Below are 144,179 nucleotides of genomic sequence, written 5' to 3' on the forward strand. Positions count from 1 at the left end.
GGCAATTTGCACATTTCTTCTCGCGAAGAGGTCCTGGGCGAATCGTGACAATGCTTTATAATCCTCTTCGGTTTCAAGGAGGAGAAATTCTTGTCCTCTTGGAAGATATCTCACGTTTGCAATTAGAATACATCTTAGGTCTTCATATATGGGACAGTCAAACATAAGATGGTTCCAGTCTTCTATTTCTCCACAAGTGCAATTTGGGTTGTCTGTGAGTCTGAAGCCAGCGAGCTTTGCATTGAAGGGGCCATGGCCTGTTATTAAGTACGTTGTATGAAGCCCTGGGAAGAACCATGATGATGATTTCGGGTATACTCTATTTGTGTGTGGAAAAAACTTGCTGGTGATCTCTCCTTTGGTGGTACCAGCCCGTCTGTTTTGCCACTCCTGTAGCAGGTGGTTCTGTAAGGGTACTTTTTCTGCCTTCCTATTATTAGTGGGATCAGTTGTAAAATTCAGGAAAGTAACTGGGACTCCTTTGGAAAGGTAATACAGCATTCCAGTTCTAACGATTTCTAGGTCTAATGGGAGCGTTCCTGCTATTACTTGTAAGGCAGGTGTACTCACTGTACTGCAGGCGCGGGTTATGGCGCGAAGGATGAATCGCTGGGTAGAACCCAGCATTCTTCTATTCACTACTAGCGTGGTCTTATCGTACCATATGGCCGAAGCATATGAGATTTCTGGGATGAAAACTGTCTTATAATAGAGTGCCAGCGTTCTCTTGTTGAGGCCACAGTCTCTACGTGAGACCCTGGCCACCAGGGCTGAGTAGTTCCTGATCTTCGTTCTGATGTATTTAAAATCAGGGATTATAAGGTATGTTCGTGTCAGACGGCGCCTGGGATTTCTCCCATCTCCGCGTATGTTCGCTGTATCGAGGACAGTACACTGTCAAGCCAGAGACTTGAAAGTGTGCGGGTCATGTCTGTGCAGTGTGATCTGTTGTGCCCATTGTTTGTCCGGCTTATTGGCCGCCTGGCCCCTGGTGGAGCCCGACGTTGCCCATACCTTGCCACGTGGAGGCTAGCCGGGTGTCCAGCATCATGACGAGTTGCTCCGGCAGGTCCTGCCACCTAGTTTCCTGGGATTTCAGTGGCTAGGACCTAAAAAATAAATAAATTAATAAAATAAAATAAAAATAATAATAAATAAAAAAAAATTTAAAAAAAATAATAATGATAAAAGTAAAAAAAAATAATAATGATAAAAGTAAAAAAAAATAATAATAATAAAATAAAAATAAAAAATAATAATGATAAAAGTAAAAAAAATAAATAAATAAATAAAATAATAATTAAAAAAATATATATATAGGCGTTTGATGTTAATTCTTAAGGAGATTGCTGTTAGTAAATCGCTGGTTGGGGTTGAACGCTAGAAAGATGTGTTAAAAGGCCTAATAGGTCGGGCAGAATTTTGTTGTTATTAAATTTAGACGTGTGGGCTATACGTTAGATGAAAGATAAAAGTGGGAGGGAGGGGAAGCTGAAGACTGGGGGCTAGAAGTAGAAGTAAGGGGTCGATAGAGGAGATGACCCCTGCTAGACAGTATGGCATGCCCATGCCACACCAGAGGGGAGTTTGGATGGCGGGTGGGGGAGACGAAGAAGAGTTATCTCCCCCTGCCATGGATAAGGTATACAGTTAGAGTGGGGGAAGAGACTGAAGATGGGGGGGAAAGGCAGAAGCATGGGGACGATAGAGAAGGCGACCCCAGGTGGTCAGTGAGGCAGGCCCATGCCTCACCAGGCGAAGAGATGGGTTGGCAGGGGAGGGAGGAAACAGAGCATGTCTCCTCTCCCTCCTGCCAGGGATAGGGAATTTAAGATGAATAGGGTAAGGGTACCCCATTCAGCTCGCCATATAGCATTTGGCAGCGGAGCTGCTAGTGGTTCTAGTCCGTTTCCAAGAGCGATCGGACCGAAGCATGATCGGTCATGGGGTGGTTCCCGTCCGTTCTGCAGTCTTTACCGTCAAAAGGTCCGGGTTTGCTTGTCGGCGTTTGTGGGGTCTTTCTTGTGACATTTCCCATCCATGTGGTGTTTGCGTCAATGTTGTTTATAGAGTCATTTCTCATTTATTCAACTTTAGGTCCACTTCAGGGTTTAGTGCCTTGATTATCGGAGACCATTGGATTCAGGCGTCTTCCACGGGATGATTTCCTTCGAGGTTTGTTCATTTCCTTATTGTGTCAGTTGTTGATTGCGATTTGCTGCGATAAGAGCTCTCCGTCTTGTGAACAGGGCCAGTGCATAGCTGGAGAAAGCCTGATATTCTTCCTTGGTGTCCAAGATGTGGTACTCCTGGCCGTATGGTAGATACTGTATTTTGGTGATGAATACGCTGCGGAGGTCGTCATACAGCTGGCAATCATGCATGAGGTGCTGCCAGCTCTCCAGCCCCCCGCAGGTGCAGTTGGGATCTTCCTGTATTCCGAGTAGGGATAGCTTTGCATTCAGAGCTCCATGTCCTGTCAATAGGTATGTGACTTGTAGGCCCGGGGAAACCAGGGTGGGAAGTTCGGAAAAACCCGGCCAATGTTGGGCAGAAACTTTCTGGTGATTTCGCCTTTTTGCGAGGTGGCCCATCTATCCTGCCACATCTGCAGCAGGTGAGCATGCAGCTTTTTCTTTTCCATAGTCTTGCTATTGATGATGTCGGTGGTGAATCCCAAACATGTCTGTGGGATACCCTTATCCAGGTGGTGCGTGAGGCCCCGTCGAATGATCTCTAAGTCCAGTGGAAGGACACCAGCAAGGACTTGCAGGGCATGCGTGCTCACTGTGCTGCAAGCTCGAGTAATGGTCAGAAGGATTGATCGGTGAATCGAGTCAATGATTCGTTTATTGACAACAGTTGTGGCTTTTTGATACCATGCGCCAGATGCATACGTGACTATTGGGGTGAAGATGGTTTTATAGAAAAGACGTAGCACCCGTCTGTCTAGGCCCCAGTCTCTGCAAGTGACTCTGGCAACCAATGCAGTGTATCGTCTGACTTTTGTACGCAAATATTTCAGGTGGTCCTGAAATGATAGATTTGGATCTAGAATCATGCCTAGGTACTTCAGCTGCTTTGAGAATTTAATTGTTTTCTGGTCAATCTTGATTTGGGGAGGCCGCCTGAGGTTGAGGCACCCCTTGAGCAGAATGGAGTTTGTCTTTGCAGGGGATATTCTAAGTTGATTTTTCTTTGCCCATTCCTGAAGGGTGGACAGAGCCCGGTTTGCCAGTGTCTCCAGTTGTGTCCTTGAGTCCGCTGACACTGTCAGTAAGAGGTCATCAGCAAAGGCCTGCGATTTTACCTCGTCAAGGTCTATAGCTAGGAAGGAGTCCATTACTATGTTCCACAGTAGTGGTCCAAGGACCGAACCCTGTGGACAGCCGCGAAATGTATTCTTGGAGAGGGTCCCATAGGGAGCAACAATCCTGATGGATCTGTTTGTGAGGTAGCTCTTGATGACCCTGTAGAGGTTGCCTGGGATCCCAGCAACCCGAAGCCTTGCCAAGATGCTTGGCCACCAAAGTGCATCGAAGGCCCCAACAAAGTCCACGGCAATCACAAGGAAATACTTCTTGGTGCATCTTGTTACTTGTTCTTGTAGGTGTATTAAGGCATCCACGGCTGAGCGACCCCGCCTGAAGCCAAACTGGTTGGGTGAGGCCAGGCCAGCCCTGTCATAATATTGCTCTATTCGTCTATAGAGAAGGCGTTCAAGTAGTTTACTTGCAACTGTGAGAAGTGCGATCGGTCTGTACGATTCTGGGAGGTGTGGTGGTTTGGTCGGATTTTTCAGGATTAGTTTGACGTTTGCTTTCTTCCACGAAGTCGGGAAGAAAGCAAACGTCACAGTGCCACAGTGAAGACAGAGATTGAAGAGGTTGAGCAACAGGTTCGGGGAAAACTGTACTGTCTTATTGATGATTTCGGGCTCCAAGAGGTCTGGTCCAGGGCATTTATTTCCCCTAATGAGGGTGGCAGCACTCTTGAGCTCCTCCATGGTGAAGTGAGGTTCTGTCGTTGCTGTTTGATAGCTTTCATTTTCTAAGCAGAGTTGGATCTGCTCTGTTGTCTCTGGTTGTATAGCCGGGTGGAAGACTGTGTCCAGAATATTGGAAATAGTCTGCTCCCAGGTTGTCGACATGCCTCCTTGGGTCAATGTGGTGGCGGCAATAACTTCCCCTCGGGGGAGTTTATTCATGATCAGTTTGTAGACGATTCCCCAGGGGTTCTCGTTTCCCATAGTGGAGACCATACGCTACCAAGATTGCTGTTTACAGCTTCTGATTTGGGCTGTGTAAGTGTTCCTTGCTTCTTTGTAGCGTTGTCGGAGTACTTCAACCTCTGCCGTCGGCCAGGAGCGCCTGGCCCGCTGAAAGGCCTTTCTTCTGGTTTGTGTTTCTTTCCGGAGTCGTTGCAGTTCTAGGGTCCACCAGGGCACAGCCCCAGGGGTTGGATTTTTCTTTTTAATAGCGATGTCGCTTGTGTGCGTTATGATCTCTGTTATCTTGCTTTGGAGGTGATCTGGGTCTTCGAAGCACTCAAGTTCACTCTGTCTCTGTTGTATGCTGGTTTTTAAGGTACTTTGGAAGAGTTCCCAGTTTGCTTTGGATATGGAGTATCTGTGAGTGGTTTGTCTAGCTGCCGGTACTTTAGTCAGTGATCTGTTGAGTTGGAATGTAATGGCTCGATGATAAGACGTTGTCCAGGCCTCTGGGACGAACCAGTCGGTAGTATTATTAGCGATGTTCCTGGAAGCCAAGGAGACATCTATGGTGGCTTCCCACAGTGTATTACTAAATGTGGGTAGATTGTTTGGTTGGTTTAACACTGTCAACGTTGAATTTGCAAGGAACTCTTCCAATATAGTTCCGTTTCTGGTGCCATGTCTGTCTGGCGTGTGACTATGCCACATTAGTGACCGGCAGTTCACGTCTGCCCCTACTATAATTTTAGCGTTGGGAAGGGTGTCAGCAGCCAGTTGGAGGTATCTTGTGGCGAAAGTTATGTCTTCGCCCGGTCGACAGTAGAGGGCAATAACATAAAATGCCCCCAGAGCTGTGGTGAGGTGGGCACATGAAGCCCAGGCTGTGCAAAGCTGTGTGATTTTGGTCATCGTAATATCCGGATTTCTGACCGCGACTGCGGCCCAGGGGGTTTCGTCCTCGAATTGTACTATCTTGTAGGTCAAGGGGTATCCCCTGACTATCTTCATGTGTGAGTATGGCTCTTGTATTATCATGACATCTACATTCTCCTCTTCAGCCTTGATACGGATCTGATCCGCTACTGCTCTGGCCCTCTGTGCGTTGTTCTGCAGAAATTTTACCTCTGTAGTATTGTATCCTCTAAGGCGCGTCCCCATAATCCAGCCTGGATTGGAACAAGCTCTTAATTTTCAGGTAGGTGGGGCACTTGTTATCCCTGATTGAGTGGGTGCAGTCCAGCTTCAGACTCTTGCAGTTGGTGCAGATTGGGTCAGTACTCTTGTTTGGGCAATCCTTGTAAGTGTGGCCTTTTGCCGAGCAGTGGCCGCATGTGGGGTCAGTCTGGGTGCAGGTGTGCGTTGTATGCCCATATTTACAGCACTTGAAGCATTTGGGTACAGCCACATGTTCACGGAAGCGGTGGCTGCCCCAATTTACATATACTCTGTTCTGGGTGTTTAATACTTTCCATGCTGCAGGCACATGTTCAATTATCCAGTTTCGTTGAGTGCCATTCTTGGACTTGGTTGAATATTTTGGTGTCAGCAGTTCGTCCCTTCTGTGTTCTGGGAGAGCGGACATCAGGTTTCTTTGATAGATTTCCTCTGTTAGTTGATCCGGGGTCAGGTCTTTACCCAGGTCATAAATAACTATTGAGGGCCCTTTTCTTTTAGGGGTAGTCGCTGTGAGCCCCAGCTCAGTGATTTTGGTATTAGTGATAATTTTTTGTGCTTCCTCCCTTGTTTCTGTCTCTATCAGTACTCCGACATTTCTAGTTTTCCTGACCGACATTATTCTGGTTGTCTTGAAATCTTCTTTTAGGCTGGTCATGATTTGCATCTTTAATTGTTCGCTTGTTTGATTTTCCTCAATGGTTGTTGGTCGGAGCACCACCAGGTGTGGTTGTTTTGGCAAGATCTTTTTTGTTGTAGCAGGTACACTGCTTTTTATTGCTGATTCACCGGCTGACGTCCTCAGCGCTTGTGCATAAGATGGGGCACGCTGTTGCATTTTGTTTGCCCCACCATCTAGGTATGCCTCCAGTTTCACAGAAGTTGTTTCATATTTTAGGTTTGTCTGGTAGAGAATTGTCTCCAACTTTGTCCAGAGGGAAACAATCTGTCCCCTAACACCAGTGGTTATCTGGTTGTTAGAGTCTTTCATCAGATCCTCAAGGGCGGTACGCAGAATTTGAGTTTTTTCCAACAATGTGCCCTCTGGCCAGGAGGGGTCCAAGGGTGCAGAGGCCTCTGGTTGTTTTTTCTCCACAGTCAAATCAATTTGTGGGAGGGAATCCTTCCGGGTGTCCTTTAGCTGAGCAATCAGGGATAGTGACAGTGGCACAAATCATCGCCGACTTCAACGAGGTAGTTGCCAGAAAGGTCTCCACCAAGAGAATCAGGAAATCATTAGCCGCAATGGGTTATGGTAGTCCAGGCCCAACAAAGTCCCATTGCTAACACCACAACACAGGATTCTACGCCTCAACTGGGCGAAAGAACATCAGCAATGGATCTTGAATGATTGGAGACGGGTCTCCTGGTCCGGCGAGTCCCATTTCCAGTTATTTTGACCAGACGGGAGGAGCCAGGTAGGGTAGACTGTCAGTAACGCTATGTGGCGTGTTTAACTGGCACAAGTTGCGACCTCTGGTACGTCTAGACGCATCTCTGAGCGGTTCAGGTTACATGTCCATACTGGCAGATCATCTGCATCCTTTCATGTTCATACTGCATCCACAGGGCAATGGACTATTCCAGCAGGACAATGCGCCCCCTCACAGAGCCGTGGTGACTAGAATATGGTTCGAAGAGCGTTCCGCAGATTTTTCGACCATGAAATGGACACCCCGTTCAAAGACATGAACCCAGTGGAGCACCTTTGGGATGCTGTGGAAAGATCCGTTGAGCTTTAGATTATCCACACAGCAATGCGACGGAATGCCCTTATATATATAATAGACTTTATTTTTTACTGTATACGATAAAATATTCCTATTTTAAATTACTATTCTAATATTTTTGGATTACGATATTTCTATCTGGATTCTTTTATATTTTAGAAAAAACTTGTCTTATTATTTCGAGATCAGAGTTATTATCGTATGGTTAAGGTATTGTTTTCATTCATCATAATTTCTAGGATTGGTCTTTTTTTTTTAATCTCAATATAATCATATAATTTTGTTGGTTATATTGTCCTCTCATTCTCATATAATTTTATTTAATTGATTTCTTGTATATTGAATGATTTCTGCTATATGCTCCACTAAATAATATAACCACACTTCATGGGTCGGGCAGTAACGCTCCTGATATTGCTATCTGCTGTGATCGTCTCTCTCTGCCAGTCATATTTAAATATTTATGAACCAGGAATTCAGTATTTTAATATAATATAATATAATATACTGTAATATAATATAATATAATATAATATACTGTAATATAATATAATATAATAAATAGAATTTTAATATAAACTAACAGAAATTATTCGATTATTCGACTACTATTTCCATCCTATTTCAGATACAAGTATTCACGTACTATTTCCATTCTATTTCTCCCCTCACTTTAGCGTTTTTTAGCTTTAGCTTATTTCTTACCTTCAGTGTTTTTACTATATCTTACTGTTGCTGGCTATTTGGCATATTATTATTTCTTTCTATTACTGGCAGATGAAAACCAGAGACAGATAGCTCTCTTGGTGATCGTCATTTGATTGTATTGAATTGTGGTAGCCTTTAAAATGTACCATTCAATGTATGCTTTTGTGATAATTGGCTATAATAATTTTCAGTAATAATTGATGATAATTTAGGCTTCCCTTTTGTTTATTTCTTATGGCACTCATAACTTTCCTTGTAGTATTAACTAACCCAATTGCTTTTTATAGTTAAAAGTTTTGATATCACGGTATGACTAATCGTTTATTGGATGGTGTTAATCAGTTCTGTTAAGTTTAAATTATTTAATTTTACATAATTATAAATTTTAATTTTTATGCTTTTTCTCCATTTCTCTAAGTGTTTTTTTTTTTTTTTTCAACATTTGTTTCAATTATATTTATACTATTTTGTCTTTTCACATTACAGAGTTTAATTACACAAAAGAAGCATTTTCTCGATCAGAATGAAGACAATCGTTATTGTGTTGATTGTGATGCTGGCGCTGGGCACATTTGGTAAGAGAGTTTACTACTACGTAATTTAACCTGAGAAGAACAGTCATTATGTAGCCAAAATTTACTTAATTTTTCCAAATCTTCTCTTTATTATTATTTTTTTTTTACTTTTTCCAAGTTACATTTGTTTGTGATGCATTGCGAAAATAGCCTACATTTCTGTACCGCTGTAATCGTTTTACTTTGTAAATTTTCAGAAAAACAGGTGTTCTTCTGAGGTCGACGAATGTACAGATGACATTAATCTTCATCATTGTAAGTTGACGTTACATCTTGATGATGTTTATAAAGAATTTAGGATGCATAAACTTACAATTTCAAAAGTAACGCTCATTGAACATCACAATGACCTTGTTCTCTCTGAAATTGTCTCAGGGAGGATTTCTCATGCGTTCTATGCAATTTATAGTTAGGATTATCCTCCGTTTCCATTTGATACACGGAAACTATCACTTGGTGGTACTTTCCATATTACTTGGTGTGGCAAACAACGAGGAGAACTCTTCCACATGGACTGGATCGTCTTAATTTTGAAGTAATGGTTGAAATGTCATAGTGTGGAGTTGCTTTGGATGGTATATTGTTGGAACGTGGATGTTTTTAGAAATACAATGAATTGCTGCTCCCACCAATATTCGAGGCAACCCTGCACTTCCTGCGCTCTTGGAACTTACCTAATGAAAGTCCATATACGCTTTTCAAGAGGAAATCTTTCCGTATATATAAGACACATTCTTTATAACGTGAATTGAAGTAAACAACCTACTACAACGGCAATGGCAAAAGAAAAAAAAAATCATATTGCCCTTTCTGTCCGTGTGTAATATGTTTGCAACTTAGGTGAGTCCGCTGATCGGTTTCTGCTAAATCAGAAACGGACTGAAAAAAAAAAAAAAAAAAAAAAGCGCATTCTAGGGTTAATGACGGAATCCGAACCTGGGTATTTTCCACTCGGTATTAGGAGAACGGTACTTACAACTACTGTGATACCCTTGGAGATACTGCAAAGGCCACCTCAAAGCAACGACAAATGTGGATGTTTCGGAGAACTGTTTCCAGAATTAACCGTGGACAAGCATCAATTGATTTAAAAGATTTTTGTTTATCTATTAATAAAAATATTGCTAATTTTGACTATTGGCCCAAATTTAGTAATTTTTTTACCCGAACTGTTTCAACACAGAAGCATTGTATGTTTCAAGTTGAAATTCGATTATTCTTTGTTACCGTGTGAGCAAAGATGCAGTATGTTTTTAATTACAGATGAAATTGTAGAGAACTTTCTAATTTGGAAATACTTTTAAAAATAATTAAAAGTTTTCAATTATAATAATTTTACCATCAGTTGTAAAAAGTGCAATTATTTTTATTGTTGACTGTTTTCTAGAATTATGAGGCTCATAAACGCCCTGGAAATAATAGATTTCATTGATAATTTTCGAAAATTTAATAAAGCAGTGAGATTGATTTTAAATAGTTTATCGCTCCTTTGTAATATTTAGTTTACATTTAAAGTTCTGAGTTTGGTTTTTAAGGTTTAAATACTTTTACTTTTAAGAGTTAACAGATCTCTTTTTTTCAACATTTTATTTATTTTCTTTTAATTAAAATTAAATTAATTAAACCACATAATAGTGTTGTTGATAAAATTGTTACGCCTAAAATTGAAAATCTACAGGTTGGACGGAAAGTTCACGGTGCAACACTTTGAAGTAGCTATAGTGAATGTACATAGTGCATAATATTTCTTGTCAGGGGTGCTGGGAGTCTCCTCCCCAACTTCGCATATTAATCTCTGTGTCGCATTAAAACTATGTAAAAGCTAGAGATAATGTGAGTTTTGTTGTAGTCTGCGTAGTGTTGTTCTTCGGGCCATTAAACTACAGGGAACTCCTACTGGGCCCCTCTTTTCTCGTTCACCACCACGATGTGATAGAGTGTAGGTAAAAGCTGTGATGGGGCGAATCCTGGACGATGCCTGAGCTTTCCGGCGAGGGCTCTAAGAAAAAAAAAAATATATATATAGTGAATGTATAGCGCATATCTTACAATAAGTGTTCAAAGTGACCCCATCCAAGTCATTTGGACAAACTTCTCTTCGTTTCATATTTATGGCGAAATCGTATACCAGCTCGTTGCAGGAGACACTCCTAATTAAAGTTCGTTAGCTTTATTATAAGTGATTCTTTGCAGAGTTTTTTTTTTTTTTTTTGTTGGATTAGAAGGATTTTTTTGGTAGTCCTCTTCTTACATTGCAGCATACAGACATATTTAATAATAATAATTATCATTTTAATGGTTCGTCCCCGACTGGTACCTATATTCGTCTGTGTGGCATGCAAATTCGGAGTATCCAATTGAAAATTATTCAGGCCAATAAAAATACTGGATGCGATCACATCCCATCATTACCGTTTTTTGCGCTTGCTCACGGGGATAGCCACATAACCAGTAATCAGGATGACAATTCATCGTCGTTTAGATGACTCTTTTTTTTTGATGGGCCCTTGGACGACTTAAAGCCGGCCGTCATAGGCGGAAGTGGCACAAATAACTTAATGAGTCATACAATGTCGTCTCGGAACTATTTAAGCAGTTTCGGGAGATATGAATCATTACATTAAGAGCGACACCGGAGGGCTACATCAACTAAAAATGACCGCTATGTGACTCTAACAGCAACACGGAACCCTACGATATCCTGTCATGAAATGTCTCTTTGGGTTGCTGCGACCACAGGAGAAAAGATTTCCAACCGGACTGTCAAAGGAATGCGCAATGCAAGTGAGATCTATACAAGGAAGCCAGTAGTTTGCAACCCATTAACCACCGCAGAGCTCGTCGGAACTGGTTCCGTGAGCATGAGGCATGGAGCCGTGACAAATGGGCAACAGTTCTGTTCTCTGATTGATCTCGTTTTAGCCTACAGGGATATTCTAGACGTTATTTCATCTACAGACAATTAGGAATGCGGTACAATCCCTCCAATATCAGAGAAAGGAACATTTACCGAGGCGACGGTGTTCTCGTGTGCCACGGAATAGCAATCAACGGCCATACCCTGCTCGTGTTTTTGGTAGGGGTACCATAACTAAGCAAATGCACCGTGAACAGATCCTATAACCCTATGTGCGAAATTTTAATGAAGTGGTTGCCCTAAAGTTACTTTCATGCTCCACAACGCCATTGCACATAGAGCTCAAATGGTGAAGGAATATCTGGAAACTGAAAATAACCAATGACTTCTGTGGCCAGCACGATCACCATACTTAAATCCAATGGAACATGTATGCGACTATCTTGGGCTTCGGATTACAGTCCGATAGCAAACTGCTCAGTCACTTGGTGAACTGAAGACTGCGCCAGCGAAGAGCGGGTTTTGTTGCCCCAGAATCATATATACTCCCTTATATTGAGCATGGTGAACCATAGCCAAACCTGTTTATATGTTGTCAAGTGACCAAGTTTTCGAGAATATAGTTGTATAGGAATTACAAAAATTCCTTTTTGGTAATTCCTATACAACTCCTAAAAATGTCCGAAGTTTCTCGGTGTTTCCTCATTTCATCGTTATTCTATTGTACACCTTTATACCAAATTTTGTCTCGCTTCCCAGAAGTCTGCAAGAGTTACGCCACGTGTTCTGTTATTTTCGTCGGGCACTGTATAGGATCGGAGTATCATGGTAAAAATAGTATCGTTCGATATAAGCCAGACGTAACTTCTTCAAAAGCAGCATGGATATGAGCCTTCGGCATTGTAGCACCACCCAATAAATGTTTTCCGATGTGTGTTTCCATCGGCATATGATAAATTTAGAAACAATTGTCAAGAATTATTAATCAGTCCAATCTCCATTTTCAACAAGCAGAGAATAGGAGACTGGCTTCTTTTGCCAAACCTATTGGCCGCAACTGTTGTACACCCATCCTTCTCCACTGATACATCCCGAAAGTTGTGCTGATCCCCATTAAAAAGAAGTGCAGCTCAATTAACCACACTCTATGTTTTCCTCTTCTTTCAGTGAACATTCTTCTGGTGTTCTCTTACATATATGGATCATTTATTCTATGGATCATTCTAGTTTAGATCCTTTTTTTTACCATTTCTTGTTTATTAAAAAAAACATGATATAGGACCTTTAACAATCACTTTATTTTATCAATATATGTGGAAGCATTTCTCCCCCTGAGAGTTTAGATATTTAGTTCAACAGCAACACAATTATCAGTAATTTTATCAATTTTCATGTTGGCATTAGGGAAAAACACATAATTAATCTGCATTAGAAAAATAAAGTTTCATTTCTATCGGACTCTTTAACTCTTTAATCGCTATTAAACTGAATTGTTGAATGAGTTACAAAAATCAAGGAATACAGAAAAGTGAGGACATATTACACAAAATAAGCAGAATTAATAATTATCACCCAAAATCAATATTATCCCACATACAAAATCTATATCCATTGGGGTCGTACGGCGGATAGGGCTACACAAAAAACGGGCCTATCCCCAAAGCAATAATACACAAATGCATCTACTGACATTCTGGCTTCGGATGATCCTACCTAAACTTCTCTTTAGTAGAACGGCATAATTTAAGTGTTATTTCGCTGATTGATAATTAGAAGTTAGAATTCCATAGTGGGTTCACCCTCATCTACGCCAGTTTCCGAAGAAAATACTATGCAACCCTCACTTGAGATCGACTAACTAAGCAACATTGTAAATGCGGTCAATAAAAATTCCATGAGCGATTGACGTGAGACGAGTCCGCACCTTTTCCAACAGATATTGAGAGGATGGTGTTATATCCACTGTGTTATCCCAGAAGGCATTCCGGTGGAGATGTATATTGCTATTTATTTAAAGTTTTTGCAAATACATTGACCAATAAATAAATAGCAATATACGTCTCCACTGGGACGAGATATTTTATTGAAATTAGCGGAATAGCAAGACAACGCGTGACAAAGTTCCTAAAAAATATGGGATCGAAGCATGGATATATATGCCTTTGGCGTTGTAGCGCTACCAATTAAATGTTTATCGGTGTGTGTCTCCATCTGCACTCCAAAAACTTTGCAACAATTGTCATGAATTATTAATGAGTCCAAAGCGATTTCGAACAGGCAGGCCTGGAATAGGAGATTGGTTGCAACGGTTGTACACCCATCCTTCTCCACATCCCGAAAGTTCTTTTGCATCCCCATTAACAAGCAGTGCGGCTCACTGGACAACACTCTATTTTTCTTCTTCTTCTTTCATTGGAACGATATCTATAATGTACTTTTATTAATGATGATACTGACGTTATATATATATCTCTTACCGTTTTATGATTTGTTACACCTGAAAATCTACAGAAATTATTTTCTTTTAATAATACGTTTGCTACATAAATTTTTTCATAGAAATTACCAGGAGTGCTATTCCTTTATTGAAGAATACTTTATCTAATATAGTTTCTTGCCGATATGATTTTTATTTTCATTTATTTTTGCAGTCTTACAAACTGACGCCGCAAATGGTTGCCCCGACAATGAATATCAATGCAGCGAATATTGCAGGAGTATGGCGAAGAAATTTGGTGTCTGCAAAAATGATATGTGTATATGTACTGATTTGCTAGCGAAGATTCGTGGTTGATGTGGGATCAGCATAATTCTGAATCAAAAGCCCTCATAATATTACATTGCTTGGAAAGGAAGATTCAACATCCTAAAAGTTTATTGAATCTGCTCTTCGAATGAAATATCTTTTATTTTTATAACAAAAATGTTTTTCATCTCCTGAAGATTTAGATGTTTCGTTCAATAGCAACACAGTTAACTGCACTTTTATTAATTTTTATTGTGGCATTACTGCAAAAGACATAATTGATCCATCATCTGTAAAATAAAGTTGCATTTCTATCACATAATTCTTTAACTTCTTTCTCTCTCTCGTTTGTTCTCTTTAAGCACTACCAAACCGAATTTTCGAATGAATATCAATTTTACATAGGTAAAGGGATACACGAAATCAGGCTTATATTACATGAAACAAGCATAATGAGTAATTTTGATCCAAAATGAATGTTCATCCAGAGACAATTATACCCAGTATAATTTTCTCAAAAAAAAAAAAAAAAAAAACGACGGATCTGTACAGCTTCAGGTTTGCTGAGATATATCTTTATCGAGAACTCTCAAATTTCTGAACCATAATCGAAAATGGGGAATATGGTTGCTTTCTGGACTTTTATCTGTGCGCGTATTTGGGGGAGGTATTAACCATCAAAGCAACTAATGCTATTAAAGGTCAGTGTTATGTTTGCAAATTCTGTGCCTTCTGTTGATCAACTCTTCTCTTTGATCGATGGAAAACACCAGTTTTCTGAGAAAAAAATACATGTTATCTCCCCTGAAACCCTGGAACTGATGAACTGAATAATTTAGAAAAAAAAAAAAAAACAATAAAAATTCCTTGTGTCATTCACGGGATTTAAACCAAGTTTTTTTTTTTTTTTTTTTTTTTCAGTTGTCTGTGGAAGAACGGTCACTTTATCCGCGAACATAGCTGCAGAACATGAAGCCAATTTCATTAATTTGATAGTTCTTTGGTAGTGGAAGTGGGTTTTATAGCGATGGTCGGTTTTATGATGAAGTCTGGTGCCTAAAAAGGGATAGATTGGGACCTGAAAGGAGTGATGGATATCCCATTGCTGGTTGCGTACTTTCGAAAATATGTGCTGACAACAGGTAGAAATATTGGGAAGTAGACATAGGGCATGATTTTTTCAAAAATGTATATTTTCTATAACAAAATATTATTTATTTGTTATAAACATTTACAGATTTTTATTATTTACAGATGAACGATAAACAAAAAAAAAACTTCAGATCTTTGAGAAATGTTGGCTGAAGTATTATTACCGTATTTTGTTTTCAGAAAACCGCATTTCTTCACAGAAAGAGGAGAAGATCTAAAGCAAATTCCTAAAGAACTGGGCTCAGCTATTTTATGAACGATTTAGTTTCATATAAAAAATTATGACTCAGTGAACTCGTCGAATGCTTCGGAGACAGTAGCACAATTGCTCTTGTTACATAAAAGTTTAAATTTTGCAGTGAGAAGAAGGTTATGAGGTATTTAATGCAAAGCGCATAAAATGTTTTTGTTCACCATACACATCTGAAAATCATGACAACGGAGTCCTCCTAATAGGAAACCGACAAATACCATTCATCGGGAGGTGGATTTCAAATAAACAGGACCTCGTGGAGAATCATGCATGGTGTTAGGGCGGTTTGAAGTACGCTGGGTGGACAGAAATCATGGAACACCTACCTAGTAACGGATAGGCCCACCTTTCACCCGGGTAAAAAATAAATTATTATTTTAGGGTTGCCCCGTAATTAAATACATTAACCCGTATTTGTGTCTGTAAATTGTTCTATGGTCGATTTGCCTGTTTTGCTGGACGAAATAACCCCAGTTACTGGGAATAAAAACATTTCTATCTACGCGTGAGACCGACTCACTCAGCCACGGAGTGAAAAAACCCCACTAAAGTTCCTCGCTTCATCGACAGGATTTGAACCCAGGCCTTTTCCACCCGGCGTGGGGAGGACGGTGACGATACCACTATGCTACCCGCCAGACTTCACCCGGGTAAGGACAGTCAGACGGGAAGGCATGGAGTCCACTGGGAAGTGGACTCAATCGTTCCACAGGTATTTCCATCCATACTTGCTGCTCCACTGTTCATAATTCCGTTACATTTGTGGGGAGAGAGAATCCAAAGCTCTAACGGACCTTTCGACAGCAACCCAGAGATGCTCCACAGGTTTCGTGTCTGGTGGACGGGGAGGCCCTTCCATGCTGGTAAAATCTGCGGAATGCTCTTCGAACCATGTTCTGCTCACCACGGCTCTTTGTGGAGGCGCATTGTCCTGCTGGAGGAGTCCATTTCCCTGTGGGTGCCCGATGACCGTGAAGGGATGCACGTAGATGTTCTGCAAGGATGGACACGTAGTAACCTGGACCGTTCAGAGATGCGTCTAGACGTACTAGATATCCCAATGTGTGTGTCGATTGAAACGCCCCAAACCATTACCGACCGTCCACCTGCCTGAAGAGTTTCTTGTTGACATGACAGGTGCATAGCTTCGTACGGTTTCCGCGAGATACGCACCCCCCCATCAGCTCGAAATAACTGGAAACGGTACTCATCGACCAGGAGACCCGTCTGCAGTCATCCAAGGTGCCGATGTTCTTTCGTCCAGTTGAGGCGTACAGTCCAGTGTAGTGGCGTTAGCAATGGGACTCTGGTGGGGCCGCGGCTCCCATAACATATTGCGGCTAATGATCGCCTGATGGTTTTGGAGGAGACGTTTCTGGTACTCCCCTTCGTTGAAGTTGGCGGTGATTTGTGCTACTGTCACTCTCAGGTTGGCTGAAACAATGCGAGACAAATGTCGACGTCCACGCTCATTCACCACCTTTCTCAGCCCAGAGCGCTATTCACGATGAGATGTTATTCCGGAAATGGCGTATTCCGATACAATCTTGATACTGTCGAAAAGGGATAGTTCAATTTCTGTACCACCTCAGCGATAGAGTGACCCATGCCTCAGACATCCACTATCATTCCCTCTTTCAAAGTCAATTAGCGCACGACGATTATCCATACTGACATCTAATAGCCGTCTACGTGAATGCAGTGATGCATTTTACTTATATGGGTTCGTCCACTAGCCAGAGAGGTGACAGCGTCGCGTTGCCCAGGAACCAGGTATCAAAAGAATTCTGTCCTTTCAGTGTAGTTTGTCAATTACAAGGCGAAGGTTTGAGATCACAAACCATCACACCATATTTCAAGCCATCACAAGGTGATGGCTTGAAATATGGTGTCGAAGAGCACTCATTGTTCATGAACTTTCTCTCGTGAACAGCACAGTACAAAAGGGCGCCGTCTACCCCACTCTGGGAAAAAAGACTTGAGTTCGAGTCCCCTCGTTGAGAGAAAATTTAAATGCTTTTTTTTTTTTTTTTTTTTTAAAAATTGGTAGAGTTAGTCGGTCTCATGAGAATGTATCATGGATTTTTTCCCGGTTTCTCGAGTTTTTCGTCCAGTAAAAAAGAAATTTTCCCCCTATTTCCAGAAATACTATCTAAACAGGAGTAAAAAAACTTTATATAAAAATATTGGCAAGTGCTTCTAACAGCACAGCTCTCCCAGAAATTTACACCACCCTTATGGTAGCAGCGGTGTTCTAGCGAGTGGTGGATGAATGATCAACGGCACACCTCTCTTCGTGTTTTTGATAAGGACACCGTAATTGCGCAGAGATATCGAACTCTATATGCGACTTTTTAGTGGTGAAGTTGGACCAGATCTTTTTTTAATGCACGACAAGGCCACTGCACAGAGCTCAAATGGTGGAGGAATCTTGAAACTGAAGATATCCCACGACTGCTGTGACCAGCAGGATCACCAGACTTCAATCTGGTCAAACATGTGTGGGATACCCTTCGGTGTCGGTTTGCCCGCCGACAGCCAACTCCTCTTTCACTTGTTCAGCCAAGGTCTGCGCTGGTTGAAGAACAGGAATTGTTGCCACAGAATCTTATAGAAATACTTATATCGCGCATGGATCACCGCTGTCAAGCCTATTTAGGCTTTAGATCATATGCCATACGGATGTTATGTGACCATTTTTTTGGGCATCTTGTATCGACTTCTGCAATGTGACCTTTTTGGTAATTCTTATACAACCGTTATAAACGTCTCTTATATCTGACCGAAGTTGCTCTCTCTCTCATTTCATCGTTATTCTATATTACCCCACCATACAAATTTTGTCCCGTTTCACCGTCAGCTACATGAGTGACATCAAGTTTTCCACCGTTCTGTTAATTTTCTCGAGCATTTACGCGATTTAATGTACTAATAAATAAATCGTTTTAAAGAAACAATAAATTAACCTGTCAATTTATAAGACGTTGTGCTAAAAATAATTTGGAGCGCCATTCATCTGAATTATTCCTTGACACCAGACGATGCGTATTCAAAAAAAAAAAAGATGAAAAATGACAAGAAAAATATTTTACATCTGATGTTTAAATAATAATAAAAAAAATAAACTTTTTTTTCAATTTCTGGAGTCTCTGTTTGGTTAGCACCATGGTTGTAATCACCATCATCATCACCCTACCAGATGGAAAAGGAACGGGTTTCAGATAAGCCATTGATGCCAGCAATGTTTTCTTTTCTTTTTCTTTTTTTTTTTTTAAATATCCGTGGCTCATTTAGGTGCTATTAAGAATGCACAGATCGGTTTTTGGTTTTGGTCCTGAAAACATTCGATTTTCTTCCATCAAGACGGACAAATACCTCAGGGAACACTCGGAATTTATGGACATATCATGGACAGATGATTTATTTCTCGGATGTCCCTAACGTGACACATTTATTTTAATTCGTGAAGCAGAAGAGCTGCACTTGTTTTGGGTTTTATGAGCATCAACGAAGTACACCATGTTTTGCCATTGGGGGTTCGTGTCAGAATTATTAGGAAGGCCAAAAGGTGCGAAGAAGCGAGTTTCTTCTGCATCAACCATAAAATAAATAACTAAATAAATAAAATAATAATTATTATGATAAAAAAAAGTTGAACAGAAATCTAGAAATCTTTATTGCAATAATAATATAAATCGATACATTGCAATATTTCCAGTGTTTAAGAGTGACAATACAATATATAAAAGAAATGGACAAGTAATAATAATAAACAGAGAAAATTGAAAATTAAACATAAGGCTATACCGCATATGTGGTAGCATAAAAGGCAATATAGCTAAAAACTCAAAGAGTAATACAGTAATATACACCACAATGTACAAAGAAGATATAGGTGGAAAACTGAAAACTTAGTAAGCTATACTAAGTTAGTAAGGGGCAGCAGATGTCCATACTTCTGCAGCATATATAAAAGCGGAGAGTATATCGTGGTTTTATATATTTTATGGTAGCTGTGACTTCATTAATATAATGCAAATGCTGTTTAATAATATATCGGAGTCGAGATTCCTCGGTGAGCAGCTTGTTCATGGGGTTACTGAAGGATCAAAAATAACACTGAGATCAGTGTGCTTATTGACCATGGGGACTGGAGAATTACACAGGGTTATCTCAATATAAGAAGGGGTTTATTTAAGGTGAATATAATAAATTCAAACTTTTCTGGGTTTATTTTTTTATTAAGAATCGGTTGAGGTAGTTTGCAGATTCCAAGAGATTATTATTAATTGATGCTGCTGTCATCGTAAGAAATCAAAAAATTTCATGCTCGGACTCAACAAGTGGGGAGATAAATGCTGTAAACAAGAGTCCAGATAAGACACCACCCTATGTCACGCCTGGAGAGATACATCGCACGTTTGTTTACCCATGGACAGTAAGCCCGATTATTCCATTTTCAAGGAATGACATGAGGAACTGTAGATTGTTTCCCTTGATCTGATAATAGTCGAAGTAGATTCAGCATTTCGGGAACGATTATTGACTCGAAAGCTGAAGTTTATATGGGTGACTGTCAACGCTGCTTGAGCGTCAAATGCAGAGAGGATAGAGGTGGTGGTGCTAAGAGGTTAGGCATAGTTGATCTATTAGGAAGGGAGTAATGGATTTGAGGATGCTGAAGGAGTTTTAGAAAACTTGAGGGGTTGGATATTAGAAAATTGGCCGGCAATGCTTAAGAAAAGCAAGAGATTGAATGTTATAGGTTTCCCAAAAGAAATGTTCAACTTCTGGACAAAGAAATCGCTTGACAACATAACATTAATGACGTTTAGAAGGGGACACAAAGTTTATGTCCTAAAACATTTAACAATGAATTGTAGGATTCCATCTGCACCTGCGGTAGAAGACCGTGGTGCAGAATATTAATGGCTGCAGTAAACGTCCCTGGAGATTGTTACTGTAGGCAGTGTGTCAGGCAGGATTCTAGTCGTTGATGCATTTCTCCCAATCGTAGTATACGATTGGGAAAAATACCGCCTTATACACTGAACGTGCACAAAATTTACAGACCAGTCAGATTTTTACCTGTAGCTTTTCATAAGAGTGGCCTGGATATGGGAAAAGAATACCAAAGGAATCTCGTGAGGTACAGAAATGATGAAGAAACAACACCGACACAACAACGACACAATAACTGATACAGATGCATCACTGCCAAAGATGGAACAAAGGGAACAGGTGGTCCTGAGTAGAAGATATAGCCACTCCTAATATCGATGCAGGCTTGCACCGCCTGTCCATACTTAGAACACTGTTGTTGAGAAGTTCTTGCGGTAACATCGTCCATTCCTCTGTCAGCGCCATCTTCATATGGTGAACATTTTCTGGTGGGTGTGACCGTGCCTAGTGGCACATCCACACTCACCAGGAAATGTTCAAAGATAACGCCTACCCAGACGAGAACACCTCGACCGCCATAGCAATCGCTTTCAGTGATGTTTGCGGGATGATACCGTGTGCCAACCACTCGCCAGATAAGCTGACCCCCAGAATCGCTGCTGAGACTGAATCTACTCTCATCAGTAAAGAGTACATTAAGTAAAGATTTTGTGGTTGTAATCTTTAGAAATAGCGTTGGTCCTTAAGTTTTGCACACCAGTGTATTATAAGGGGACATTTCTCCCAATCGTGGTGTACGCTGTCTCTGTATGGTTTAAGCATGTAAATATTGTTAAGTTTAGACAAAAGTTATTATCCATACAGAGAGTAATAATGTTAGCTTCTATAAGAGCATGCAAAACCGTTTCAACAAATGCTTTACAGGTAATTGGAGGGGTATTGCCTATATATTTATATGCTATTTATAGAGCATTTTGTGATTTCTTGAGAAAAAGGGTAAGAACAAGCTTTTAGGGGATAAATGTTGCTTGTATGGATGATGTTAAAAAAGAAAAGGAAGTGATTAGAAGTAGATTAGTAAAGATGTGGCAATATCGTTGGGAGCCGGGTTTAATGGGAGAAGTTACCAGATTATTCCCAATGTGAGGAAATTCCCACTTAATCACAATGTCAAAAATAAGAAATGGTTTTATCCAAAAATAGAAACATTATATTTAATTACGGAGCATGGATCTTTGAACCAAAGGTTGTTTTGTTTTGGGTTAGAAACTCATCCGAATTGTACATGCACACTGCCGGCGGAATCGTGGGATTATATTTTATTTAATTGCCCCATATATGAGGACTACAGGAGGGATTTAATGCTTGTTGTGCCACACCTTGTCAGAGGACAAGAGTACGTATGTTTAGATAATAAAGAAGTCTTTCAGGCCTTACAAAATTATGCAAGATTAGTTTTTAAGAAGAGGAGAACTCTCTTTGCTGTTGCTTACAGTTTATAAATGCTGTACACTTTTTTTCTCCCTAGCTTATTTTTGCCTTGTGGAGGCGGAGGATTTTTATTTTATTTTATTTTTATTTTATTTATTTTATTTTTATTATTATTATTATTTCTTTAATTTTTTATTGTTATTTACTTATTTTTATTATATATATTTCTTTTTGTTTTGTTTTTTGCTGGCAATCTAGTGAGTTACTAGAACGCGGAATGGGATGCTGGCACCATGATAATTAGTATTGACTACTTTTTGCGGGATTGCAATTTGTTTTTCCATAAATGGAATTGCAGGTTGTTTGTGCATTTTTTTTTTTTTTTTATTTTCCCTGGCTTACTTTGGCTATGTGGGGAGAAATTTAATCGAATTTTTTGTTTGGTTGTTTAATTATTATTTTAATTTGTTATTTTTATTTCTTATTTTATTTTTATTTATAATTTTTATTTATATTTTTTATTATTTTTTTATTAATTTATTTTATTTTATTATAATGAATGTACTCTATGAATAGTACAGGTGGCCTGAATATAATGTTCACGCCACCTATAGTATTCATAGAGTATACGTTTGACTATAATACCAGGTGAATTTGGACGAGAGTCTTGGAAGATGATGATGATGATGATGATGATGATGATGAAGTCGTTGGTGCATGAAGATCAACACATTGTTCAAGGTTCGAGGGAAATCTAGATATAAAGTCCGGCCACTGGACAGGTTCCGGCCACTGGACACATTTAGAGGCAAATCATTAGGCCGCTCAGAGCAGGGACATTTTACTCTGCGAAGGGTTATATCAATATAATGCTTAATTACTTGACATTTTGGTTCAAACCAATCATCCAATACCAGAGCATACTATCACTAGAATAGGTTCAGAACCGGACAATCTAGCACTGCACTCACTTTTACATGCCCACTCCAACAATCATACTCCCTTAGTTGATTCAGCTATTACTATATTAAAATTAAAAAACAGTTACAAAACTTTACAATTCGAAGCTCTCATTATAGAATGGTTTCGTCACCACTCCGATCTAAATATTATAAATGCGAAATTTCCCTTCAACCTTTCTCCGGTTTGGAATCCCTCCAATCTGAGGTTCCCCCAAGTAACAAAGTGCATCACGGGATTACAAAATTCTTCTTAAATACAGTACGCGCGTTCCCTTTTCATTTAACTTGCCAACTGAAGACGTTTTTTAACGAAAGTCCTTTGTTACGACTGTTGGTTTATTCACTATTTAGAATCCCAATTTAATGACAACCAAGGACGGAGTTAGGGTACTTCTACTTCCTTGCGCATATTTTAATTCCGAGTCCATCATAATTACTATTTTACCCACCCTTTAATTTAAGAACCAATCACCTTAAAGCTAGTCACCTCTTGCCATTCAAACTATAACAATTGCAGATCGATCAAGGTGAGTACTGAAAAATTAAGCCCTTGCTATTTTTTTATATATATACATATATTATTATTATTTTTCACCACGTAGCTAAGTTAGATGGATTCCTACAACTGCTGTATGTATTTTTTTTTTTTTTTGCCTCTCTCGGAAACTACCAAACAATCGAAGAATATTTTCAATTTCCGATACACTGATGTTTCGTAGGCTTGGTTGCTTTAGAGCTTCTATTTCTTTTTACTTCTACCCGTTCACAGATTTCTGTTTAATGCTTGGTTTCGTGGTATATTTAACTGGAAACATTAACTTTTTTTTCTGATTATGTCATATTATCTGTAAAAGTTTGCTAATTTTAATGCTAAATTACCAAACATAAATGATATTTAAGGTTTGACCATCAACCTCCCTTGAACTGTACCAACAGTTAACATGAATCGTTGAGGAGGCTTCCATCCTGCAGTGGATTGTTAATGGCTGAAGTTTACCAGTTTAACTACCTTTAATTTTAACAACAATAAATTTACTTTTAATTTTATCAAACATGAACTTTTTTTTGAGAATGTTAACTTAACTTTTAAGTTTAATTAAAACTTAACTTTTAAGTGTAATGTTAACTTACATTGTATTGGAATTAGTAGAGGCATACGATGCAAGAAAGCAAGCTTATGCAGCATCAGCATTAGCTGATGCAAGAAAGCAAGCTTATGCAGCATCAGCATTAGCTGATGCAAGAAAGCAAGCATAGGAAGGGAGCCCGATGCAAGAAAGCAAGCATAAGCTTGCTTTCTTGCATCGGGCTCCCTTCCTATGGATCTATTTGTCATCTACCATGGCCTCTGCTTTCGACACAAAAAACAAATACCTTCAGAATTACTTTGTATCCAGCTAATAACTAGGGAACCAGGGAAAGTACTAGAGAAAAGAATATCCTAGACCTCATGATCACACATGAATCAGATGACATAACAGGGCTGACAGTAGAGGAACCAGTAGCAAGAAGTAATCACGGAGTTATACGGTGGATGAAGAAGAGAGAGGTAGCAGCAGTAAAAGGCAAAGGAATGGGTTTTAATTTCAGAAAACGAAATTACGATGTCTGAAGGTACTACATGGCCTCTACTGGGTAGATATCGCGCAGAGAATGAATACATTTGAAGTGTGGTATGCTTTTAAAACAATAATCACAGATGCCTTGAATGCGTATATACCATTAAAAAATACTTCACGAGGAGGGTTCCAAGGTGGATGAATAGTGAAGTTGTAGCCACATTACTTGAGCAGAAAAAGGTGGCATGGAAAGGTTACAGAGCAATAAAAAGTACTGAAGTCTATAACAGCTACAAAGTGATCTGTAATGGAGCCACAGAAAAGGTTCGACAGGCAAAGGCAGTTTATGAAAAATCGCTAACAAACAGAGCAAAGAGGGGGCGATAGGGAATTCTTCATATATATGAATGCCAGGAAGAGCAGGACAAACCAGATCGGACCTTTACGTAAGGGAAAGGGGATAGTATTAAATACACCAGCTGCCATTGCAGATGAACTCAACAGTAAAATTGCATCGATATTTTCAATTGAAAAACCTTTTGTGGCAATGGGAAATTGTGGGAGCGAAGTTGAAAAATATGTAATTAATGATATTGAAATTTCTCAAGATTATTTAATGAAAACCCTTTCGAGCCTACAGGCCAGTAAGGCTCCTGGAATTGATGGAATATACCCTATAATCTTAAGGGAGGCGGCAAGCGAGTGCATTGAACCATTGAGACTAATTATGCGAGCATCACTAAACTCTGGGGAGATTCCCTTGGATTGGAAAAGTGCCAATTTATCTCCGAAACATAAGGATGGCTCTAAAAGTGAAGTGGGAAATTATCGACCTGTCAGTCTGACTTCAGTGGTAGGGAAAATCATGGATGCAATGATCAAGGGTGGAATTCAGGATCATTTGGATCGAATTGAAATTCTCAAGGATACTTAGCATGGTTTTGTAAAGGGAAAATCATGTTTAACAAATCTGGTTCGGTATTTCAAAAAGGTCACTCACGAGCTGGATTTAGGGAATAATTTCGACATTCTTTATTTAGATTTCTGCAAAGCTTTTGACTCAGTCCCACACGAGCGGTTGCTTTATAAGCTGGAACAGGTTGGAATCACTGGAAAAATCATTAGATGGATAGCAGGATGGCTTCAGGGCAGGAGGCAGAGGGTTGTGATAAATGGCTATTCCTCAGATTGGGTTGATTTAAGAAGTGGGGTTCCTCAAGGATCAGTATTAGGACCACTGTTGTTTCTAATTTTCATAAACGACATTCATGAAGGGATAGAAGACGTGATGTCTAATTTTGCAGGTTATGTTAAAATTGGTAGAGTGGTTAATGATCACTGAAAAGCTGAGTTTCTTCAGAGAGACTTCAGGAATGGTCAGAAAAATAACAGCTATGCTTTAATCCAACAAAGTGTAAGGTATTACACCTGGGAATCAGTAATCCCAAAATAACTTATTCACTTGGTGGAGTTCAACTAAATCTAGTACTGGAGGAAAGTGACTTGGTTGTTACGATACGGTCAGACATGAAATTCTCTAAGCATTGTAAACAGGTTGAAAGGAAGGCCCATGGTGTCCTATCGATGATCTATCGAACTTTTGCAAGTAGAGATAGGGACGTGATAATCCCATTATATAAGGCTTTTGTTAGACAACACTTGGAATACTGTGTTCAAGTATGGGACCGCACCTAAAGAAAGACATCGAGCTTCTTGAAAGGGTGCAAAGACGGGTAACTCTCTATTGCCTGGTGAGATCGGCAAAAGGGCGTACTTATGAAGAAAGACTTCGAATATGTGGGTTGTAGAGTTCGGAAACTAGACACCTTAGAGGAGATTTGATTGAAGTGTTTATGGCTCTGAGAGGAATCAGTAAAATGAATGAGGACGACATTTTCAAGATTATAAATGCTGCTAGAACTAGGGGACATAAATTCAAGTTATGGGGGGAAATGTTTAGATTGGACTGCAGGACGTTTTATTTTAACCAGCGAGTTCTAAATTACTGGAATAAGTTGCCTACATGGGTGGTAGAGACTGACAGTTTGCGAAAATTCAAAAGTCACCTGCCCTTTCATTGTGCAATCTTCGACGATCTTAGGATGAAGCTCCGAACTGACGTTCCAGATCTCTCTCCAGGGCCAAAGAAATTGCTTCTGCAGAATAAGAACCATCTCTCAGCTCTTCAGAACTTTGCTTCCGAGGTGTTTGCTCATAGAAATCAACGCCGGAATAGCGAACCAAATCAATCCACCAAATACAACTGTGTAAAGCAGGACAATAGTTTGCTTCTCTGCTGTCCTGGATGATAAAACATGTAATTTAGGAAACACTCAGAAATTTCTGTGCAGTGCTGGGCTGCTCATTAATTAAGCACAATTGCATCAAAATTCGATATATTTTCTTCTATGGTTCATGTACGCAAGAATTGTCATTGCACTGATCCTAAAGGCCACCAGTTTCACATCTGAATTATCCTGGATACAAGAGTACTTATTGAAGACTACTTTGCCTTTCCTTTCTGTGCTTTTTTTTTGTTTTTCTCAACCAGCACCGTTTTTTTTTACAAGTACCAGTCTATATTATTATTATTTTGTTTTTTTTATCAGCACCACCCTCTTTTCTTTCTTTTTTTATATTATTTGTTTATTATTATTATTTTTTACCCCAACTATCACCAATGTGTCTTTTTTTATTATTATTATATTTTATTTTATTTTCTTTCAACCAGCACCACGGTTGTTTATTTCCCCCCTCTCTCTCTTTCTCCTTTCTTTTCCTCCGGAATGCGCCCCACAAGATCCTGGCTCACCTTTTGGCATCACTAGGTGGGTTAGAGTCTCTTTTGAGACATTACGTGGACTACTGGAACTTGCTCACCTTCCCGTGGTGTGACGAGTACCCAGAATCATCTGCCCTGGTGACTGATGCTTCTGGGTATCCAAGTGGCCAGAATATAACATCAGAACACACACAGAATACACACAAACCAACACATTTCTGGCCATCTACCGTTGATTCTGCCCTTCACAGAGACACGAGGCGGAGTTGAACAAACGTTCTAGGTGTCACCCTATACATATACACATATCCATTTCCCGCACAATGTCTACAAGATGGCGGGCATCCCCATAACAACAGAGGGTTTCTAAGTTTAAGGCCTAGCGGTATCACCTTTTCATTGTGACCCCCTTTAATTGTTTGGGCAGAAATTCTAAGGCCCATGTCTTTTAATCCCGTATAACGCCGGAAAAATGTAAACAAACAACATGGCGGCCCACGGTTTTAATCCTGCACAATCTCAGGGGCCGCGTGGGGGCTCTCCCCTTTAACCATCAACATAACCACGATCTTCCCAGAATGCAATGCTCCCGTTCCAAAAATAAGTTTACCTGAATACATCTTCCTAATTAAGCCCCAGAATGCACTGTAACATAATTAACTTTGGCAACAAACCAAAGCCTTCTCTTGTAATTTCTTGTTTACCAAGCACTCCAACATTACAATCCTTTCATGTACGCTGTACTTCAAAAAGTAACTATTTCTGTGCTTACAATCTCTTGCTACAATGTCGCCTCTTACCTAATATCGCCACATCTAGCACGGTTTTTGTTGCTAACGTCAGACTCTCCCATCTTAAATTGTTTTTCATCCAGGTGTGCAGCTTACTTCAACCGCCCTTCATAACTTCAAACGCCCAACATAACAGAACGATACAGAAAAGGGCAACAAGACTGGTGAAGGAAACAAAGGGGTGCTCTTATGAAGAAATGCTTAAGTTCTGTAAACTGCAGCTTCTGGAGACTAGGCACATGAGAGGAGATCTGATTGAGGTGTATAAGTCTTTGAATGGATTGAGCAGACTTAATGCTGAGGGGATTCTTACTCTTGCTCAAATTACAAACCTGACGAGGCATAGATTCAAACTGAAGAAAGACAATTGTGGAATAGATGAGCAGAAGTCTGCGCTTAGCCAGCGGGTACTTGATTGGTGGAATAAACTTCCATCTGTTGTTGTGGAAGTTGATAGCTTAAATAAACTCAAGGTATAACTAGACAAACATTTAAAACCAATGAATCAGTGAAAAGGGAAGTTTTTTTTGTTTGTTTTGGCTCATGCAGTATATGCTTGCTTTCTTGCATCATGTGCCTCGACTAATGCTAATGCTAACTCTATCTCATGGTTCTATTTTCTCCCACTCTTAGGAACTCTATCTCGCTTGTACGGGAATTTCCACCCTTCCCCAGTATGAGCCACTGTTTGTGCCATACCTATCTTTGACTCTTTTTTTTTTTTTTTCATTTAACTGCTATTTTATTAACGCATTTATAACCTCCTTATTTTAATCCAGTATTTTCAAACCATAAAAATAATTTCCAATTTTCTCTGCCCTTCATTAATTTCTTTCAGATCAATAAATATGTTCATATCATTTGTAAGAGTGCTCTTACAGTTTAAATATCTGAAAATTTAATTTAATTATTTTTGTGAATTATTTTATTCAATATTTGCAAATTAAGTTATTCTCTTTTCTAACACATTTTTTTTCCAATTTATATTATTTTGTGGCATCTTTTGAGCTAAAATTCTTTAGTTTTTGTAACTGTTTACATACCATAATACATTTAAATTTAATTCTTTAATATTTTTCAGTTAAATTCTGTAAGGTTTTATCAGTTAAATTCATGTTAATAATAGTTGGTTGCTACCAAATTCACTTCGAATGCTTCTTCTGAAGATATCATTACTCAGACGGAAATAACGGTAAGATGTTATGCCCTGTTTTGAATGATATGGTTCCTCTGCTCATTGATTGGCAAGTAACTAAGCCTGTTCTTGGGCCAGTCTCATCCAACTCAGTCGTATACAGACTTGTCGAACGCTAACTTTAATACCATATTCTAATTCACTTAAACTTTCTTTTTGCTCATTATAACACAGGATTCAACAACAGGTACACTTGATTGTGTAGTGACAACTCAGTGTATGCATTACTGAATAATATAAAGAACGTGTAATTTACTTCTCTTGTATTTCAATAGCAACTGTTCTCAGCTCTTTCTTCTCAAATCTGCTTTGTTGCACGTACTGATACTCGAGGTGCAGGGCTTGCTATTGCTCTGACCTATAGAATGCGTGGTGAACGTGCCAATATCAGATGAACAACTATAGCCAGCTATGAAAGTCATAAATTTGGTGCAGAACGAAACAGTTTGATTCTTCTGTTATCTGCAATTCTACATGTAAGTAATATTTTTCACTTTTCTCCTTTCTGCAAATTTAAAAATAATTAAACAGGACTATTGCTTCTAAACAAAACTGAACTGGTGTTCAAAAGATAAGCTACAATCATAAAATAGCAGATATCAACAAAATGCTTATGCTGTTTTTTGATATTTGAGGAAATATTTTGTGTCAGATTATTATTATAAGACTCTCAACTAAACTGGGCTTGAAACTAAATATTCATCTTTTTATTTTAATGAATACCATGAAAGAAATTTCAGGCGCTTCTAAAGGCTAATTCAGAATTCAATGCTGAATAAAAGATATAATCAAGAACAACCAATTACTCGCAGTGCGATCCATTGTGATTGGAAGCAATGGCAGACTGCATGTGAAAGGAATAGCCTCAAAAGAGCTGCAGCTAAGAAGTAAATATTATATGGAATCCTAGCAATGACGTGATGAATTTTTATACGTATTTTTCTTTCACAAAATGGCTAAGTGTGATAGACTCATTCAAGTATTGTACGCTTTTTTTTTCGCTCTCCCACAAACAAGGATTTCTTGAGTATCCAAACAACAAAGCGATCGAAGAATTTTTCTAATTTCAGACACAGAATACTGACGCTTCGTTGGCTTAGTTGCCTTACAGCTTCTACTTCTTACTACTATTACTTCTACCCATTTAAGCTTCATGATTTCTCTATGTTTGATTTAGTGGAATCTTGAATTTGAAACATTATCTGTTGTATTCTGATTATGCCATAGTATCATTAAAATTTTTAAAATTTTACCGCTAAATTACCAAATATCAATTTATTTTTAAGGTTTGACCATTAAACTACCTTTCCTTTAGAAACAATTAACTTACTTTTAATTTTACAAAACATGAACTTACCTTTTATTCGAAATATTAACTTAACTTTAAGTTTAGTATTTATTAACTTAAATTTGCATTAAGTCCATTAAATTAATTGAGTCCATTTATTTGAGAACAATAAGTTACCTGTTATTTTAGCAAAGATTAATCCCCCTTTAATTCTATCAAATATTAACTTATTTTTGCATTGTGGTATTTTCTCATTTACTAATTATTGAATTTGTCTCTATCTCCGTAGAAAATACGGATTGGATTAATTTCAGTAACATTGTACATTCTTGAATTCAGTGGGAAATCAAAGGAATTCGTGTATTATAAGAATTTTCGTCTACATTTCCATTTTAAAATATGATTATGATTCTTCTTCACAGTGCAAGCTCATTTACAGTTTTATGAATTTATTTTTCTATTATTTTTCAACATCACGCTTTACACATGGCAAAAAAAAATGTTACATGCGACTCTCTACAAAGATTCAGATGAAAGAAACACTTTTTTTTTTATTTTCGTATATTGAAGTTTGCACTAAAAGGGTCACATATTCTGTTACTTATATGAAAAGCATATTTGTATATAATTAATTTTAAATTATTAAAATTAATGTATTTATTTGTTTTGGCTCTCATTCGAATAAAAACTGAGCGGATGAGCTTGTCAGCAAATTATGGTATTGCCTTTTTAAAGATGAGGTCTCTCTTTTAGGAAATCTGGTATAGTGATGTAAGATTTTTAGAGGAGTAATAGCATTCAAATCTAAAGACCAAGAGTTTTTCCACTAATTTTCCAAGAAAAGGAAGAAGACAAATGGGGCTATAAGAAGGGGAATCAACAGGTTTATGAGGATTTTTGAGGAGAATCTTCAAATTTGCAGTTTTGAAAAGGTCAGGAAAAATGCCATGTTTAAGACAAGAGTTCATCAAAATAGTGAAAAAGGCAGGTTTAATCTGCCAAATCCTTTTAATGATAGAGACTTCTATAAGGTCAAGTCCTGGAGCCTTACCATCTGAAAAAGATTTAATGGCAAGGTCCAATTCATCAGAAGTAAAAGGGTCCTCAACAGGGGAGCCTTTATATACCAAGTGCTGTAACCTGAGGAGTGTTTGTTCATTGAATTTACTTCTCTGGTAGAAGTAATCCCAGAGAAACGTACCAACTGTGTGGTACTACACTTAAGGTGGTAGAAAATGAAAAAGACCTGGGAGTAATTGTGCAGGAAGATATGAAGTTTTCTGAGCAATGCAGACAGGCTGCCAGGGTAGGTCATGGGGTTTTGTCAATGATATATAGGAATTTTGCTAGCAGGGAAAAGGAGGTGATTATCCCTCTGTATAAGGCAATGGTCAGGCCACGCCTTGAGTACTGCGTACAGGTCTGAAGGCCTCATTTTAGGAAGGATGTAGATTTACTTGAGCGTGTACAGAGAAGGGCAACAAGATTGGTGAGGGGAATGAAGGGATCCTTTTATCAAGAGAGACTTAAGTTCTGCAAATTGCAGTGCCTGGAGACTAGGCACCTGCGCGGTGATCTGATTGAGGTGTATAAGGCCTTGAATGGGTTCAGCACGCTGAATTCTGATGGGATCCTTCCACTTGTTCAGATTACGAACCTAAGGGGGCATAAATTCAAATTAAGAAAAGACAGATGTAGATTAGATGTGCGGAAATTTGTCTTTAGCCAGCGGGTGGTTAATTGCTGGAACAAACTTCCATCTGTCGTTGTGGAAGTTGATAGGGTGAATACATTTAAGGAGGAACTGTACAGGCATTTGGAGGGAATGGTGTGATTTTTTTTTTTTTTTTTTGGCTGATGCTGCATAAGCTCATACATTTGCTTTCTTGCATCACATGCCACTACTACTACTACTACTATTGCCTTCAGGGATATCAGTATCCTCAAGAATAAGTTCGTCCAGAATAGAATTGATGATAGAAGACCAAGAGAGAGTTTCTGAAGGATTTGGAAGGGAAATGGAGGAATTAGGGCATGAAGGATGAAGCTTCCCAGAGATAATTCCGTAGGGAAGACCCCAAGGGTCATCTTTCAAAGTATAATCCACCAGACGTTCCCACGCAAGCCTTTTTTCCTTTTCAGTACCACTTATATATCTATTTCGAACTGGTTTATAGATATCGAACAGTCTGGAAACCACACGATGATCACGGTTATTTCTCTTTGCTCGTTGAAAATCTTTTCTAGAAGACCTAACCTCCCTTCTAAGAATTGAAAGAGAGTTAGACCACCAGGGCACAGCATACAATTTACGTCGTTTTTTTCTGAAAGCTGGAATCAGAGGCATCAGTAATAAGTTGAGTTATCTTTTCAACCAGGAGATTAGGATCATCAATATACAAATCCGAAATAAAGTCTTCATTATCCAGATTAAGAAAATTTTCATCAAACACGCGGCAATCAACATTTTTAGTTTTCTATCTAGGAAAGACAGAATTAAAACGTCGAGACTGAGAAATTTGTGTGGAAGATATGTCAAAAGAGATGGGGTTATGGTCGGTACAAGACCAAGAGGTAAGAAACGACCAGTTGGAAATGCCCAGATTAAACGCACGATTTGAAAAAGTTAAATCAATAAAGAGGAACCTTGAGAGGAAACAAAAGTAGGCGGATCACCCCGAGTATTATGAATGATTAAATTTTTGAAACAATGAATCTTCCAAAAGCTCCCTTTACGATTAAGAATTTGACTATTCCAACTAGGGGAAGAGGCGTTGGCATCAGCCATCACAATAACTGGCAGAGCAGAAAGCTGGAAAAAGAGGTGATCTAAGTAATTTAGATATGGCTCGATTGGTTGAGCGTCCTGGGAACAACGCATGTAAATTGAGACTGCGTAGAAGAGACCTAAATTACTTTCAAGACAAGCACAAACAGCGAGTCTGAAAATGACTATGAAACGTAGTAACTGTAATAGAGGGATCGACGATGGCCAGAGCAGCCCAAACCCTGGCCATCGCATTACCATCCTCCAGTAAAATCAGGAGAGGACTGTACCACCTTAACCTGGAAAGGAAGCCCTTTGACACCACCTTTATATGAATAAGGCTCTTGTAGAGCCAAAACAGAGATGTTATGATCTTTAATTATTCTATTTACATCACGTATGACTGTGAGATCCCGTTGGCAATTTAATTGTAAAAATTTATATATATTATTTACAACACTTAAATCATTAGTACCATTGGGTGTACTAAGCATAATCGTTCTAAGTTTAACTTGTTCAGAGCCCACAGGTATCCGGGACAAGCATGGTCTTTGAAAGAGTGATCAGAAGCTTTTTTTCTCAATTTACAGTTGGGACAAATCAAGGGGAATTTTTTATTGGGCATTCAGAGACCTGGTGTTCGAACACCCACAATGCCCACAGGTATTATCAGTATTACGACAATTTTTTGAGGTTTGGCGGTAGCCGAGGCACCTGAAACATCTCGATGCTATTACCAAGATGCACCGACCATCCTATGTAGAATTTACTGTTATTACTAAGACAACTACATCTTAAAGACCCAGCGAGCTCACTAACCCAATGTGAGTATTTTTCAACTGAGATTTCATTCTAAATCTAAACCTAATAAGGTCCTTTAATTCAGCAAGGGGGTAATTAGAATCACTAAGGTTTTTATCCAACAAATCATCCTCAGACGTTTCCTTACTCATGTCATATATTACAATTGTTGGTTTCAACTTCTTAGGGAATCTATCGTGAAATTCAAGTCTAAATTTTTGACATGATTTAAGTGAGATAAGGTCAGCATTATTGGCTGTTTCAATAACAATGCCTCTGTCGCGAACCTTGCGAACAGATTTGATTTTCAGTTGACGAAATTCGACTTTAAAGTGACCAGTGACTTACCGTTTGACTTTCTCGCTAGTTTTCAAATCTGAACCTTCAGAGGTATGGACGATAAGTACATGCTGAGGAGTAATCTGAGACGGAGCTGGACGAGCTGGAGTCGAAGAGACAATATTTGCATTAGTAACTGCAGGGGCAGCACTAGTAGAAGGTAAAGAAGCAGGAGGTGGCTGCTTAGCAAGTTGTAAGCTTAATTTTATACACTTATCAATAAATGGTTTTGCAAATTTCAACAACCTCAACTACATTAGAGACTGAACACCAGGCCCTGATTTCAAAATATCCAATAATCTCCTCCGTAGTTGAGAAACTACGACAGATGAAGACACAGCATCAGAAGTAGGAGAAGAAACAACAGAGAAACTAGGAGGCGAAACCAAGTTAGGATGAGATTCTCTTACATCCTTGAGTTTTACGATGGGTTGGGCACCTCCCATGTTCATCCTCTAATCATTCACTAAGGATAAATTGGGTATTCAACTGGAAGATGAATTTAGATCTGAATCCTTCATATTAGCCATATTAGGCACAATTAATTAGTAAAGTACTCAATATTCTGAAAACACAGTATATATTTCAAGTTCTGCACAGCCTACAGACCAAGTTTGGTCCAATTTCAATTTTTGAAACAATATTCCAGAAATTGACAAAATAAGGCCAGAACTCGCTGCAAAATTCCTTTAATCGAGTAATTTGTAGATGAACTCAGGTACCATATTTGAGCACAATCCGCCTACTGGGGGCCAAGTTACAAGCAAAATAAAGTTACAAAAAACTTAGCCCAAAGAAGCCCAAATAGGAAATTGAAGGGACGTTTCAGTTCAGAAGACACAAATCGCTATAACTTCGTCCCTAACCGGCCGAATACCGCTACACTACACTTCCTGGAGAGGGGCAGTAGGGCAGCAGTAGTCCACTACAATAGTTTCCGGAAGAAAAGACGCACTTTCAAGGAAGTAATTCAACTTTGAAGAAGTCCCTTAACTTGTGGCACATAGTATACTGTATATACAAAACATAATGGCATCCATGGCAGCAATAAATATATGCTCACCTATAATAATATCTGAAATAAAAGGACAATAACCCTTCTAATACAGTATATATGACCATTTACTTCCAAAAGAATAACTCTTTGGGCCCAAAAACCAAGTTGAGATACCAAGATGTCAGCACCCCTAGAACATCAGCCATAATATAATATTCATATAGACAGTACTATATATATAAAGTATGTTACCGATAATTTGTACCAAATATACACTAACACACTGTGAACTTAATATCAACAGAAAATGGCAGCATGGATTATTCTATGTAAAAGCAGTATTCAAACAAAATGGCAGCCATCATTGGGAGCAACCAGGTTAAACAAGATGTCAGCCTCCAAAATTACACTTCCCTCCAAATTTTTCCCGCCTAGAAATATCATTGGCTGCTCAATCGGAGAAGACAGTATGGCAGCTATTCAATAACTAAGTTAATTATTGAGGACAAAAGTTAAAATTCAACATTTCTTTTTTCTGGCTGGGTATTGGCACAAATCACAAATAATCACTGAAATCCCTGTGCCACGAACAGCCATCCTAATATGCCCAAATAGTGTCAAGATCGTTGTCACCTCTGCAACAGAGGGACAAAAACCAAAAGCAGAAAACGTCAACTGACAGTGACAGAAGTAATGGTAAATGGCATCCATTTTGTAACGTTAAAGAAGCTGAAATATCGCTGAAATTTCCGAAAAGAAAAACACTAAACAGGGTGCCATTCCCTCACTGTCAGTGGCAAAAAAGATGTCATTACACTCACCAAGTTTAGTTCTTTAAGGGACACACATTTTGGACTTACGGGGACGGCTTAAAACACAATAAAAATATCGATATCCAGGAGATAACTTTTATACGACTAACACAGTCACACAGCAATTGTGAGCGGAGAAAGGTGGTGAATGAATGTCGCCGTCGACGTCTGTCTCACATTGTTTCAGCCAACCGGAGAGAGATAAAGTGCAAAGTGTAAAGTGTGTTTAGGGTCAAACGGCACCAGGGGTTTCCCCCATCTCTGCGTAGTTTACATTTTGTGTGATACAGTTCACTGTAAAGGCCAGGATTTAAAAGTATATGAATCTTGAGGTGTGTGATGTCGTGTACCGTTGTTCTTCTGGCCATTTAGCCGCCAGACCCCTGCTGAGACCCGACGTTGCCCACACTTCGCCCCGTGGAGGCAGACCAAGTACTCAGTAGTTGTAGTTTACTCTGGCAGGTCCTGCCACCTAGTTTCCTTAGATTTCAGTGGCTAGGACCTAAAAAAAAAAAAAAAACGTTTGCTTCGGTTGACCGCAAGATTGAAAGACCGAAATGTGAGCGAACTTAATTTGGAACTATTAAATTTTGACCTGTGGGGTATACGCTGACGAGCAGATAAAGAGGGAGAGGAGACTGAAGATTGGGGGGAGAAAGACAGAAGAAATGGGGTCAATAGAGAAGACGACCCCATTAAAAGTCAGTGGGGCATGCCCATACCTACCAGGAGAAAATCAAGGATAGTGATAGTGGCACAAATCACCGCCGACTTCAATGAGGTAGGTGCCAGAAAGGTCTCCACCAAGACAATCAGGAGATCATTAGCCGCAATGGGTTATGGTAGTCCCGGCCCAACAAAGTCCCATTGCTAACACCACGACACAGGATTCTATGCCTCAACTGGGCGAAAGAACATCAGCAATGGATCTTGAATGATTGGAGACGGGTCTCTTGGTCCGGCGAGTCCCATTTCCAGTTATTTTGAGCGCAAGGGAGGAGCCAGGTGGTCTGTCGGTAACGATATGTGGCGTGTTTAACTGGCACATGTTGGGACCTCTGGTACGTCTAGACGCATCTCTGAGCGGTCCAGGTTACACGTCCATTCTGGCAGACCATCTGCATCCTTTCATGTTCATACTGCATCCACAGGGCAATGGACTATTTCAGCAGTACAATGGGCCCCCTCAGAGAGCCGTGGTGACTAGAATATGGTTCGAAGAGCGTTCCGCAGATTTTTCGACCATGAAATGGACTCCCCGTTCAAAGACATGAACCCAGTGGAGCACCTTTGGGATGCTGTGGAAAGATCCGTTGAGCTTTAGATTATCCACACAGCAATGCGACGGAATGCCCTTATATATATAATAGACTTTATTTTTTACTGTATATGATAAAATATTGCTATTTTAAATTAGTATTCTAATATTTTTGGATTACGATATTTCTATCTGGATTCCTTTTTATTTTAGACAAAACTTATCTTATTATTTCGAGATCAGAGGTATTATCGTATGGTTAAGGTATTGTTTTCATTCATCATAATTTCTAGGATTGGTCTTTTTTTTTAATCTCGATATAATCATATAATTTTATTGGTTATATTGTCCTCTCATTCTCATATAATTTTATTTAATCGATTTCTTGTATATTGAATGATTTCTGCTATATGCTCCACTGAAATAATAGAACCACACTTCATGGGTCGGGTAGTAACGCTCCTGATATTGCTATCTGCTGTGATCGTCTCTCTTTCTCTCTCTCTCTCTCTCTCTCTCTCTCTCTCGCTCTCTGCCAGTTATATTTAAATTTTTATGAACCAGGAATTAAGTATTTTAATATAATATAATATAATATACTGTAATATAATATAATATAATAAATACAATTTTAATATAAACTAACAGAAATTATTTGACTACTATTTCCATCCTATTTCAGATACAAGTATTCACGTACTATTTCCATTCTATTTCTCCCCTCACTTTAGCGTTTTTTAGCTTCAGCTTATTTCTTACCTTCTGTGTTTTTACTATATCTTACTATTGCTGGCCATTGGGCATATTATTATTTCTTTCTGTTACTGGCAGATGAAAACCAGAGACAGATAGCTCTCTTGATGATCGTCATTTGATTGTATTGAATTGTGGTAGCCTTTAAAATGTACCATTCAATGTATGCTTTTGTGATAATTGGCTATAATAATTTTCAATAATAATTGATGATAATTTAGGCTTCCCTTTTGTTTATTTCTTATGGCACTCATAACTTTCCTTGTAGTATTAACTAACCCAATTGCTTTTTATAGTTAAAAGTTTTGATATCACGGTATGACTAATCGTTTATTCGATGGTGTTAATCAGTTCTGTTAAGTTTAAATTTACTGAATTTTACTGAATCATAAATTTTAATTTTTATGTTTTTACTCCATTTCTCTAAGTGGTTTTTTTTTTTTTTCAACGTTTGTTTCAATTATATTTATACTATTTTGTCTTTTCACATTGCAGAGTTTAATTATACAAAAGAAGCATTTTCTCAATCAGAATGAAGACAATCGTTATTGTGTTGATTGTGATGCTGGCGCTGGGCACATTTGGTAAGAGAGTTTTCTACTACGTATTTTAACCTGAGAAGAACAGTCATTATGTAGCCAAAATTTACTTAATTTTTCCAAATCTTCTCTTTATTATTATTTTTTTTTTACTTTTTCCAAGTTACATTTGTTTGTGATGCATTGCGAAAATAGCCTACATTTCTGTACCGCTGTAATCGTTTTACTTTGTAAATTTTCAGAAAAACAGGTGTTCTTCTGAGGTCGACGAATGTACAGATGACATTAATCTTCATCATTGTAAGTTGACGTTACATCTTGATGATGTTTATAAAGAATTTAGGATGCATAAACTTACAATTTCAAAAGTAACGCTCATTGAACATCACAATGACCTTGTTCTCGCTGAAATTGTCTCAGGGAGGATTTCTCATGCGTTCTATGCAATTTATAGTTAGGATTATCCTCCGTTTCCATTTGATACACGGAAACTATCACTTGGTGGTACTTTCCATATTACTTGGTGTGGCAAACAACGAGGAGAACTCTTCCACATGGACTGGATCGTCTTAATTTTGAAGTAATGGTGGAAATGTCACAGTTTGGAGTTGCTTTGGATGGCATATTGTTGGAACGTGGATGTTTTTAGATATACAATGAATGGCTGCTCCCGCCAATATTCGAGGCAACCCTGCACTTCCTGCGCTCTTGGAACTTACCTAATGAAAGTCCATATACGCTTTTCAAGAGGAAATCTTTCAGTACATAAGACGCATTCTTTATAACCTGATTTGAAGAAAACAACCTACTACAATGGCAATGGCAAAAGAAAAAAAAATCATATTGCCCTTTCTGTCCGTGTGTAATATGTTTGCAATTTAGGTGAGTCCGCTGATCGGTTTTTGCTAAATCAGATACGGACTCAAAAAAAAAAGCGCATTCTACGGTTAATGACGGAATCCGAACCCGGGTCTTTTCCATTCGGTATTAGGAGGACGGTAATTACCACTACTGTGATACCCTTGGAGATACTGCAATTGCCACCTCAAAGCACCGAGAAATGTGGATGTTTCGGAGAACTGTTTCCAAAATTAACCGTGGACAAGCATCAATTGATTTAAAAGAGTTTTGTTTATCTATTAATAAAAATATTGCTAATTTTGACTATTGGCCCAAATTTAGTAATTATTTTACTCGAACTGTTTCAACACAGAAGCATTGTATGTTTCAAGTTGAAATTCGATTATTCTTTGTTACCGTGTGAGCAAAGATGCAGTATGTTTTTAATTGCAGATGAAATTGTAGAGAAATTTCTAATTTGAAAATACATTTAAAATAATTAAAAGTTTTCAATTATAATAATTTTACCATCAGTAGTAAAAAGAGCAATTATTTTTATTATTGACTGTTTTCTAGAATTATGAGGCTCATAAACGCCTTGGAAATAGATTTCATTGATAATTTTCGAAAATTTAATAAAGCAATGAGATTGATTTTAAATAGTTTATCACTCCTTTGTAATATTTAGTTTACATTTAAAATTTTGAGTTTGGTTTTTAAGGTTTAAATACTTTTACTTTTAAGAGTTAACAGATCTCTTTTTTTTAAACATTTATTATTTATTTTCTTTTAATTAAAATTAAATTAACTAAACCACATAATAGTGTTGATGATAAAATTGTTACACCTAAAATTGAAAATCTACAGGTTGGTGCAGCACTTTGAAGTAGATATAGTGAATGTACATATTGCGTAATAATTCTTGTCAGGGGTGCTGGGAGTCTCCTCCCCAACTTCGCATATTAATCTCTGTGTCGCCTTAAAACTTTGTAAAGGCTCCAGATAATGTGAGTTTTTTGGTAGTCTGCGTATTGTTGTTCTTCGGGCCATTAAGCTGCAGGGAACTCCTACTGGGCCTCTCTTTTCCCGTTCAACACCACGAGGTGATAGAGTGTAGGTAAAAGCTGTGGTGGGGCGAATCCTGGACGATGCCAGAGCTTTCCGGCGAGGGCTCTAAGAAAAAAAAAAAAAATATATAGTGAATGTATAGCGCATATCTTACAATAAGTGTTCAAAGTGACCCCCATCCAAGTCATTTGGACAAACTTCTCTTCGTTTCATATTTATGGCGAAATCGTATACCAGCTCGTTGCAGGAGACACTCCTAATTAAAGTTCGTTAGCTTTATTATAAGTGATTCTTTGCAGAGTTTTTTTTTTTTTTTTTTGTTGGATTAGAAGGATTTTTTTGGTAGTCCTCTTCTTACATTGCACCACACAGACATATTTTATAATAATAATTATCATTTTAATGGTTCGTCCCCGAGTGGTACCTATATTCGTCTGTGTGTGTACGCATCTTGGCATGCAAATTCGGAGTATCCAATTGAAAATTATTCAGGCCAATAAAAACACTGGATGCGATCACATCCCATCATTTTCGTTTTTTGGCTTGCTCCCGGGGATAGCCACATAACCAGTAATCAGGATGCCAATTCATCGTCGTTTAGATGACTCTATTCTTTTTTTTTTTTTTTTTTTTGTTGGGCCCTTGGACGTCTTAAAGCCGGGCCGTCATAGGCGAAAGTGGCACAAATAACTTAATGAGTAATGCAGTGTCGTCTCGGGACTATTTAAGCAGTTTCGGGAGACAGGAATCAATACATTAAAAGCGACATCGGAGGGCTACATCAACTAAAAATGACCGCTATGTGACTCTAACAGCAACACGGAACCCTAAGATATCCTGTCATGAAATGTCTCTTGGCTTGCTGCGACCACTGGAGAAAAGATTTCCAACCGGACTGTCAAAGGAATGCGCAATGCAAGTGGGATCTACACAAGGAAGCCAGTAGTTTGCAACCCATTAACCACCGCAGAGCTCGTCGGAACTGATTCCATGAGTATGAGGCATGGAGCGCTGACAAATGGGCAACAGTTCTGTTCTCTGATTAATCTCGTTTTAGTGTACAGAGATATTCTAGACGTTATATCATCTACAGACAATTAGGAATGCAGTACACTCCCTCCAATATCAGAGAAAGGAACATTTACGGAGTCGACGGTTTTCTCCTGTGGCATGGAATAGCAATCAACGGCCATACCCTGCTCGTGTTTTTGGTAGGGGTACTATAACTACGCAAATGCACCGTGAACAGATCCTATAACCCTATGTGCGAAATTTTAGGGAAGCGGTTGCCCCAAAGTTACTTTCATGCTGCACAACGCCATTGCACATAGAGCTCAAATGGTGGAGGAATATCTGGAAACTGAAAATAACCAATGACTTCTGTGGCCAGCACGATCACCATACTTAAATCCAATGGAACATGTATGCGACAATCTTGGGCTTCGGATTGCAGTCCGATAGCAAACTGCTCAGTCACTTGGTGAACTGAAGAGTGCGCCAGCGAAGAGCGGGTTTTGTTGCCCCAGAATCATATATACTCCCTTATATTGAGCATGGTGAACCATAGCCAAACCTGTTTATATGTTGTCAAGTGACCAAGTTTTCGAGAATATAGTTGTATAGGAATTACAAAAATTCCTTTTTGGTAATTCCTATACAACTCCTAAAAATGTCCGAAGTTTCTCGGTGTTTCCTCATTTCATCGTTATTCTATTGTACACCTTTATACCAAATTTTGTCTCGCTTCCCAGAAGTCTGCAAGAGTTACGCCACGTGTTCTGTTATTTTCGTCGGGCACTGTATAGGATCGGAGTATCATGGTAAAAATAGTATCGTTCGATATAAGCCAGACGTAACTTCTTCAGAAGCAGCATGGATATGAGTCTTCGGCATTGTAGCACCACCCAATAAATGTTTTCCGATGTGTGTTTCCATCGGCATATGATAAATTTAGAAACAATTGTCAAGAATTAATAATCAGTCCAATCTCCGTTTTCAACAAGCAGAGAATAGGAGATTGGCTTCTTTTGCCAAACCTATTGGCCGCAACTGTTGTACACCCATCCTTCTCCACTGATACATCCCGAAAGTTGTGCTGATCCCCATTAAAAAGAAGTGCAGCTCAATTAACCACACTCTATGTTTTCCTCTTCTTTCAGTGAGCATGTTCTGGTGTTCTCTTACATATATGGATCATTCATTCTATGGATAATTCTAGTTTAGATCCTTTTTTTTATCATTTCTTGTTTATTAAAAAAAACATGATATAGGACCTTTAAGAATCGCTTTATTTTATCAATATATGTGGAAGCATTTCTCCCTCTGAGGGTTTAGATGTTTAGTTCAATAGCAACACAATTATCAGTAATTTTATTAATTTTCATGTTGGCATTAGTGAAAAACACATAATTGATCTGTTAGAAAAATAAAGTTGCATTTCTATCAGACTCTTTAACTCTTTAAGGGTTAATTCTTTAACTCTTTAAGCACTATTAAACTGAATTGTCGAATGAGTTACATAGATAAAGGGATACAGAAAAGTGAGGATATATTACACAAAATAAGCAGAATGAATAATTATCACCCAAAATCAATATTATCCCACATACAAAATCTACCCACTTGGGGTCGTACGGCGGATAGGGCTACACAAAAAACGGGCCTGCCCCAAAAGCAATAATACACAAAAGCATCTACTGACATTCTGGCTTCGGACGATCCTACCTAAACTTAAAAAACTTCTCTTTAGTAGAACGGTATCATTTAAGTGTTATTTCGCTGATTGATAATTAAAAGTTAGAATTCCATAGTGGGTTCACCCTCATCTACGCCAGTTTTTGAAGAAAATACTATGTAACCCTCACTTGAGATCAACTAACTAAGCAACATTGTAAATGCGGTCAATAAAAATTCCATGAGCGATTGACGTGAGACGAGTCCACACCTTTTCCAACAGATATTGAGAGAATGGTGTTATCCCCGAAGGCATTCCGGTGGAGATGTATATTGCTATTTATTTAAAGTGTTTGCAAATACACTGACCAGTAAATAAATAGCAATATACTTCTCCACTGGAACGAGATATTTTATTGAAATTAGCGGAATAGCAAGACAACGCGTGGCAAAGTTCCTTAAAAATATGGGATCGAAGCATGGATATATATGCCTTTGGCGTTGTAGCGCTACCAATTAAATGTTTATCGGTGTGTGTCTCCATCTGCATTCGAGAAACGTCGCAACAATTGTCAAGAATTATTGATGAGTCCAAAGCGATTTCGAACAGGCAGGCCTAGAATAGGAGATTGGCTTTTTGCCATTCCTATTAGCTGCAACCGTTGTACACCCATCCTTCTCCACATCCTGAAAGTTCTTTTGCATCCCCATTAACAAGAAGTGCGGCTCACTTAACAACACCCTATTTTTCTTCTTCTTCTTTCATTTGATCGATATCTATAATGTACTTTTATTAATGATGATACTGACGTTATATATATATATCTTACCGTTTTATGATTTGTTACACCTGAAAATCTACAGAAATTATTTTCTTTTAATAATACGTTTGCAACATAAATTTTTTCATAGAAATTACCAGGAGTGCTATTCATTTATTGAAGAATACTTTATCTAATATAGTTTCTCGCCGATATGATTTTTATTTTCATTTATTTTTGCAGTCTTACAAACTGACGCCGCAAATGGTTGCCCCGACAATGATGCTCAATGCAGCGAATATTGCAGGAGTATGGGGAAGAAATTTGGTTTATGTAAAAAGGATATGTGTGTGTGTACTAATTTGCTAGGGAAGATTCGTCTTTGATGTGGCATCAGCATAATTCTGAATAAAAAGCCCTCATAATATTACATGCTTGGAAAGGAAGATTCAACGTCCTAAAAGTTTATTGAATCTGCTCATCGAATGAAATATCTTTTATTTTTATAACAAAAATGTTTTTCATCTTCTGAAGATTTAGACGTTTCGTTCAATAGCAACACAGTTATCTGTACTTTTATTAATTTTTATTGTGGCATTACTGCAAAACACATAATCGATCCATCATTTGAAAAATAAAGTTGCATTTATATCAGATAATTCTTTAACTTCTCTCTCTCTCTCTCTCTCTCTCTCTCTCTCTCTCTCGTTTGTTCTCTTTAAGCACTACCAAACCGAATTTTCGAATGAATATCAATTTTACATAGGTAAAGAAAGGGATACACAAAATCAGGCTTATATTACATGAAACAAGCATAATGAGTAATTTTGATCCAAAATGAATGTTAACCCAGAGACAATTATACCCAGTATAATTTTCTCAAAAAAAAAACAAAAAAACGACAGATCTGTACAGCTTCAGTTTTGCTGAGATATATCTTTATCGAGAAGTCTCAAATTTCAGAGCCATTATCGAAAATGGGGAATATGGTTGCTTTCTGGACTTTTATCTGTGCGCGTAATTGGGGGGGCGGTATTAACCATCACAGCAACTAATGCTATTAAAGGTCAGTGTTATGTTTGTAAATTCTGTGCCTTCTGTTGATCAACTCTTCTCTTTAATCGATGGAACACACCAGTTTTCTGAGAAAAAAATACATGTTATCTCCCCTGAAACCCTGGAACTGATGAACTGAATAATTTGTAAAAAAAAAAAAAAAAAAAAAACAATAAAAATTCCTTGTGTCATTCACGGGATTTAAACCAAGTTTTTGTTTTTTTTTTTCAGTTGTCTGTGGAAGAACGGTCACTTTATCCGCGAACATAGCTGCAGAACATGAAGCCAATTTCATTAATTTGATAGTTCTTTGGTAGTGGAAGTGGGTTTTATAGCGATGGTCGGTTTTATGATGAAGTCTGGTGCCTAAAAAGGGATAGATTGGGAACTGGAAGGAGTGATGGATATCCCATTGCTCGTTGTGTACTAGTTTACTTTCAAAAATAGGTGCTGAAGCAGGTAGAAATATTGGGAAATAGACATAGGGCATGATATTGTAAAAAATATATATTTTTTATAACAAAATATTATTTATTTTGTTATAAACATTTACAGATTTTTATTATTTACAGATGAACGGTAAATAAAAAAAAAAACTTCAGATCTTTGAGAAATGTCTGAAGTATTATTACTGTATTTTATTTTCAGAAAACCGCATTTCTTCACAGAAAGAGGAGAAGATCTAAAGCAAATTCCTAAAGAACTGTGCTCAGTTATTTTATGAACGATTTAGTTTCATATAAAAAATTATGACTCAGTGAACTCGTCGAATGCTTCGAAGACAGTAGCAGAATTGCTCTTGTTACATAAAAGTTTAAATTTTGCAGTGAGAAGAAGGTTATGAGGTATTTATTGCAAAGCGCATAAAATGTCTTTGTACAACATACACATCTGAAAATCATGACAACGTAGTCCTCCTAATAGGAGACTAACAAATACCATTCATCGTGAGGTGGATTTCAAATAAACAGAACCTCGTGGAGAATCATGCATGGCGTTAGGGCGGTTTGAAGTACACTGAATGGACAGAAATCAGGGAATACCTACCTAGTAACGGATAGGCCCACCTTTCACCCGGTTAAGGGCAGTCCGACGGCAAGGCATTGAGTCCACCGGTTCACGAAATCGTTCCACAGGTATTTCCATCCATGCTTGCTGCACCACTGTTCATAATTCAGTCACATATCTGGGAGGAGAATCCAAAGCTCTAACGGACCCCTTTTCACAGCAAACCAAAGCTGCTCCACAGGGTTTGTGTTCAGTGGACGGGGAGGCCCTTCCATGCTGGTAAAATATGCGGAATGCTCTTCGATCCATGTTCTACTCACCAGGGCTCTGTGTGGAGGCGCATTTTCTGCTGGAGGATCCATTTCCCTTTGGGTGACCGATGACCATGAGGAGATGCAGGCAGATGATCTGCAAGGATGGACACGTAACCCAGACCGTTCAGAGATGCGTCTAGACGTACCACATTTCCCAATGTCGGTTGAAACGCCCCAGACCATTATCGACCGTCCACCTGCCTTAACAGTTTCTCGTTGACATGAGAGGTGCATAGCTTCGTACGATTTCCGCCAGATACGTACCCTCCCATCCGCTCGAAATAACTGGAAACGGGACTCATCGATCAGGAAACCCGTCTCCAATCATCCAAGGTCCAGTGCCGATGTTCTTTCGTCCAGTTGAGGGGTACAGTCCTGTGTCGTGGCGTTAGCAATAGGACTCTGGTGGGCCGGCGGCTCCAATAACCTATTGTGGCTAATGATCGCCTGATGTTCTTGGTGGAGACGTTTCTGGTACTCCCCTTCGTTGAAGTTGGCGGTGATTTGTGCTACTGTCGCTCTCAGGTTGGCTGAAACAATGCGAGACAAATGTCGACGTCCACGCTCATTCACCACCTTTCTCAGCCCAGAGCGCTATTCACGATGAGATGTTATTCCGGAAATGGCGTATTCCGATACAATCCTGATACTGTCGAAAGGGGATAGTGCAATTTCTGTACCACCTCCGCGATAGAGTGACCCATGCGTCAGGCCTCCACTATCATTCTCTCTTTGAAAGTCAATTAGCTCACAACATTTACCCATACTGACATCGAATTACCATCTAAACGTGAATGCAGTGATGCATTTTAACTTATATGGGTTCGTCCACTAGCCAGAGGGGTGACAAAAGAATTCTGTCCTTTCAGTGTAGTGTGTCAATTAGAAAGCGACGGTTTGAGATAGATTGTCGATTACAAGGTGATGGCTTGAATATGGTGTCGAAGAGCAGTCATTGCTCATGAACTTTCTCTCGTTAGTAGGACAGTCCGAAAGGACGCTGTCTTCCCCACAATGGGAGAAAAGGCTTGAGTTCGAGTCCCCTCGATGAGAAGAATTTTTAATGCCTTTTTTTTTTTTTTTTATTCAAAAATTGGTAGAGTTAGTCGGTCTCATGAGAGTGTACCATGGGTTTTTTTTCTCCCGGTTTCTTGCGTTTTTCGTCCATTAAAAAATAAATTCGCCCTCAGAACATCCGCAATTTACAAACAATATACACGGAGAAATATGACCTTAGTCTCTACTGCTCCTAAAACCGTACAACAACAACAACAACAACAACAACAACACCAGCTGATGAACCTGAGAGCTCTGTAATGGCTGATTAGATGCCATTCCTATTTCCAGAAATTATATCTAAACAGGAGGGAAAAAACTTTAAATAAAAAGATTGGCAAGTGCTTCTAACAGCTTTCCTAGAAATTGACTTTCGCTCATTAATACCCCAAGCATTGAATTAATTTCGTTGTTTTCCTTGCATTCATCACATAAATGCGCTACCATCGTTTACAGCCGAAGATCTAAAACAAGAACTGCATTAGCGACAAGCTACCAGTTGCCCCTTAATGATTAAGTGGCCAAAATATGAACATTTCTAATTAAAATGGACGTTTTATTTAGAACATCTACCTTTTGAATACGAGGAAGTGCTTCATTAGTTATATCATCACGTGTTTTTTGTACCATGCCATGTAAAGTAAGTGTTGGGGATTTAAGAAAGATTTAAGTGACATTTACCTCGGGCATGGTAGCCTGGGATAGATGACCGGTATGTACGACAGTGTCTCAGATGCATCGAGATTGCTCCTCTAACCAAATAACATGCAGCGACCAGATCTCCCGTTGTCGGAAACTCATTGATGTAAGAGAACAAAGGAGGCGAACAAGGGTCATGGTCAATAACAGAATGAATACAGTCAGTCAAATAGCAACTCAATATAACAACGGCAACCAAAAGGTCCTTTCGTAATGCACAATGCATATTGAAGCCTGTCACAGCTGCGATACTCCATTCATGAAAACTTACGCATAATTCGCTCTTTAGTTGTTTACGATTGACAATTCAAGTCAGCGACCGAACCACGTTCCACCTCTGTGAAAAAGAGGTTTCAGTGGAGACGTCAGACGAAACCCGTTTCAAAAGGTCCACACACGACCTTTTCAACTAAATTGTGATCCAAGAAAGCAACGGGAAACTACTTGGATTATCCTTCCCTTGAAAACTTCAATGATAGCAAGCAAAATAAACCACGGCCCCGAGTCTCGGCGTCCCGTGAATGGGACAGGGGATGCTGCTAGAGAGGCATAGGTTGAGGATGTGTACAATTACCTCAACCTATGCCTCTGTAGCAGCATCTTCACCTTTGAAGACTCACTCTACAAACAAGTACATGGCACTGCTATGGGTGCCCCTGTCAGTTCCGTAGTAGCTAACATCGCCATGGAAGATCTAGAGGAGCAGACACACCAGAACCCACCTACACCTATTACAACGTGGTGTAGATACGTCGACGATATTTTTACCATAATACCACGTGGTTCTGAAACGGTACTACTAGAACACCTCAACTCCCTATCCAATTTCATCAAGTTTACCGTAGAATCAGAGGTGAACGGTTCGCTCCCGTTTCTGGACGTACTAGTGCATCGCGTAGGCCCACGTCTAGAGACCTCAGTATACCGCAAACCCATGTGGTGCGGTCAATTCACCAACTACGGGTCCGGCCACGCTCCAAGCCATCTCAATAGCACTGCCCGCACCCTGTTCTCCAGGGCCTGGAGCCATTCCAGCACCGACACAATTAGACGTAACGAGATCTCCCGTGTGAAGGCGGACCTAACCAGATGCGGTTATCCATCCCATGTACTAAACAGATGCTTGTTACAGGCACAAGAACTTACTTCCAACCCAAGACCTCCGAAGCAAGTCGGCATATCGTCCGCCTACATTCCGTACTATCCAGGAGTGTCAGGACGTATCTCGAAGATCCTTAGAAGTTACAAAATCAAATGTGAAGACCCTTGTCACACCTGTCTTACGCAGCAATGTAGTGTACCGTATCACCTGTAAGGCCTGTAACAGTTGCTACGTAGGTGAGACATCGAGACGTCTCCAGGATCGCCTCACGGAACACGACAGAGCAATCCGGCTTGCCGAAACTGACCAGTCCGTGCTCGCAGAACATTTTTGGGCTACCAACCACGATCTTGACCCCAAGCGCGACTTTGAGATAGTGGACCACGCGCGACACTTTCGCCACCGCCTATGGCTAGAGTCACTAAACATAATAAACAACCCTAAGGCATTAAATCGCCAGAAAGGCATGCGTCTGCATCCCATCCTAGAGACAACCGTTTTATTGATGGATGATCACTGGCGTGAGGCAGCACACGTCCGTGCTACAACAATGACGCATGATTAACGTGCCACACTTTGCTTGTAGTGTATTCAAATTTTATATTAACTTATCAGTTGATAAAGGGACACGTGTTCCGAAAGCTACTGGTCTTTTGTACTTATATTTTATTTTATTTGTACTTTATTTGTTAATACTTGGGCTAAGTGAAACCAAATGGCCTGGAACAAAGAAGTTTATATCAAACGACCACCACGTCTTCTGTTCCGGAGGAGAAGAGAACACCAAGCAGACGTACGGCGTCGCTTTCGTTGTCCACAAACAACTGGCCAACAAAGTCACCAGTTTTACCCCAATATCGGAACGAATCGCACTACTACAGCTAGCAGGCAACAAGATCCACCTGAATGTGCTCCAGGTCTACGCACCAACAGCCGACAAAGACGATCAAGAAATTGAATTGTTCTACGACAAGCTAAGCAACACTTTAAAGTCGCTGAAGAAGCACGACATGACGGTCATCCTCGGTGACTTTAATGCCAAAATCGGTCAAGGAAAGCTACAAAACATAGTCGGAGAACATGGCTTGGGGACACGGAATGAACGAGGCGACAGACTCGTCCAGTTCTGCCAAGAAGAAAAATTTAGCATTACCAACATTTGGTTCAAACTACCACCTCGACGACTATACACCTGGACCTCACCACAAGACTCTGACAACAATATCGTCAGGAACCAAATTGACTACATCTTAATCAACATCAGATATAAGTCAAGTGTCCTCAAGGCAAAAACTTACCCCGGAGCTGACATATCATCAGACCATAACCCAGTAATAGCAACACTACGTCTCAAATTACGAGCAGTCAAACGCACAAGCACAACAAAAAGAATCGACCTGGAGAAACTGAAGAACACCGCCAACAGACGACAAGTACAGCTTCATCTCAACACTACAATCCAATCGATCGAAGCAGTAACAACAGACGTGCAAGCATTCGGGCGTTCACTCAAACAGTGCATCAATGAAACAGCAGAAACCCTGCTAGGACATCAGGCGTCGAAAAAGAAACAACGGTGGATGACCCAGCACATACTAGACCTAATGGATGAACGGAGAATATTCAAAAGCAACAACAACCGGGAAAAATACAAAGAAATACAACAAAAGATCAAACAGGAAATCCGGAAGGCGAAGGAAAAATGGATGGAAGATCAGTGTGCAGAAATCGAAGACCTAATCAAGAAAAATGACAACTATAACCTGCACAAGAAGCTTAAAGAAGCTGGAAACATCTACAAACCGGCTCCTATCCCAAGTTTATATACGGACAACAATCAACTCTATACTAAGCAAACAAGCCGAACTCGACACCTGGAAGAGCTATATATACAATCTGTTCGGCACCAACAGAAAACCGGCAGAAACGCAACAACAAACACAGGAAGACAATCTCCACATATTAACATCTGAAGTGGAACATGCCATCCGAATAACAAAGCCAGGCAAGGCCTGTGGACCTGATCAGATTCATGTGGAACTGCTGAAACAACTAGACTACAGCAACATCCAACAACTAACGAAATGGTTCAATCAAATCTACAACAACAACGACATTCCATCCGAATGGCTCCAATCCATCTTTGTGGCCCTACCAAAAAAGGCTACCAGCCGGAAATGCGAAGACTTCAGGCTGATCAGTCTAATGAGCCAGGTGCTAAAAGTCTTCCTCAAGGTGATTCAGCAAAGGATAAGATGTAAGTGCGAAAGTGCACTAGGAAACACACAGTTTGGATTTTGCAGGGGACTAGGCACCAGAGAAGCAATTTTCTGTTTACAAATATTGCTACAAAGGTGCTATGAACGTCAAAAAGACGTGTATATATGTTTTATTGACTACGAGAAAGCCTTCGATTCAGTAGACCACGACCGCCTAATTGACCGACTGAGAAAACTTGGGCTTGAAAACAATGATATCAACTTTATTACAACTCTCTACTGGAATCAAACAGCCCGGCTTCACTATGACAACGATCTGACAGACCCAATTCCAATAAAAAAAGGCGTCCGGCAAGGCTGTCCATTATCTCCCATTCTTTTTAACATCTATTCGGAAATGATCTTTGACCAAACACTGGCTGACAAGAACATCGGCATAAAAGTTAACGGACACTACATCAATAACTTAAGATATGCCGATGACACAACACTAATAGCGGATTCAGAACAAGATTTACAGACCATCTTGAACGAAGTGGACATAGAAAGCCAAGCATCGGGGGCTACGAATCAACAAAAAGAAAACAAAGGTGATGAAGGTCAGCAGGACTGCAAGCAAAATCACGATCAAACTAAATAACGAAAAATTAGAGCAAATACACCGCTTCAAGTATCTCGGAGTACTCATTGATGACCAGCTGAACCATGAGGCCGAAATCAAAAGCAGAATTGAACAAGCCAGGCAGGCATTCACCAAATGGAGAACCCTCCTCACCGACAGAAGCTTGAACATCATGCTCAAATTACGCACATTGAAATGTTACATCTGGCCAATACTGCTCTACGGTGTAGAAACCTGGACTCTAACATCAGCCACTACAAAAAAGCTCCAGGCCTTCGAAATGTGGCTCTACCGAAGAATGCTGAAAATTCCGTGGACAGCCAAGATAACCAACGCACAGGTCCTGCAGGACATGCACACGGAACGGGACCTGCTCAAAACCATCATCAGCAGGAAATGCAAATACATCGCTAGGAACCAACAAAAATATCACCTACTACCACTCATCCTGGAGGGAAAGATCGAAGGCAAGAAACGCCCAGGCAGACCGAAAATGGCATGGCTAGATAACATCAACACCTGGCTTCACATGACAACAGCACAAATTCTACACGCAGCGCTAGACAGAGAACAATATCAAAACGAAGTCGCAAACGCCATTCGGCAGCATTAAAGAAGAAGAAGAAGAAAAAGAAATAATAATGGCTGCCGTAGCGAGTGGTCAGGGGTGCGAGGTGCACAAATACATAATTTGAGTGACCGAGATTCCAGCTCGTGATTGCCAAATACGGTGCTGTTTTTTGTGTTCTTGTGAACTCGTGTGACTATGTGGTCGTCCCGGAGTATGACAAAACATTTATTTATTTATTAGTAATAAATATCACACAAGGTCACCGGAATATCAATTTTTCGGTTCAAGTGTGTTATGTTCGTGAATTGCATGTGTTCTCTGGTCGATTTGTCACTTTTTCTGGATGAAAAACTCGAGTTTCCTGAGTAAAAACCTTTCTCTCTTTGCCTGAGACAGAATAACTCAGCCATAGATTTTAAAAAAAAGCCCATAATATTTTCTTGCGTCATTGACCGGATTCAAACTCAGGTCTTTGCCACTCGGTGTGGAAACGACGGTGACGATGCCACTTGCTACCCTTGCAGAAGTGAAGAAGAAACAAGAAGATACGATTACCGAGGGTAGAATAAAACCAGCTCTAACCAGACACTGCCTGGTCTGACGAATTCCGGTTCATGATGTTTCACGTTAATTTAGATGACCACAATACGGCGAAACGAGAGTGTGTCCATAGCCCGATCTTGCCAAATATCAACATGAACTGATCGAGCTCCTGGATGTAGAGATACTCAACTGTGTAGCTTGCCGCAACTGTGGTAAGCATTTAATTCAAAAATGAACAGAATCTTCTCTCTCTCTCTCTCTCTCTCTCTCTCTCTCTCTCTCTCTCTCTCTCTCTCTCTCTCTCTCTCTCTCTTCCTTGAAGCGTCTTCAAAACAGATCGGCATTTTCCAATGAGTTAAGAAGGGTATCTCCGTTGAATCCATACCATGAATAATTGAAGCTGGTCTTATGGCTAAAATGCCGTCTACTTGCGATTAACTCCGTTTACCTCATGAAGTGGCCGCTTGCGGTATATATCTATAATATACTTAAGAATCGACAAAATTAACAGAACACATAGAAAACGTAGTGTAACTCGAAGTGTAGTTCTCTTCTCTGATGAGTCCTTTTTTAGGGCACAAAGAGATTCTGGAGTTTATTTCTTCTGGAGACAATGAATGCGGTACCATCCCTCTAACATCAGAATTAGGGACCCTTATGGTGGCAGTGGTGTTCTCGCGAGTGGTGAAAGAATGATCAACGGCAGCACCCCTCTTCATGCTTTTGATAGGGATACCGTAATTGCGCAGAGGTATCGAACTCTATATGCGACTTTTTCGTGGTGAGGTTGGCCCAGAACTTTTTTTAATACCCGACAATACCGCTGCACAGAGCTCAAATGGTGGAGGAATCTTTAAACTGAAGATATCCCACTACTGCTGTGACCAGCAGCATCACCAGACTTCAATCTGGTCGAACATGTGTGGGATACCCTGGAGTGTCGCTTTGCCCGAAGACAACCTACTCCTCATTCACTTGTTGAACCAAGTTCTGCGTTGATTGAAGAACGGGAATTGTTGCCACAGAATCTTATAGAAATACTTATATCGAGCATGGGTCACCGCTGTCAAGCCTATTTAGGCTTTGGAGGGGATCATATGCCGTACGGATGTTATGTGACCATTTTTTTTGGGCATATTGTATCGACTTCTGCAATATGACCTTTTTGGTAATTCTTATACAACCGCTATAAACGTCTCTTATACCTGACCGAAGTTGCTCTCTCTCTCTCTCTCTCTCTCTCTCTCTCTCTCTCTCTCTCTCATTTCATCGTTATTCTATATTACCCCACCATACAAATTTTGTCCCGTTTCACCATCAGCTACATGAGTGACATCAAGTTTTCCAACATTCTGTTAATTTTGTCGAGCATTTACATGATTTAGTGTACTAATAAATAAATCGTTTTAAAGAAACAATAAATTAACTTGTCAATTTATAAGACGTTGTGCTAAAAACGATTTGGAGCGCCATTCATCTGAATTATTTCTTGACACCAGACGATGCGTATCCAAAAAAAGATGAAAAATGACAAGAAAAACATTTTATATCTGATGTTGAAATAATAATAAAAAAAAACAAAACTTTTTTCTCAATTTCTGGAGTACCTGTTTGGTTAGCACCATGGTTGTAATCACCATCATCATCACCCTACCAAATAGAAAAGGAATGGGTTGCAGATAAGCCATTGATGCCAGCAATGTTTTATTTCTTCTTCTTCTTTTTTTTTTAAATATCCGTGGCTCATTTAAGTGCTGTTAAATGCACAGATATCACTTGTTGAGTGGACAAATGATTTATTTCTCGGAAGTCCCTAACGTGATAAATTTATTTTAATTCGTGAAGTAGAAGAGCTGACTTGTTGTTGGGTTTTATGAACATCGGTGAAGTACACCATGTTTTGCCATTGTGGGTTCGTGTCAGAAGTATTAGGAAGGCCAAAAGGTGCAAAGAAGCGAGTTTCTTCTGCATCATGCAAAAAAAAAAAAAATAAATAAATAAATAAATAAAATAATAATTATTATGATAAAAAAAAGTTGAATAGAAATCTAGAAATCTTTATTGCAATAATAATATAAATCGATACGTTCCAATATTTCCCACCAGGCCAGTGTTTAACAGTGACAATACAATATGTAAGAGAAATGGACGAGTAATAATAATAAACAGAGAACATTGATAAATTAAACATAAGGCTATACCGCATATGTGGTAGCATAAAAGGCAATATAGCTAAAAACTCAAAGAGTAATACAGTAATATACACCACAATGTACAAAGAAGATATAGGTGGAAAACTGAAAACTTAGTAAGCCATACTAAGTTAGTAAGGGGCAGCAGATGTCCACACTTCTGTAGTATATATAAAAGCGGAGAGTATATCGTGGTTTTATTTATTTTATGGTAGTTGTGACTTCATTAATATAATGCAAATGCTGTTTAACAATCTATCGGAGTCTAGATGCCTCGTTGACTAGCTTGTTCATGTGGTTACTGAAGGATCAAAAACAACACCGAGATCAGTGTGCTTATTGACCTTGGGGACTGAAGAACTACACAGGGTTATCTGAATATAAGAAGGGGTTTCTTTAAGGTGAATATAATAAATTCAAACTTTTCTGGGTTTATTTTTTATTAAGAATCGGTTGAGGTAGTTTGCAGATTCCAAGAGATTATTATTAATTGATGCTGCTGTCATCGTAAGAAATCAAAAAGTATCATGCTCGGACTCAACAAGTGGAGAGATAAATGCTGTAAACAAGAGCCCAGATAAGACACTACCCCGTGGCACGCCTGGAGAGATACATCGCTCGTATGGTTACCCGTGGACAGTAAGCACGATAATTCTATTTTCAAGGAATGACATGAGAAATTGTAGATTGTTTCCCTTGATCTGATAATAGTTTGAAGCAGATTCAGCATTTCGGGAACGATTATTGACTCGAAAGCTGAAGTCTATATGGGTGACTGTCAACGCTGCTTGAGCTTCAAATGCAGAGAGGATAGAGCTGGTGGTGCTAAGAGGTTAGGCATAGTTGATCTATTAGGAAGGGAGTAATGGATTTGAGGATGCTGATGTGAAAGGAGTTGTTTAGTTAGAATGGGAAAGAGTACCTTCTGAAGCAGTTTTAGAAAACTTGAGGTGTTGGATATTGGCGTATTGGCTGGTAAGGCTTAAGAAAAGCAGGAGATTCAATGTTATAGGCTTCCCAAGATAAATGTTCCACTTCTGGAGAAAGAAATCGCTTGACAACGTAGCATTTAAAACGTTTAGAAGGAGACACAAAGTATGTGTGCTAAGACATTTAATAATGAATTGTAGGATTCCATCTGCACCTGCGGTAGGCCCCGGGGGTGACGCTGGGGTGACTAGGATACTTATTCTTGCTGTTTGTAAGAGTGTTTAATATTTTCTGTGCGAAGACATAGGAGTTGTTATCCTAGTTGCTGGCCGACGGCCATAGTTTCACTGCTCATACCTCCGCGAGGTCCGGGGTGGGCAGGCAGGGGGTGTATCCCCTTGCCTGGCGAAATTGAGCTGAACATAGATAGGACAAGGTGCTCGTTAATTGAGTTAATTCCAAGAGAGAGTGAATATTATCTCTCGGGAGTTTATTGGAGCATTTCTGTGCCCTTGTGAATTGGCTTAGGCCTACGTGAGTTATCTCCGGGACCACCACCCGTTTTAACTTGGGTGGAGGAGATTTTAGATTACATTTGAGAACAGTTTTCTCGTGTATTTTAGAAATCCATTTTGAACTGAGTTGGGATCTGGCTCCTTACTCGCTTACAATTATTGTAAATAGTTGTAAATAGTTGGTTTTTATTGACTAATTTTAAATTGTATTTAAAGTTTATAAACTAATGTCTTCCTCTGATGATTTAAGTGAGGAGGAGCTGCTGGCGGCGTCGAGTGAAGTGACTGATGAAGAACGAGATGATATAGCACGTGGTGTCTTAGTACAGGCTGCAGAGTTGACTGAGATAAAAGTATCTAGTGGACGAGCATCGCAAAGAACCTCAAGTAAAATTCGATCTAAAGTAGTTCAGAAAGATAAAGATTCAAAAAAGAAAAAGAGGAAGCAGGGTGATGATTTTTCTGATGGTGGACAAAGCAGTAAAGAAAAAAAGAGAAGGAAAAAGAAGAATGATGAGAAGAAAATTAAAGAGAATAAGGATTTTGAATATGTATTTCAGATAAGAAGGAGATTGAATGAGTTCTTATTTGATGCTAGTAGTAAGGTGCCGCATAATTCTATTCCAGTAATAATGAATTTGTGGGAAGTTGTTGAGAAAAAAGCGTTAGAAACTTATACAGAGAATGTGTTATTGAAAGAAAGACTCGAAAAGAAGGATGATAAAGTTAGAGAGATAAATTATGCTACAGTAGTTAAAAGTTCTGAGAGTGTAGTTAATGTACCTAAAGTGATGATAATTAAGGCATCAACAACAAGACATAAAACGAGTGATGAAGTTAAGATAGATGTTATGAAGGAAGTTAGACCCTTGCTGTCCTCAGTGAAAGTTAGAAATGTTAGATCAATTAGAGATCGAGCGGTGTTGATTGAGGCAGAAAGAGAAGAAGATATAGTGAAATTAAAAGCATGTAAAAGAATCCAGGAATTGGGTTTAAGTTATTCTATCCCTAAGCCAATTCTGCCACGTATTGTGATATTTGATGTAGAAAAGGACATTGAGCGTGAAGAACTATTGGAACAATTGTGGTTAAGAAATTTTAAGGACAATAAGATAAGTGAAAAAAAGTTTAAGGAGAAGGTGGAGATATTAACTGTGAATAATAATAAGGTAACTCATTTAAATAATTGGGTGATTCAATTGGACTCAGAAATATGGAAGATGATTAAAATAAAAAGTAGATTGTTTTTAAGGTGGACGGCTTGTAAATTCAAGGAGGTTTATTCTGTTACGCAGTGTTTCAAATGCATGACTTATGGTCACATAGCGAAGTATTGTAAAAGGGAGGCGCTGTGTGGTCACTGTGGAGAATTAGATCATTCTTATAGGGATTGTAAGAACAAGGATAAGAGGGTACATTGTTATGTATGTGGGAAGAAAGGTATGCCGGCAGATCACTCGGCAGTAGACAAGAAATGCCCCGAATATGCAAGGGCTCTAGAAATTTACAAGCGGAAAGTAGATTATAGTTGAAGTTGTTATTGTCTTGGGTATAATCACAAGTCCTATTGAGAATATTAGAATTAGGATGGATTGACCATGGTGACCATTACAGCATTTCCCTTGGAATGAATTTTCCTTGAAATAAATTTTCCTTGAAATAAATTAGATTAAATTAGTTATGTTGTGACTATGTGAAGTGGTTATGGGGTAAGTCGTCCTTTAGATGAAAAACAGTTGAATATCTCAGAAATGAATATTTTTGATACTACAAGTTGTAGTTCGTAAGAGTAGTATTGTGAAATAAGAACTCGAGCTGTTAGTGGCATTAAGGTTGCCTTAAGATTGTTTATTTTATAGATTTTGTGAGTGAGTAAGGATCCAGAAATCCCTGGAATTCTAGTTTTAATATGAACTGGTAGCTGATAAAGAAACCCTGTCGCGCGGAGGGGAGTGAGTCTTAAAAGAAGTATTAGTTGGATAGTAGTAGCCTACCTCCACGCGGTAGGGATGACAACTCTCCCCATTAACATCTAAGAACTTAAAAATAAGGTGGATTTTTCTTGGGAGAGGCTAAGTGGCTCAGTTGTGTTATAGTTTGTTACTGTTACAAAATTTTCTTTTATAATTGAATTCTAAAATACTCAGATACAAGTTCCTTTTAAGAATTAGCCATGGATGGGCTACGGCCCAGGGAATGGCCTTTCTTGAAAGAGGTTTAAAATGGAAAATGCACCTGCGGTAGCAAGCCATGGTGCAGAATTAATGGCTGCAGTAAACTTGCCTGGAGATTGATACTGCAGGTAATGTGTCAGACAGGATTCTAGTCGCTGGTGCATTTCTTCCAATCGTATACTGCGATTGGGAAAAATACTGCCTTATTCCCTGAACGTGCGCAAAATTTAAGGACCAGTTAGGTTTTATCTGTAGCTTTTCATAGGGGTGGCCTGGATATGGGATAAGCATACTAAAGGAATCTCGTGAGGTACAGAAATGGCGAAGGAAACAACACCGACAGAACAAAATGGTACAGAGGGACTTTATTCAAAAATGGCAACATAGCACTGGCAGCCATGATACAGATGCATCACTGCCAAAGATGGAACAGAGGGAACAGGTGGTCCTGAGTAGAAGATTTAACACCCCTAATGTCGAAGCAGGCTTGCACCGCCTGTCCATACTTAGAACACTGTTGTTGAGAAGTTCTTGCAGTAACATCGTCCATTTCTCTGTCAGCGCCATCTTCAGCTGGTGAACATTTTCTGATAGGTGTGCATGTGCCGCTAAGCACGTCCACACCCACCAGAATGTGTTCCAAGATAACGCCTACCCAGACGAGAACACCACGACCGCCATATCAATCGTTTTCAGTGATGTTTGCGGGGTGATACCGTGTGCCAACCTCTCGCCAGATTAGCTGACCTCCAGAATCGCTGCTGAGACCGAATCTACTCTCATCAGTAAAGAGTACTATCGTTGTAATATCGTTGTAACATCAGTAATATCGTTGGTCCTTTTGCCCACCAGTGTATTATAAGACGGTATTTCTCCCAATCGTAGTATACGCTATCTCTGTATGGTTTAAGTTTGTAAATATTGTTAAGTTTAGATAAAAGTTATTATCCATACAGAGAGTAATAATGTTGGCTTTTATAAGAGCATGCAAGACCGTTTCAACAAATGCTTTACAGGTAATTGGAGGGGTATTGCCTTTATATTTATATGCTATTTATAGAGCATTTTGTTATTTCTTGAGAAAAAGGGTAAGAATAAACTTTTGGGGGATAAATGTTACGTGTATGGATGATGTTAAAAAAGAAAAGGAAGTGATTAGAAGTAGATTAGTAAAGATGTGGCAGTATCGTTGGGAGCAGAGTTTAATGGGAGAAGTTACCAGATTACATGTATTTATTCGCAATGTGAGGAAATTCCCACTTAATCACAATGTCAAAAATAAGAAATGGTTTTATCCAAAAATAGAAACATCATATTTAATTACGGAGCATGGGTCTTTGAACCAAAGGTTGTTTTGTTTTGGGTTAGAAACTCATCCTAATTGTACATGCACACTGCCGGAATCGTGGGATTATATTTTATTTAATTGTCCCATATATGAGGACTACCAGAGGGAGTTAATGCTTGTTGTGCCACACCTTGTCAGAGGACAAGAGTACGTATGTTTAGATAATAAAGAAGTCTTTGAGGCCTTACAAAATTATACAAGATTAGTTTTTAAGAAGAGGAGAACTCCATTGTCTGTTGCTTACAGTTCATAAATTCCGTACACTTTTTTTTTTCTCCCTAGCTTGTTTTTGCCTTGTGGAGGCGCAGGATTTTTATTTTTATTTTATTATTATTTTTATTGTTATTGACTTATTTTTATTTTACTTATTTTTATTTAAAATATATATATATATATATATATATATATATTTTTTTTTTTTTTTTTTTTTGCTGACAATCTAGTGAGTTACTAGAACGTGGGATGCTGGCACCAGGATAATTAGTATTGACTACTTGGTGCGGGATTGGAATGTGTTTTTCCATAAATGGAATTGCAGGTTGTTTGTGCATTTTCCCCCCCCGGCTTACTTTGTCTATTTGGGGAGAAATTTAATTGATTTTTTGTTTACTTACTATTTTAATTTGTTATTTTTATTTCTTATTTTATTTTTATTTATATTTTTTATTATTTTTTTTATTTTTTTTTTATTTATTTATTTTATTTTATTTTTTTATAATAAATGTACTCTATGAATAGTACAGGCCTGAACGTATAATGTTCAGGCCACCTGTACTATTCATACAGTACACATTTGACTAATACTAGATGAATTTGGACGAGAGTCTTGGACGATGAAGAAGATGATGATGAAGTCGTTGATGCATGAAGATCAAGACATTGTTCAAGGTTCGAGGCAAATCTAGATATAAAGTCCGGCCACTGGACAGGTTCAAGATTTAGGGGAAAATCATTAGGCCGCTCAGAGTACAGGCATTTTACTCTACGAAGGGTTATATCAATATAATACTTAATTACTTGAGATTTCAGCTTGTTAAATGTTGCGCGGGCTCTAGAGTAAGCTATCCTGTCTTGAACACTTTGCAACTGCTTCCACAATTTGTGCAGATGCTGTTTTAACTTGAGGCTCATATTAAGATGGGGAGTCCACCAGGCTCTGGACCTGGGAATGGTGGAAATTCTCTATTATGCTTCACAGACCGCAATCGTCTTAAGCCAACTAGTAAGCAACTTCACTTCAATTTCAAGGTCACAATTTTCTGATACTGGCCCCGGGTTGGCAGAGGTAGCCTCAATACATTTGGTAATACTAAAATATCTGGAACTAATTATTTCTCTGGTATTAATTATTAGTTAGGATCTGGTTTCAGTCAGAATGTCCTCCCGGAAATTCTTGTTTTGTTTCCAGAAAAAAACATTCAAACAGACAAGACAACATACGCAATTTATGGACATAATACACAAGGGTAGATAAGGTTGTTTTCCATAATACCATAATATGACAGTTTGTTTTTTTTTTAACTTTTTTTTCGTCTTTGTTACCGATGTAAGGAGTGAACCAACTTCAAATTGAATGTTGCTGTATTAGGAGGCGAATTTGTGCCACTGAATAAACGAGTAAATGCAATTGGAAAACTGTCAGGGACTCAAGCTTCTACTTATCTGCCAAGCGATTCACTTGCGATTCTACCCCAAGGGCCGAGATTATACTGCTCTGGTTCAAGAGGAGTTAGTTTTATTGGGAGATTCCATTTTCAGCCAAACATATTATCTGTAGTAAGGATTGGTGGGCCAGGGAGTAACTGCAGGGAACGCATATGTGTGAGGGGGCTATTAAATCCCAAAGCAACGAAGGTTGCGAGGCAATTGTATATTCTCTATAAGTTGCTTGTATTCTTTAGTCAATTTGTCTGTTTCCTGGACGAAAAATTCAAGTTTATTGGAGAGAAAAACAGCGCAACCCACGCTTGAGACTGACTAACTCAGGTAAATGGTGAAATAACTTACAGAAGTGCCTCGTGCCATTGAGATAATTCGAGCCCTGTCCTTTTCCATAACAACCGAGTTACTCTTAGTAGGATCGATTACGCTTCCAAGCAATGACAAACGGCAGATGAAAAGCAATAACCTCCCAAGAGCTGCAACTAAGAAGAATATGTTATAAGGAAACCTGTTACTGACGCGGTTAAGTTTTTTTTTTTTCCCACAACGTAGCTATTGAGATAGACATATACAAGTACTGTATGTTTTATTTGTATCTCCCAGAAACTTTGATATTTTTTAAAAAACCAAACAGCAAACCGACGAAGAATACACGCAATTTCAGACACAGAATATTAAAGCTTCGTAGCTTTTACTTCTTGCTACTATTATTCTACCAATTCAATGCTTCATGGTTTCTGTATAACTTTTCATTTAGTGGAATATTTAATTGGAAACATTAACGCTTGAATTCTGATTATGCCATATTATCATTAAAATTTTGCGGATTTTAATATTAAGTTACCAAACATCAACTTGTCTTTAAGGTTTGACCATTAACCTACCTTGAATTGTATCAAAAATTAAGCTACTTTTAATTTTATCAAACATGAACTTATCTTTTATTTCTTATTTGAGAATATTAATTTAAGTTTAGTATCTATTAACTTGTCTTATTTGTGAAAAACATTAACTTATCTTTTATTTATTAAATTATTTTTTTTAGTAAACGTTAACTTACCTTTTATTTTAGCAAAGATTAATTCCCCTATAATTTTACAAACTTTGAAATGTATCTGTGCATTGTGAAATTTTCTCATTTGCTAATTATTGGCTTTGAGTTTATCTCTGTCTTATTATTACAGTTACATTGAAAACCGCCGCCAAAATAGTTCCAGAACTTCCACTATCTTTGATTGCGTTCCACTGATCTACTTTAGGACATAATCTTGGTACAATTCCTTTCAATATAAGGTTCGAAAAATTTAATTAAACAAGGCAGAAATTACTTCAGTTTGTTTATTTAAATTGGTTGGTTTGTCTGTTTGTTGTTGTTGTTGGTTTTGTCTGTTTGTTGTTGTTGTTTTTGTCTGTTTGTGTTGTTTTCTCTCTCTCTGATGAGGTTGTTTATTGTTATTTTCTCTTTAATGTTGTTGCTTGTTGTTTTTTTTCTCTCTTGTTGACTTGTTGCAAATTGAACAACTTGTTATTCCCTCAATTGCTTTTCTATTTATATGTTGTTTTTCAATGTATATCCCTTGCGTTGTTATTGAAGTTTCACTGCACCATTTTATAGAAAATATGGATTGGGTTGATTTCAGCAACATTCTGTATTATTGAATTCAGTGGGAAATTATTGGAATTCATGTATCATTGGAATTTGCATCTACATTTCCATTTCAAAGTATGATTCTACTTTACAGTACAAGCAAGCGCATTTACATTTTTATGTTTTCTTTTTTTTCTTATTTGTAAATATCAAACTTTACAGATAATAGAAGAAGGGTTATGTGCGGCTATCTACAAATATTCAGATGAAGGAAAAATGTGTTTTTATTTTCGTTTTTGGAGTTTGCAAAATAAGGTCACATATTCGGCTACTTATATGAAAACTACCTATATATAACAGTGTTGGAAGTGCCCCACACGAGTAATGTGGATAAACGTCTCTTTGTTTTATTTTTATGGCGAAATCACTTACCAGTTCGTTGACTTCATTAAAAGTGATTTTTTGCAGATTTTTTGGTATTCCGCGCCCTTCATTGCACCCCACAGACATATTTAATTATAATAATTATCATTTTAACGGTCCCCTACCGTTACCTATATTCGTCTGTGTGTATTGTGTCTATAGAATGGTGTGTTCACGGAGAAATTTCAATATGGTGCTGGATGAACATCCGGCAATAACTCACATGGAAAAACACTATTCTCTCTGCCTGAGATCGGTTAACTACTGCCTCGATTGAGGAGGAGTGCAAGGAGTTCTCTACTGGTCAACAGGATTCAAACAAGGAACCTCTTCAAAAGAGTCACAAATGTGCGATTCAGAACATTATCACAGAGGAAACCCCCATATACACTGCTCGACAAAATTAAATGAATAAAAGTTTTTCAAGAATATCTATTATGAACAGTGCTGCTGAAGGCGAATATTTGATGTGATAGGCGTCCTGGCATGCAAATTCCGAGCATCCAATAGAAATTAATCTACCACCTTACAAAACGCACATTATGCTAATTGTTCATGCCTATAAAAACACGGGTTGTGACCACATGACTTCATTCCCATTTTTAGCTTTTTCAGTGGGATAGCCACATCTCCAGTATCAGGATGACAAGTCATAGTTTTTTAGATGGTTCTTTAAGATGACGGGCCATTGGACAACTTGAAGCCGGGCAGTCGGAGGCGGAATGGCACGTTGGCTTAATGTGTTACACGGTGTCGTTTCGGCTCTATGTAAGTAGTTTCAGGAGACAGGAACCATTACAAGAAAAGGTGGACAGAGTCGCACGAGGCATAAGTCAACCAAAAAAGATTTCTATGATGCTTTAACAATAAGAGGGAGCCCTACGATATCCTGTCAATAACTGTCTTTTGAGGTTGCTGTGGCCACAGGGGAAAACATTTTCAACCAGACTGTGTAAGAAGGGTTAATTCAAGTTTACTCTACGCAGGGAAGCTAGTAGTTTGTAGCCCATTAACTCCAAACCACCGCAGAGTTCGGCGAAACTGGTGACATGAACCTGTGACTTGGAGCCCTGACAAATGGGGTACGGGGGTACAGTTCTGTTCTCTGATGAATCTCGTTGTAGTCTACAAACAAAATCTAGACTTTATGAGACCGTATTTTATCTGGAGCGAATCAGAAACCGCGGTACTATCCCTCCAACATCAGAGAAAGGGACACTTACGATGGGAGGCTGTGTTCTCATGTAGGACGGAATAATGATCAATGGTCGCACCCCTCTTCATGTTTTTGATATGGCTACCGTAACTGGGCAGAGGCACCGAGAACAGATCCTCGAACCCTATGTGCGAAATTTTAGGCCTGCGGTTAGCCCAGATTTTCTTTTCATGTACGACAACGCCATTGCACATAGAGCTGAAGTGGTCGTGGTATATCTTGAAACTGAAAACATCCAACGACTTCCGTGGTAAGCACGATCACCAGATTTAAATCCGATCGATTATGTGTAGGACGTCCTTGGGCATCGCATTACACGCCGACAGCAAACTCCTCAGTTACTTGGTGAGTTAAGGTCTGCGCTAGTGGAAGAGAGACCCTTATATTCAGAATGGTTCACCATTGTCAGGCCTGTTTATCCAATGGAAGAGATCATACGCCTAACATATATTATGTGACCATATTGTCGAGCATCTTGTATGATAATTTTAAAGTACCCTTTTTTGGTAATTCTAAATGTCCCTTATACTTGTACGAAGTTTCTCGCTGTCTCCTCATTTCATCGTTATTCTATGGTACACCACAACACCAAATTTTGTTCCAATTCACTGCATGCTGCACGAGTTACATCACGTTTTCTCTTAATTTTGTCAAGCAATGTATAAAAAGCAATAGGATTAAGATCGGGATTTCATGATGGAAAAGCATCATTGGATTAATGCGATCATAACATCATGCAGAAGTGGCATGAATATATGAGCCTTACGCGTTGTAGAACTGCCCGTTAAATATTTTCCGATGTGTTCTATGTGTGTCACCATCTGCATACGATAAATTTCGCAACAGTTGTCACCGACTACACTAGCCAACACGATTTTGATCTCCAAGAACCTAAATGCTGTTTTTAGCCAATTTTTTGCGTAGATTTCGAAAATAGTCATGATAGTTTTACATCACATCACAGTTATTAAATATAGATGGAGTTACGTTTTACCAAATATGCCAATCTCGCATAATCTAGCCAGTAATATACGACATATTCTCTTAATTTTAGCAATCGATTCTAGCCTCAGTTTACTTGTGATGAACATAATTAGACTTCTCCTTATGGTTCTTAGGTTCATATTCCGATTCATCAATTTGCAATTTGAAGAGAGCTCACTTAAAGGTTTTTGGTGAGGATTTTTGTACGCTGTGCCAAGGTTGTCCAATTATTAACAGATCATGACATGTTCTCAGGGTTGTACATCTATCCTTCAAAAATAAAGAGCCCCTCGAGAGTAGGAGGGTTCTATCGTATATATTCCTTTATTTTAACATTAAACTTGGTACATCTTTTGATGTAGACATGATAGAGACTTTTTATGGTAATTTTCGGAATCAGCGCCCTTATTTCCTCTAGAATTACATATTTTCATTGCGGAGGTATAATTTTTGTTGGCTAGCGCTATTAATGAGTCCAATTTCGATTTTAAACAATCTTAGAATAGGAGATTGGCTTCTTGCCAAACTGTTGCAACTGTTGTAACAAACTTATTGTACAACCATTCTTCTTCCACTGATACATTCCGAAAGTTCTATTGCTTTCCCATTAAAACGAAGCTCAGCTTATTTTATAACACTCTTATCTTTCCTCTTCATCTTTCAGTGAGGGTGTTCTGGTGTTCTCTTAGATATGGATCATTATAGTTTAGATCTTTTATTATAATTTATTGTTTATTTAAATAATAAGAAACATATTTTTATAAATATGATTCAGGTCCTTTAAAAATTACTTTATTTTATCAATATACGCTCAAGCATTAGAGCAATATCTGTAATGTACTTTTTATTAATGATTATACTGACGCCATATATAGCTCCTACCCTCTATCATTTGTTATACCTGAAAAGTGACAGAAATTATTGTTTCTTGTATTTTTATAACATAAAATGTTTCATAGAACTTACCAGAAATGGTATTCATTTATTGAAGAATACTTTATCTAATATAGCTTCCCACAGGTATTATTTTTATTTATATTTATTTTTACAGACGCCCAACCGGATTGTCCAAATTATGAATATAACTGTAAGAAATATTGCATGTATGTGGAGAACAAACTTGGGTACTGCAAAGGTTACGTATGTGTATGTTCGGAGATTATGTGGGAGAAGCGTAGTTGATGTGAGTTCAGCACAAAGCCAATTCAAGAGCGCTCAATATATTACGTTGCTTGGAAAGGAAGATTCAAAGTATCAAAAGTTTATTAAATCTGCTCATCGAACGAAATATATTTTATATTTGTAACAAAAATGTTTTTCTTCCTCTGATGATTTAGATGTTTTGTACTTTTATTTGTGCGTTATTAATTTTTATGCTGGAATTACTGAAAAACACATAATTGATCTGTCATCAGAAAAATAAAGTTGCATTTCTATCAGATAATTCTATAACTTATCTTTAGACCTTTTCTCTTTAAGCATTATTAAACCGATAAGCAAGATTGAATAATTATCATCCAAAACTAATATTATTCCAGATACAACATCCACTGAGTGGTGGGTCACACGGCGGAAAAGGTGAACTGAAAAAACGGTCCTCTCCCATAGCAAAATAAATCACAAAAACACCTACTGACATTCATGCTTGGTCCTTGAAGTTTAGGTAGAATCTTACCTAAACTTCAAACTCTCTTTTGTAGTACAGCTTAATTTCAAGCGTGATTTTTCTGCTTGATAGTTATAATTCGATAGAAACGATGTTGATCCGTTTTCTGAGCCAGTTTTCGAAGAAAACAATGTGTTATCCTCACCTGAGATCGACTAACTTAGCAGCATTGTAAAGTAGGCCAATAAAATTTCCTTGGATGATGGATTTGAGACGATTCCATGCCTTTTCCTATAAATATGGCGAGAATGGTGTTATATCCACTGTGCTATCCGCGAAGGCATTACAGTAGAGAAGTATATTGCTATTTAAATAATAAATAAATTTTCTGTTTATACTCCGGGACGACCAAACGGTCAGAGGAGTTCACAAGATAGACAGAATACAAGAAACAGCACCGTATTCAGTAGTCACGGGCTTGAACCCCGGTCACTCAAGGCACGTGTACTTATCCACTGGAATGAAATATTTTATTTAAAGTTGTGCAATAGCCAGGAAATGTGGCAAAGTTTCTTCAAAATGTGAGATCGCTGTATGGACTCCCACAATTTCATATATTAGGATGAAGGATATTTTGAGTCCATGTAGGGCACAGCCTCCCTTCCGGTGGATGCCCACACAAAGAGGAAATTCCCTAGTTGTAAAATAATGTTTCCTGATCCAGTAGAAATAAGGTATGCTCTGAATTTATTTGAGTCGCTTAAAGTTAATTGAATGGATTAATATAGAGCATTTCGGCGACAGACAAAAGTCTGTTCAACGGAATCTGTTTTAGAAGGATGTACCAGAAAGTGGCTCTTTTGTGAAAATTGAAAATGGGCAACTTCCTCCAATGTTGGAGAGCGCTTAAGAACGGAAGAAGATTTTCAATAGGAAAGTAGTATCCTCCTCAGTTGTTTATTTGGTAAGCTGTTTAAGGAAGAAATACTGGAAGAGAGTTATAGAAGCATATACAACAAAACTTTGAACTTTTATATTGTTTCTTTGACCGATGAAAAACACGAGGTTCCTGAAGAAAAAAAAAACAACATCTTATCTTCCTTGAAACCAACTAATTGAACAACTTTGTAAATAAAAAAAAACAAAAAAAAAAAAAAAAACAGCTAATAAGAATTCTGTTTCATTCACGGGATTTGAAAGAAGATTTTTTATTTTTTTCGTTGGTTGGGGAAGGACGATCATTTCGTGTGTTTGTGAACTTTCGAAACTGGAAATGATCACACAGCAAAAATAGCTGGAGAATATGAAGGCAAGGTCATTAAGTTGATTTTTCTTAGTAAAAGTATGTTTTAGAGTGATGGTCTCTTTGGGGATGAAGTCTTGTGCCTCAGAAAGAGATTGATGGGAACTACAAGGAATGATAGATATCCCATTGCTCGTTGTACATTATTTTACTTTCCTGAGTATGTTCTGAAGAAGGTGCAGATATAGAGAAGTAGAGATAGGGCATCACATCATCAAAAATATATTTAGAGCAAAAGCTCTAAAGCTAATTCCTGAGGAACTGAGCTGAGTAATTTTATGAACGATTTATTGTGCATCTTACAAGTGTTGACTGAGTGAACACGTAGAATTCTTCGAAGATAGTACCGAAATTGCGCTGAATAGATAAAACTTTAATTTCTGCAATTTTTTTTTTTGTGGTAGTTGTTGGCACATCAGCTTCTGTGGCCATAATGCACTTCCCAAGGTTTTTGCAGTACTTTGATCCAAGCCCGAGGCGGGATTCGAACCCGCAACCTTTGGGTTGCTAGGCAGGCACTTTACCCACCCGGCTACTGCGGTCGGCAATTTTTGCAATGAGAAGGAGGTTATGAGTTATTTATTGCAAAGCGCTTGAAATGTCTATCTACAACATGCTCATCTGAAGATCATGATCATCGTAGTCCTTGTAGTAGGAGACGGGCAGATACCGATCTATGAGAGGCCGACTCAAATAAACAGAACCTCGAGGAGAATCGTGGATGACGCGAATGAAATAGGGTATGGATAAATTACAAGGCGATGGTTTCAGTTGTCGTTTACATGGTAATGGTCGAAGAGTAGTCATTTCTCATTAACCTGACACCTCAGGAATGACTGAGTAGAGGCCATTCCTATTTCCAGAAATTATATCTGAAAAGGGTACTAAAACTTTTTGGTAAAAAGATTAGCAAACGCTTCTACAAGTTTCCCTAGAAATTCTGTATCTCATTAATACCGCAAGCAGTAAGTCAAATTCGCTGCATTCATTGAATTCTTCGACTGTAAATGCGACATCATTTACAGTCGAAGATCTGCACCAAAAGTGCTAACAGACAACATTAGCAACACGCCGCCTGTTGCCACTTAATGAAGTGGCCACAATATGAGATTTTCTAATTAAAATATCCATTTTATTCAGAAAGTCTACATTTTTAATGAAATGAAGAGCTCCTTCAATTATATTATCGGGTGTTTTTTGTAGGATGCCATGGAAAGCAAGTGGGCAGATAAAAGGTTTGCAATAGGTACATAATTCAGTGCAGCAAGAGGAACGTAGCTCAGTGGTCAGGAGCGAGAGTGTATAGCACACGTTCCTTGAATGGACCGGGGTTCAAGCCCGTGACTACTAAATACGGTAAATATTTGTATTGGCGATTTATTGTAAACTCTACTGACTTGGTTGTCGTGCTATTCTCACTTTCTGTGCTCTCTTTTTGCAGATTAAAAGCGGTGCGCGAGTTGTGGCATATCGTATTCGTTTACGCTCCTCATATTAATTCAGTGTTAGATTAGTTGTACTTTACGTTATGAAATGATTCGCCTACCAATGAATTCCTCTTCCTCTACTCAAGCTTGATGTGGTATCATCTTCGTGATATGATAAACAGGTATTTCTGATTTTTTTATTATTCTGCTCACGTTTGAAGTTCTTCATTACGATGTATGCACAGCGTTTTAGCCCTCAAGAATTTATCAAAAGCCCCACTACCCTAAAGGATTAAGTGGACAATGAGTCAACCTTGACCAAGTTAGAAAGCATCGCCACTACTGAGTTCCCTAGGGAAATCCTCCCTCTCCTCTGTCTTTTTTTATTATTATTATTATTATCTGTTTATTTCCATAAGGAAACCACCCCGGGACGGCAAAGTGCCAGGAGGGTGCTAAGTACATATCAGGGTACGAGATACTACGTGCAGTGGGTTACATATACTGAACACGTAGTCTCGTCCCGAAATATTATATACACATTTTATGTTTAATACATACAGTATTTACACATTTATGATTGTGTACAAACATTATACAGCTCATATATTTACAATTCATTAATAATTCCATCTATAACTTACATATTAACATAACTGTTACAGAAGGTATATTTTTACAGTCAACAGATTATTATTGTTCTTAAAGCAGAAAGCTTCACTTTTATTCACAATTCTTTAGTACTTTGCGGCCGATTCATATTTCGGTAAGTCTGTACGAATCCTGGAAGATCTCTTTCCGGTATGTTGCATCCTCACACAGTTTTTCGGCATCTATCTGTAGTGAGTTAAATATTCTCGCTGCATTTGATGGGAAGAATCTTTGCAGGCTACTAAGATTGTTCAGGACTGAACGCAGTGGATTATTTAGTTCTCCGCAACGTCTAGCAGTGGCACGCGGTTTAACTAGAATATTATCCAGGACTGGAGCATCCACTCTGCCTGTGAGCATTTGTGCGAGAGTGTGTATGTTCCTGTTAATTGTCCGCTGCATCCAGGGTGTGATGTTAAGGTTTGAGTAGAGAATGGCCCTTGAGATAGTAAAAGGGTGGCCAGCAACTCTGTTAAGCCATCGCAAGAACCAGTACTCGATCCCAAGGACGGACTTATAATGTGAATCTGGAGCTGAAGACCAGATTTGCGAGGCATACATTGCAATTGGCAGGACACACATTAAAATGTACTTGGTCGCTAGCTGAGGATCCCTAATTCCTACCAGTTCCTGCCTAGTAGCCCATAAAGCGGCGAATATTTTTGTCTTCATATGGGCGAAGTGTTGAGCAAAGGTGAGTCTGTCATCCCACTTAAGACCCAGGTCCAGGTGAGAGTGCACTTTTTCCACACTAGACCCGTTCACAGAGATTGAGATGTCATTTTTATTCTGCTTGTAACTTATGGTCATTTGGGCAGACTTCTGTGCATTAATACGGAGCCCGATGCAATCCAGGTAGCTCTCAAATTCTCGGATTGTGCTATTTGCCATCTGGCAAATACTTTCTGCTGATTCATGGTCTTTGGAAGTGATGAAGAATTTTACATCGTCAGCATATGTTATAAAATTGTAGTACCGTGCAAGAAACGGCTCCAGGACGGCCGCGAAGAGAGTAGCCGAAAGAACTCCCCCTTGAGGCACTCCTTGCGAGATGGTAAAGCAAGATTGTAGCTTTTGGTGCTTAACAATAAGTTTCCTATGTTCTAGCAGGCTGGTTATTATAGTTAACAGATTTCCTCTTACATTAAAATAATTCTTCAAAATCGCAATGAGCGCTGGAATTGAGACGTTGTCGTAGGCTGCGGAGATATCCAAAAAAATAATATCAATTTGCTTTTTCTCATTTAGTGCTTTCTGCACGCGAAAAAGGGTTTCCAGTAAGTTTGTTATTGTTGATCTACCCGAAATAACTGAGTGCAAATGTGGTGGTCTATGGCTGAAGCAGTGTTGATTGATGGTGGGAAGAAGCGCTTTTTCGAATACCTTCTGTAGGGTGCAACTAACAGAAATTGGTCTGTAATCCTTAGCCAATTTGGGGTGTTTAATCTTTGGTATTGGGGTTACAATGTAATTTTTCCAAGCTTGCGGGAAAGCTCCTGACCTGATGATTTTCTGATAGATGTGCAGTAATAGATCTATTATAAATGGGCTACTTATTTTAAGGATGAACATTGGAAATTTGTCTGGTCCAACAGTGGCCTTATTGGGCAGATCGTTGATTGCTTTCATTACGCTCTCTTTGGTGATTTGTATTTCACTCAATGGAGGTCTTGTTGGTTCCTCTCTTGCCGAATAGTTTCGCTTGTTTAAATCTTTCAGGAATTCCAAAATTTTGTTACCATTATCAGTGTTCTCAATTTGATTCAGTCCATGCAGGTTACTAAAAGTGTTATTAGCCCATTCCTTGAAAATGCATTCTGTCATATTCTCTGTGCTATTTCTATTGCTAGTAATTCTTTTTGCTCGTTTTAGTTTGTTATGAATAACACTGCAGTGTGCCTGTCGTTTTGCTTTGATGAAATGTGCTCTTTCTTTCTTATAACGAATGTGATCGGCAGGATGACCCGTTCTTTGCCATTTTCTATACAGTTTTTGCTTCCTGAGGAAACTTTCTTTCAGTTGTGGGTTAAACCATTCTTTTGTTCTCTCAGATATTTTGATTTCTTTTGCTGCTCCTTCCAATGCTGTTTGGTATAGCTTTTTAGTGATCATTTCTAAAGCTTCGTCTACTGGCTTTTCTTGCAGGTCATTCCAGTTGTAACTAGTCAGGTGACTGAGAATGACCTCTGCATTAATATACTTCACGGAGAAAAGATACTTACTTTGCTTTTCCCAGTTCGTGTGGTTACCCTGCATGTATTTGTGTATCTTCAGTGCTGCTTCTATTTCAATGGGATTGTGGTCCGACTTAAATTTTATGCAGTTTTGCGTTAGCCTTATGTCTAAGGAACTATGGTACAACAGGTCAAGTTGCTGCATTCCCCTTGTTACTGGTGTCGGAAGCTGCGTCAAGTGCAATGCACCCAATGTAGCATCCAGCTCTTTCTTGGCCTCCCTGTGTTTCGGAAGAGGCAAATTAAAATCTCCCGCTATTATTGTGTCGACTGATGGCTTTAGATTTGCAGCAAGCCAAGCATAGAGTTCGTTTCTTGTCTCCTTTGTGTGCTCAGGTGGGAGGTATATGATGCATATCTGTATTTTCACGTGCTCTTTTGAAAAGGTAACGCAAATCCCTTCAAAATTATTTGAATTGGTTTTTCGTTCTCTTATAGACTGGTATTTATTTTGATAGCAAATTATAACTCCCCCTCCTCGCCTATCTGTTCTTCCGGTTCCCACACATTTGCAGTTTGCTGCCGCAGTTAGCCGATCTAACTGTTTTCCATTTCCCAACCAGGTTTCGATTAGGCAAATGAAATCCAGGTCCCCGTACATCATCATCGTTTGTAGGGTGTGGAGCTTATTTGAGATGCTCCTCACGTTTTGTGCAAACAGGTGGATGTGATGTTCTGCATCCCCAGCTGGGGGTAGTTTTCTTGATTGCTATTGAGCCCGATTCCTTGCATCATTTTTAACCAGTGGTCTGGCCCATCTGTCTCTGTAGGGCTTGACTAAGGTACCTACTGGCCAGGCGCTTACGTCTTGTAGGCGAGTTGCCTTATCTGGTGGACAAGAGATTATAAAGGAGGAGTAAGCTGGGTGTCGTGTTTTCACTTGCTTTACTTCCACAGTTATCCCATGTTCGCCCTCACACATGGCTTTAATATTTTTGGGCTGTGTTGTGGGTCCCAGCCTTGATACAAAAATTTGCTCTCTGGTTGCAACGGAAGTAATGTTGTACATTTCAGAAAACCGTTTGTTTGTTTCTGGTGTGTTACAGGAAGACACATTAATACTTTCTCTGTGAACTGGATTATGTCGTCGGCTATCCTCGGCAAGACTAGGCATGAAATTTTGGGATGGGCGGGTTTTTCTACCCTCAAACGTGTTATGCTTTTTAGGTAGCATAGTGATGTGCGCATAAGTGATTGGGTTTGCAGGAACATGATTTGAGGGGGAAGATGTAACTCTCGCGATCGTACTCTTGGAATACATGGATGCCCCAATCATTTCAGTTGATTCCTGTTGTCCTAATATTTCTGAGACTTCTTTATTTTGGTTTCGACTTTTCCTAGTGGAATGTGTGGAGCCATTTCCTTGTAATGCCCCTAAAGTTTCACTGGATTTGGTGCTATTGCTTGCGAGGTCCTGCTGCAAACAGACAGTTCCCGGCTGGGCTTGAAATTCACATATTATTTGGCTGTCTTGTAGTTTTGCAATTCGTTCTGATATGTTTTCCCCCGAATTCAATTCTTTTCTTGTCTTCTGTTTCTGATTTTGAATGCTTTCTGTCATCCTGTACAATCCATGCATACCACTTCTACTTTTCTTTGGGTAGCTCTGCCTCGCATAGCAAGTTTCGTCGGTTACGGGGGCCGCTGAGCCACCTTGTGCAACGAGGACTGATTCAAAGCATCCTAGCTTTTCCTCCAGTCGTTTAAGGGTGTGCAATATTTTACTGTTTTGTTCTTTGAGAAGAAAATTCTCTTCCTGCAGTTCCTGTAGCATTTTATGTACAGGGATGAAATTGCTCGCGAGGTTTTCAGCGTATTCCACAGCCTGCATCGAAAAGGGGCTGATGCAGTCTGCAAGGATATCCTTTAATTCCGTACGCGAGACATATTCTTTACGGTTCTCCTCCTGCCTTTCATCCGGGCTATGATTGCTCCTCTGTCTAGCGAAAGCCCCTTCAGAGTGCTCGCAGTCTTCCGGGCAAATATCACATCCCAAAGTTTCAAAAATTGATCCTTCAGGATGGCCCAAGATGCCATTTCCAAGGTCAGTCTGAGAGAGGATTTCTCTTGTTGTTTGTTCAAGGTCATTAATCTGTTCTGTGCATGAATCTTCACAAATGACTTCATTAGGTAATTCTTCATTATTTTTCCCTGTTTGTTGCCTACAAGCGTCACATTCAAACTTGCGTTTTCTAGTTTTGTTTAATCTCTTAATATCTACAGAAGTACAATCAGGCTTATTGCAATAGTTTTTGTGACAAGTAACGCATTTAATTATGAAGTCATCATTGGTCAGACATATGCAGCAAGTAAGCGGCACGGCTGATGCGCTGAAATCTGTCATTCTGAAATGCAAATGGGGGCTGGAATTTCAGTAATTTCGAGGAAGGTAGTCTTTAGTACAACAAGATAGGGCACTTCTATCGTTCGATGACTAGCCTATGAAATATGCAGGTGGAAATGGGGGAGGTTTTAATCCCTAACTTTGTCACCGTTTGACCTTGTCCAGAGCTTAAGTGCCGTATTGCCTTAAGCAGAATATTGCTATGTTCCGCTGCACTGAATCGCTATAAACCAACCGTTCCTTTCAACTATTACACGAAGTATGAATGCTTAAAATCAAGATTAGACATATTACCTGTTCAGGATTCCATTAGTAGACACTATATCCAGATTCCACTTCTCATAAGCTCTCTGTCAATATGCAGTTCATTTATGATTCTTTCAGTTTAACTTAGGTATTTGAGTATTTTTAGGAGCACATAATTCAGTAACTCACTGACCTTCGCCTCCTAGCGGCTATCTCTTAGCACACCTGTCACAACCATTTATGTTTTCTTGTGTTTTCTCAGTGGAAACGCGAATATAAAAGCTGCAAGCTTAATAGTGCCAGAGCAAACAAACTACTCGGAATTAAAAACTAACTAATAAAACTGAACATTGTTCACTACTTCCAAGCAATTTAAAGACCCGAAATCAGGCATGTCACAGAAGCAGAATAACTTGCAACAATTCGTCTGCCTAGCCTGCCGCGACGGGAAGGAACCAACCATTCGATGTCATGTATGCAAATTAAACTTTTGTGCCCACTCAGTTAAAACAGACATCGCACATCTTTCTAAACTACGTCGGAGAAGGTTCGCATGTGATAAATGCCTTAGAGAAGACGCTGAAGTATCTGAACTTCCTCTATCCCAGACTGAAACTAGCCCTATCGACCAGATGTTAACTGATCTCATTCAACATTCAAATACTGGTTTGCCTGAACTTATGACCATCGCATGCGACGAAACAGTGGTCAACGGAACACTACCTGACGGGACTGCCAACCACGATGTATGCAGCGCAAATCAGTCCAAGTCTCCACCGGAAACTAATGATCAAAATTGTGCCTCGGTCGTTAATGTGTCCTCCACCTCAAACCAGACGCTAGTCACAACAGGTACTTTTCAACGTGAAGATGAATCTCCAAGAATTAACGCCGAAGCTACAGTGTCAACCCCTCCTCTACAGTCAGACAGCGTAGACTTCTTGGTGCTCCTAATTCACCAGTTGAGATCCCAAATTGAGGATCTGAAGGATGAAGTTTACTCGCTGAGGAACCAAAATAAACATATCACACATATGCTCTCAGACCTCTGCTTTTGGTGAGCGAAAATGGAAAGCTGACATCTCAGCCACCAATAATAAAGAAACGGACAAAATCTACACAAACTGTCAAACCTCCTAGCCTTATAAAGCCTGGCTCCCATGCTCAAATTCACTCGAGACGATCAATAGATAGATCTCCAGACACTCCGACTGAGCACATTAGCAGGGCACATTAGCATTAGAATGTTAGAAGCCTCCGCATCATAAACAGTAATTCAATAAACGCCCATCAAGCTCTGCCCACGTCATATGCTGGTATGCTTACCAACAGCCCTTCTAGCGATACTTACGTCCCATCTGGAGATAAACAAAGTTCCCTCATTACCACAGGCAACCCTGCCTCAAATTCCTCTGGATGCCTTTCTGATATCAATATTGATTGCCTTTCCCATCACGCTAATATTCATAACCAGATCTCCCTGCCCCGCCTAGTAACAGCTTCTAAATCTCGTCTGACACTGGCCGAGAAATATAACATCTCGGTAGTTTCCACCAAAGCCAAGATTTTTGTATCCAGATTTGGACCTAGAACATCTCCTGAATCTATAATGAGAATGTTTAACGAGGAACATAACCTCTCAGTTCAGGTTAAACGGCTTCAAAGCCGGCAAACACGCTATGCCACTTTCCTTATAATGTGTTCTCCTACTGTCTATAAAAAAGATATAGATCCAGCCTCCTGGCCCCAAGGTATATATATCAGACCATTTTCTGAGAAAAAGAACCCCATCAACAACCTCAACTAATTCACCCTCCTCGATAGCAATCAACGCTGCAAGGGAACAAGCATGAATGCCCGACATTCCGGGCAATTTCTCAAAATGTGCGCAGCATAATTCAAAATTATACAAGTGGTGACAAACAGCGGCATCATCAAATTGGCACCATCAGCCTTCAACCACCAATAAATTACAGTTCGGGAATGCTCATCCCAACGTGGGTCACGAATCGACAAACTAGAAAGAATGCCTTGAATAAAAATACTAGAGACACATGACTTAAAAAGATACATAAAACTTGCATAATCAGAGTTATGTACCAGAACGTTAGAAGCCTCCGCAACAAACTGGATATCATTGATCAAATCCTGCTCGCTAGTGATATCGATATTCTCTGTGTTAGAGAAACCTGACTTGAATAAAGACCAAGAATTTTTCACATCTTGTACTCCAGCTGGGTATAAATCAGCGTTTACTTCCAGAGTTGACCAAAGAGGAGGCGGCGTTACCATTTTCTTTAAGAGCTCACAGGCCTCACTTGTTCACCAAGTTTCAAGCAAAACAACAGCATAAACAACAGCATATGAAGCTCTCGCTGTTACTTTCAGCTACAATAGCGTTCTTATAGATGTAATTGCAATATATATACCCCCAGCACCTTCATATGATGCCATCCATGAAATATCAAACTGGATCATTAACCAGCTTCATCCTTCAGCTTTGCACTTTGTCTGTGGAGACTTTAATCTTCCTCCCCAACTAGCTAACCTTCAGCAAATGCTCCTGTCAAACCTATCTTGTACTGGGTTACAAATGATTAATGACCTCCCGACCAGAGGTAACAATCAACTAGATCTCACCCTTGCCTCTTTTCCTTGCACACCTGATTACATGCCAGAGACTTATTTTAATTCGGGCCACAAGCCAATTATTGTTCTTTTACAGATACCTGCTCCAAACTTCAATGTTGTGAATTCAATTAACACCAGAGTAATAGTTAGTCCCAGATTTTTGAGCATTGCTAAATGTGTTGATGCTGCCTCTGCCATCCCGTGGTCAGTCCTAGAAAACTGTGATCCTGAAATTGCAGTAAATCTGCTTACTAATTGGCTTAAGACGATTGCGACATTTGCAGCATCAAAGATAATTTCTATTATGCCTCGGTCCAGAGCATGGTGGATTCCCCATATTAATATGAGCTTCAAATTAAAACAGCAACTCCACAAAATGTGGAAGAAGTCGCAAAGTGTTCAAGACAGGATAGCCTACTCTAGATCCCGTGCAACATTCAACAGGCTGAAATCTCAAGCAATTAAGAATTATATGGACACCACCCTTCGTAGAGGAAAAACCCCCTACTTTGAACGGGCTTCTGATTTCCCACAAAAACTTGAACCTAACCAGTGGCTAGACTTTATATCTAGATTTGCCTCGAACTCGGAACAATGTGCTCATCTTGAGACACCAACAACTGAAATCCCGCCTGACACGCTTTCTGCAGTATCAATTTCCAGGGAACAGCTTATTGCTGCCATAAATTCTACACCGGCTTCTGCTAAGACAGGTGCAGATGAAATACCCCAATTCATTATTAAATGTCTTAGCCCATACATTTTGGGTCCCCTTCTAACTATTTTTAATGCTATTTTGTCAAGTAATTTCTTTCTCCAGCAATGGAACATCTACCTTGTGAAGCCTATACCAAAAATTCAATCACCTACTCTTCTTAAGCACTACCGGCCAATCTCCAATGCCTCAAGTCTTCTAAAACTCCTAGAGAAGATACTTCTCCAAATTTTAACTAAACAACTTCTTCCACATCAGCCTCGTCAAATCCGCTACTCTCTTCCTCATAGATCCACTGTGACTAATCTCTTAGCCACCACCAGCTCTATCCTCTCTGCCTTTGAATCTCATGCAGAGCTTGCAGTCACTTATGTAGACCTCGAAGCAGCATTTGACTCAATAAATGTTCCTGCAATGCTGAAGCTACTTTCAGACCATTATCAAATCAAGGGAGACACTCTACTTCCTCACTTCACTCCTTCAAAATAGAATAATCCGGCTTACTGTCCACGGCCAAACATACGAGCGATGCGTCTCTTCAGGAGTGCCACAGGGTGGTGTCTTATCCGGCCTCTTATTTACAGCGCTCATCTCGCCGCTTGTTGAGTCCAGGCATGATACTCTATGCCATGCTGATGATATGAAACTCCTCACACTGATTTCTCCGCATGATGATCTTATCGTGATAACAGCATCAATTAGTAATATACTCCTGGAATTTGCAAACTACCTCAACCAGTTTGGACTAAAAATAAATCCAGAAAAGTCTGAATTTATGATATTCTCGTTAAAGAAAACGCCTTCCTATATTCAGCCAACACTATGCAATTCCCCTATTCCCATCGTCAAGAAACATACTGATTTGGGGTTGTTTTTGATCCTAAGCTCTGCTTTGGTAACCACATGGAAAAGCTCCTCACCCAGGCAGCTCGACTCCGATGGATGGCCAAACAGCATTTGCATTATATTAATGAAGTAACGACCACCAGAAGATATATAAAAAGCACGGTATACTCTCTGCTTCTATATGCTGCAGAAGTATGGGCATCTGCCGCCCCTAGCACAATTCGACCACTCTTTTCTACTGAGTTTTGGCTCTTAAAATGGGTCATAAACAAACATAAACTTCCTCCACAGTTAAGGACAACTGAAATGGCCAGTTTGATAAAAATTCACAGGCTTCCCACGCTGATTAGGGTGAAATGCCTGACCACAACTGTAAAAATGATCACTGGAAAGATCTTGGCACCATCATTCTGGGATCTGTTCTCTTGGAGAGTCCCTCAGTCTTCCCTCAGAGCGACTCCAACTCTATGCCCACATCTCAGCCGTCTCCACCTATCCGATAGGTTTCTACCATATCAGCAACTTTCATGTGCCCAGTCTTTGGATGCTGACCTTAATAAGTTTTCTAGTGATAAGGAGTATAGACGCCGAATCCTTAAATTGTACTTCCCCGTCCCTGATTCTGCTCCTTGAAGCTCGCCTTAACGCCGCAATCCAGCAATGCGACATGAAGATGGCTTACCAACCAACCTTGTAGTTTTCCACCTGTATATTCTTTGTACATTGTGATGTTTATAATTGTGTTATACTTTGAGTGTTGAGCTCTATTTACTTTTGATTCGTTCATATATGTATTTTATATTTAATTTATTAATTTCCTTTCTTGCATATTGTTATATCACTGTTAATCCCTGGCCTTGTGGCCGTGAAGGGCTTATTGCAACGTATCCATTGTATTACTATTATTATTGCAATAAAGATTTCTAATAAAGAAGAATTAATTAATTAATTAATTTCAGTGACTTTAACCTCGGGCATGGTAGCCTGCGATAGGTGACCGGTATGATTTTTCAGAAACGGTAACTCTACTTAAGATTTTCATGTCTCAGGTGCAACAATATTGCTCAAATAACCAAATACCATCCAGTCACAGGTTCTCCTGTGGTCGGAAACTCCTTGATGCAAGAAGACATCGGAGGCAAACAAGCCTTTTGCAGAGTAACAGAAAGAATACCGTCAATCATATAACAACTCATATTTCACAAATAACAATAATAATAACAACAAATAATTACAAAATAATAATAACAACAAACAATAACAAATAACAATAATAATAACAACAAATAATAATAATAATGATAATAATAACAAATAATAATAACAGCAAACAATAATAGTAACTACAAATAATAATAACAACAAACAATAATAATAACAAATTACAAATAATAATAATAATAATAATAATAATAATAATGTTTAACAAATTAAAAATAACAACTTTCATGTTTTTATGTTAATAAATAACAATAATAATAATAATAACAAATAACACTTTTCATTTTTATGTTGTTTTATATTGTATCACTGTGAAACCCCAAGTTTCTTTGGTGTATGTTACATGTTGTACACTGTTTTGCTGTAAATATTTATGCTTTTGCAAATAAGGTGAATTTTACACTATTCTGGGATGACTTAAATGTAGCAGTACTCAGTTGCTACCCATGGGCATAAGAAGTCCATCCTCGTTGAATCCATGCTATGAATAATCCAAGCTGATCTTTTGGCAAAAATATAATATACCCGCGATGAACTACATTTTCCTAATGAAGTGGCCACTCGCGTTATATATGTGCACTGGGTGATCACTGAATTATGACCACCCCTATGAAAACTGAATGCGACCCGTTGACCACGTGAGGTACGATAGTGCGCAGTTAATCGACCTACGTAGCATAGATAAGGTGTCAATGGTTCCGTATTTAGTAAAATTCCGAGCGTTATGGGCAAAAGGAAGGATTTATCGGACTTTGATAAAGGACAGATTGTGGGAGCTCGACGAGCAGGTGCCTCGATTTCACAATGGCTGAACTGGCGGGGTGTTCGAGAGCCGCTGTTGTTAAAGTGTACCAGGACTGGTGTCAAAATGGTGAAACAACGATCAGACGGCAAAACTGCAAAGATCAGCGATAGGTTGACGTTACAGGTGAGCGCAGGGTCAGACGACTCGTACAGGCGAACAGGCGCAGCACTGTTGAAGAGTTGACTACCCAATACAACATGGCCAACCTGGAACAATATATGGCATGACCATGCGTCGCACGTTCGCACGTATGGGCTATACCAGCAGACTACCCCTACGGCATCCCCTCCTAACCAAGGTTCATCGGCATGAAAGACTCGCCTGGTGCAAAGAGCATGCAAGTTGGACATTAGAAGAAGGTGTGCTGTTCGGATGAGTCACGTTATTTACTCCACACCGTGGATGATTGTGTGCCGATTTGGCGTCAAAAACATGAGGCTCTTCGTCCATCATGCATGGTATCAAAGGTGCATGCCGCTGGACGCGGTTGTATGGTGTGGGAAATGTTTCACTGCCAGGAACTTGGACCCCTGGTGCAGGTGGAACAAAGTATCAGTGGTCTCCGCCGCTATCGTCAACTGCTTGCTGACTGTGTACAACCCGCTATGTTACAATTTTTTCCCGAATGGCAATGGTGTCTTCCAAGAGTCTTCAGGACTCAAAACAGAAAAACCAAGTGCAAACTACACTGGTTCAAGAGGGCTTTGTTTTATTAGGAGACACTCTATTGTCAGGGAAACGGGGAATATTTTTTTGTAATAAAGATAGGTGGAGTAGAACCAGGGTATGTCTGCCGGGAGCAACTATTAATGATGTCACCAACAGATTGTCAGTTTTAAGGGGGGGGGGGTAAAGAGAATATTATTATTCATGTGTGGCCAAATGACATTAAACGTACACGATCTGACGATTTGTTGGAAAAATACAGGACCATGCTGAGGAAATGCCGCGAGCTAGGCCACAATGTCTATGTGTCTGCAATTCTGTCCAGACACGAGAGGAGGGATTATATGTTAAGAGCGTTGTGGATTAACTCAAGACTTGAAGGACTCTGCAAGGCTTTTGGGCGGGGGGAATTTCTATCAGCTTGGCCAACACTTGTAGGTAGAAGGAATTTGTTTTGTAGAGACAGGATACACTTAAACAAAGGTGGTGCAAAAGTTTTTGCCAGTATTATTGAGGATACCTTAAAGGCTCAGGGAAACTGCTAGTTAGGGGGGGGGGGGATGTGGGTAATACTGACACGCGTTTATCTGATAATATTGATCAAAGTAACTCTTGCACATGCCTCATGAGTTCTTATCTGTTTCCCCAACCGGACATATTATCTACGTGTTCTGGGGGCAGAAACGTTTCAAGTGAGCGGGTAGCTAATGCCAAGGAAGAGACCCTAAAAAACTTCAAGGGTTGTGTTTGGGTTGTTAAATATACAAGAACAGTAAGTCTTAATTGTTTTTATAGTAATGTTAGAAGTGTCGTCGATAAAATGAGCGAATTCGAACTGCTGGTTAAAACAAGTAACGCGGACATAATAGGGCTTATGGAAACGTGGTGCCACCCGGAAATTGGGGATGATGACTTTCAGTACGGCTTGTATAATGTATTTAGGAAGGATAGGGTAGATAGAAGGGGTGGTGGGGTAATGCTTCTTATCAGAAGCAGCTTGAGTGCGACGATAGCTTTCCCGGATTCAGACGTTTCACGTGCTAGTATAGAATCTGTTTGGTGTGAGATATTTGAAATAAAAGGTATAATGCGAGTAGGAGTAATATACAGACCAGGTGATTGTGAAGATTATGAGATTACGACGAAAGTCTCTACATGCAAATGGAATGGACAAATAAGCATCAATGTCTTATTATGGGTGATTTCAATTTGCCTCTAATTGATTGGAGAAAATGGGAAGGAAACTCGACTTGTGGAATAAAATTTTTAAATCAACTAGATGACTGTTATTTGTATCAACATGTCAGGGAAAGTACTAGAGAAAAGAATATCCTAGACCTCATCATCACATATGAATCAGATGACATAACAGGGCTGACAGTAGAGGAACCAGCAGCAAGAAGTGATCACGGAGTTCTGCTGTGGATGATGACGAGAGAGGTAGCAGAAGTAAAAGGCAAAGGAATGGGTTATAATTTCAGAAAAGGAAATTACGACGCCTTAAGGTGCTACATTGCCTCTATTAACTGGGTATATATCGCACAGAGAACCAATACAATTGAACTGTGGTATGCTTTTAAAACATTAACCACAGACGCCTTGAATGCATATATATACCATTAAAAAATACTCCACGAGAAGGGTTCCAAGTTGGATGAATAGTGAAGTTGCCACATTACTTGAGCAGAAAAAGGTGGCATGGAAAGGTTATAGAACAATTAAAGGTACTGAAGCCTATAATAGCTATAAGATGATCTGTAATAGAGCCATAGAAAGGTTCGACAAGCAAAGGCAGTTTATGAGAAATCGCTAGCAAACAGAGCAAAGAGGGGGATAAAGAATTCTTCACATATATAAATGCTAAGAAGAGCGGGACAAACCAGATCGGACCTTTACGTAAGGGAAAGGGGGGTAGTATTAAATAAACCAGCTGCCGTTGCAGATAAACTCAACAGTTATTTTGCATCGATATTTACAGAAGAAAAACCTTTTGTGGCAATGGGAAATGTGGGAGCGAAGTTGAAAAATATGTAATTAATGATATTGAAATTTCGCAAGATTATTTAATAAAACACTTTCGAGCCTACAAGCCAGTAAAGCTCATGGAGTTGATGGAATATACCCCATAATCTTAAGGGAGACGGCAGGTGAGTGCTTTGAACCATTGTGACTAATTATGCGAGCATCACTAGACTCTGGGGAGATTCCCTTGGATTGGAAAAGTGCAAATGTATTTCCCATACATAGGAGTGGTTCTAAGTGCGAAGTAGGAAATTATCAACCTCTGTTAGTCTAACTTCAGTGGTAGGGAAAATCATTGAAGCAATGATCAAGGGAGGAATTCAGGATCATTTGGATAGAATTTAAATTCTCAAGGATACTCAGCATGGTTTTGTAAAGGGAAAATCATGTTTAACAAATCTAGTTCGCTATTTCGACAGGGTCACTCATGAGCTGGATTTAGGGAATAATTTCGACATTGTTTATTTAGATTTCAGCAAAGCTTTTGACTCAGTCCCACATGAGCGGTTGCTTTATAAGCTGGAACAGGCTGGAATCACTGTAAAAATCCTTAGATGGATAGCAGGATGGCTTCAGGGCAGGAGGCAGAGGGTTGTGATAAATGGCTATTCCTCAGATTGGGTTGATGTAAGAAGTGGGGTTCCCCAAGGATCAGTATTAGGACCACTGTTGTTTTTAATTTTCATAAACGACATCGATGAAGGGATAGAGGGCGTGATGTCTAAATTTGCAGATGATGTTAAAATTGGTAGAGTAGATAATGATCACAGTCAAGCTGAGCTTCTTTAGAGACACCTAGATGGACTTCAAGAATGGTCAGAAAAATGGCTGCTATGCTTTAATCCAACAAAGTGTAAGGTATTACACCTGGGAAAGAGTAATCCCAAAATAATTTATTCACTTGGTGGAGTTCAACGAAACCCAGTACTGGAGGAAAGGGACTTGGGTGTTACGATACAGTCAAACATGAAATTCTCTGAGCATCGTAAACAGGTTGCATGGAAGGCCCATGGTGTCCTATCGATGATCTCTCGAACTTTTGCAAGTACAGATAGGGACGAGATAATCCCATTATATAAGGCTTTTGTTAGACCACACTGTGAATATTGTATTCAAGTACGGAGATCGCACCTAAAGAAAGACATCGAGTTTTTGAATGGGTGCAAAGACGGTAACTCGCCTGGTGAGATCGGCAAAAGGGCGTCCTTATGAAGAAAGACTTCGAATATGTGGGTTGCAGAGTTTGGAAAATAAAATCTCCTCTAATCTCCTCAATCAAATCTCCTCTAAGATACCTTAGAGGAGATTTGATTGAGGTGTTTAAGGCTCTGAGAGGCATCAGTAAAATGAATGAGGACGTAATTTTCAAGATTGTACATGATGCTAGAACTAGGGCACATAAATTCAAGTTACGGGGAGAGATGTTTAGATTAGACTGTAGGAAGTTTTATTTTAACCAGCGAGTTATAAATTACTGGAATAAGTTGCTTACATGGGTGGTAGAGGCTGACAGTTTGTGAAAATTCAAAGGTCACCTGTATAGTTACTTCGGGCGAGGGAAACGCATAGGATGATAGATTTAATTTCATTTTCTTTTATGAATTATTAATTAGTTTTTTTATCATTGTTTTATTCGGTTTTTCTTTTTCTTTTTTTTTTTTTTTTTTTTTGGCTGGTGCAGCATATGCCATAGGCTTTCTTGCACCATGCGGTCATTACTAATACTAATACAAAGATGACATGCGCCGAGCCATCGGCCACTTGATGCAAGACTTGGTAGTTTTATCTCCAAGAAATATAGGTTTTCTGCGGCAAACAGACTGAATAAACACACTCGATTGAGGGGAGAATATAAAATAGATGATGTTCGTTCACAGTCCATGGCGCATAACGCATGTAAATGCCACGAATTGTCAGCACCACAACAAATAAAGAGCTGCAGCCCTTGAATTTTCATTCCTTAGTTCCTACATCAATATAAAACGATCCTCTTGGATATCACCTTCATAAATCTCTCTGCTGTTTGTTAAGAATTTGTTTGAAAAGTGAAATATTACAAAATTGTAGTATAATCTGTGGTGAATCCACTTAATGTGCTCCTCTTCTAATCATGGTCGCCCGAATCAAGAATCTGCTACAGAATGCTTGAAGCACATTCTTGTATAATAGCTTCAACATAAAGGTGTACAATTCACAAATTTCTCATGATTTTAATACTTAGTGTTGGTTGAATCAATTGTATCATAGTCAGGTTGTAATCTAGTTGAACGAAATCCCGCGTACTTTCCACAATCTTCGAACAATCTGATGAGAAATTTTCACCTCATGGATTCTCTCTCTCTCTCTCTCTCTCTCTCTCTCTCTCTCTCTCTCTCTCTCTCTCTCGTGGATCGTCGGTTCATCATCGTCCAAACAAGTGAATGGATAAATTCAACTAATACGTTGCTCAAGCGTCGGACGTAAGGTATACAAGATATAGGTCAGAAAAGTGGAGGTGATTTATAACTCAATCCGACATTTCAATTGTCATTGTTTTGGAGCCGGATGCCATGTAATCCAAGTGGCCATTTCATTAGGTAGGATTAACCTGTTCTTGAAACAGAGTGCTGTTCAGCAACATCATCTGTTGTGTTTACAGTTCTTGTGCACTAAACACTTCATTTAAAAGGGTTAAAGTTCAGTACACAGTTCATTTATTGAATTAAATTAACCCGTTCTAAAATTAATATTCTAATAGAGCTTCCGTATGGCTGAGTCGAAAAATTACTCTTCAGTTAGCTCCGTAATCAGATGAATAACACTAAAGTAAACAGAACTTATTCCCTCGCGCTGAGTGGACCAATTTCCACTTCCCCTTAGAAAATTTTTAACAAGTAGCACTTTTTTCTTGTTCTTATTTTAGTCATGAGAATACCCCTTAACCAATGCAATGCGCACAGAAAATTTGTTAAAACTTGGCACATTGCAGAATTATTATTATTAAAAAACCTTTTTCTCCACTTTATAGTTTTTCCGCCCTGTAAACGAGCATTGGTACCAAGTGAATGACGTGGTTGCCTCAGTCCTGTACTGTTATTATTGTTATTACTATTGGTTGAGGAACTCTATTACTGTCTCTTACTCAACACTATAGATGTTCATGATCACAACTTTCTTGTGTTCTCTGGGAGCCCTGTTGCTGCTAGGTTCTCCTGGAGGCTCTGTGGCACTATTCCGGTGGTTAACACGAGGATCGGGATGGTCATTACTTGTACCGTATGCCACATTTTTTGACTTCCTGTCTTAGGTCTGAGTACCTCCTTGCCTTTTTTTCAAATAGATTTTCTGGCAGTTGGTATAAACACCACTTTACTGATAAGTTAGGTAGTTATCTTGTCGATGAGGGCTATGTCTGTTCTGCTATGCGGGATCGTCTTGTCCGTTATTATGGCACGGTCTCAATATGGCTTGATAGTGGGGATCTTTAAGGCAGTCTGATATTCATACTTTTTAATATGGTACTGTTTCTTTGATCACCTTGTATTTTTGCGCTAGCTTCTGATGTACTACCCTGACCGCCTTGTCGTGTTTGCCAGGTTCTTACTGTGGATGATCAACCTGCATCCTGTGGTGATGTGCTGGACTGCTTATAGGATCAGGCGATGTGCTGGATTGTTTATAGGATCAGGTGACGTCTTCGAAATGTATCATCTATCACACCAAGACCCTTGGCCATGTATTTCCTGTAGTTGCTGATTTTGATTAATGGTATTGGATGATGAGCATGAATCCTTTGGTATCAGCGAAGAGCTTCTCTTTGAAGCCAACTGTATAGTCTGGATTGAGGTCGTTGTCGTCGCTGCCATGAATTGCCTTCTTCGCCCACCTTTCTGTTTTTTCTTCTGACTGTGTGAGTGAGGTCTTCTTGTTGGTTGAGTGCTGTGTACCTTTTGTCTATATTTTTATCACACAGTAGACTGTTTTTTTTTTTTTTTTTTTTTCCTTGAAGTAATCACGCAGGTTCTTAATCACCTTCTTCTCTTGTTCAATGAGGTCAGTCAGTCAGTCCCCTCCCTCGTTCTTCCCAGGCAATGTTCTGTTATTCCATAGCCGATTTCTATGGTGCTGGGGGCTTTTCGTCATCATTGTTCCGGTCGATCTCATAAACTCCTCCAGCCAATCTGTGATCCCGTAGGAGTACTTTAGTACTGTTAGTCGGTCTCTGGCGTATTCAGCAAGGTTTTTCCCCCAAAAAACTGGGTTTTTTTTCGTTCCGCAACGCAGGCAAATCGATACGAGAACACACGAAATTTACTGACATAATACATATACGTGTATATGTAAGAAATTACGGGTGGCCTTAATAGAATAATTTCAATTTGAGCACATTACTACTGGGATTGCCTAAGTTTATATGGCTGTAACCATGTTCCCATACTTTAGTTTTGATTTTACCAGGCTTCTCAGTCTTTGATGATATTTTCCAGTTAGGCGAGCCTTGACCACCTTGTGTTCGAACTGTGAAGCCTGTATCATCACCAGATATTTTCAGGGAATGTAAGAAGTTATTAAATTAAAACAGGGTGCTAAATGATTTTATAAATACTGAATGGAAAGTGGAGGAGAAATTGCTGAACTTAAATGTAAGAAAGGCAGTTGTATGGATGAATTCTACGGACACCGTTGTTGAGAAAGCAGTTCTCAGGCGACGAGATATAAGGAGTGTACCAAACTCATATTAAATTTTGCTTCATTACTAGATAAAATTCAGCAAAGAGTGAAGAAACGAGTGAATGCTACTGGAAACTTGTCAGGAAGTCAAGCATTTAGTGACCTGGCGAGTGAGTCCCGAGCGATTCTACTCTAAGAGCCAAAGATGATACTGCTCTCATAAAATAGTATTTAGTTTTATTTGGAGATTCTATTGCCAGCGAAACTTATTATCTGTAGTAAGAATAGGTGGACCAGTGCGTGACTGCAGGGAATGCATATATGTGAGGGAAGGGGCTATTAAATCCCAAATTAATGAAGATTGCGAAGCAACAGTATATTGTAAATAAATGACATGTATTCTGCAGTCGATTTTACTGTTTCCTAATGAAAAATTCGAGTTTCTTTTGGAGGGAAAAACTTTTCAAACCACATTTCAGACTGACAAACAATTATTATATTTAGCCACCCGAATAATTAAATTCATCTGCCGTACTGTGTTTTATGTCTGTTATTTGCGTGAGTTCTATAGTCGATTTGTCTGTTTGCTGGACGAAAAACCCCAGTTTCTGGGGGAAAAAACCTTGCTATCTACTCATCAGACCGACAAACTGAGCCACGGAGTGAATAAAGCCCATTCAAGTTCCTCGCCTCATCGACGGGATTCGAACCTAGGCCTTTTCACCCAGTGTTGGGAGGATGATGACAATACCACTGTGCTACCGCGCAGACAGACTGACAAACTGAGCTAACCCGTGAATTAGCTTATAGAAGTGGCCCGTGTCACTGAGAGACCGGTACAGTACATAAAATCATTGTGCTACCATCGAACACCGCTGGGCTTTGAAAAATAAATTCAGAACTAGTTTATGAATTTCCATAAATGTATGATAAGAGGAATTAATGGAATTTTTGGCTGAAAATGACTTGGCAATTGCGATACAGAAAGACATGAATTTCAATATTCAAGCTTAGAACAAGAAGGAGGTCGGAAGAAGTTAGATTGATGATTTATCGGAAGAATAAAATAAAGAAAGAAGGTCATATTTATCCCTTTTTACTACGCGATGGTCACCATTTAATATTCTATTCAGGTCAGGAGCTGCATCTGAAGATAGATATGGAACTTCTGAAGAAGGCTTAAAGAAGGCGACTAACCTTAAAATTAATCAATCTGAAGAATGCCTTAAATGTGGTGTGTACACTGCTTGGAAATTAAAAAAAATATATCATTTGCCATTGATGTGTAAAAGGCTCTGGATGAGGATTAGTAATATAAATGTATGAGGAACATTCTCCCGATTGAGTGAATCATGAGCCAAAGTGTACACCAATAAAATCTTGGAGTGTAACTGTACATTATAATTTATGAACTTAATATTCTGGGGGAATTTTGTGGACCATTGGTATAAATTGCTTACAAATCTTACCACTTTCTCCGCATTCTGAACGCAAATATGCAGCTCAGCCAGAGGCTGATCAGTTCACTCATATTAAAACCAAAGCTCAACACTATCCTACCCTGTCCAATCCACTTTTATTCAGTAACATGTTTTTTCAATCCAGGGTCAAAAACTTCGAAGGAAAAAGCCGGCAGTGAAATCACTACGATTATTTCTGTAATCACGGAGTATCTGCATTTCAGGGAGGAGACAGAGATGATGTTTAAAAACAATGATATGGTTCCTCTGTTCATTGATGGGCAATGACTCAGCTCCTTCTTTTAAAAAATTCTTGGATAAATCTCAGGAGACTGAGTTGTTCATCGGCTTCTTTTCTGCCGCCGCTAATTTTAATATCATATTCTAATTTACCTAAGGCTTTCGTTTTGCCCCTTACAACATTGGATTGCACAGAAATATTATCCCTATGTAGGAATTCACCTGATATTATCGCATTGAACAAGCACGTAACGTTATGATTGCAGGAACTCTCTACTTCATGGAGGACACAAGTACACGCGATTCTATAATGACAACTCAGTGTAAGCTTACATAATAATATACAGAACGTGTACTTTACTTATGTTATATTACAGTAGAAATTATACTCGCCTTTCTTCTACAATCCGCTTTGCTCCACGTACTGTCATTCCAGGTGGAAGGCTTACATTTGGTCTTACCTATAGAACGAGTGCTGTACGCACCAATATCAGAATAAGCAACTTTAGCCAGGGGAGAAATCCATAAATATCGCGCAGAAAGATACAATTTGATCAAGCTGTTATCTGCCATTCTACAGGTAAGTAACTGTTTTCACTTTTCTGCTTTCCGCAAATTAAAATAATTAACAGGACTATTGTGTTCTAAACTGGATTGAACTGGTTTTCAAAAGATAAGCTGCAATTATAAAATAGAAGATATCAGCAAAATGTCTGTACAGTTTGTTATATGTTATGATATTATAAGAAATATTTTGAGTCAGATTATTATTATAAGACTCAACTAAACGGCTTGAAACGAAATATCCACATTTTTATTTTAATGCTTAACATGAAATAAAATTTAGGTGCTTCTCTAGAATAATTTCGAATTCATTGCTGAATAAGAGATTATAATTTATAACAACTGAATTACTCTCAATGCGATCCACTGTGCTTTCAAGAAATGGCAGACTGCAGGTGAAAGCATCAGTCTATCAAGAGCTGCAGATATACACAATCCTGCCAATGAAGCGATAAATTTAGATGAACACGTACAGGCGCTGTATTTTTTTTTTCGCTCTCCAGAAACTCGGATTTTTTCGATTAACCAAAAAGCAAAACGATCGAATAATATTGGCAATTTCAGACACAGAATGTTGAAGCTTCGTAGCCTTAATTGCTTTACAGCTGCTATTTTTTACTACTATAATTTTTATCCATTCAGAGCTTCATCATTTCTGCACAATATTTCGTTTTAAGTTGAATATTTAGCATTGAAATATTTCACTAAATATTATTAGTCATATTATCATTAACATTTTGTTAATTTTAATGCTAAATTACCAAATATCAATTTATCTTTAAGGTTTGATCTTAATTAAAATTCAACCTACATTGAATTTTAGCAACAATTAAACTACCTTTAATTTTAACTTATCTTTGCATTGTGAAATTTTCTAATTTACAAATTATTGGCTTTGGCATTATTTCTGTGTTACTTTACAGTTATCTTTAAAACTACCCGAATGTGGTTTCGAAATTTGTGCTATTTTTATTTTACGTTCCACTGATCTATATATGGCCTTATCTTGGTACAATTCTCTTTCACAATAAGCTTCTAAAATTTTAATTAAAAAGGCAAAAATTACTTCAATTTGGTTGTTAATTACTTCAAATCGGTTGTTTTTGTCTGTTTGTTGTTGTTTATTCTTTGATTTGTATTTGTTTGTTGTTTTTTTTCCTCTTTGATTGTTATTATTTTTTTTTGTTGACTTGCTGCAACTTCAACAACTTTTATGTTGTTTTTATTGAAGTTTCACTCCGCATTTTTATAGAAAATATGAATTGGGTTGATTTCAACAACACTGTATATTGTGAACTTGTGGGAAATCAATGGGATTCATAATATTCTATATGCACTCCCGATTCGGGCCATAAAACAGAATAACCAAATGCAAACTGCTCTGGGTAAAACGAACTTAGTTCTATTAGGAGATTCCATTGTCAGGGAAACGGGAAATATTTTTTTTTTGGGATAGGTGGACAAAAACCAGAGGATGTCTGTCGGGAGCAACAATTAATGATGTCACCAAAAGATAGTCACATTGTAAGGGGAGTAAATTATTATTCATGTGGGAACTAATGATATTAAGCACACAATCTGATGATTTGTTACACAAATATAAGACCATGCCGAAGAAATGCCCGAAGTTAGCTCAGAATGTGTATGTGTTTCAAATTCTGACCAGGCGCGACAGAAGGGATTCTATGCTGAAATCCTTGTGGATTTGCTAAAGACTTGAAGAACTTTACAAAGCTTTTGGGGGGAAACTTTATCAGACGTGGCCAGCTCTTGTAGGTGGAAGGAATCTGTCTTGTAGAGACGGGATACGTGTAAACAAAGGTGGTGCAAAGGATTTTGCCAATATAATTTAGGATACGTGAAAAGTTCAGGGAAACTGCTAGTTTCAGGGGATTATTGTAATATTGATGCGATACGAATTTCTCTAATGAAACTGGTCAAAGAAACTCTTACATTTGCCTTAAGCGTTCTTCTTACCTTGCTAATACGATCTGTTTGTTACCGCAGCAGACCATAATAGCAAGATATTCTGAGGGTAGTAATGTTTCAAATGAGTGGGTAGCTAATGCCAGGGAAAGGAGCTTAAATAACTTCAAGGGGTAGCTAACTATACAAGAACACTAAATCTTAATTTTGTTTATACAGTAATGGCAAAAGTGTCGTCAATAAAATGAGCGAATTCGAACTGCTGGTTAGGACAAGTAACACTGACATAATAGGGCTAATGGAAATGTGGTACCACCCGGAAATAGGAGATGATGAGTTTCATTACGGTATGTGTAATGTATTTAGGAAGGATAGGGAAGATAGAAGGGGTGGTAGGGTCAGGCTTCTTATCAAAAGCAGCGTGAGCGCGAGGAACTGTGGGGGTTTGTTTTTCTATATTTATTATATATTCTTTATTACTATACGTATTCTATTTGACTTGACAATATTTCAATTATAATTTTATCTATCCTTTTTGGTTAGTTCCCCTTTAAAGTAAACTCCCCACTGACTAGTATCTACTCAGAAAATTTCAAGTTCGGGGAACTACTCTTTATATGTATTTAATTCCCTTCGGTGTTCAGAACGACAAAATAACACAAAAATAAGCTGGTGTTCAGAACGACAAAAATACACAAAAGTTGTATATAAAAATTAGTTTATTGTACATATTTACATAAATACATCAAAACCAAAATGATTAAACTCAAACACATGACAAGATAATCTAATCTCATCTACTTATATATATATATATATATATATATCATAATCAAAATTCCCCTTTCAAGAACTGATAATGTTTCTTCCTCCTTACACCTGAGCTCAAATAACTTTCAAAAATTTGTTAACATTCTCTTTCCATTACAAAATCAATTTCTTACCCCAAAATTAGATTAAAATTCTATACTCTTAATTTCTGGATAAATTGTTACCCCCTTTTCTAACAGATTATAATTTACAACCTTCTTCAATACATGTAATCATGCCACTGCCAATTTCTCCAAATAACTACTTGAACATTTGATGGCTACCGTCGTTTTTCTTATTCCCTCTAATTCCTTTCCAAAATTTATTACTTATTCATTTACTTATTAAATTGATTATTAACAGGTATCGATCATTTCTAATTCCCATCCAAAATATAATTAATCCTTGCCTATCAAACAATTATAAACAAGGCATCAGTTACTTCGAATAAACAAAAGACTTCTATATACTTATTAACATGCTGTGGGTTATTGTCCTTCAGCACATATCCCTATCCTTACAACTGAGTAATTCTTATACATCTCACAGTGTTCTGTTAAAAGTTCTACCGATTCAGCTATTTGGGGAACTACAGTCTTTTGTGTGATGGTGAGAGTACTTAATTAAATTAATCACTTACTTAGATTACTTGGCAGACTTCACGATACATCCTTCATCTTTCTCAAGCAAGTAGTGGATCTTTTCCATCTGGATCGCATCTCACAATCACTGGGGGAGTTCGACATAAGTTACTGGATTCCTCCTAGGGCCTCGGGTACCTTTATTTCTTAAGAATGAATTGTTTTCATTAGGTCAGAGTAGCTGCTTCTTTCGGGCTCACCAAGGCTCCTTATTTCTCCCACGCTATCTTACTTTACTTCCTTCCTCTAGCTTCTCCATTTCGGCTCCCTTACTTTCTGCTAACTCCTAACAATAACTCATTTTAACTAACTCCTACCAAAACTCAACTCTGTCTGTACTAACTCATTCTAACTAACTCCGACAAAAATCTCAACTTTGTCTTTACTAACTCATTTTCACAAACACTGACATAAATCTCAACTATGTCTCTGACTAATTCATTCTTACTAGCACCGACAAAAATCTCAACTTTTTCTCCACTAACTCATTTTCACTAACACCAACAAAAAAACTCAACTCTGTGTTCCTGACTAACTCATAATTACTAACACCGACAAATATCTCAACTTTGTCTCTGACTAACTCATTTTCACTAACACCAACAAAAAACTCAACTCCGTGTGTCTCTCCAACCCTTTCACTCTCTTTTTGTTCCTACTCCTCCAGCATCTACTCCCAAGTTTGCCACGCCTGTTACCAGTGACTGCCTCCAAACGTATACTCATTTTCGGATTTCTTCTCCTTTCATTCGTTAGAAGACCCTTACTCAGCCTGCCCAGTAGCACGTGTTGCGATACTGCCCCTTTTTACTATTCTACCAGATTTGCTCCCTTATGGCGTGCCCTTTGATGTTTGTCGATTATCCCAAATAAAAACGCTCCCCTCTCATCTAATGTCTTGACCCTATAACGTTTTAAAAACAGGAGTCCCACTAGTGACCACAGCATCTATTTAAAAGAAACTTAAATGCTGGTCAAGAAACCACTTCCTGTTTGCGCCTGAGGTTATCCTGTATGAAATAAACTATCCCTACTCAAATTCGACCCCAAATAAACCTTAATTCGTCTGTTTGTGCTTGGACCCATGCTGCTTTAGAGTAGTTTTCTTCGTTTATTCCCCGCTTATAACGGAAGTTGATGGCTCATGGCTCTTGCCTTTATTTCTTACCACCCATTAAATTTATATTTCATACTGAATAATTCTTATTATTGAAATTAGACGATATTACTACCTTATTCAACTAGCAACAAGAATTCCTATTCCTTAATTAATAAAACCAACTTCTTATTCCTTTTATTCTGTAAGATTTTGTATTTTACAGAACGCTTTCCCGGATTCAGAAGTTTTGCATGCTAGTATAGAATCTGTATGGTGTGAGATTGTTGGAAGAAAAGGTATACTGAGATTGGGGTAATCTACAGGCCAGGTGAGTGTGAAGATTGTGATGAGAGCCTCTACATATAAATGGATGGAAAAGTCAACGTGAATGTATTATTAGGGTTGATTGGAGCAAATGGGTATGAAACTCGACATGGGGAAAAATATTTAAATCAAAAAGCTGATTGTTATTTCTATCAACATTGTGGGAGGTGGAATACAAAGATTGATATTTTATATTTTATATATTTATTTTTTTTATTTAGTTCCCTATATTAGTTGTTGTCCACCTTTGTTTAATTTCCCCACTTACACATCTGACTTTACTTTACAGGAGAATTCCAGATTTAAGGGAACTTCTCAATTATTTATAATTCCCATCGGACAGGCTGAGTGTTCAAGAATGACAAATAACACACACATTAATATATAACATACCATTTTATTTACACTTATATACACAATATAAAAATTATCAACTCTCAAGCACATATTATTATTTCTCAAATTTGTCTATGTATTATCAGTTATATATGACAATTAAATACAGTGGTTTTACTCTAAACAAGGTTATCCACTTCAATACAACTCAATCAATATCATTACATAAACTTATTTTAGTTTCTTCTTTCTCCACACATGAACAATAATTACTTAAAAGGTTTCTTCTTTCTCCACACATGAACAATAATTACTTAAGAGGTTTAGTTCACACTCTTTCTCTTATGTAAATCTTATTCTTACCTTATAAATTGATTTAGGAATTTCACTCTTAATTTTTAATTTAATTAGTGCCCCTTTTGTCTTGGGGAATATAACTTCACAACTTTCTTTAATCAAGACAGATAGTACATTAGACATAAATTTCGGGACTAATGCTGGTCCCAAGGGTTAGCTACATTCATAAGGCTATTTCTTTCTCTGTATTTCTCTACCCTTCCCTTCCAAAATATATCATACCTATATGTTAGACAATAACTAATAACAAATATCAAATTTCTCTCCTTTGCCTTTCTACATATGTCTAATTATACATTAATCAAAACTCAAAACTATCATCTGACTTATCTCTATATTTATGTATATATTTATATCTTTGTATATCCTTCCCTTAACATCTTTCTAAACATCATACTAATCTGATATTAGAGTTCCAACAGTCCTTTATTTGTGTCAATATCATTACATAAACTTATTTTAGTTTCTTCTTTCTCCACACATGAACAATAATTACTTAAAAATTACAACTTTGCCACTAGTCGCTTACTTAATTTTACGAATCGGATTTCTCAGTTTTGGGGCCTTCAGCTCCTTGTCTGGGAATGGCATCATCGTTTGCTAACTGCATTCATCTCAGAACTTCTAGTTTCTCTATGGGCTGTAGTCTACGTCTGGATAGGGCATCATTGTGTCTTTTAGGAAATTTATGTGCTCGTCTTCGATACTGCTACTTAACCTTCGGTTCAGCTATTCTGGCGGACTAGGAATTACAACTTTATCTTCTCAGCTCACTTATCTGCGCCTTGCCTTTATCACTGCCTTCAGATGGTCGACTAGGGTTATTTCTCGCCATACACAACACTTATTTGCATGCTGGCCACTTTCACTACCTTCCGATTACGGACTAGGCTTATTTTCTCCTTACCAAGGCTCCTACTTTCAGCTTCACAAGGCTGCTTCTTTCGGTTTACCAAGGTTCCTCCTTTCACTTATTTTCACTCTGGCCACTTTCACTTGCTTCCGATGACGGACTAGGCTATTTCTCTCTACTATATTTCTTCCATGACCAACTACTCGACTGTTCTCTTTTATCATTAAACTCATCTAACCCTTCTTAACCCACTGACTGTACTTAAACTTATCTTACTACTCCATCTTAACTTTGTCAGAACATTCTCAACTGGCTGGCAGGACAGGACAGGATAGGATAGGATTTATCTAACCCTACACAACTTATTACTCATTTTCCCACTAACATTGTCAAAACTCAACTCTGTCTTTCCTAACTCATTTCCACACACCCCCACATACTCAACCCGGGGTTCTCACTGTTCCTAACTCATCTTCATAACCACCCACATAAAGCTCAACTGCTGGATCTGACCTTACTAACCCATTTCTATAACCATCCACATAAAGCTCAACTGAGGGAACTGTGTTTTTTTCCCCCTGCCTCACTCACTTTTGTCATCTCAATCACGTACCGCCTCCTTATGTCGGGCCTGCCTATTTTCTCAGATTTTACCCAATCTTCTCATTTTGTCAAGTTTCGTCATTTCCTATTCGTCCTTTAAAATTTCTCAAGCTGTATCTTCAGAGCTCATTTTAATAAATTTCCAAATTTTTCCCAGGCAATCCGCTGCTTTGAAGTTCGCCGTCACCTTCGCCACCCCTCGTTAAACTTAGCAGATTTATTTTACATTGCTCTAACAACCTTGCCATCACCGACAGTCAGACGCAAATAGATTGCTATCCGGAGCAATTTGACCCGTATTTACTACCTGGCCGACAAAGGGATGTCCCACAATGTTCAGACTACAGCCCTTTCCATAGTTATACGCACCTGCTCGCCAATTGTCGCTGTCACCATTCCCGTTGTTATTGTTTGTTCTTTGCCACGGTGGGAACTGAAATGTATCCTTAATTGCTAATAGCTTACCGCTCCCTTCTCTAATTCAACCTTGTCTAATTTTTAATTCCTTGTGAGTGACCTAGAATAATATTAGTGAGTAGTAATGTTTACTGTCCTATTTTGCTATTTCCTAGGCTTTATTTTAAATAAATCTCACTCTTTTTTCTAAAATATTAACATGTAAGATTTTACATCTTATAACATATCAGGGGAAAAGAATGTTCTAGACCTTATCATCACCCAGGAGCCAGATGACTTAATAGGGCTAAGAGTAGAGGCTCCTTGGGTTGATGGCATATACCCTATAATTTTAAGGGAGGTGGCAAGTGAATGAGCATCACTGGACTCAGGAGAGATTCTGTTGGATTGAAAATTTGCCAATGTATAGCCAATACATAAAGGGGTTCTAACAATGTATTGGGAAATTACTGACCAGTCAGTGTAATTTCAGTAGTAAGGAAACTCATGGAGGGAATGATCAAGGGTGGGATTCAGGATTATTTAGATAAAAATGGAATTCTGAAAAATACACAGCATGGTTTTGTAAAGAGAAAATCATGTTTAATAAATCTCGTTAGTTATTTTGACAAGGTCACTCACCTGCTGGATTTAGGGAATAATTTCGTAATTGCTTATTTAGATTTCAGCAAAGAATTTGACTCAGTCCCACATGAGTGGTTACTTTATAAGCTGAATCAGGTTAGAATCACAGTGAAAATCCTTAGATGAATAGCAGGAAGGATTCACAGAAGGAGACAGAGGGTTGTCATAATTGTGATAAATGGTTATTGTTCAGTTTAATGTGAAAAGTGTGGTTCCTTAAGAATCAGTATTGGGACCGCTTTGTTTTTGATCTTCTTGATGTCAACAATGAAGGATAGATGGTGTGATGTCTAAATTTGCAGATGATGTAAAGATCAGTAGAGTAGTTAATGATCACTGCCAACAGAGCTTCTTCAGAGTGACCTAGATAAACTTTAGGAATGGTTAGAAAAGTGGCATATATACTATTATTTAGCAAAATGTAAGGTCTTACACCTGAGGAACAGTAACTCCAAAATAATTTATAAACTTGGCGGAGTCGAACTAAATTCAGTAATAGAAGAAAGAGGCTTGGGAGTTACAATACGGTCAGCGATGAAGTTCTCCGAGCATTGTAGACAGGTTGCAAGTAAGGACCATGGTGTCCTATTGATGATTTATCGAACATTTGCTAGTAGAGTTAAGGTATAAGGACGTCATAATCCCATTATAAAAGGTTATCGTTAGACCACTCTTGGAATACTGTTTTCAAGTATGGAGACCACACTTAAAAAAAGACATTGTGCTTCTTGAAAGGGTGAAAAGACAGGTAACTTGCATGGTGAGATCGGCAAAAGGGCGTCCACATGAGGAAAGATTTCGATTAAGTGGGTTGTACAGATTGGAAACTAGACACCTTAGAGGAGACTTGATTGAGATTTTTAGGCCTCAGAGCGGCAAAAATAAAATGAATGGGGACGAAATTTTCGCGGTTATAAATTATTCTAGAACTAGATGACATAAATTCAAGTTACGGGGAGAGTAGTTTAGATTGGATTGTAGGAAATTTTATTTTAGCCATCAAGTTATAAATTACTCGAATATGTTACCTACATGGGTGGTTGAGGTCGACAGTTTGGGAAATTAAAAGGTCAATTGGAAAAGGCCACCTACGGGAGGACAGAAATACATCGGTTGTCTATTTCCTTTTCTTGTATTATTTATTAATTATTTATCTTATTAAATTTTGTTATTATTATTATTTTACACCCCCCCCCCCCCTTTTTGGAGTATGCAGCATAAGCCTTTTGATTCCTTTAACCATATGGCTAATACTACATGTTTGATGCCACCGACCTTGTTTTAAGCAAAATGTCACCTCGTAAAAAGGAAAAATATCTCTTCCAAGTTACATTCCGATTGGTTTTAATTGACTTAAACACTTCTCGATTACTTTCTAAATCTAAATAAGCCTTTATTCGTTGGTTGTATCCAGCTACCCTTATTATTGTAATTATTGCTATTGGTCGAGGAACTCTCCGACTATCCAACTGGTGGTCAGGATCACAGCTTTCTGAAGTTCCATGGAAGTGTTCACTGGGAGGAATATTGGTGCTTGAAGGTTCTTCTGGATGTTTTTGGCACCATGCTGATGGTTGACATAGGTAATAGGAATGGTCATTCCTATTACCTATATAGAGTTTGTCATATAGCCGCATAGAGTTTGTCATCCAAGAACATCAGGTGTGAGAAGGTATACAGGTTCTTCCTCCCTTCTTTTAGTGTATATTAGTACTTGCTGTTGTTGAACATGGTGAACAGTAGTTTGAGTATTGCACTAGTATTTTGTAGACCTTTTATAATAATTATTTTACAGCGAGACACTTTAGTATTTTCTGTAATTTTGAATCATGGATAGTTTTTGTAGAGGGGGATATTTATTTTAATATGTTCTTCCCTTTGTTATAATAGGTTTTTCTTATCGTTTCTGCAAGGTATTTGTAATGAAGTTTTTCTCTAGGTGAATATTAATACGTTAGATATATATTTTTAATTCCAAATTGGTTTTTATTTTCTTACTTTTCAATAGTTAGCAATTTTTTCTTTAATTAATATAAATATAAAGTGCATAAATTGAAATTCTTTTGCTTATTTTGGGATTTCCTCTGGTTTTCTACTAGACACTTTATTGCTTAAGCTGGGTTTATACAGATAATGTAAAACTTTTATATATATATATATATATATATATATATATATATATATATATATATATGTGCTGTTAATTGGTTCCATTTATTTTTATTCCCTCTTCTTTCCTGATCAGCATAGTTTACTTTGTTTGTACTTTTCTTGACTTTATTTTTTGCTGTGTATTATAAAAAATATGGCTATTTTAACTTATTATTATTATTATATTTTGGAATTACCTCATTTATATGTATTATTTTATATTTTAGGCAAAGTTTATCTTATTATTTTCATATGAGAATTATTATTGTATTCCACTTGTCTTTTTTCCTTTCTAAATTTTTAAATATTCTGAATTTTTATCTTCGATGAATTAAATATTTTTAAATTATATAATGTAATTTTTATAATATTTTTATTTAATATAATAAATATAATTTTAATATGAATTAAAAAAAAATATGAGCGTTTTCGGGTACAATTTCTATCCTATTTCTTTTCTCACTTCGCCTTTTGTTAACTTTAGCTTATTTTTTACCTTGTGTCCTTTTATCTTACTATCGCTGGCCTTTCGCATATTATTATTTCTTTCTATTACTGACAGATGAACATCAGAAACCGACAGCTATTGCTGATTATAATTTGATTGTGTTAATCCATAAAACGGGTCATTGAATGCATGCTTTCAAAATATTTAGCTATAATAATTTTAGTAATAATTGATGATTTTTTAAACTTCCCTTTTGTTGATTCCATATGGCACATAAACCTTTCCCTGCAGTTTTAATTGATTGACCCAATTACTTTTTATAGTTGAATTTTTCGTATTCTATTTTATGTAATATCCCATTATGATGTAATTTTTCATTGTTTATTCGATGACATTTAGTCAGTCGTATTAAGTTTAAATTTACTGAATTTTACCTAATATAATTTTTGTTTTTTCTCCATTTCCCTAACTTTTATTTCAAAATTTATTTCAATTGTATAAAATATTTCGACTTTTAACATTTCAGAAATTCATTATAAAAAGAAGAATTTTCTCAGTCAGAATGAAGACAATCGTTATTGTGTTGCTTGTGTTGCTGGCAATGTGCAATTATGGTAAGACAGTTCACCACTATGTGTTTTAACCCGAGAAGAAAAGTCATCATCTAACCAAAATTTACTTAATTTTTTCCCAAATCTTCTCTTTATTTTTTTACTTTTCCCAAGTTACATCTGTTCGTAGTGCAATGCGAAAATAGTTTGCATTCCTGTGCCGCTGTAATAGTTTTATTTTGTGTGTTATATTACGTAATTCAGTTTTTGGTAACTGGTTGCGCCAAGTAGCCTTGTGTGCTGCTTAATGACTGATTTTCTAACTGGGCAGAATAATGTATTCAGTAACTTAAAAACCCTTAGCGTATAGTTCGAGCTCACTTAAACAGCAACCGTGATGGATGTCAGCCTGCATACCTCAGCCTTTAACTTTTGCTGTAATATGTAGAATTGTGAGCACCTAATCGCAATGTCGGGTTTCATAATGGCCTGGGCATAAGTGGCTATCAACTGAAAACTTAGGAAATTTGACATTTGCAGACTTCAGAAACTAAACTAAACCTCCTTTATCATCAATCAAATTAACTTTAAACTGAATCGTTCTTTCAAAATTACTGTCAAACACGCTTTTCAATTTATACACTACAACTACTTTCACAATTTCCAAATTTTTCGCTAGAATAGTGCTTTTTTTTACGCAAACAAAGAACGAAAATTTTGGTTACATAAATATTGTCTCTTAATTTAATCTGCCCTATTATCTTAAACTAATTTATTATAAATAGGATCAATATATGTCGTTAGCTTTAGGGTATGGAAGATCAGTATGGCTAGAATATCAAGGAAAGTGTTATAATTAATTTTTAATTGGATTTATTGATTACTTCCTTTTTTTTAAAATGCAGACTTCACTTAAGCAACTCTGCTTGAGTTCATTCTGCCAACCGGGCTAGCTAGGAGGGTAAAGTGCTTGCCTGACAACCCAAAGTCCGCGGGTTCGAATCCCGCTTCGGGGTTGAATATTACGATTGGGTCTTACTGTCCGGTTGGACCTTACGGTCAGGATACACGAATGAAGCAGGAAAAAACTGGTTTCTTCGTGTATTGCTCACATCATACGATAAATAAATGAGTTCATTTTCTCCAATGTAACGTAAACCGCTGGATTTATCTCCAAATTGGAAAAATATCAATTTTAATGAAATTTTGTTACACTGAAATAGAAAGAAGTCAAATTTTGCCAAATCTTGGAGTAAAAGGAATATATTTCATTTGAGGCAGGTTTTCCGTCAAAAATTGACTGGCCGGCAACGCCGTGTGAGTTCTTTTCGACATTGATGGTTACTATTTAACAGTCACTCATTTCCCATCAACTGCTTTTCTGCTGTCGCTCTTATAATGATTCTTTTATCACTTCTATAAAGTTCCTGAACTACATCATATTTTCATCAGTTTTTCGGTGCTATCGGCCGGGCGCAGTCATTTTGTTAAAAACAAAATCGAATTTTCACTGAAAATCGATTTTCTGGAAACGGTTTTCATAAAATCAGGTGCGCAATACGTTCTTCTGAATTCACATCATTTTGTGCAACTCGAAAGTGACGTCTTCAACAAAATCTCCATAAAATTTGTGCATAATTCACGATTTCATTCGAAGGATCTTTTAATTTATTCGTCAGTTTCAGGTTTATGTGCTCTTCCATAATTTCAGATATTTTTAGTATTTTGAAACTTCCAATATAATTTAATTTAATAGTGTCAGTCACATTTTTCTGCACTTTGTTGTTGTTGTTGGGTTTTATGAGCATCGGTGACTAAGGTCATGTTGCTGGACAAGAAACCCGCGTTTACTGGAGAATAAACCATGCTACCCTTGCCCTAGACAGACTATCTCAGGTACGTTGTGAAAAAGACTCATAAAAATTCCTGCCATCATCGAATCCGTTCGATGATGGGAGGAATTTTTATGTCTTTTCCACCCGTTGTGGGAAGGAAGGCGATCCTACCAACTGTGTTACCCACGAGGGCTTTGTGATTTGTCGAGGATATAACTATATATACTATAAAATAAAAAGTAACTGGACACTATATGATAATTGCGTGTAAAATGTCAATCATGTTAAAGATACCTTATATGTGGACATGTGTTCTGTCTCATGTAAGTCAGTCCATAAACATTAGTTCATCTCTGCCATGGTTCTCTGTGATGATATGCAGAATTCTGTACAATAGACAAAAATGGTGTAGTGCTATGTTTGCGTAGTGTGTGGGCGAGTGTGTTGTTTAGTTGTTTCTGGCTGCTTAGCTACCAGGAAGGCTGCTTCCCATTACCCGTCCACGCCACGAGGAGGCGGCCCAAACAATACACGTACTAAACAAAATGTAATATTACCAGCATCCATAGAAAGAAGTACAAATCGTATGAGTTCAGCAGTCTCCTATAATTACATCCAGGGTTGAAGACCACAAAGAATCTCACATCGTTTTTTTCTATTGGCTGTGTGTAGAGCCTGCAAAACGGTTTCAACAGTGGCAATGCAGCAGGTTCTCTGTTGTAGGATTCCAGTACAATATGAGTTATCTACGCCGGTAACACAGTTGTATCGTCACCATCCTCTCCGCACCGGGTGAAAAAGGCCCGGTTTAGAATCCTGTCATTAACGCGAGAAATTTTAGTGAACTTTTTTTCACTATGTCGCTGAGTTAGTTCGTCTCAGGCGTAGATAGCAAGGTTTTTTTTTTTTTTTTTCGTCCAGCTAAACAGACAGATCGACCAGAAAACACATGAAATTTTCAGATAGGAATACGGGTTTTTGTAATCAATTACAGGTAACCCTAATATAACAACGATAATAATAATAGATATAATATATGGAAATATTTCAATACCCGCAGCATCATCTTAGGAAAAAAGTCTACGACTTTGGTTTGGGGATTACTTTCTCAATCTCGAATTCCCGGAAAAAGATGATATCGCTAGGCTTCGCAGTGAATTTGTAAGGATTTGGCAACAATACTTGAGTGAATCCGAGTTAAGTAGAATTACAAATAAATTCATTCCTCATGTCTCGGAATATAAGAAACAGATGAAATGGTTTAATCCTGGTGTTAATGTTATGGTTCTGTTAACAGGACATGGGAAAATTAACAACAAGTTATTCTCTTTTGGTTTGTTTAACTCATTTTTTATTTGATTCTATTCTAACCTATAATTGGATATCAGACGTGGGCTACAAATCCTAACTGGAATATTTGATTCGATCAGTTTGACTCAGTTCTTAGAGGTAAGGATAATTTTACGGCTTTATCTGAATATGCAAATAAGCTGTTTAACAGAAGAAAATCTAAAATAAATAGAGATATACCTTGAAGTGACTAACGCAATTGTGGTTCATTACTTAATTTGTATTAAGGTTCTAAATTGAGGGTTCCTGTACCTGTCCTGATTAGTGGTTCTGGAATGAAACTTGGAAAGAATATTGACGATGTATTGAATGTATCGATTCTTTAAAGACGGTCAAATTCCTTTGGTGCAAATTCGAATTCCGGAGCTCTTGTTTTTAATTTCTGTGATTTTATATTTAAACCGAACTGGTGGTGATGTAACTATACAATGCTGAAAAGGCTGTGCTTGTTTTGATGTTTTTGCTTTATTGCAAAACTTTAAGCTGTAGATATGGCAATTGTGGATAAGACAAGATCTTTAGGTGTCTAGTTCTAGCTTTATGTGAGTAATAATTGCTTTTTCTCATTTGGTCTTGAGTTGATTGCAAGGACGAAACTTAGGATAACGTTTGATTTGTTTGTGTTAATTGCTGATTTGTTGGCCAGTGTGGTGAAACATGACATTTTAAGCATCGAAAGGATACGAGCTGTACATTTGTTACCTTTTAGGTGTATATACATTGATGAACGTAATTGATAGTGTTAATTGAAGTGTATCCTCTAAAATGTATGGAGTTTACATGCTTGTGCAGATTTCATCAGTGTTGTTTCCTTGTAGAATGTTAGTGTTTTCTTTACTGTCTTTTTAAGAGTGTTCTAACTGATGGCTTGTGTCATGTGATTATTCGACGCATAAGTGCATGAGTGAAACCACCTTTCCTGCAAGAGTTAAATTAAATTAATCTCCAAAAATTATTGTAGTTTTGATAAAGAAATTTGGCAGTTACTTATTTGTTGTAAATGTTGATTTGTCTATTCTTCTCTATTTGAGAGAAATGTTAAATTGTTGGCTTTGTAAATAATGTGTATATTAGTTTTAATTTTGATTTGTTTGAGAGACTTTACTGATACCTTTTGTCCACTAGTGTCTTTTATTCTTTATCTTTAAACTATTGCCTTCTTCCCCTTCTGGGGATGCCTATTTCTTTCGCCCCCTTGCCTTTCTTCCATATCATATCCACTCCCTTACCCCTATTTCTTACGCTATGTTCCTTAATTCTAATTTTTCCTTATTTATCGGAATAACAAGTTTTCGTGTCATCCCACTAAGAGTCTTAAGAGTCTTTGTTTGTTGTTGGTTCCTGGCACGCGTACAGGGAACACCAACAAGCATGGGATGGGAGTCAAGAGGCAGCGGACAAGATGTTCGCTGCTCCGTGGCTGCGAAGTTGCCAGTCCACAAAACTCAACATAACATGCACCTTAACTTTACACACGAACGCTTATTCACACTTTCCGGTGGCATATTTGCTTTTCAGATGCTTCTGCAGCGCATAGGGAAAACCCTGGAGACCCCGTTAAAAACAAGAATACCTTAAATCCAATTAACCCCAAACCACCGTAGAACCCTTCGAAACTGGTGCCATAAACATATGACTTAGAGCCCTGACAAATTGGGTTCAGTGCTGTTCTCTGATGAATCTCGTTTAAGCCTTCAAACTGATTATAGACTTTATTTCATCTTCAAACAATCAGAAATGCGGTATCATCCCTCCAACATCAGAGAAAGAGACACTTACGATGGAGGCGGTGCCCTTGTGTAGCGCGGAATAATGAACAACAACAACAACAACACCCCTCCTCATGTTTTCGATAGGGGTACCGTAACTGCGCAGAGACAACCAGAACAGATTCTCGAACCCAAAGAGCGTAATTTTAGGGGTGTAGTTGGCCCAGATTTTCTTTTCATGCTCGACAACGCCACTGAGTTCAAACAGTGGAGAAATATCTTGAAACTGAAAACATCCAACGACTGCCATGACCAGCTCGATCACAGACTTAACGGAACAAGTGTGGGACGTTCTTGAGCATAGCACTGAACGCTGACAGCCAATTTCTCAGTCACTTGGCGAGCTAAGGTGTGCATCAGCGGAAGAATGGGTTTTATTGCCCCAGATTCTCATAGACACTCTTATGATTCGTTTCTTATTGTGCAGCCACGCATTTGTTTGCTCCGCGTTTAGTGCTAAAAACAGTGTTCAAAACATTGTACCATGATGAATCCAATACCAGAAGATTCCTTGTTGTGTCAGCGACTCATTAATTGAGCTATCGTCTATCTATCTCTGACAGGTAAATCTTTATTGTCATTTTTCTGTCGTTTATAATACATATCTATAGTGAAACATATTCCGAGTACGGCTTACCGGTTAATGTAGAAACCGCCTGAGGTCAAAGTCGCCACACAATTTATTTGATTAAATCCCTTAATCAGTCAGTGCGGTCAATTCTCAAGTGGTCTCTACCCCAGCGCCTAAAGACCTGCAATCTGCAAAGAAATCTGCTAATTGTTACTGTGGCGAGTTGTATTGAAAACATGCATTCTGAGCTTAAGTTCTAAAATCACGGAAAGAAAGATATTCTAATACCACTACAATATAACTTGGCGGAGTTTAAATATGCCTAGTCCTACTCAGAAGAAAGACATGTTCCCTGGTATATGTCCTTGCAGCAAATGTCAATAGCTTGTGTTGCTTATTATGCAATGTGTCAGCTGCTCAATTAGCTTCGGGGCGTGCTGTGTCAATAATCTTTCGAAATTGAAAATTGCGAAGCGAAAATCCTACCTATGCTAAGAATGCAGAACACCTGTAAATCAGAAAGTACCACTAAATAAAAGGTTGAAATTGAAGAAAAAGGTAACTGAACCTAATAATTCCACGAAAACAGACACATCGAAGTCCCTGTCAAGAGCCAACGAAGAAAACAGTAGTCTCAGGCCTGCTACCCTATGCAACACAGAGTACCCCGTAGCTGTCAATTAGAATGAAATTCCGTGTGAGGTACTAACCAGCAACAATGAGGCTATGTATTGCACGGCACCTCACGATCTGGTCAGAAAACACTCGGAGAGCTTGAGATTCCGTAAAGAGCCTGCCAACGCAGTTCACCTGTCACTAAACGGTCTAAGAGTGGTAAGCACTCTGTGAAGTCTGAGAAGAAGAACAGCCCTACACAATTTCATAATAATGAAGCATCAGAAAGAAACCCTCCACCGATCCGGGCATTCCCAGTGAACAAGCTCTCGCGCAGGTTGACATCGATTCCGATAAAGAGTCATGAGAAAGAATGACTATGAGCGAGCCACAGCTTCTCTCTACAGAACAAGGAACGGGAATGAAGCCAGCTAGTCAGATATGCTATCTCGAAACACCTTTTTTTAGGTAAGAGCTGCAACCGGTACAAACCACCCTCCCTCTCGCATCAACCAAATCAACCATTCATCTCACACAGGAAATTACCCACCAGGATCCGCCTCCTCACAACTTTAGTAGGTCTCCTTAAGGGCACAATCTTAAAGATATGGCGAAACCGATAAAAAAAGAATCTGGCAAAACTTCTGAGCGATAATTATCGAGTCAAAATTCAGAAGGCAGAAATTAGAGATGAGCTACTTCTGTTCAGAAAACAAATTAAGGTTCTGACATTTCTGGTCCCGATATCCAAACAACCATTTTAGGAGATTTTATCCTAACTCTGCCTAGGGACAAGGATGCAATTCAAGGCATGGAAGAAACCATACGGACCTGGGGGCTCATCCCACTAAATACACCACCGACCAGAGGAAATCAAGTCCTGGGCAGGGTTTACCACAATTTTCAACAAATACAAAATCATTCCCTATAACTCCAAATTCGTGTCGGACCTCCTACCGATAGTGTTTAAAATTTCACAGGCACCTGCAACCTCAGCCGCTCGAACCAAATCCAGGGAACTTGGTACATAGAATAACTATATTTTCAACCAACTTGGTCAGGCCAAATGTTATCCTTACTAACTTAAAGCATTTAATTGGAATTATCTCTGCTTCAAACCAGTAGAAGAGGTAAATAATTCCATTTATAACGAAGTGAGACACATTTCTCTCATTGCTGCGTCGAAGACAATTAAAATCTCCTCAAACACTAAGTGGTGGTTCAACTCCGAAACGAAAGAAGCTTTTAATCTAAAGCAAAAAGCCTACAGAACCTGGAAAAAGTCTGGTTCCAAACTAGATCACATCGCTTACAACAAACAAAGAGCGAACTTCCTGCGTGTACCGAAAAAGGGACATCGTATGTATATCCAGAGAAGACTGAGGCTTACCAAGCGTATCGTTTCCACATGTGATCGTGAAGTGGAAATGGATAAAGAAAAGAAAACACAGTGGACACATTCAACCTTCCACACTGACCAGAAAAAAAAAAAAAACATCCACCCCTTCCTGTTGCAGCCGTCACAGATAAGGCCAGGACCGAACTTGTGCATGTTAAGGTATCAAGGGAAATGATTATGAAAGCCTTTTCAATAAATCTATAGTTGGCCCCGACGGATTTCTCCTCTTTATTCTCAAAATATGCACTTTCTATGTGAGTGACCTGTTATATGACCTCTTGAACCACATCGTCGACACTGGAATCACACCGAGAATATGGAATGTCTACCATGCTTTCCCATTTCCAAAAACTAATAAAGGAAAAGATCCCAGAGACTACAGAGCAATCTCTAATTCCTGTGGACTACTAAAAGTTGATTACTTCTTCAATGGACGTCCACATCATCTACATTAGCATTAGTAGAGGCATACGATGCAAGGAACCAAGCTTATGCAGTATCAGCCGAAAAAAAAAAAAAAAAACGCTGCCATTTCACCCCTCCGTTCGTTCGAAATACCTGTCCAGCTGAGCCTTAAATTTATTTAGGCTATCAACTTCCACAACAAAGGATGGAAGTCTGTTCCATTAACCAACTACTCGCTGGCTAAAGGCAAATTTCCGCACATCTATCCTACAACTGTCTTTCCTCAATTTGAATTTAAGCTCTCTCAGGAGCACGACGAAGAATCCCATCAGTATTGAAAATGCTCAAACCATTCAAGGCGTTATACACCTCAATCAGATCACCTCGCAGGGGTCTAGTCCCCAAACACTGCAATCTACAAAACTTAAGCCTTTCTTCGTAAGAGCAACCCTTTGCTCCATTCACTAGTCTTGTTGCGCTTCCCTGTACTCGTTCCATCAGCTCTAGATCCTTCTTTAAATGAGGCTTCCTGACCTATAGACAGTACTCAAGGTGTGGCCTGACCATTGCCTTATTCAAGGGGGTAATCACTTCCTTATCCCAGCTAGATAAATCCCTGTATATAATTGACAAGACTCCATGAGTTATTCTTGCAGACCGTCTGCACTGCTCAGAAAATTTCATATCTGCCTACACAATTACCACCATATCCTTTTCATTCTCTACCACAGTCAGTGTAGTACCACACAGTTGATACGTTGCTCTGGGGTTACTGCTTCTCATATGTAGTGCTTTACATTTGTCAATGTTAAACTTCATTTGCCAACTCTCAGCCCATCTGCTCAACTTTTCTACATCCATCCTGTTGCAGCACCGTGCTGTCATTAGTGTCCTTAACAACCCTGCCAACCTTCGTCTCGTCTGCAAACTTGGATATTAAGCCTGATATACCTTAATCAATATCACTTATAAATACAGAAAACAACAATGGACCTAACTTTAGACCCTGAGGGACTCTGCTAATAACATTACTTCGCCAAGAGTAGTAATATACATTGATTACAAATCAATGTCTTCTCTTATTCAACCATCCCTTATCCATAGCAGCAATTTGCCTCCAATGTCACACTGCTCCAATTTGTGTAGCAGTCTTCCGTGTGCAACAATATTAAAAACCTTTCTAAGATCCAAATATATGATATCAAAGTTATTCCCAGTTCCTTTGTGACCACATCCTAATATCCAATCAAATTGGTCACACAAGACTTCCCCGTAGCAAAACCATGTTGTGTCCGAGCTATAACTGAAGTCTTGTTAGATGATGCTGCAGCGCTTCTTTAACCAGTGCCTCCATTAATTTACGTGGAACAGAATTTAAACTACCAAGTATATAATTACTTGTGTCGCGCTTTCACCCTCCTTTGTGAATTGGGATCACATTTGAACATCTCCAGTCCATGGGTACCTCCCCTGAATCCAAGGAAGCTCTCATAATTATGGCTAAGGGTTTGCTTACCTCCTTTGCTGCCTCCTTTAATATAACTGGATAGATCCCTTCCACCTCGAGTGCCTTTCTTATGTTTATCTTCAACAATTTCTCCTCCACTTTTCTCTCAGTTATTACAAAATCATCTAGCTCACAGCCAGAGTTTAATTTACCTTTGGCATTCCCCTTCCTGAATAATCCCTCGTGTGAATTTATATGCAAAATTTTCATCTAGTCTGTTAGCCGCATGAGCAGGATCATCAACAGTTCAACCATCGATATCCAGTGGACCAATCGGATTCATCCCTTTCCTTCTAGCGTTTACATAGGTAAAGAACTCTTTGATGTTTTTCTTTGCATCCTTTGCCAAAGACTTCATATAATTTGCATTTGCCTGCCTAAACCTCCTTTGTGACTTGGTTACAGAGAGCTTATATCTATCATAGGTCTCCATGTCACCTATTAATTTATATTGTATCCCTTGCATTTTTCTTCTCTGCCACATGTCTCATTAGTTCATCTGGTAACCATTTAGGGCTAAACCTTGAAATATATTTCTTTGTTGGTAAGAAAAGCCTAGTAGCTTCCAAGATTAATTCTTTGAATGCTTGCCATTTTGAATTTGCTGTTTGTAACATCATCAGTTGGTCTCACAGTATAGAATTTAAATATTGTCTCAGACCATCATAGTCGCCTTTACGAAAGCAAAACCATTCCCTTTACCCCTGATGGTAGTTACCTCTTTGAGTAAATCCCACTTCAGCACACTGTGATCACTGCCATCTAGTGGTTCCTTTATTTGCAGATTCTTGATGCATGAAGAATCACTACTGATAATCAAATCAAGTGTATTGCTCCCTCTAGTTGCCTGCTGAACATGCTGATGTAGAAAACAATCATCCAATAAATCCACAAAAGCCTAGCTAGTGTGTGAGTAACCAATCCACAAATTCTAGTCAATATCTGGGAAATTAAAATCCCCGATTATAAGAATCTCTGATTTACTGGCCCACTCTATTTCCCTGTACAGTTGTTTATTATACTCATCAAAGTCATTAGGCCTATAACACAATTCTATTCTCAATTTTGATCTTTCAGTGCTTATGTTACACCAAACTGACTCGACACTGAACTGCGCTGTCCACCGATGTCGACTGGCTGCACTTCCTTGGATTTTATGTGTTTCTTAACTAATAGCCTAACATCTCCTCCCTTTCTATCCTGACTATCCTTCCTGTACACATTTTACTTCCCAAATTCTTGTTCTGCATTCCTTATATCTGTGTGACACCACATCTCTGATATCCCAACAATATCTGCCCTTGATGTTTTGACCAACACCTCTTACATACTGTTACTTCTACTACTGTTATTCATAGTAATACATATAGCAGTTATACATAATATTACATAATCAACAGTAATACATACTCTTATTCCTAAAAGGTCGATGCTTTCAAATCTATTAATGACCAGCTGGGCAATCCAAAAAGCCCTTAACTCTAAGAAACAACTTGAAATCTCATTCTTAGACAGCTTTTAGCACACTCAGCACAACAGATCTATTTAAATTCTGAAGAATTATTTCAGAATCGAAGGTAATCTTCTTGCTATCAACTCCTCATCAACAGGCAAATATTTATTAAATATGATCATAGATTCGAGATGACCACAACGACCACCTCTGTTGGCATCCCACAAGGGGGAGTTCTTTCATCATGGTTTTGCCGCAGCACTAGAGCCCTTCCTTGCGAAGCGCCCAAACTTCATTTCTTACGCTGATGATCTTAAGATGCTGATCACCTTCCATGATTCAGCAAAAGCTGAGGCAGTCGCCGATGAAAATCAGATAGTACTGTTCGAGTTCCAGGATTATCTAGGACCTCTGTAACTGAATCCTCAAAAAGCAGCGCAGATGACTTTCACAGAAGGAAGACTATTAATGAAATTATGCTCACAATAAATGGGACCACCATTAAAAAGGTTCACTCTCACTCGGATTTTGGAATGAAGTGGGATGATGCGCTTACTACCAAAGACCACGTCAAAATGCCAAGGCTAAAAACGCTTGCGACGTATCTGGCAGGAGTTGGTCGGTCTTAGGCCTCGTGTTTTCCTTTTGGAATACCTCCGAAGAAATTTAACACCTGTAACGCTCTACGCTTCGGTACTGTGGTCAGGAGCTTCCTCTACTCAACTGAAGAGATTTCTGGGGGTTGAATATTGGCTCCTAAGATGGCTAACCAAGGAGATGGGCTACCCTTTCACCATCTCTAGGAGCGTGGTCTATGCAAACCTGGACATGAGACCATGGGAAACCATAGTAAAAGAGAGGAATCTACACCACTTGGCACAACGTCTATATGCGGCCAAATGGATTCCCCTGACATCTGGGGTTTTTCTGCAAACCCTCGGACCTCACAGAGAATCCAGTTCAGTTCAACACTTTGTCTACAATCTTGTCTGCAAAATATGCAATACTTTACGTCAGTAGTCCCGGCAAATACGTTAGGAATGTATAAATCCATGGGAATTGATGCCTCATCTTTCTGCAGCTCGAAGTGCTATAGACAAGACATAGCGAAAGAACTCTATAAACACGAACAATAAACATTATGTGAAAAGAATTCCCTGCAAAGGCTTTCCTGGATTCTCCACTGTGTTTTTTATTGCTTGTTATTTATGTATTTTATATATTGATTTTTACCTTGTTATTATATTTTCAAACTGTTTTGATCTCGTGCAATTCCAATGAATGTGATCAACTGGAATTTGCATAATGTACACCCTTCTAGCCGAACCAGGCTGTTCCAGGTTTGGACACTGAAGTACAAATAAAATGATATTAATAATACTAAAAGATTCAGCATGGTTCAGCCTTGTCAAGCCTGTTTATCCGTTGGAGGGGATCATACGCGTAACTGACGATATGTGAGCATATTTTTGAGCATCTTGTTCGATATTTCAATGTGACTCTTTTGGTAATTCTTATACAACCCCTACAAATGGCCTTATACCTATTCGAAGTTCCTCGCTGTCTGTTCATTTCATCGTTATTCTATGGTACACGACCATGCCATGTTTTGTCAGGCTTCATCGCAAGCTGCACGAGTTGCATCATGTATTCTCTTATTTTTGTCGAGCTTTGTACAGATACAATAGGAGTAAGATCGGATTTTCACGATAAAAAAAAGAAGCCGCATGGACATGAGAGTTCGGCATTGTAGCACCACCCATTAAATGTTTTCCAATGTGAGTCTCCATCGGCATACCATAAATTTCACAATTGTCAAGACCTATTAATGAGCCCTATCCGGATTTTGAACAAGGTAAGAATTTGAAATGTGGAATAAGAATAAGAACTGTTGCAGTCAGTAGGTTTGGCAAGATACCAAACCTACTGGCTGCAACAGTTGTACACACAACCTTCTCCACTGATACATCCCCAAAGTTCTATTCCATCCTGGTTAAAAAGAAGTGCAGCTCACTTAACGCTCTTTCTCACTTACTTAACACTGCCTTTCCACTTCTTTCAGTGAAGGTTTTCTGGTGTTCTCATAGATAAGGATCATTTTAGTTTAGATTATTTTGTATTATTTCTTGGTTATTTAAATAATAAAGAAAAACATGTTTTTAAAAAAATATATGATTTAAGTCCTTTAAAAATTACTTTATTTTATCAATATATTTACAAGCATTAGAGAAATATCTATAATGTACTTTTATTACGATGATACTGACATTATGTATACAGCTCCTATCCATTTTATATACGTTTATAGGAGCTATATACATTATGCATATAACTCCTTCCCTTTTATGATTTATTACACCTGAAATGCGACTGAAATTATTGTTTCTTAAAATATTTGTTCCACATAATTTTAATAGAAATTACCAACAGTGCTATTTATTTATTTATTGAATAATTTATCTAATTTAGTTTCCCACCGATATTATTTTTATTTTAATTTATTTTTACAGTCGAACCTGTTCGTAAATTATATGCTTGCCCAGACTATGAATATAAATGCGAGGAATATTGCAGCAATAGGGGCAAAACTGGGTTCTGCAGGGGTGATGCGTGTGTATGTCGGGAGATTCTGGGGTAGCAGCGCGACGATTGGGGTTCATCATAATGGTGAATCAAGATCTCTCAATGTATTACATCGCTTGGAAAGGAAGATTCAAAGTATCGAAAGTTTGTTAAATCTGCCTATCGAAAAAAATGTTTTTTATTATTTTTACAAGAATAATGTTTTTTTTTTTTATCCCTCTGATGATTTGTCGTTTCAGTCAATAGCAACACAGTTATGTGTGCTTCTGTTAATTTTTATGCTGGTATTAGTGAAAAACATATAATTGATCTGTCATCAGAAAAATAAAGTTGCATTTCTATCAGATAATTCTTTAACTTCTCTTTCGATTACACCAAACAAGTATCAAATAATTATCACCCAATACCAATGTAATCCCATATACAACATCCACCCAATGGCAGGTCTCACGGCAGACAGGTCCACACAAAAACGGGCCTCTCCCAAAGAAATAAAATTACAAAAGCAGCTACTGACATTTGGGCTTCTGAGAATCCTATCTAAACTTCAACTTCACTTTAATAGTATGGTATCAAAACTCCAATAAAAATTCATTGAGTGATTGACGTGAAACGCATCCATGCCTTTTCCAACAGATGTGGAGAGGATGGTGGTATATGCACTGTACTATCTGATAAGTCATTCCGATAGAGAAGTGTATTGCTATTTATTTAAAGTGTATGCCAATACACTGACCAATAAATAAATACCAATTTTATTAAAAGTAGCGTAATAGGAAGGCAACCCGTGGCAAAGTTCCTTCAATATAAGGGATCAATGAATGGACTCCCACAATTCCATATATTAGGATGAAGAATATTTTGAGTCCATGTAGGGTATAGCCTCCATTCTGGAGCTATCCATACAACGATGCAATTCCCGACTTGTAAAATACTGTGTCCTAATCTCGCAGAAGCAAGTTTAGGACACAACGTTTGCCTAGAATTTATTCGATTCCTTTAAAGTTAATGGAAGAGATTAATATTTAGCATTTCGGTGACAGGGAAAGGTTTGTTCAGCGGACTCTGCTTCTTGAAGTTCCTGTTAGAGGGCTGTACAAAGAATGTGGCTGTTTTGTGTAAATTGAAAATGGGCAGCTTGTTCCTTTGTTGTTCTTAAGCCATTAAGAATTGGAGAAGATTTTCAAAAAGAATGAAATATCCTCCTAAGTTGTTTATGTGTTAAGCTGTTTAATTTGTAAACAATGGAAACGATTTATAAGGGACATATATGGTAAAAAGCATAAGACATAGGCTTCCCTGCACCATATGGCCATTGCTAATACTAAAAATTCAAATCTGCACAGCTTCAGGTTTGCAGAGATGTATCTTTTTTGAGAAGTCCCAAATTTCAGAATCATATTCGAGAATGGGGAGTAAGGTTTCACTGTGCAATTTTGTTTGTGTACGTATTAACCACAAAAGCAACTAATGATCTTCTGTTGACCACTTGTCTCTTTGATCGATGAAATGCACAAGTTTCTAAGGGGAACAAAATATATGTTATCTCTCCTGAAAATGACGAATTCAATAATATTGTAAAAAAAAACCAGGCCAATAAATTATTTTTTTCTTTCATGGTATATGAATCCAAGTTTTTATTTTATTTTTTTATTTATTTCATATTATTTAATTTTTTTCAGTCGGTTTTTGAAGGACGGTCATATTTTCCACGGGAGTTTGAGGATCACTACGGCATATTCACGATAGACTATATATTCCTGTGTTCATGAACCTTCGAAACTGTACATCATCATTACAGCGAATATAGCTAGAAAACACGAGGCCTGAATTATTCATTTGATTGTTCTTTGGTAGTGCAAATGGGTTTGACAGTGATGTTCCCTTTGAGGTTGAAATCTGGTGGTAAGAAAAGGATAGATTGGGAACTGGAAGGAGTGATGAATTACTCATTGCTTGTTTTGCACTATTTTACTTTCCTTAATGTGTGCTAAATCAGATGCAGATATTGGGAAGAAGAGATAGGGTATCACATCATCAAAAAATTATTTAACTGAACAGGAAGCAATTAAACTTCAGATACTTGAGAAGTACTGTCTCAGACATTACTATTGTGTTTTGTTTGTAGAAAAGAATATTACTTCAGAGAAAGAGCAAAAGCTCTGAAGCTCATTCATGAGGAACTGGGATGAGATATTTTATGAACAATTTTGTGTGCGTCTAACAAGTGATGAATGAGTGAATACAACGAACGCTTCAAAGACAGTAGCGAAATTGCTCTGGATACATGAAACTTTAATAATTTTTGCATTGAGAAGGAGGTTATGAGGATTTAATGCACGCGCTTGAAACACACTCTTCTGAAGTTTATAATCAGCGGGGACCTTTTAAGAGGAGACCAGCAGATACTGATATGCGGGAGGCGGACAGAAAATAAACAGAATCTCGAGGAGAGTCATGGGTGATGCAAAGGTCGATTTGAAATAGGGTGTCAATTAGAAGACGATGAATTGATATACGTTGTTGAATAAAGAGTGATGGTTTGAAAAAGCGTTTCGCAGAGCAGTCATTTCTGATAAACCACAGAACCCAGAAATGGCTGATTAGAAGCGATTCATATTTCCAGAAATTATATCTGAAAAGGGTACGAAAAATATTCATGAAAAAAAAAGCGAGCTCTGCTACAAGTTCCCCAAAAAATTTAGTCTCGTCGTGAATACAGCAATATGTAAGTTAATTTCGCTGCTTTAGTCGAAAATCTGCGAAAAAAGTACTAAAAACAACATTATAAACATGACATCATAAACATTCCTCTTAATAAAGTTGCCAATATGAGATCTCCTAACTAAAATGACCATTGCATTTAGAATGTCTACCTTTGGAAGGAAATGGAGTGCTCCTTCAATTATATCATCAGGTGTTTTTTTTTTTTTATGTAAACAAGTGGATAGATACGTAAGGGTGGAGCATGTATGGCCTCTTTGGTGTTAAAATCTAGTGATTTCAACTTCAAAGAGACGTAATTCAATGCGACAAGAGGAACGAAGAAAGATTTAAATGATTTGACCTTGTAAAAAGAATATTACTTCAGAGAAAGAGCAAAAGCTCTGAAGCTCATTCATGAGGAACTGGGATGAGTTCCTCATGATAGAGTGAGATACCTCAGGGTAGAGTGCCATAGTTGACCGGCATGAATATTTCAGAATCGGCAACAACTCTCCATGGAATTGTCATGTGCGGCCGTGTCTCGGGTGCATCGAGATTGCTCCCTTATTAAATAGCCAGCGACCATTTCTCCTGTGGTCGGAAACTCGTTAATTCAATATCACAACGGAAGCTAAAGACTCGTGCACAGTAACGAAAAGGATTCGTCCAGTCAAGTAACAATTCAGTGCAACAGAAGCAACCAAAAGATCATTTGGTTGCTTCTGTTGCACTAGAAGCAACCAAAAGATCATTTCATAATGCACATTTTTGAAACCTGTCACAACTGCCATACTCCATTCATGATAAGTTATTCATAAATCGGTCCTTGGTTGTTTCTGATTCAGAATTGTAGCCGGAGACCGAACTGCGTTCCACATCTGTGAACAAATAATAATAATGGCCACAGTAGCCGAGTGGTCAAACGCCGGGATGCATTAGTACATGCCTAGAATGACCGGGGTTCAAGCCCTTGATTGCTAAATACGGCGTTCTTCTTGTATTTTTGCGAACTTCTTTGACCTTTATTTAGTAAAAATAAATGTCACACTAGGGCAAGCAGAATATCAATTTGTCCCTCGAAATGTATTATGTTCATGAATTTGCGTGTGTTCTCTGGTCGATTTTGTTGGACGAAAAACCAGAGTTTCCCGTGTAAAAAAAAACCTTGCTATCTACGCTTGAGACAGGCTAAATCACTCAGAGAATGAAACAAAAACCCATAAATATTCCTCACATCATTGACGGGATTAAAACATGGGTCTTTTCCACCCTGTGTGGAAAGATGGTGATGATTCCACTTTGTTAACCACTCAGACGTGAACAAAATACACGAAGATGCTGTTACAGTGGATACAAGAACACCAATGGTGGCCAAATATTGGTAGGTCTGACAAATTCCAGTTCATGCTGTTTCATGCTAATGAGTGGACCAGAATAGGGCGAAACCAGAATACGACCATAGCCTGATCTTCCCAAGTATCAACCTTTTGGCTGAGGTAAGGTACAAAGATATAAGACATAATTAGCATTATCATTAGTTAAGGCATAAGAAAGCAAGCTTCTAAAGCGTCAGCAAAAAATTGAAAAAAAAAATAATAATTAAATTTAAAAAAAAACTTAACCCATCCATTCGCTCCAAAGGTTTGCTCAGTTCTTCTTTAAATTTATTTAAGCTATCAACTCTCAGAAAGGCAGATGGATCTTTGTTCCAACAATCAACCATCCACCGCATATAGCTAAAAGAAAATTTTCGGCACATATATTCTAAAGCTATTTTTCTTCAGCTTGAAATAATGACCCCGCTGGTGCGTAATTTGAGCAATCATATAATGAGTGGACATGAATAGGTCGAAACGAGAAGGAGTTCATAGATCGATCTTCCCAAGTATCAACATTTTGGCTGAGGTAAACTGTAAATATATAAGATATAATTAGCATTAGCATTAGTTAAGGCATAAGAAAGCAGGCTTCTAAAGCGTCAGTAAATGACGTCGCGAATGGTTTCCAGATTTTTTATATCAATGCAACGGATATTGCAGGAATACGGCAGCGAAATTTTGCAAGGACGTATGGGTATATTATCTGAGCAAGAAGCGTGGTTGATATGGGTTCAGCATAAATCTGAATCAAGTGCCCTCATTATTCCTGATATTGATGAAGATATATCAAGTTTAATGTCGAAGTTTGCAGATGATACAAAGGTTGGCAGGGTTGTTAATGCCAGTGTGCTACTGCAACAGGATCTAGAAAATTTGGGCAGATGGGCTGAGAAGTGGCAACTGAAGTTTAACATTGACAAATGCAAAGTACTGCCTATGGGTAGACGTAGCTCCAGAGTATCTTACCAGCTCTGTGGTACTACACTTAGGGTGGTAGAAAATGAAAAAGACCTAGGCGTAATTGTGTAGTCAGATATGAAGTTTTCTGATCAGTGCAGATAGGCTGTCAGAGAATTCATGTGATATAATCAATGATATACAGGAACTTTGCTAGCAGGGAAAAGGTGATTATCCCTTTGTAAAAGGAAATGGTCTGGCCACAACTTGGGTACTTCGTAAAGGTCTGGAAGCCTCATTTTAGGTGAGTAGGTGAGAGGAACAAAGGGGTGACCTTACCAAGAATAGCGTAAGTTCTGCAAATTGCAGCGCCTTGAGGCTAGGCACATGCGAGATGATCTGATTGAGATGTACACGAACCCGAGGGGGACCGGTTCAAACTGAGAAAAGGTAGTTGTAGATTAGACGTGCGGAAATTTGCCTTTAGACAGTGGGTAGTTGGTTGCAGGAACAGATTTCCAACTGTTCTTCTTGTGGTTGTTGATAGTTTAAATAAATTTAAGGCTGAGTTGGACATGCATTTGGAGTGAATAGATGAATGAAATAGGAGGGTATTTTTTTTTTTTTTTTTTTTTGTTTAGGTGATGCTGCATAAGCTTGCTTTCTTGCATCGTATGCCTCTACTAATTCTAATGCTAATTATGTCAGATAATCTTGATTTTAAATCGTTGCAGGTTGCCTTGGAAGGCCGCAATTGCAGGGGTTCACAGTCTCCAGATATTTCCGGAATTCTAAAAGAAGTATTTACAAAATGAAAACAAAAAGGTCGCTATACTAGGGTAACGATAAAATTATTTACAAATGAAAACAGAAAGGTGACTATAAAAGGAAAGAACTCTTAATACCCACAAGTGGATAAGGTAATTTTCGAGTGACCGTTTAAATAGCTTTTTAAGCCAATGTTTTTACACAAAGCTTCCAAATTAGCCTCTAGCAAGAGAGGTTTGTTTTATCTCCATGGAATAGAGGTTTCCTTTCAGCAAACAGCCTGAAGTTTGCTGAAAGCACACACTCAATTGAGGAGAATATAAAACAGGTAATGCTCGTTCCCTGTCTATGGCGCTTAACTCATCGAACTGGTACGAGGGGACCACAACAACAAATAAAGAGCTGCATGCCTTGAATTTTCATCCTATAGCTCCTTAACACTTACAACGATCCTATGTGATATTGCCTTCATAAATTTTCACTATTTATTCAGGATCTGATTGAAAGTGAAATATTTCGAAAGTTGCAGAATAATCTGTGGTGAATCCACTAGATGTGCTCCCCTTTCTAGGTCAAGACCACACAAATCGAGTTCAGCTACAGCATGCCTGTAGTAGCTCCAATATTACTGGGTACAATTCACAAATTTCCCATGATGTTACTACTGAGTGTTGGTCAAGTGTATTAAAGTCAGTTTGTAATCTGCACGTATTTCTACAATCTGGTAACAATCTGATGAGAAGGGTACACCTCATAGATTCTCTAACTCTGGTGGATCGTTGGTTAAGCATCGTCCTATGCAGTGAACGGATAAATGTGGTAAGTATATTTCTACCTTGTTCTCGAAAGGCAGTGCTGTTTAGCAACAGCACCCTTGTGGATACAGTTCTTAAACAATACACACTTAAATGAAGAAAGTTCAAATTCAATACACAGTTCATTTATTGATATCAATTAACCCGTTCTAAAAATAAAGTTGTAATAGAGCTTCCATATTGCAGTGTAGAACAATTACTCTTCGTACCGTTCCCTAACCTGTTGAATAGCTCATACATAAACAGAGCTTATTCTCTTACTCTGGGTGGATCTATTTACACTCCCCCTCCTAAAACTTATTATTATTATTATTAAAATCAGTTTATTTCCCAAAAAACCTTGGGCCACCCCAGGACTGCTCTGTGCCAGAAGGATGAGAATATTTACAGACTAAGGTGCGAGGAACACAATGTACAATAAACAAGAGTATATGCATGCTCGACCCGAGACTTTTAATCCTGTAAAAGTCTCGGGTCGAGTATATGCATGCTCGACCCGAGACTTTTACAGGATTAAATATACAAAATATACAATAATATACAAAATATATAAAATATATGATTGCATGAAGACAAAAATTCTTTGTCATATACAAACAGGCAAGACTAAGGCGCATTTAGGGCTAGAGCCTCAAGCTGCGAACAAATTTAGACTATGTATATAAAGTGCTTAGCATCATAATACACAGCCATTTCTGTATAAACAGAAAATTTTTAAGGTGGCATCGTTTTAGGTTACCTTAAGGTTACCTTTAGGTTACCTTAGGTTTAAGCCACCTTAAAAATTTTCTGTTTATACAGAAATGGCTGTGTATTATGATGCTAAGCACTTTATATACATAGTCTAAATTTGTTCGCAGCTTGAGGCTCTAGCCCTAAATGCGCCTTAGTCTAAATACATCATACACCATCAGGCATCTCTCATATTGTGGAGTTATACTTCATAACTGTTTTGCCATCATTGCATCACTTGGGTACCTACCCACTCACTGACGAAGGGCCAAATAGCCCTGAAACAGTGCTGTCTGGGTGGTGGTACCTATCTGAGAATAAGTAACACTAGTCTTCTCCTTAGGTGAAGCGTTACTTATTCGAAGTAGTGCAATATCATGGCAACTCGTTGTGAAGGTATTCACAATACGAGATATAACCTAAAACGATGCCACCTTAAAAATTTTCTGTTTATACAGAAATGGCTGTGTATTATGATGCTAAGCACTTTATATACATAGACAAACAGGCAAGTTAAAAAAAAAAACACAGTCAGTCATGTTCAACAGCAGGTGAGTATTATAGATCCATTATCTGGTAGCAGTTTTGACCATTTCCTTCCTGTAGAGCTTGGCTTCACAGAACCTATCAGGGTGGATTCTAAATTTATTGAAGATCCGAAGACAATTGGCTGGAAACATGTTCCTCATGGAATCAATGCTTGACAGCGTAAGACGCAGAGGGAGACAGGAGTTCGGGTGCTCCCCACTTGCCCTCCTCGGCTGAGAGATTAATATGGATACCGATGGAGCATCATTTCGTCTCGTTATAAGCCGTTCAAGCCTCAAGACATTTTTTGTCATGATGATATGTCTCCGAGGAGTTGTGCCCAGATTTCTTGTAGGATCGATCTGGAGATAGTTAGGGGGTGGCCTACCACCCTGTTCATCCATCTAAGCAACCAGTACTCTAAACTGAGATACTTCTGAAGGTATGAGGCAGGGGCAGATTACCAAATTTCTGAAGCATAGAGAGGAATCGGCGTAATACACCTCAGGATGTGCCGATCAAGCAGCATTGGCTGATGCACACCAACGAGCTCTTGACGCACTGCCCAAGTATCATTGTTTTTCTTGTTCTTATGTTACTCATGAGAATATACCTTAACTAGTGGAGTGCGCACAGGAAATATATTCAAACTTGGCACATTGCAGAATTATTATTATTAAAAAAATGTTTGCTCCATTTTATTGGATAATTTCCGCCCTGCCTGTAACTTAACGGCAACTAAACTTAGCGGTTACATGCAAATCACGTTCTGTCCTTCTTTGCGAACCACGTTCAGGCCTAAATCCCTTCAAAAATAAACTCCCTGCGCTGCAAGAATTTCAAGTGTCTTCCTTGCATGAACAACTAGCTGAAAAATATAGGTCCGATGAGCAGTCAACCAATTGCACAGACAAACAACATGGTGAAGCAATCGTAGTCCCAAGCGTAACTGGTAATAATTCATCAACAACCTCCATCTCCTCAGCTGCTGATAAAATTCGTCTAACTGACTAACTTCCAGATATAAGCGCCATATCCCTGGACTGCCCAGTTCACTCTAGGGCTATCGGTCAAAATCTTAATACCGGTATTTCTGTATTTTTAATTTATGAAACCGGGATACCGGTATTCCAAACACAAACATTTTTCTCAATAAATTTTGATGACAATTAGATGCAATAAAGTAAGAAAAAAAAACAAGTAAATAATAAATATTCTGAAAAAAATCATTAAAAATACATATTGTTACTGCAAAGTAACAAAGTAACTAATTCAGCAAAATGCAAGGTCTTACAACTGGGGAAAAGAAACCCCAAAATAACGTAAACACTTGGTGGAGTTGAAGACTCCGCTAGGTGGCGAAGGTCAGTGAGTTACTGAATTATGTGCTCCTAAAAATACTCAAATACCTAAGTTAAACTGAAAGAATCATAAATGAACTGCATATTGACAGAGAGCTTATGAGAAGTGGAATCTGGATATAGTGTCTACTAATGGAATCCTGAACAGGTAATATGTCTAATCTTGATTTTAAGCATTCATACTTCGCGTAATAGTTGAAAGGAACGGTTGGTTTATAGCGATTCAGTGCAGCGGAACATAGCAATATTCTGCTTAAGGCAATACGGCACTTAAGCTCTGAACAAGGTCAAGCGGTGACAAAGTTAGGGATTAAAACCTCCCCCACTCCCACCTGCATATTTCATAGGCTAGTCATCGAACGATAGAAGTGCCCTATCTTGTTGTACTAAAGACTACCTGCCTCGAAATTACTGAAATTCCAGCCCCCATTTGCATTTCAGAATGACAGATTTCAGCGCATCAGCCGTGCCGCTTACTTGCTGCATATGTCTGACCAATGATGACTTCATAATTAAATGCGTTACTTGTCACAAAAACTATTGCAATAAGCCTGATTGTACTTCTGTAGATATTAAGAAATTAAACAAAACTAGAAAACGCAAGTTTGAATGTAACGCCTGTAGGCAACAAACAGGAAAAAATAATGAAGAATTACCTAATGAAGTCATTTGTGAAGATTCTTGCACAGAACAGATTAATGACCTTGAACAAGCAACAAGAGAAATCCTCTCGCAGACTGACCTTGGAAATGGCATCTTGGGCCATCCTGAAGGATCAATTTTTGAAACCTTGGGATGCGATATTTGCCCGGAAGACTGCGAGCACTCTGAAGGGGGTTTCGCTAGACAGAGGAGCAATCATAGCCCGGATGAAAGGCAGGAAGAGAACCGTAAAGAATATGTCTCGCGTACGGAATTAAAGGATATCCTTGCAGACTGCATCAGCCCCTTTTCGATGCAGGCTGTGGAATACGCTGAAAACCTAGCGAGCAATTTCATCCCTGTACATAAAATGCTACAGGAACTGCAGGAAGAGAATTTTCTTCTCAAAGAACAAAACAGTAAAATATTGCACACCCTTAAACGACTGGAGGAAAAGCTAGGATGCTTTGAATCCGTCCTCGTTGCACAAGGTGGCTCAACGGCTCCCGTAACCGACGAAACTTGCTATGCGAGGCAGAGCTACCCAAAGAAAAGTAGAAGTGATATGCATGGATTGTACAGGAGGACAGAAAGCATTGAAAATCACAAACAGAAGACAAGAAAAGAATTGAATTCGGGGGAAAACATATCAGAAAGAATTGCAAAACTACAAGACAGCCAAATAATATGTGAATCTCAAGCCCAGCCGCGAACTGTCTGTTTGCAGCAGGACCTCGCAAGCAATAGCACCAAACCCAGTGAAACTTTAGGGGCAGCACAAGGAAATGGCTCCGCACATTCCACTAGGAAAAGTCGAAACCAAAATAAAGAAGCCTCAGAAATATTAGGACAACAGGAATCAACTGAAATGATTGGAGCATGCATGTATTCCAAGAGTACGAACTCCAGAGTTACATCTTCCCCCTCAAATCATGTTCCTGCAAACCCACTCACTTATGCGCACATCACTATGCTACCTAAAAAGCATAACACTTTTGAGGGTAGAAAAACCAGCCCATCCCAAAATTTCATGCCTACTCTCGCCGAGGACAGCCGACGACGTAATCCAGTTCACAGAGAAAGTATTAACGTGTCTTCCTGTAACACACCTGAAACAAACAAACGGTTTTCTGAAATGTACAACATTACTTCCGTTGCAACCAGAGAGCAAATTTTTGTATCAAGGCTGGGACCCACAACACAGCCCAGAAACATTAAAGCCATGTGTGAGGGCGAGCATGGGATAACTGTGGAAGTCAAGCAAGTGAAAACACGACACCCAGCTTACTCCTCCTTTATAATCTCTTGTCCACCAGATAAAGCAACTCGCCTACAAGATGTAAGCGCCTGGCCAGTAGGTACCTTAGTCAAGCCCTACAGAGACAGATGGGCCAGACCACTGGTTAAAAATGATGCAAGGAATCGGGCTCAATAGCAATCAAGAAAACTACCCACAGCTGGGAATGCAGAACATCACATCCACCTGTTTGTACAAAACGTGAGGAGCATCTCAAATAAGCTCCACACCCTACAAACGATGATGATGTACGAGGACCTGGATTTCATTTGCCTAATCGAAACCTGGTTGGGAAATGGAAAACAGTTAGATCGGCTAACTGCGGCAGCAAACTGCAAATGTGTGGGAACCGGAAGAACAGATAGGCGAGGAGGGGGAGTTATAATTTGCTATCAAAATAAATACCAGCCTATAAGAGAACGAAAAACCAATTCAAATAATTTTGAAGGGATTTGCGTTACCTTTTCAAAAGAGCACGTGAAAATACAGTTATGCATCATATACCTCCCACCTGAGCACACAACGGAGACAAGAAACGAACTCTATGCTTGGCTTGCTGCAAATCTAAAGCCATCAGTCGACACAATAATAGCGGGAGATTTTAATTTGCCTTTTCCGAAACACAGGGAGGCCAAGAAAGAGCTGGATGCGACATTGGGTGCATTGCACTTAACGCAGCTTCCGACACCAGTGACAAGGGGAATGCAGCAACTTGACCTGTTGTATCATAGTTCCTTAGACATAAGGCTAGCGCAAAACTGCATAAAATTTAAGTCGGACCACAATCCCATTGAAATAGAAGCAGCACTGAAGATACACAAATACATGCAGGGTAACCACACGAACTGGGAAAAGCAAAGTAAGTATCTTTTCTCCGTGAAGTATATTAATGCAGAGGTCATTCTCAGTCACCTGACTAGTTACAACTGGAATGACCTGCAAGAAAAGCCAGTAGACGAAGCTTTAGAAATGATCACTAAAAAGCTATACCAAACAGCATTGGAAGGAGCGGCAAAAGAAATCAAAATATCTGAGAGAACAAAAGAATGGTTCAACCCACAACTGAAAGCAAGTTTCCTCAGGAAGCAAAAACTGTATAGAAAATGGCAAAGAACGGGTCATCCTGCCGATCACATTCGTTATAAGAAAGAAAGAGCACACTTCATCAAAGCAAAACGACAGGCACACTGCAGTGTTGTTCATAATAAACTAAAAAGAGCAAAAAGAATTACTAGCAATAGAAATAGCACAGAGAATATGACCGAATGCATTTTCAAGGAATGGGCTAATAACACTTTTAGTAACCTGCATGGACGGAATCAAATTGAGAACACTGATAATGGTAACAAAATGTTTGAATTCCTGAAAGATTTAACCAAGCGAAACCATTCGGCAATAGAGGAACCAACAAGACCTCCTTTGAGTGAAATACAAATCACCAAAGAGAGCGTAATGAAAGCAATCAACGATCTGCCCAATAAGGCCACTGTTGGACCAGACAAATTTCCAATGTTCATCCTTAAAATAAGTAGCCCATTTATAATAGATCTATTACTGCACATCTATCAGGAAATCATCAGGTCAGGAGCTTTCCCGCAAGCTTGGAAAAATTACATTGTAACCCCAATACCAAAGATTAAACACCCAAAATTGGCTAAGGATTACAGACCAATTTCTGTCAGTTGCACCCTACAGAAGGTATTCGAAAAAGCACTGCTTCCCACCATCAATCAACACTGCTTCAGCCATAGACCGCCACATTTGCACTCAGTTATTTCCGGTAGATCAACAATAACAAACTTACTGGAAACCCTTTTTCGCGTGCAGAAAGCACTAAATGAGAAAAAGCAAATCGATATTATTTTTTTGGATATCTCCGCAGCCTACGACAACGTCTCAATTCCAGCGCTCATTGCGATTTTAAAGAATTATTTTAATGTAAGAGGAAATTTGTTAACTATAATAACCAGCCTGCTAGAACATAGAAAACTTATTGTTAAGCACCAAAAGCTACAATCTTGCTTTACCATCTCGCGAGGAGTGCCACAAGGGGGAGTTCTTTCGGCTACTCTCTTCGCGGCCGCCCTGGAGCCGTTTCTTGCACGGTACTACAATTTTATAACATATGCTGACGATGTAAAATTCTTCATCACTTCCAAAGACCATGAATCAGTAGAAGGTATTTGTCAGATGGCAAATAGCACAATCAGAGAATTTGAGAGCTACCTGGATTGCATCGGGCTCCGTATTAATGCGCAGAAGTCTGCCCAAATGACCATAACTTGCAAGCAGAATAAAAATGACATCTCGATCTCCGTGAACGGGTCTAATGTGGTAAAAGTGCACTCTCACCTGGACCTGGGTCTTAAGTGGGATGACAGACTCACCTTTGCTCAACACTTCGCCCATATGAAGACAAAAATATTCGCCGCTTTATGGGCTACCAGACAGGAACTGGTAGGAATTAGGGATCCTCAGCTAGCGACCAAGTACATTTTAATGTGTGTCCTGCCAATTGCAATGTATGCCTCGCAAATCTGGTCTTCAGCTCCAGATTCACATTATAAGTCCGTCCTTGGGATCGAGTACTGGTTCTTGCGATGGCTTAACAGAGTTGCTGGCCACCCTTTTACTATCTCAAGGGCCATTCTCTACTCAAACCTTAACATCACACCCTGGATGCAGCGGACAATTAACAAGAACATACACACTCTCGCACAAATGCTCACAGGCAGAGTGGATGCTCCAGTCCTGGATAATATTCTAGTCAAACCGCGTGCCACTGCTAGACGTTGCGGAGAAGTAAATAATCCACTGCGTTCAGTCCTGAACAATCTTAGTAGCCTGCAAAGATTCTTCCCATCAAATGCAGCGAAAATATTTAACTCACTACACATAGATGCCGAAAAACTGTGTGAGGATGCGACATACCGGAAAGAGATCTTCCAGGATTCGTACAGGCTTACTGAAATATGAATCGGCTGCAAAGTACCAAAGAATTTAGAGTAAAAGAGAAACTTTCTGCTTTAAGAACAATAATAATTTGTTGACTGTAAAAATATACCTTCTGTAACAGTTATGTTAATATGTAATTTATAGATGGAATTATTAGTGAATTGTAAATATATCAGTTGTATAATGTATGTACAGAATCATCAATGTGTAAATACTGTATATATTAAACATAAAATGTGTATATAATATTTCGGGACGAGACTACGTGTTCAGTATATGTAACCCACTGCACGTAGTATCTTGTACCCTGATATGTACTTAGCACCCTCCTGGCACTTTGCCGTCCCGGGGTGGTTTCCTTATGGAAATAAACGGATAATAATAATAATAATAATAATAACTAAAGTCCGTAGTGGAGGACGGCATTTGGGTGTTACGATAATGTCAGACATGAAGTTGTCCGGGAATTTTGGACAGGTTGCGATGTTGCATGGTGTAATGTCTACTATTTATCGAACATTTGCTAGTAGAGATAACGACGTCATAATCACATAAAGGTGATTTTATACCGTTTATGTAATTAAATTATATAAACTTTTTTTTTTTTAATTATACCGAAAAACCGGTATTTTTTGTATCAATACCGATATTTCGGTACTGGAAAAAAATGTCCGGGATCCCGATATTCGAGATCCCGGGATCCGGTATTGTAAGCCATAGATTACACTGTGATATCAGTACTACCGCAACCTGTGTGGTTAACGATGGAGACTCTAGCTTCTCTGACCTAGAGGAAGCGAATGACACGTCCCTCCATCGCAGTGTCGCCACTATAGTAAGCCAAAAAGAAAACGTTGCAAATATCGTGCCCGCACAGCCAGCAATCTACGGGAAGTCACAAAGACGGAATTATTCACATTCCATCACGCTTATTACAGTGATGTGTCTACACAGACTGGTTATCGTTTGCTGAATCTCTGTCTCTCAGCCCCTCCACAAGCTTATTCAAGAACCGTAAACCACTTGACCACATAATAACGTCAGCCTTCGAATATATCAAACATCGCATGCGCTGCACTGTTAATAATTACATTCCCTCCACGGTTGAAAGCCTTTTTCAAGACCTAAGTTTGTATAGATGTAACGATGGCGGTAAGCTATTAAACGCGCAATGATACAGATTTGTGCTGTAAACAAGAGCAAAATAATCAATCTTGATTATGCTTGCATACGAGTAAGGCATGAGACTTACTCGTATGTAAGCCAGGTGTGTCAATCTAAAATACCAACAAATCCTGACATCGACAAATATGGTACTTCGCTGCTAACATTGCAACCATCCTGAGGGAGGTTTTAGTTGGCTCTCCCCTGTCTGTGGCTCAGAGTTATCGTAATAAGCCTCGCCACCCTGCACTAGGTAACTCGGGACCCCAAATAGAACAAAGCGAAACTGATCATTTAGAATGGGCTTGACGGCCACCTCTAAACTGCTGTCGATACACCCGCCAACTCCCGTCTTCGATGAAGGCTAATCTTATCCCTACTAGCCCTAAATATAACTCCAAATGGTATCGAATCATGCAAAATGCAAAGGCTTCACCTTAACGTTTCTGTCATACTACTTAAAAAAGAACCCCTCCATATATCGTTCAAAGTTGAGTGCGATGCACAACATTTCAACACCATATCAATGACCGTTCTTTGGCCGTCTGGATCACTACTCAGGCCATATTACGAATCTAAGGCCAAGGTCACTCAACAATCCCACCAAAACAACCTCCAAGCTTGATTCCATGGCAGGTATCCCAATTCTCAGATGCATTAACCCGAAGAAACCGGGTCACACATTGATCAGCTTTATACGTAACTTGATGACGAAACCTGTGGTCAACCTCTGGAACGTCACAGCTCCAATGAAATCCACCCTCAGCTGATACTAACTAAAGAGTGGTTGAAAAGTCTCCATACCTAGGGTATAATGATTCTTTTTCCTGTTTTTAGGTATCCTTTAAAAATGGCTTTGTCTAAGAAGAGCGTATAAAAATCATTCTCATGGCGGGATCATGAAGCAGTAGCAAGTTTGCAATGGAATTTAACAAGAGGCAGGGCAAGTACATCACAGATGACACCGTTGCCAAACTTATTGAGAAGTTCAGAAAGATTGAAAGTGTTGCTTACCAACCGAGAAGTGGTCATCTATGAACATCCACCAACTAAGGTACAATCAACATGGTGGTGGCAAGGTTTACAAAAGAATCTCCAAAGAAACACACGTCGATTGTCTGCAGAAACCAGTGTCAGCCAATCCCGTGTCGTCCGCATCATCAAAAAGCACAAATGGCATCCGTACAAAATGCAAATGTTGTGGTATCCTAGTGATGCGATCCGGATAGGCCGATGGAATTTAGCGAATGGGCAGTAAACAAATCGGGCGCAAACCAAGCATCTGGGATCTTGTTTACTAATGAAGCCAATTTTTACATTAATGCAGATGTTAATCACCCAAACCTACGTTACTCGGGTGAACCAACCCGCACTGGTGTGTCCCTCAAAGATGCAAGGTATGGGAAATGATAAACAAAATTGTTGGTCCTGTTTTCGTCAACACAAATCTGAATGCTAAAATGTACCTAAACATGCTGCAAGATACCATTCACTTTTAAATCTCTGGCCTCTACAATGTTCTGTATCACATCACAATGTATACTACGCGGAGATGGGGGAAACCCCTAGTGCCGCGACCCTAAACACACTATATCATCATGCCGTTCCTGCTAAACGAGGACGGAACATTTCCTTGTGTATTTTCAGTAAGGCGGGGCACCAGCCCATTACGGTATCTGCGTGCGCTGATGGTTGGATCAGCATACAGCATTTTCCTGGTTCCTGGATTGGGCGCTGTGGTCCCGTGGTATGGCTGCCGAGGTTCCCAATCCTCAGCCCACAGAATTTTATTTGTTGGGGAATTTGAAGGCCATGGTATACTAGGAAAACACACGAAACATGAATCACATAATGGAATTTATTCAAAATGCAATTTCGGGCATAACACCATATGTGTTAACTCAAATTCAACATGAGTTGGAGAGATGCATCCTTATGTGTTTTCAAAGGAATCGCACCATGTAGAGTATGTTTTATGAATAAAGTGACAATTTGTTAAAAAAATAACCTTTTCCCTTTGTATGAACACTTTAGAATCACCCAATGTTATAGCCAACCATGCTAGAAAGCCAACGAGCAAAAAAAAAAAAAAAAATTCTGTCTATAAATCAGCACTCCTGAAGGTTCAATGTCACCTAACACTCAAAATTTTCTATCAAAGCGTTCACAATATTCGGAATAAGCTTGAGACAATCGGCAGATATTCCTGTCCCCAATGGTTGTCATATGCTTGTCTGAAACCTGGACTGAACTGTAAAAGAAATCAACTGCCTCTTCCCAAGCAGGCGGTTACAAATCATTCTACCCGATCTAGCAACTGTGATGGGGCGTTGCTGTTATCATAAATTCCAGCAGACTTTAATTCCTAAAGGCAACCTGCAGCAATTACAATTTGGTTAAAGCATTTATTGTAACGTTCAAGATAAACTGCTTATTAGATCTTCATGCAATCTATATACACCGATGAGAAAAAACATTATGACAAGCGAGTCATTATGCAAATCGAAGCAACTGCAGGTGAACTATGGCGGGTGCGCGAATCGGGATATGGTATAAAAAACTGATACTGAGCTCCTTTAATCATTGTTATTGTTGTTCTTCAGATGGTAACGGTAGTGGACTTAAGCGAGTTTGACAAATGACAGATTGTAATGGCCTGACGACTGGGTCAGAGCATATCCGAAATGGCTCGGCTGGTGTGATGTTCACGGTGAGCTGTGGTTAGTACCTACCGAAAGCGGTCGGAGTAGGGGGAACCCACCAAACGCCGGCGAGGTGTTTGACGACCACGGCTCATCGCTGCTCGAGGTGAGCGAAGGTTCTCACGGATGGTACACGGCAACAGAAGAGTGACTTTGACACAACTCGACGGTAATTGAAATGCTGATGATGGGAGTGATGTGGCACAACACAGAATACATCGAACCCTGCTGAAAATGGGGCTGGGTATCCACAGGCTGCTTCGAGTGCCCATGATAACCATGGTTCCCCGGCGACAGCACATACAATGGACAAGCGAGCTTTGAAACTGGACGTGGAGTGATTGGAAGAAGGTCGTCTGGTACGATAAATCACGTTTCCTGTTGCACCATGTGAAATGCCGTCTACGGGTGCGTCGTTTACCTGGGGAAGTGATGCCGCTTGGATGCACCGTGAGGCGAAAACAAGCCGGTGGTGTCTAGCTTTTTGGCAATGTTCTGCTGGATACCCAGGATCCAGTCATCCATGTGCCGGGAAATCCGACGTCTATCACCTACCTAAACATTATTGCTGACTAGGTACACCCTTTCATGGCAACAGCCTTCAACTCGGGTGGTCTTGTCAAACCTATTAGCCTCAAATGTTCTATATCCTTTATTCTTCCACTGATACATCCCGACAGTTCTATTCCATCCCAGTTCTGGTTTCGTTTACCTGGGGAAGTGATGCCGCTTGGATGCACCGTGGGGCGAAAACAAGCCGGTGGTGTCTAGCTTTTTGGCGATGTTCTGCTGGATACCCAGGATCCAGTCATCCATGTGCCCAAGAAAAAGTCATCCAGACCAAAGAAAAAGACTAAACACACACATATATATATACACACACAGATAAAAGAATTACCTTTTTGGTGATTCTTATAAAACCTATATTAACGTCCCTAATACCTGTCCGAAGTTACACAACGTGCTCTGGAAATTTTGTTGAGCAGTGTATGAAAAGCAATAATAGTAAGATCGGTGTATCCTGGTGGGAAAATAGCGTTGGATCATGCAGTAGCAGCATGAATATATGAGCCTTGTGCTTTTTAGCACTATCCATTAAATGTTTTCCGATGTATATCTCCAACTGCATACGATAAATTTCGCAACAATTGTCAAGGACTATTAATGAGTCCAATCTTGATTTTAAACAAGCTAAAAATAGGAGTTTGACTCTTGCCCAACCTATTAGCCGCAAATGTTGTACATCCTTTATTCTTCCACTGATACATCCCGAAAGTTCGATTCCATCCCAGTTCTGGTGTTCTTTTAGATTCTTTTTCATCCTTTATTCTTCCACTGATACATCCCGAAAGTTCGATTCCATCCCAGTTCTGGTGTTCTTTTAGATTCTTTTTCATCCTTTATTCTTCCACTGATACATCCCGAAAGTTCGATTCCATCCCAGTTCTGGTGTTCTTTTAGATTCTTTTTCATTTAAATAATAACAAACGTTTTAAAAAGTCTGTATTAGTTACTTTAAAATTAACTTTATTTCATCAATATAAGGTCAAGTTGGAGCAATAAATATCCATGATACACTTTTATTAATGATGATATTATTTAAAAGCTCCTACCCTTTTTATGATTTTTTATTATAAGAAACTATAGAAATTATTGTTTCTGATAATATGTATATTTGTAACATAATTTTTTTTCATAGAAATTACCAGCTGTGCTACAGATATATTAATGAATTCTTTGTCTAATTTAGTTCCCTATCGAAATTATTTTTATTTTCATCTATTTTTACAGTCTTACTTACTGACGCCTTTCATGGTTGCCCAAATACTAAGGCTGAATGCGACAAATATTGCAAGAACGGGTCTACATATGGAGAGTGTGTAATGGAAATATATGTACATGCGTTTCAATTTTGGATAAAAAGAATAAGAATAAGAATAAGAGTGGTTAATGTGGGTACAGCATAAAGCCGAAAAAAGAGCCCTCATTATATTTCATTGTTTGGAAAGAAGATTCAATGTATTAAAGTTTATTAAATCTGCTCATCGAATGAAATATCTTTTAGTTTTATAACAAAAACGTTTTTCTCCATCTGATGGTTTAGTTCAATGGCAACACCATTATCTGTACTTTTATTAATTTTTATAGTTCTATTACCGAAAAACACATAATTGATCCTTCATCAGAAAAATAAATTTGCACTTCTCTCACATAATTCTTTAAGTACTCTTTCGATTGTGCCCTTAAAGCACTAAAAAACCGAAGTTTCGAATGAATATCCATGTTTCCTACATAAAGGGATACAGAAAAGTGAGGCTTATAACACATGCATTTTGCATAATGAATAATTATCACCCAAAGCAATATAAATCCACATGCAATAAAAACTCAGTGGAGGATCTGACGGCAGACAGGTCTACACAAAAAATGGGCCCCTCCCAAAGCAATAAAATCACAAAAACACCTACTAACTTTCGTGCTTCGGACGAGTTTACCTAAGTACATCTTCTCTTTAGAAGTAAGGCATCATTTTTAGTAGTAAGGCATCAATGTTATTTGTCTGATTGATAATTAGAAGTTAGAATTCAATAGAAGCGTCCGTGTTCCCTCCCCTGAGCCAGTTTCAGAAGAAAACACTATGCAACTTTCACATGAGAATGATTAACTGAGTAACATAGTAAAATAGGACAATAAAAATCCCCGTTAAAAAGAAGTGTCACTCACTTAAGAAGAGTCTAACTCTTCTCTTCTTTCATTGAACGTGTTGTGGTGTTCTTTCATACATTGATCATTCTGGTTTAGATCGCTTTATATCATTTCTTGTTTATTTAAATAATAACAAATATATATTTTTTAAAAATTCTGAATTAGTACCTTTAAAAAGTACTTTATTTTATCAGTAAATGAGCAATTTGAGCAATATCCATGATGTACTTTTATTAATGATAAAATGGACATTATACAGTGTATCGCACCAACCCCTTTTATGATTTATTGCACCTTAAAAGGAAAGAAATTACTGTTTCATATAATATATTTGTAAAATAAAGATTTTCCTAAAAAGTACGAGCTGTGCTATTCATTCATTGCAGAATGCTTTGTCTGATATAGTACCCCATCGATATTATTTGCATTTTCTTTTATTTTTAGTCTTACTTACTGACGCCCTACTGATTTGCCCAAAAAACGAAGCTGAATGCGACAAACGCTGCAAGAAATCGGAGAGTGCCCCTAATAGACGTCCCGCAGATACCGATCTTCGAGAGGCGGACTACAAATGAACAGAACCTCGGGAACCATGGGTTGCACGAATGTGGGTTTAAAATAAGGTATCGATTACAAGGGCGATGGTTTGAGATAGGTTGTCGATTACAAGGGCGATGGTTTGAGATAGGTTGTCGATTACAAGGGCGATGGTTTGAAATATGATGTTCAAGAGTAGTCATTGCTCATGAACCTGCATTCATGGGTAGCACAGTTGGGATGATCGCCGTCTTCCCTGCACCGGGTGGAAAACTTGTTAGCCTTCGAGTCCCGTCGACGACGGAAGGAATTTTTAATAACCGTTTTCAAAAGGTGGCAGAGTTAGTCGGTCTCAGGGACGGGTAACATTGTTTTTTTTCTTCAGCAAAACAGAAAACCGAACTCAGAACACATGCAATTTACAGTCTTATTTTATTCATGAGAATATCCCCTAACCAGTGCAGTGCGCACAGAAAATTTGTTTAAATTGATTAAAACTTGGCACATTGCAGAATTATTATTATTAAAAAACCATTTTGTCCACTTTTTAGTTTTTCCGCCCTGTAAATGGGCATTGGTAACAAGTGAATGACATGGTTGCCTCAGTCCTGTACTGTTATTATTGTTATTACTATTGGTTGAGGAACTCTCTTACTGTCTCTTACTCAACACTATAGATGTTCATGATCGCAACTTTCTTATGTTCTCTTGGAGCCCTGTTGCTACTAGGTTTTCCTGTAGGCTCTGTGGCAGTGTTCCGGTGGTTAACACGGGGATCGTGATGGTCATTACTTGTACTGAATGCCACATTTCTTTGACTTCCTGTCTTAGGTCTGAGTACCTCCTTGCCTGTTTTTCAAATAGATTTTCTGGCAGTTGGTATAAGCACGACTTTATTGATAGGTTAGGTAGTTCTCTTGTCGATGAGGGTTATGTCTTGTCTGCTATGCGGGATCGTCTTGTCCGTTATTATTATTGCACGGTCTCAGTATGGCTTGATAGGAGGGATCTTTAAGGCAGTCTGATATTCATACTTTTGAATATGGTACTATTTCTTTGATCACCTTGTATTTTTGCGCTAGATTATGATGTATTATCCTGACTGCCTGGTCATGTTTGCCAGTGTTCTTACTGTGGATGATCAACCTGCATCCGCTGGTGATGTGCTGGATTGTTTATAGAATAAGGGGACGTCTTTGAAATGTATCATCTATCACTCTAAGACCCTTGGCCATGTATTTCTTTTGGTTGCGGATTTTGATTAACGATCTTGGATGATGAGCATGAATCCTTCGGTATCAGCGAAGAGCTTTTCTTTGAAGCCTATATATATATAGTCTTGATTGAGTTCGCTGTCGTCGCTGCCATGAATTTCCTTCTTCGCCCATCTTTTTGTTTTTGTTTCTTCTGACTTTGTGAGTGAAATTCCCTTGTTGGTTGAGTGCTGTGTACCTTTTGTCTATATTTTTATCACACAGTAGACTGTTTTTTTATCTGGAAGTAATCACGCAGGTTCTTAATCGCCTTCTTCTCTTGGTCAATGAAGTCAGTCCCCTGCCTCGTTCTTTCTAGGCTATGGTCAGTCATTCCATAACCGATTTCTATGATGCTGGGGGCTTTTCGTCATCATTATTCGGGTCGATTTCATAAACACCTCCAATCTCATAAACTCCTCCAGCCAACATGTGATCCCGTGGGAATACATTAGTACAGTTAGTCGGTCTCAGGCGTATACAGCAAGGTTTTCCCCCAGAAACTGAGTTTTTTTCGTCCAGCAAAGCAGGCAAATCGATTAGAGAACACACGAAATTTACAGACATAATACATACACATGAATATGTAAGAAATTCTGGGTGGCACTTATACAATAGTTTGAATAATTTGAATTTGAATATGAATACGTTAGCACTAGGAATGCGTGAGTTTATATGGCTGTAACCATGTTCCACACTTGAGCTTTGATTTTACCAGGCTTCTCAGTCTCTAATGATATTTCCCAGTCAGGCGAGCCTTGACCACCCTGGGTTCTAACTGTGGAGCTTGTATCATCCCCAGATATATGCAGGGAATGTAATAAGTTATTAAATTAAAACAGGGTGCTAAATTATTTTATAAATACTGAATGGAAAGTTGAGGAGAAATTGCTGGTTTCTTTCCAGAAAAACACTCAGCAGACCACTTTCCTTTTTGTTACCGATATAAGGAGTGTACCAAACTCATATTAAAATTTTCTGCATTACTAGATAAAATTAAGCAACTGAAGAAACGAGTGAATGTTACTGGAAACTTGTCAGGAAGTCAAGCATCTAGTGACCTGGCGAGTGAGTCCCGAGCGTTTTACCCCAAAAGCCAACGATGATACTGCAGTCATAAAAGAGTATTTAGTTTTATTTGGAGATGCCTGCCCCCCCAAAGATGTGGGACCTACCTGCGTAAACTGTAAAAACTTAAAGTTAGGGTACAAGCATTCACTGAGAGACCCCCATGTGTCCCACGTACCAACGAGCCAAGAGTTTATACCAAAGTAGGATTAACTATGGGGACGAAAATTAAAGCTTACAACACAAATATACTAAAAATAATTCAAATAAATGCGCAGAGGGCTAGAGCAGTAGCCGACCAGATCTGGGTTAAAGCTGAAGAGGAAAACGCGGATGTCATCATATTACAGGAGCCATACTCGCATGGGAAACGGGTTGTAGGCTACCCAATCACCTATAAAGTGATACACACAGTTGAAGACACCCCATAGGCTGCTGTCCTTGTAAGGAACAGCAATATCACAGTGACTAAAATCACGCAGTTCTGCACGGAGTGGGCCGCCTGTGCCCAGCTAAATACAGCTTTAGGGAACCTGTACGTTGTGGCACTCTATTGTAGATCAGGACAACAGATAGATTTTGCAATCGACTATCTTCAATGCCTGCAGGACATCCTACCAAACCAAAAAATCATCATAGGAGCTAACGTGAACTGTCGATCCCCGACATGGCACAGTACTACCCCTGGCAGGCGTGGAACCCAAAATGGTCAACTCCTTGAGGATTACTTGGCAGGATCACAGCTGACAGTGCTAAATCAACCTCACCACTTGCCAACCTTTTACAACACCCTCTGGGAGGCTACGATTGATGTATCCCTAGCCACTAGGAACTTAGCGGGATTTGTGACTGACTGGAAGGTGGAGGAGGCATGGACTACCTCAGACCACCGTGCAATCACCTTTAAAATAATCAGACAACTGACAACAACAGTAACACTAACAAACCAACAGAAAAACAGATACGCAATTGCCAAAGCAGACTGGATGTCATTCAAAAACCTGCTCATCACAGCCATAGAAAGCAACCCAGCCAGTATAAACCTACAAAATGACTCGGATGACCTGCTGAGGGGGACCACAGACCTAATACAAACCATTAGCGATCGAACAATCAAAAGAAAAAACCCAAAACCTGGTGCTGTTCCTTGGTGGACCCCAGAAATAGCCGTGCTTCGACGCCAGATGCAAAAAGCTAGGAAAGATTTCCAGAGAGCCCGTAGGACTTGGCCCGCACATGAAGTGGAGGCTTTAAGACAGCGCTATCGAGAAGCCAGAAATCACTATACTGACACGATACAGAAAAGCAAGAAGCGTTCCTGGGAACGTCTAGTGTCCACGACAGGAAGAACTGACCCCTGGGGTGTAGTTTACAAGGTGACTACAAACAAACTGCCCAGGGGGGAGGTGATCAGCACCACCAGGACCTCGCAAGGAGACTACACAACCACTTGGGAGCAATCAATGGGTAATATACTTGACACAATTTTCGAGGAACCCGCGACCCTAACTCTGCAAGAACAACATAGGATCTGCGAAGAAAATGAAAAATATATCACCCCTGCGCTCGAGCCCCCCTTCACCCATAAGGAACTCAGCGCGGCTGCTACCAGGATCAAAAACCGCAAATGCCCGGGACTTGATATGATGCAACCGGAGATACTGAAAAAAATAGTAGAAATTGCCCCGCAAATCCTACTCACCCTCTACAACAGATGTTTGGAAACAGGGAAATTCCCTGCAGCATGGAAAACTGCAAACACAAAGCTAATTCTGAAAAACCCTACTAAGAACAGAATGTCCATCATCATACAGACCCATCGCACTGCTCTCAGTAGTCAGTAAATTATACGAGAAGCTGCTCCACATGCGGATACAGAACCACTACGAAAGGGCAGGCCTGGCAGCTAAAAATCAGTTTCGCTTTAAGCCAGGATCCTCTACGGTGGATGCCCTTGGAGATCTGCTTAGGAAAGCACAAGAGTGCAGGAAAAAATATCTATTGGTCATTTCAGTCGATTTTGCCGGGGGGGTTCGACTCACTTTGGTGGCCGAGCGTCCTGTACAGACTGAGAGAAGCTGCAGTACCAATCAACTTATACAAAGCAATGGAAGACTACCTTTCAGACAGAAGAGTGGAAATAAATACAAATTATCAAAAAATCACAAGAAACATACATAGGGGATGTCCGCAGGGGTCTGTCTTGGGTCCTCTCATTTGGAACATGGTCTTGGACGATTTCCTGTGCCAGGACTTGGGGCTAGCTGAGGCCCAGGGCTTTGCGGGCGATCTCATTGTTACTATTGAGGCAGATTCCAGAGTCCAACTGGAAAACATCGGTAATCAGGCAATGCAGAAATTACAATACTGGGCCACAAAAAACCAGCTAAAAATTGCACCGACGAAAACCATATCCATCTTGCTGAAAGGAACTCTTCAGGTACAGCGTCCGCCCCAAATAAAAATAAATGGCCTAACCATCAAACTCACCAAGTGAAGTACTTAGGAGTTATCTTAGATAATAATCTATCCTTCATATCTCACCTGAAACACATAAGAATGAAAATAAGAAGATACTCAACCCTAGTGGCTAGGATTACGAGGAAGGATTGGGGACTGAAAAAAACGAACCCTAATGCTATATTATAAGTCAACCTTCATCCCAGCAATAATCTACGCAGCTGCAGTATCGTACACCAAACCATCACGGGTAACCAACAAGAACATCCTGGATATGACACATAGGACCATCCTATTGACAACTACACGAGCTTGCCGTACGGTAAGCACACCTGCACTGCAGGTGCCTGCTGGAGCGCTACCCCTGGATTTAGAAGCTGTGAAAGCAGGACTGCTCTACCTGCACTCAAAGGGAGTGGCCGCAAATCATCAGGACTTCACAATCAACCCAGCAAGCAGTCAAAAAACGGAAAGAGCACGGCTACAGACATGCCTCCTTCAGGAGTGGCAACAAAGATGGACCGAGACGACAAAGGGCGAGATCACTCGTAAATTTTTTCCAGAACTGAACAGAATATACCCAAGGCAACCTGGCTGGTTCTTCCCGGGCTTGCACCTGACCTCGTTACTCACAGCACATGGACCTTTCAACCAGAAACTGTTCAGCTTCTGCCTCGTCATTGACCCAAATTGCACGTGTGGGGAGGTCGAAAGCTGGGACCACCCGCTTTACGACTGCCCACAATACGAAGACCTCAGATGCACCCTCATCACGAAAATCCATTACCTCCCCAAAGGACTTGAACATCATTTCATTGACACGGAAGAGGAGTACCGCGCGCTCTCCCAGTATGCACAGGACCTCTTCACAAGGAGAAGGGTGTTAATTGCCATACACCGAGACTGATAGTACAGTAACATAAATCGCATAAGACAGAGACAACTCCTGGAAAAGAAAACTGCGGAAGAAAAGAAAATGAATGGAAAAGAAAGGAATAAAGAAAAGAATGGAAAAAGAAGAAGAAAAGAGAATCAACGGTAAAAAAAAAAAAGGACAGGGATTGCTTCATGAGTGTCCCAATCTGAATCAAGTGGACAAGAATAGAGACAACAAAGAGCAAACTGCAGCCTAGCTCCCAAAGCCTCACGGCAGCCTGAAGAGGGCATCCTAGCTCCCTTTAACCTTTAAACCCTACTCCCCCGGGGAGACGATTCTCTGGTCGCCCCCCCCTCATTTCTCCTCTGGTGGGGCATGGGCATGCCACAATGAAACTTGGGGCTGTCTTCCCTATTGGCTCCATACTTCTGTCTTTCTCCCCCCAGTCTTCAGCCTCCCCCCTCTCTATCTTCACGCTAGCGAAGCACCACACACCTAAATTTAAATACATCCAAAATATCTTCACCCACGTTCTGGCCCAACTGAAGCGACGTCAACCCCACGATTGACGTTGGCACATGTATGATGTACATATGTGCATGTGTGTATATATATGTGCTTGTATGCACGCATATATGCATGCAATAAAAATACAATATTTTTTTTTGTTTTTTTTTTATGTCCTAGCCACTGAAATCTTAGGAAATTAGGTGGCAGGACCTGCCAGAGTAACTTAAGCCTACTGGGTTCCTGGTCTGCCTCCACGGGGCAAAGGTGGGGCAACGTTGGGCCACAGCAGGGGTCCAGCGGCTAAACGACCAGATGAACAACGGTACACGGCATTACACATATACAATATCCATACACTTTTAAATCTCTGGCATTTCCAGTGAACTGGTACACCCACAATGAAAACTACGCGGAGAT

Source organism: Mastigoproctus giganteus, chromosome 9 (genome assembly GCF_048544385.1).
Source record: "Mastigoproctus giganteus isolate SK-2022 chromosome 9, ASM4854438v1, whole genome shotgun sequence".
NCBI lineage: Eukaryota > Metazoa > Arthropoda > Arachnida > Uropygi > Thelyphonidae > Mastigoproctus > Mastigoproctus giganteus.